The sequence below is a fragment of the Pempheris klunzingeri genome, chromosome 2 (genome assembly GCF_042242105.1).
Source record: "Pempheris klunzingeri isolate RE-2024b chromosome 2, fPemKlu1.hap1, whole genome shotgun sequence".
NCBI lineage: Eukaryota > Metazoa > Chordata > Actinopteri > Acropomatiformes > Pempheridae > Pempheris > Pempheris klunzingeri.
This window is the reverse complement of record NC_092013.1, coordinates 28,133,749-28,277,927: the sequence shown is the minus strand read 5'-3', so window position 1 is coordinate 28,277,927 and position 144,179 is coordinate 28,133,749. Positions and strand designations below refer to the sequence as shown.

Below are 144,179 nucleotides of genomic sequence, written 5' to 3'. Positions count from 1 at the left end.
TGTCTGCCCTCCTCCCTCTCATGTGTTATTGTGTCAGTATCGTAGCAATGAGGCTGTATTTGGCTTTGGGAGGTTCAGTTGTGGTGGCTGAGTGACGTGAACCCTCGATGGCCCCTCTTAAAGAGGACATGCTGATTAGGTAATCACCTGTGTACACAAAGCCTGCGCGCTCCTCTCTCTCCATATCCTCTTTGACAGACATGAGGGGACGACACAGTTCTCCTTTCACACCCCTTTTCATCACAGTGTGGATAACAGCTTTGCTGCAGCCTGCGAGATGGTAAAACATATTTACTGTTTCAACAGAGAGCCACCAGGTGAGGTCTGGCCTGGTCTGTTGTAAAATCAGGTAGAAAAAGGAAATGATGAAAACTTAATCTTTTAATGCAAGCCTGGTAGAGTCTTATTACCGGCTCAGCTCTGGGTTGTGAACCTGAGGAGCTTTGACTCTGTCATTACAAGACAGGATTATGAAAATATGTCATTATAGTTTAGAAAACATTACATATTGGTCTTTTCTTTTTCTTCAACCATAGAAGTTCATGTTCATTATCTGTACACCAGAAGGTCATTATTCACTTGGTTTGGTTACTAATGACATAAATGAAAATCAACAGCGTATTTATCACCGTTGCAACAAACTGCATACGCAAATGTTATCTCAGGGCACTCGCTGCCTGCGTTGCCATTCATGAAACCTAATTAGCTTAGCACCGCTAACAGATGAGCTGGCCCAGTAAGAACAGAAAGGCCCTGGTGGACCGGCTGGCCTCATAGGCCTGATGTGGCTCAGACCTGTCACTGCTCAGCAAATTGATTCAGTGGCACGCTCCGCTCTGAATAAAAAGAGCAGTGGGTGGGGGTAGTGAGAGACTAGCAGTCCATTCATTAATCACTGAGGTAAACAGGCCATCCAGTGACACCTGGTCGGGTTAATGCCCGGGACCCCAGAGTAATTACCACTCCCCTCCCCAGCCAGTCCCGGCCAGCCACTCACATGAAAGCTTGTGATTATAAAGGAAATGGGAATTAGCAGAAACATTTCAGAAAGGCGGTCTTCAGTTCACTGGTAGCGGAGAGGGCTTGCAACAGAAGAAGGAGGAGAAAAAAAAAAGTTGCTGGAGATGTGGGGCTGATTGGAGTTTTCCCCACGGGGCAAGAGGGGGAGGGCAGGGGTCAGGCCCACACCAAATTAGTAGTGTCTGTTATTTGAAACCAAAATAAAGCAGGAGCAGCAGTAAATGATTTCCCCAATGCTGGAGTGCCTTTCTGGGCCCTCTGTTGAAATTACCGAGAGGCCACGGCGCAATTAGTGGTTTGTTTCTTTTAGACTGAAATATGGCCATAATTCATAGCTTTCAACCCATTTCATTGGGAAGATGTATTGGCTGGCCAAAATGGGGAGGTAATTGTAACACATGATATGGCAATTTGTTACCCAAGCAGCAAGTACACAAGGTATTTGCATGAACATGTACAATACTGAGTTGGTATTCCAAGGAATAAAAGCCATTTGTTTCCAATAGGATGTAATGAAAACTGCCCGTTGGAGTTATTACACATCTATTCATTAGAGAGGTTTGAGGTGTAACACTGCAGTGTGTTGCTCAGCTCGTAATGGTTCCAGTTAGTGTCTTTAATGTCAAAATGAGCTAGGACGGAACATAGCTTACATTTGCTCTTAAGTGAATGTTCTCCAGAGCTTTGGCGCAGTCAAAGCGAAGTCCTTCGCCTCATCAGCGCTTTGTTTTCTATAAAAAACAGGTATCGGTTACTCTGTGTTTACAATAGCAAGCATGCAAGCATTATTTGATAATTCTGGATGTTTTTCTGCACGCTTGGCCTCCTCCAGGGCCCTTGTTTCCTGGAGATTAACAAGCTAATCTTCTTGCAATGACTCATTACACTCTGTATGTAATAATTACTGTGTGAAGTAATGATCTAAATACAAGTGTTTCCACTCATAATGACTCTTTCATTTTCCAGAATGTTGACCTTGCTTGGCAGCGCTCAAGTCTTTTGCCAAAGTGGATGCAGAACATTAAACCCTTTTTTTCCTCTTTTTTTCCCCCCGCCGTCACAACATTTACAGTAAAAATTCATACTTCCCCAGTGATTGAACATTGAGTTCAGATTTTCACTCAGTTTTGGGCAAAGACCACAATGGGAGTGAGTGTGTGGCTTTAATGCAGCTTCATACAGAGATATTATGTTGTAATAACCTGCAGATTAACAAGTAAAGTATAGTATAGTTTAATATTTCCAGTCCAGTGCAGACGGCAGCAGGCGCTGAGCTGGATTTCTCTCCAGCCCTCCATCAGCACCAGAGGGGCTATTACACAAGTCCCTTAATGACACTTAATGATTTAATTGTGTAGAAATCATGGAAACAAAGTGATACATGACTTACTCATGTTGACATTTAGCAGACCCAAATCCATGTGTTCTCTCACTGAAGGGAGGCACTACATGCTGCCCCCCCCCCTCCCCTGCTCTGTCTGGCCCTTCACCTGTCTTCTACCATTTCATACCACAGGCATTTCAATCAAATTTAACCCAGAACATTTATTTCTTAGGTAGTAAGTCCTACCTAGCACGCAAAATAAGTGTCACAGGCTTCGCCACACTGGAAACCTTTGGTAAAATCCCCTCAGAGTGAGAGCCAAAGCTGCCTAATTAGAAGATTTTATTCATGATATGATATTTAGAACATTTTTATGGGCATTTATGTTGTTCCAGAGTTTATCCTCCGGCTGCATGCTCCACTTGCTTCCGGTGGTCTACGTAAGATGCTCAAGAACTCCGGTTTTGTCAGTCGAACCATCCCAAAGCAGAACTGGTTAAAATGGTAAGCAGATTAGCAATTAATCGCATCACTGGGATTCTTAGGGATGAGAGTGCTCTCTCACTGTGGCATGCTAATGTCTTCGGAGAAAGTCTGGTCTGGCAGGGCTCGATCCTGCGCACATCTGCCTGGCTGCTCCCCAGCCATTGATAAATGGAAAACTACACTTAACATCCTCAATAGACACACACTTTTTTTCTTCTTCTTCTTTTTGGAAATGGGAAAGTTTACAAGTGCTCCACAATAAATGAGGCCTCAAGTGCACTTAAAGTGACAGCAAGTGTGGATTTAAATGTCTGTGCTGCTTTGAGCCCGGGTAGCTGCTGCAGAACTACACCCCGCAACTGTAGCTGGTGCTCAGACTGAGTTAATGGTGGAGCTAAATCCTCGATCTGGACTGGTATCAACAGCCCAGTATCAACAAACGACTTCTTAATTCAAACGTTGCTGAAAAGTTGGTATGGTAAATAAGTTGTCAGGGTGAAGCTGAAAAGAGACAGGAGATGGAGGGTCAGAGTGAACACGAATGTTAGATGGAGCGCTATTACATGTTACAATCAGTTTTTTTTTCAGGAAGGACAGAAGATGATGCACGTCCAAACATCTGTACCCATTGTTTTCTATGTAAGCCCACACATTGGGGCGATCCTCTCCGGCTGACAGGTGTCTCATTCTCATCTGACATCATTCCCCCAGAAAAATTGTATTTTTCTTTTGCAACCAATCCAGAAACAAATTTTCAAACCCAGACACACACATACAAGCTCATTTTGAGAAAATGTTCAAAAATGCTCCACATTTAATAAAAAACCCAACTGTATTAAGTCTTTAAGGGTTTGAATTGAATTACAGTTAGTGATACAGATGAATGAATGAATGAGTGAATGAGTGAATTAATGAATAAATAAATAAATAGCATTGTTCCATGATCCTACATGAGATGATGATAATGTTCATGCTCAGTACCAACAGGAACTAAGGCCACAAGGATGCCCCAGATCAAATAAAATACAAGAATTTAGTATTTCCTCATACGGTTAGGGTTAGGAGATAATATATTCTCAAAATTTAGCATCACAGTTGAATGGATAAATAAGAGTTTTGCACATGGTGTGTTTGCGCTGGGGGAATTTTGACTCTTGACCTCAGTATTTCTAAAGCCCTGGCTACAGCCCTGCTACGCATGAATGGCTGTTTTGAACAAAATTAATGAGAGATGTACAAAAGCCTTTTCAAACTGTGCTTATTTTTGTTTTTGTAGACAACCCACATAATCAGCATATAAACCCCTGAAAGCTGTGAGAGAAAAATGGCAACGTTTATTTTCACCATAGTCCTTGCGACACTTTTGCTCCGTGTGCTCCCAGGGTTTCTTTAGCAGCAGAGTTGCTTTTGGCTAACTCAGCCAGCAAAATAAACTTGGAATTCCCCCTGGTAAACTGAACCGCTATGCGTTGAGACATGAAGGTAGGAGGGCAAAGGCCTCTGGTTGGTACACATGGTCAGTGTGAAAGCATGCAGTGGTCACAGAGCTGCTTATAGACACACTAATGATGCACAAAGTCTTCAGCGGAGTTTTGTCATTTTATTTCTTTTTAATATTTAGAGAGCTGAAGCGCAGTCTGCGTTTACTGGTTGTACTTTCGGAGGCTAGTTATGTTCACATGATTTAGAAGAGCCGATGACTCTTCTATGTTTAAGCGTTTTAACATACAAAGAAACTTTGGCATCGGGAAGAAGTTTTTGTCAGACTTCCATGACTACACAGCAAAAACAGGTAACTTTACTCCTGTGTCCCGCGGCCTTCGTGCTCCTCGGTGCCTCATCTTAGATGAAGTTTGACTACAGTCGTTCATAGTTTAATTGAAGGCATTTCAACGTGTCTGTGAGATTTCCTGCACAGCATGACAGTTCTCCATTAAGACGAAAATTAGATTTAAGGGCAACAAATTTTCACTCAAGTAAAGTTAAGCACAAAAGCGCAGTGTCCTTGCAGTTAAAATGTTTTGAAATCATCACACTTGGCTCTTCCAGCTCTATTTGAAGATGGATGAAATGGCTTTTAAAGAGTCGGAGTGAAGAAGTGCAGATACCTTGATGAAATATGTCTTGTATACAAAAGAGATTTTATTACACCATCGTTCAGACAAAGCCATCAGCACAGTGCACTTTTCCACTGGGTGCCTAATGTAAATTCCTGGTCAGTGTTTATAATTTCCACAGCAGGTGATTCACTCAATCAAAGAGGGAGCTCCAGTTTCCACAGACCCTGGACTAAATCTGGAATTAAAACAGCATCAGAAAACACTGGGATTCTGGAGCATAAAAAAATCATACCTCACAATAAGGATCATTATTTATTTTCATCCTTAAAAAAACTTGATTTCATCAGATTGAGCTCATAGATGAGGTTAAAATAATTATCCAGCTGCACAGAGCGCACAACCTTGCTGAATTAACAAAGGTTTCTGCATCGATAATCGTCAATCTTCCATGTCAGGAGAGGGTCTTCGGTGCAGGTCAGAGGCTGCCACATGTAATCAGGGAAGATCAGAAAGTCTCCAGGGGAACCCGGAGAGATTTACCAATCCCAGATGGGATCATACTGGCCCTCGCTGTGGCACGTGGACATCAGGCATTACCTCAGCCGCTCACAGCAACATGCTGAAGACAGCAGAGTTACCAAACATACTGCGGCGCTGCGTGGCCCTCAGCGGCAAACTGGACGCTGTAACGGTCCAGATTAGATGGTTATGATGCACAAAACATTCAGGCATTTCCTGCCTGATCTCAGAGATCTGACGGCAAAACAGTTTGTAGAAGGTTCTGAATACAGGCATTATACTCTGTGATGAATACATCTGAATGTAATGGTAAGGTGAGTATTTTGTATTTTATGTATAGTTTTATGGTGTTCTTTAACATGTCTTTATATCTACACACACATATGATTTATATCTACAAAATTGAATACATGTTGTAGATATAAATTAAATGTAGATATGAAGATTTAAATCTACAAAATATACTTGCCATAAATGAACAGTTGTTTTCTTACTTTTATAATATCCATTTCATGTATCGTTAAACATTAGATTTTTATATTTCCCTTGTGTATTTTTGTCTTTTGTATAGTGTGTCCTGCTGTTCTTACTTTCTCGTTCTTTAATTTCCAAATGTTTCTATTACCCCCATTTAAAACATGAATGTCCACTAAATAGACTCACATATTCACAGGACTGTTCCTGGTCCCGCTGCAGCAATCGCTTTTAGTCATGGGAGTTATTAAAAAATGAATCTATATGCGGCCTTAATTTTTTTTTCTTCCCTTTTTAACAGCAGTGATATCACAGATGGAAGTTATCATCATCATTTTTGTTGATTTTATGGATTATGTTACATACATGAGCAGGTAACAACAAAATACTATTTCAAAATAGCCTAAAAAAAAGAAGAATGACAAAGACAAGAAGTGTGCATGGAAACATTAAAGACTTGATACAGTGAGTGACCACTGATACTATGCTTGTCTTTAAGTAAAGGCACCGCTGTAAACATAATATGTACATTACAAGTCTTACATTTAAAGTAGTGATTAAGTAAAGGGATTAAACAAAATGCAGTATTATAGGTATCAGAAGTGCTCAGATGGATAAATATTCAGTACAAAATGATTGTATACATGATTACTTATTACTGAATTATTACTGAGGCCTACCACATTTCAATGTAGCTGAGCAAAATTAAACTACTTTAAACAATCAGTGGATTCGTTGATTGACAACAATTTTGATAATTGCTTAATTCCTTAATTTGTCAAAAATGCCAAACATTCCTATTATTTATATCACTGTAAATAAACCTCTTTGAGCTTTACACAGTGGGTCTGACAATAAAATTACCTTGTGATGGACAGTTTCCCTTTTTAAAAAAATACAGACTAAGTATTAATCAATTATTCAGAAATATAACAGATTACATGATATAAAAAAGTTGTCTTCAGTCACCCCCCCCAAAAGTAACTAAAGATGCAGCTGTCAAATAAATGAAATGAAAGTTACAGGCTTCTATAACTGTAAATCTGCAAATTGGAAATATTGAAGAAAAAAAAAATAGTACAAAAAAAAGAACAGTGAACCAACTTAGTTACGTTCAACCACTGCTGTCTATAAGAATATACTGATTTTGTTCACAGTTTCCACAGGGCCTAACAACAAGTGTTAGTTTAAGGGCTGAACCCTATAAATCATTTTTACAAAGCATAGAAAAGCTCCTGTGAGCAGTAAATTCAACTGTACCATATTAATAAACACACACATAAACACATACATATTAATCACACCTCTCTGACAGGCAGACATCCCAGCAGGGTTGGCTATATTTGCAGTGAAGACTGGACCTACGTGTAACTGCATCCTTAGATTTATTGAGGGACACTTGAATTGTGTCATTTGTGTACATTTCACATCATATCATCTATCATGTTTTTAATTTGACCAGTATTTTGTAATACTACATGAAAAAGTATGGTTTATGATTTATGGTATTTAAGTATTTTCTAGGCAAATCATTATACTTCAGCCTTTGGCTGTTATGTAGAAATACATTTGATCAAAATCAATACACACGTGTTCCAGTCTGCAAACAAATTTATGACATGTTTTGTAATACTGCGTCTCAAATGGTTTCAGTGTGTGTGAAATACTGAGCATATACTTACATTTATCACTGTGCAGCCATTAATTCCTCTGCACTTGCCCCCAAAAATGAAAACATATGTCCTCGTGCCAGCTACACTCTGAAATAGGAGGGTTCCACACAGGGTCCTTGTGATGTGGATGTAAACTCACAAACCACGTCCACACTGTGTTAAAACATGAGCTGACATTAAAGGAGTCAGTGTCAGGACACAGACACAGCTCTCACTAAAAGTCCACGAACATACACTGACAGACATGGACGTTTTTATGAGGATTCGTTACCATAATGTGGCAGTGCTGCGTGATTTGTGGTCTAATTTATGTTTTACAATAGGATAAGAACAAATTCTCACCAGCTAAAACAGCCAATAAGTCATTTGTGCAATAAAAATCCAAAATGTTCATCGTCCTTTGGATTTTGTATTTTTTGAGAAATGTACTGGGAAGCAGTTCATCAGATATTACGTTTTTCTCCCTCAACTCATTTTGTTTCTTGTGTTGTTAACACAACAAAAGCAAATGAGACTCTTGTAAATCTTGAGAGTCATAGTTTTTCAGAAAACTCTCCCAAACAGAAGAAAGTAATGGAGCTTTTCAGCATCAAAAATGCTTTAAGGTTTTAAAAAGACTCTGCGAGCTTTGAAATGAGCCCATAACATTGATCAGGTATCAAGTGAAAATTGAATTAAATCATAAAAGAAAAGTAATTGTATAAAAATTGAACTTTCAACTTGAAAAATGGATCTGAATCAAATTGCATTTCCTCCACTCCTGCCAACTGCATTTGGAGATCAGCGTGGAAACCAGTCATGTTTAGTTTAACACATTTTTCAAGCTGCACAACAAAATATGTTGTGTGTCATTGCTTTTCAAAACCATTAGGCAATCATGAGCCATTGGGTCATGGTTAGTATCAGTGAAACTTATGAATGAATCGTTCCTGATGAACTATGAATCGTTCACTGAGCTGCACAAAGTCATAATGACTCATTTTAGACAAATTACCAGTCGGTAACACTGAGAAGAGAGTGGACTTAGCCTTCAACTTCACATCCCTCCCCCTCCCTTTCCAGCGGATCTTCCTCCATAGCCTCCCCCAGCAGAGGTGAGGCATCTGAAGAGGCCTGGCGTATAATGGTGTACACAACGGTACCTGCATTTCCTCATAAGCCGACCGGCCTGTGATCTCCCTGCTGTTCTTCTTGAGTTTCAATTTCCACCATATGATGAAGTCCATTCTCTACATTTATTACAAATAGGGTTGTGTTACTGCTCTATGTTATTGTATTTCTTTAAATTACAACCGTATTCCACATAATAGTCAGTTGTGCCTAAACAGAGAGCAAGAGAGAAACAGAGAAAGGTGAGGGTGGTGTTTCATCTTATAATTAATGAGGTTATTGGTAACAATAACTGTTAGATGCTTCTCCTGGTCTGATTGGCTGTTTCCATTCAGACAGGGTGGATTCTTGGAAATGACATTAGGAGCATTAGGAGGAGCCATATAGACATTTACAGTAAATATGACAAAAAGCACTTTTTCTAAAGGTTACCTACTGACTCAGTGTAGTTCCTCTTTTTGTTCCCCCCTTAGTAAAGTGGTACATCATACTGAGTAGTTACTAAGTAGATCTTCAGTACTTATCTTGACTGGTGACAACACTGACACACTGTAGTGGTGGAAAGTACCACTTTACTTGAGAGGGCACAATAAGGGTATAATGGTCAGATAATTATGAAGCAGTAAAGGACTACTTAGTAACTGCTCAGTACGAGGTATCACAGATCGAACCAGGCGGTAGACGCGACCAATCAGCTTTCATGATGCATTAAAGCAAAAAAAAAAAACGTGTGTACACCCACTTTAAATGAATTTCCAAGACTGTCATAACAGTGCTCCTTTCACCTTTGTCCCTGACAGGTTACACTTACAAACATAAGTCATTTTAGGCATTTCAACAGTAGACAAGTAGCGTGCTTGTTCTTGTGAGGACAGTCTTGTGCAGTCGCAGACAACATGGATGAGACATTGTCTGGAAAGAAGCCAGATGGAGCGCAGGGAACATGGAGTCCATGCTTCACAGGAAGGTTCACCTTCTCAGTGAAGGTTGGAAATCAGGTTGTGGCTACACATGAGAGGTGAGAAGTAAAGCTACGCACACTGCACTCACAGCTATAACAACATTTCAATTTCACAAAGATCTTCAATGTCTGATGAATGATCTGCTGATGATTGAAACATTGCTAAATTCAAATTGCTGGGAGCTATTAGTGCAGCCCGCACATCTTTAGTTGCCTTTAGGTTGCTCTTTGATCCAGCACCTGTAAAAGTTTTATTGGATGTGTGTGTTCTCCAACCTGTTTGTCTTTCACATGACAACAAACTAGTTTTACACATCAATGAACTTTACAAATACTTCGGTCCATCTTCCACCTTAACCGAGCAAATCGAGGACACATCAATGTCTTCGTTTTGTCCATAGTGATCATTATTTAATTCCATGAGTTCAATTTGATTTTGCAACATTTAAACCAAAAAATCTCCTCTCAGCTTTCTGTCTGTCTGTTTTCAAGTTTGAGAAGATCAGCGAGTTGGTAAAAAAGTCGCAGTTTGAGTGCCAACCAAAATTAGGGAATGCACCTTTATGACTAAGCTGGCGTACATGAAAAGCACACTGGCAGTGAGAAGAAGAAAGGTTCACTTTCAGTTGGCAAATGTTGCTGGCATGACTTTTCTTGCTGTCATCTCAATCACAAATTAATTATCTTGTTATCTTGAGATGAAAATGTAATGTATTTTCCAAGACTTCAAGGCTTTAATCCCAGTGCTGCTGCCTTTTTGAAGGACAGGTGTAACAAGCCTGATAATGAAGCTGAAGGCTAAACTGACTCAAGTGCAAGTGACAGTCAGAAATTAGTGATCATCATCTGCAGACACGGTCCGCCGAGGGCAAACGGTGCGCTTACAAAGAGGTACCTAATCATGTTTTGATGTTGTGAAACAGACAGCAGTAATGAAATCAGATGAAGCAGCATTTGGGTGCTTCACTTTAGTTGCCAAAGTGAATCAGTCTAAACACTAGACTGAATCTTTTTCACCTAATCTGAATCCAAACTGCACCTCTTGAATCACAGTGTGAAGAGCAAACATTGCAATGGCAACAGAAACTGCAGTCACGCTAAATTACCCGGCCTGATAATCACTCATCTTCACGTCCACGTGATTCTTTAGTTGACTTTCGGTCATACGTTTAAAAAGGCAGAAAGATTGATACTGATAACACTGCACACGTCAGATGGGCAGCAGCTTGTCTGAAATCGTCCGTCCAAGAGCTGAAATCATTGTATCTGAGGGTTTGTTGAGTGGGGCTGGGTGGGGTTTGAACTGGAGCATTCCACGTTGCCAAAGGCCTGATGAGACATTTGTTAGACTCAACATATTTTCAAAGTGATCTCATTCTTTCAGTTTTGTATTGATCCTCGGTGTTTTAAAATGTACCCCATCAGCCCAGGTTAAATGATGACGTCAGGCTGTGGACGCTCTTGAAATGTAAACATTAAATTCATTTACTGTAAACATTAAAGCAATTCGAAATGCCAAAGCGCAGGGATACTTTATTTATGTCACTGACGGCTCACATCCTCTATTTCGATTCTATGTACTCTACTATTCTTCTTTTTTAATGCAAAACTCTGTGACCGTTGCTGCCACCGTGGCCACAAAGAGCAACTGCAGACGCTGAACAGATGTTTTTACGTGGAAGATATTTCGACATGTCACAGTTGCACGGAAGTAAATAATAAAATGAATGATGGTTAAATATCTAGTTTGTGTACATTATACACTACTCACAAAAAGTTAGGGATATTCAGCTTTCAGGTGAAATTTCAGGATGAACCTAAAATGCATTCTAACCTTTCCAGGTGAACTTAATGTGACCTTCTCTAAACCTTTGAATGCACATGTCCAACTGTTCAGTGTCTCAGTACTTTCTGCACCAGCTGCTGTTCTCTAACAAGAAGCTTAACAGCAACATTCACAACAGGTTTGATCCATGAATCCACCAATACATTTCCTGCTTCAGTTAGAATTGGTATTTAAACAGTCCTCCTCATCCTGCTGTTCACATTCTGACATCATGAGACCAAGACGACACCTAACAGTTGATCAGCAGCACCTCAACACTGGAGGCTTCAAACAGGAAGTCCTCAGACGGAGGTGTTCACTGAGCTTAGAGGGTCACAGAGTGTCATCAGGAGGTTGGAACAGTGATACAGAGACTGGAAGAGTCACAGAAAGGAGAGGAGTGGACGTCCTTTGGCCACATCCCAATTTATTGAGACACTGAAAATGTTTTGTTGTGGTATACCCACCACTGTTGGTAGATTTTCTTCAAATACATTGTTTAAAATGAAGAAATGACCAGTGCATGCTTCTACTTAAATGCCCTACTTTCATGATATAATATCACTGTAGCATTCACTTTTTACATTTTCCATATATTTCACCTGAAAGTCGAATATCCCTAACTTTTTGTGAGTAGTGTATCTGTTTGATGACATTCAGTTATAAAAACTAAAAGAATAAAAGGGAAAAGATTAAAAGGATAAAAAAGTTAATTAAAACTCCCACAATGCATTTCTGTAAGAAATGTAAAATACATGTTCACGTAAAATGTCACATCACCTCTCCTTTTGTAACACGACGGCACCGACACACTTACTGTCCACTGCTCTCTGAGGGGAAACACAAAAAGAAGTCCCAACACGACCCTATGGGGGCTCCATACATCTGGCAGAATATTCCCCAGTGAAGTGGAATATGTGGGTGGGCTATTATTTCAAGAGGGAATATACAAAAAAAAAGTGTGTGAGCCGTAGAGGACGGCTCAGTAAATTAGATCCCAAACATGCTCTTTTCAAAATCTAAACTTGTTGCTAACCTTTGCTCCCCAGTTGCAGGGTGAGTCATCAAAAATATCTTAATGCTTCATTTACAGTAAATACTGTTTTTTTTTTCTTAACAGTTGATAGCGACACAGCTATCGCAAGGACACCAGCTAACGTGATTCTTTTTTTTTTTTCACTGGATCTTTAACACTGTGTATCAAGAAAACAAAGTCAACACTCTCTTACCCCTCTGGAGCCTTAATAGGAAAATATTAGATGCTGTTCCCTGCATGTTGTATTACCTGACGTGATCACTGGCAGTTCAATGAAAATTTTTACCCTCTGACCTCAATGACAAAGACAATAAAGCATTTCAGTGACAGTAACTGTGATTGAAATGTGATTATATCCCCATTCATCACCGATGTGAAAGGTTTATCCAAGGAGAGGACACGTCTTTTGAACACGTCCCATTCCCTGGACATGATTCATAAAGACAGACAATACGCAGTCAGCTCAAGAATGATGGTGCTTGTGTGAAGCAAATGGCCCGTGGTGAAGTTCAAACACTGACGCTGGAATTAAACTAGTTTTGTAAATGTGTCATAAATCTCAGAGACACTGAATGTGGTGACAGTGTATCCACATTTCACACTTAAGAGTTCACCGCTGCTAAATAGCTGGTTATCATTCACCCTGCAAAGCAATTAACTCGTTATTGGCTGTGTTTACAGAAGCTCTGGTGTGAAGGAATTCCCCTGGAAATGGTGATTACTGCCTGATCTGGAAATCATTTGAAGAGGAACCAACACTTCACCAGGGTTAAGTTGTCTTGTGTGATTTTTCTTGCCCAAAGTTGCCTAATGTGATTTTAGCAGTCCTACAGATATGCAAAACATTTCATATGTGGTTTCAGCCTGCAGAGCATCCCACAGGGAGAGCAGTACAAACACAGCAATTAGAACTGTTCTGGAGAATCAACATTACAAAAAAGCGCAGACTGCAGTCCCCACCATATGAGCAGTGCCAGAGGTTATTGTGTTCCCAGGCTTAATTATCCAAAAACCGCTACTCAACTAAGCTGTAAAACATTTTGTCGCTAAGATTTCTACTAAAAAAGAAGCTACAATGTCCTGGTGAAATATAAATTTGATGGCTCTGGTGTACGCTTTAGTCTTATTAAAATAGCAAAGCTGAGTGGTGTAATGTGAAAACAATGTAGTCCTGGCCTTTCTCTGAAGGCGCTCTATGGTTGCAAACAGGCCCTCCTTTGTAATTTCCTTAAATCATCAAAATCATATGACCACAGCTGGAAACTCAAGCTTTGCACTGAGGCTTTTTAAAAGCAGCTAATCGTGCGTAGCTGTGAATAACTGCATAAAAATATAACCTGCAATGTTTTTTTTTTTAAAAAGAATAATCCAGGGAGTTCTCCTCTAAAGAAAGATCCAAGAACTTTAGTGTGTGGGAGAACAGCATTTCTCAGGAGGACCCGACAGGGTTACAGTCAAGTTTATGAATCAAGTCGGTCAAACATAAAGCTGAGTGAAGCTGTCATTGCAGGCCAATTATTAGCATACAGCGAGCATCTTGCTGCATGTTATTTTCCTGGTGGGTGGCCCCCGTCTGCTAGATGTGGAAACTGAATTAGCGGCCGGCCAATTTCGCTTGCGATCTGGAAACATTCTTTACCTTCCAGAAATGAGCCTAATATAGAGCTGTAATAAAACACCTCCAGCCCCTGGCGTGTTGTTTTACTAAATAACATCTAACTGGCCATTACTCCCCATTAAGGCTAATGGTCACACTAATTAGGATAATTCCATAAAAGTCTCTGTGTTTAGACCAAACTGCGGACGAGCATTTACTTAATGACGAGACTGACCACTCTCAGACGCTGCCAGTGTGCACTTTTTCAAGCGGGCTATTAGTCTGCAGCCTTTTGGATATGCAGCGTTGAGAAGTGTTCCCTCAGCGGCGTTGCCTGCAGTTTAGCAGGTTGTGAGGTCATGTTACGCTTCATTTCTCTTCATAATGTAACAGTCTATTAAATTCAAACAGTAATGATGTTTGGGTAAACAGGGGGAATATTTAATGTCAGATCCCTCTGAAGCGACAGACATGTGAGAACTGTTCCTTCACCTAGTCCGACCTCTTTAGCGCCGCATCAATCAATTTTTGCTGTGTTTAACAGTGGGTCTAATATATACACTACTCACAAAAAGTTAGGGATATTCGACTTTCAGGTGAAATATATGGAAAATGTTAAAAGTGAATGCTACAGTGATATTATATCATGAAAGTAGGGCATTTAAGTAGAAGCATGCACTGGTAATTTTATTCATCTTAAACAATTTATTTGAAGAAAATCTACCAACAGTGGTAGGTATACCACAACAAAACATTTTCAGTGTCTCAATAAATTGGGATGTGGCCAAAGGACGTCCACTCCTCTCCTTTCTGTGACTCTTCCAGTCTCTGTATCACTGTTCCAACCTCCTGATGACACTCTGTGACCCTCTAAGCTCAGTGAACACCTCCGTCTGAGGACTTCCTGTTTGAAGCCTCCAGTGTTGAGGTGCTGCTGATCAACTGTTAGGTGTCGTCTTGGTCTCATGATGTCAGAATGTGAACAGCAGGATGAGGAGGACTGTTTAAATACCAATTCTAACTGAAGCAGGAAATGTATTGGTGGATTCATGGATCAAACCTGTTGTGAATGTTGCTGTTAAGCTTCTTGTTAGAGAACAGCAGCTGGTGCAGAAAGTACTGAGACACTGAACAGTTGGACATGTGCATTCAAAGGTTTAGAGAAGGTCACATTAAGTTCACCTGGAAAGGTTAGAATGCATTTTAGGTTCATCCTGAAATTTCACCTGAAAGCTGAATATCCCTAACTTTTAGTGAGGAGTGTGTGTGTTATCTACGTGTCTGCATAGCACTGATAAACCATACAATACGTGTGCAGCACGCAGGCATATTATGGGATAGTTGGTAAACGTAGTGGAGCATTTAGCTGCTAAAAAGTTCCTCTGGGATGAGTGGAGACAAACACAGAAATAAAAGGAGAACGGATATTGGACAAACTCCAAAATGAACGCTAATGTTGCTACGTGTCTGCTGGGTGTGTCAGTAGGTAACTGCTTGCTAGCCTGTTATCCGTGACAACTTAACGTGTCATGATATATCATAAAACTTTTTTTCGTTTGTAGTTTGTAGTCCATTGTCAGACAACTTTCAAATAAATGAACATAACCCAAAGTTGCACATTTGCCTCAAAGCACTCATTGTAGCAATACCCCTGTTTTCCCAGATTTCAGCAATTAGTTTGGTGGTTATGTTATCATGATTAATAGTAAGTAAGCTGTGAATGAACAATCCAGAATTATCCCATAACTTAGCTCCTAACATCTCATGTGGCAGCTCACATTTATCTCCCACTCTAGTTGTTCTGGGAAAGAGAGAAGCTGTCATCTGTCTCATTACTGATGGTCAGGATCAGTCAGGGATACCTCTGCCTCAAATCCTCTCCAGCAATGTCGAGTGACACTGAGCAAATTCCAGAGGACATATTTTGTCTGACTGAAACAGAAGAAAATAATTGACTGCAGTGGAGCAAAGAATGCTTTTAAAGCTGCTTGTTTTTTTCCCTCTTTCATCTAGTTTCCATGCAAAGTCTTTGAAATCCTTTTAGCAATCAGGATGATTTTCTCTGGATGTGCCACACAGCTTCTCCCAAATGTTTAGAGCAGTTTAACGCTGTAATTTTTTGTTTTCATAAGTGAAGCGGCATGGCCGTACAGAGAGCCAGCATACTGTATTAATTGTATTCTTGTGGGTACTGCTGATTGCCAGTCTGCATTGCCGCTGATTAACACCGGCTCTGGAACGGCCGCTGTTGTCCCAGGTGCTCTGTGTTTGGAGAGAGAAAGCTTCCAACATTAAATACTTCACAGAGGAAGTCTCTCCCAGGGCCAAGGCTACGCAGCCAGACCACATTGAAACACTTTCTGTATGCTTTTACTTCCTCCGCTTTGTGTTGTTAAATGTTAGGATTTATGTAACGGTGATCACAGTGAGCGGGGCTGAAGTCACAAAATGAATTTGCAGGCTTACTCAGAGCTGAAATCACCAGGCAAGTCAGAACAATTAGCATTGTTTTCTTTATCAGAGCATCCAAGGGTAGGCAAGGCGAAGTCTGCTCCAGACGTTTGTTTGGATCACTGCTGCGTAGCTTTCAACATACAAGATTAACCTGAATTGTTGTCATCTGAGTGAATGGAAATTGGCGGATTAGTGCCATGTTGTTTAGACTGGAATTGTCATATACAATAGACACAACAGCTGCTGCAGAGTAACAGATCCAGGAGAATAATGTGGCATTTCCCTCTCGTATCTCGCTCTGTTTCACCGTTCCTCTTTTGCTCCACTCTGAGCCAGAAACGAGTGGATGATGTGTGTATGAATCTTTAACAGTCCGTCAGCTCACCGTTTCCACGCCCGCATTCATTTCAACATGTGTAAGATTGTTAAATGGTGCTGGCCCGGCTCCAGCGGGCCTAATAAAATAAGTGTTATTATTTCTGACTGCACTTTTGAATGGTGGCCTGAGCCCACAGCAGCCAGCCTGTGCGAGTGTGTGTGTTCAGTAGTGTGGCAGTGTGGGGCAGGAGCTGCTAAACGGACTTGATTAGCGCAATTGGAGTATTCAGGAACAGAGCAGCTGCTTTGATTCGGCCTGATTGCTGTTTGAAGGAAATGGCCGAGAGAGGCACTGTTCTGTCAGGAACTGTTTGGCAGAGTCCAGACGCCCCTCCCCTGCTCTCCCTCACTTTCTCACACACACACACACACACACACACACACACACACAGACCTCCCACTCGCATATTCTGACTCCATATTCCTCGGCCTGCTTATCTCAACTCTGGCCATCTGAATATTAGCCGTGTGTCAAACTAACCATGAAATAATGAGAGTAATGCCGCTGACATTAGCGCTGTGACTCATGCTGGCTGCGAGCACTCACAAACCAAAATGGCACCCAGAAGCACAAACGAGGCTTTTGGAGCCGAGATGTACTGTACTGTTAGGACGAAACCAAATTGTTTCCGTTTCTGATGGGAAAGGGGATACAAACATTTGGACGCTTGGCTCGCGAGCCTGGCAGTGACCGCTCGGTTCTCAGCGTGTTAATGACAGGCTTTGTGTTCTCTCCCTGAGAGCGATGAGCCGTCCATGCCGAGCTGCAGCACAAGCAGCTGCCTGCGGCCAGAGCAGCTGGAACAGATACAGCGGTGGCCCTCTCAGGGCTGCATTCTCCACCCCGAGCAGATCTGTGTGCCAGCAAGGTTTAGTCATATCAGTCAGGGACTCTGGATACTGATAATGATCACCTTCCAGGTCTGCAGGGTCTCTGCTCACTGGAAAGCTTGTTTTTCAGCAATCGCACTGGCGCTAATTCTTAGGTGATGAATGCTATATCCCCGATAAGCCTTTTCAAAAGAAATGGTCCGTGGAGAAAATGAACGGAGGGTGAAATGAATCAGATTTTGCTGAATTCAGGTGTGGCTGCTTCAACTTCCCACAAACTGTTTTCGTAATCTTTTAAAAACAAGCCATCAAAGAGACATGAATTCATATCCTGTGATGATTTTGTCACACAAAACTCCTGCTCGGATGTTTCAGCAAATAGCCACAGCCCTCCAGGACCAGCGGTGTGGCTGTGGGGCTCCAGTACTGTATGTACTTTGTTCTGGCAGTCACTCACTGAGCTGAAACACATTATTTCTCCTCCCATGCCAAGTCCGCAGTAATGAATGTACATACATGCTGCTGTTTCCTCTGCCTCCCCCCGCTGCTGTTGAAACATGAATGACTCAAAAGCAGTTCAGGGCATTTTTCACAAAACTGTCTTCTCCCCTCAGAACCACTCAATCAAATGCCATTTACGTAGAAGGGTAACATGTGGTAAGGTGAATGCAGTGTTATTGTGTAATTCTGCTCACTTTTATTTGGAAATTACCTTCCCGCCCTTCAGTGAGGAAAATGTCAGGGGAGGAAACAGATTTTATACTGCAGAACTGACACTAATTTGCACTTAATAACAAAATATCCATTATTTCTTTTTCTGTTTTTTAGAAGGTCAAGTAAGAAAAGCCTTCTTGTTCATATAAATTCTCTGTGAAAGGAAAAATACACAAGGAGAAGTTTAAAGGGAGATGAATTCTTGGACTCCTACCATTAATAGGTCTTTCTACTTATTCACTCCTGCCACGACTTCTGTAAATACAAGGCCATTTCCAGCCCATTGCCAACGACAGGCGGTATTGTTGGGTTAAATATGTCTTCCTCTGCACTCATTACATACATGTCAGGCACACAGGACCTGCCTCCAATTTACATCATTAGGCTGAAATTATTGCTTCCTTCAGTCATGGCGGGAACATGATCTAGCAGCAAAAATGCAATTATCGTGCCCAGAATGATAGCTAGTGGAGAGGACAACAGGCGCGCTGATGTCTTCTCACTGGTTGTTGACAGGATTTTTAACTTAAAATGGACTTTGTGAAGTATGAATTCTGACTGGAAAAGGTTTACTTAAAGAAGGATCTGTAAGTGCGTCAACAGGGGTGCAAAGAGGACCAGACCACTGGGGGCGCGCCGGAGGTAAATGGGGGAAGGACGTAAAAAAAGGGTGGGGTAGCTGGGGTAGGTTGTGGGTGGGTGGTTGGTCTTGGAGGGGACGGAGGGGGGGCCCACATCTGAGAGCAATCGCACCGTGTGACAAAATGCAGACATAACAGTCTGCTCCGACACTTGTTACCAGCACATAAACACTTGCCTCAGTTGAGATAGCGAGGGAGGACTGCGGCGGTGGAGGGCTTGTGTCGATCTGTCATTTATCAACAGCTAATTAACTGTTAATTTGCCAACCTTTGGGTTCAAGCATGCAGTCAATTCATCACGGCTAACAAACAGCGTGTCCTGCCGCTCCAAGAGGGGTGGTCCCGCTTGCCTGCTCACACCATCCATCTGACGCCCCCGCCGAGCGCATGAATCATCCGCTCCCTTTGTTGGGCTGCAGCGTGATCTTTTCCAAAGATGGAGGTGACCCTTGTAACAGGAAGTTGTACAGACTGATATTCTTGTGTTTGTTGATTGCTGCTACTCAACACATTTAGAGTGCTGGCGTTTTTTTTTTCTTCACAGCACGTCGCCTCCTATTCTGAAACATTCAGAGTTTATACGTGAAGGTAGACTGATGTATCACTTTGCTGATATGTAGTGTTATAAGCTTATACAGCTTATACTGAACGGATTGTTCACGGTTTCTATGGCTGCACCATTAAGGGGTGACTGTTATCCCATGAAGAGTGTGCATTTTTAGACACTTAAAGAAAAATATGTCAGCGTCACAAGTATTAATACTTTCATGCAGAATGATTTACTCTGTATGTCATTGATTTGAACAGACTTCTACATTTGGTCAGGTTTACACTCTGATCCTGAAGAGACGTTTCATTTTAACTGGTTTTTTTTTGTCTATTTATGAAATGACAGACAAATAATAAACCCAAAATGTGCTATATTTGACCATGTTAGCATGGTTATCTTAGTATTAATGTCAAATCTGAAGCTGATTTGAATTCAGTCATATTTGTCCTGCTGAATGGGTGGTGCCAAAAGTCATTATAGAGGGACCACACATTTTTGTACAAAGTTCCATAACAATTCACTCAATTGAGATTTATTTTCAAAGTGGTCAGACAGATCCCAGACTAACCTCAAGCCATGCTGCAAACATGGCTAGAACTAGTCATTAAACAGTGGAGATTATTGTATCCCACAGTGTCTGGTCTGTCTTTCACACCTGGTTAATAACAGCATTTTAAGGAAATCCCAGATTGCCTGGTTTTTAACACGTAAATGTTCACATATAAAGACATCAGCAAAAGCCTGGCAACTTCAGTCTAATAGCATCCGCGTTGGCCCTCAAATACTCATATCAGTGAAAGCCAAACATAGTGTGCAAGGCAGCAGAGACAACACACTTACCACTTCAAAGTGCTACGTGATGAAAAGTGTCTCTGACTTCAGAGCCAAGTCGTTAAGTTATTCCGGTGAAAAGCTGTCAGCGACTGAAATATTTCTAATCCGGTCCATCCTGATCGTTTTCTTGGCAGTGAGACAACAGGGGTGTGTGTTGGGGATACCTGATAGTGGGTGTTCTCAGTGTGCGTGTGTGTGTGCATTCCCCTGCAAGAGTGTAAAACAAACGTGTGTTTCTGTGTGTGTGTGTGTGTGTGTGTGTGTGTGAGTGTGTGTGTGTGTGTGTGTGTGGCTGTTAGCAGGCAGATGGAAGCATCTACCACACTGAGGTGACAGCATATGTCAAAGCGGCGGAGGAAATGCCCCCATAAAGCATCGCTGTTGACAGCCACGACTCGGTCTGTCTGACACCCAACATGAAGCTGAGCGCCTGGCCTGGTCATGTCTGCTAACACACACACACACACACACACACACACACACACACACACACGGATACTAGCCGGGGACGACTCAACAGGTCGCCTCTTCACAAGCTCTTCACAAAGGCTCAGCCACTAGTCTGTGTGGTGTGGTTGGTATTAGCTGCTGCACATACATCATACTTGACAGCGGGCCAGTGGTAACATCCTCATTTTCTCCACTGACAACAAGAAGAGGGAGATTACACTCTTGCTTGTTGTGCAAATGGCAAATAATTCCAATAATGAAACCAATTTTCCAAACCAATCTGTTGCTGTGCATGCTCCACTTATGCACAATTACTCTGAAACAGAATGCGTGGGGCTAATCCATTTAAAATGAATCACAAATTCAATGATAAATCTCAAGCTAACGTAAATAGAGCAGCTCAATTAGGGCTATTTGAAATCCTAACTTCTCTGGCTAATCACCTCTCGGAGCAAACACAGAGCGGGTTTGATTTCAGTCGCAGTTGTTATTAGGGGAAGGTATGCCCAGAGATAGCAAACCCAAAGCTGGGCCCCCCTAACCCCCACCCCCCCCCCCTCCCACACCAGCAATTACGCTCACTCAAGCATACAAGCTGAAGCCTGGTGCCAAATGAGGTCGGTTTGCAGCAATTTCACTTCCTTGAGCAAATCTCTGAGGCACTTTTGAGAAAGGACAGACTGTTTACAAACAGTCTCTGATTGCATGTGTTAGTCTGTGAGGGAGAGGAGCAGCACACCTGTCCACACACACACACACACACACACACACACACACACACACACACATTTAACCTGACCTGAAGTGATGCAGACTTTAATAAATTGTTTTCATCATCTGAACGACAGGAGATCTGGCTGTGTGACACTGAATCCGAAAGAGCTCCTAAAAAAGGCAGCTTTATCCTCTCTGTCAGCTCCTGGATGAAGGCGGTGGGTCTTTTCCACACCTTATTTGCTTCTGCCTCACATTGCGATTTGATGATTAACGTCTGCATAAGTAATTAATCCTCGTTACATAGAATATTTGTGAAATAGGTAAATGAGGCCTCTTTTTCCAATTTGGCTAACATATTTATATTAGGATTAAAGCGGCAGCGTTTAGCGGCTGCTGAAATACTGCCTCAGTGTGCTCTGCTTGCAGCTGCGTGTTCCAGAGCCGGGGCCTGCTCAGTCTAATGTGCTCTGATAGTCCCACCAGAGGATTTCCTTACACCAACTCCCGGCCGCCGCTCGCTTGATCAGGCCCAGGCCTCAGTGCGCTCATTCATCCCGCGGCCCCCTGAGCATGTGTGTGTGTCAGTGTGTGTGTGGGTCGGCGTGTGAGAGCTCACCTCGGCGGTAATGACAGCCCACTGAAAGGGGACCTGTGGTGAGCCCTAGCCAGCCAGATCTTTTCAAGATGCCTGCAATCAGGCGCTCAGGACCGTGTCATTGCTCTGCCCTTCGCGCTCGCACACACGCCGTTTCGGGCCCGCTGATGAGACTCCGACTGTGCCACAGTGAAAATATATGAGTGTGTGGCCTCGCTGATGGGGATTCAAAGTGAACATGTCCTAATTCTACTCCCGGATGCTTTTTGGCCTCTTTGCAGAACTCCCACATACTGTTCACATTCAGCTTAATCATAATTGAGAGCTGCTGGATATTGCTTTTGTGAGCATTCAGAGCTTCAAATACTAACTGTGGTAAACATCAAACCCATTAAATCTGCTTTACATAATCTGACTGAGGGCAACGGTGAGGCGTATCTCTCTGAAGTTTATTTCCTGTAACACATCATTTAGGGCAAAGTGTTCCCAACAGGTCATTAAAATCCATATAAAAGGACAAAACTGCAAATGTTTGTGCCACAGGCTGGAAAAACAGTGTTCAATCAAAGCACTTTAATTTTAATCATTCATGTTTCCTTTGCAGTTTGGTGCCCACGCTTTGAAACCGAAGACACAAAAAATAAACAGGCCGCTCCTGGTAAAGAAAACACGGACGAATTTGCTCCGCTTTGTCTTTCTGTCTGGGTTTGTCCCACGTTTCCCCCCCTCAGAAACACACCACTCACTCCCACTGATCAGGCATGGGGAGAAAATCGTTTTTTTTTTTTGTTCGAGCATGTTTTACAAGATTCCCACGTGTTGCGTGAAATTAAAAAACATATAGAAAATATTTCAAAAAAACATTTCTATTTGTAAATGTTGTAAAATACATGTTATTTTCTGTCTGTGGTCGGTTCTGCCATGTGAGGTGTTGCTGCGAGTCTCTGGCCATGTGTGGACACTGTGCAGGCCGGTCTGCAGCCCTCTCTTATTATTACAGCTGTAAGTGTGCCAGTGGGGGGAAATTTGTCTGCAATTCACCTGAATTAGAAGCGCTAACCCAGCTCTCCTGCGGCACGGCATAATGGTTTGTTTATTTTTGAGGTTTTGCTTTTAGCAAATCATTCCTTATCTGTCATTTGCTTATTGTCCCACTGAGTAGCTCCGCCACACGGCCCTGGAGGGTCCCACCTTTACGCTCGCAGCTAAACAGTCCAACTTTGTGCAGGTGACACATCCATCCAAGCGCCTGCATGATGTGTTCTCTGCCTCACTCGCTCTGGCCTTTTGTTTATGTGTCCTGTTTAAGATTTCCAACAGAGAGACTTTGAACAAATACCACAGTTATTCTAAATGAAAGATTGAAAATGCCTAAAAATAGCCTTTGATTATAAAGAGTTTTTTTTCCTGCTCACGCTGACTGCAGCACACATTGTTTTAGCAGCACAAGCGGCTCTGTAATCAGTGAGGCGGGTTCTGCAAATTCTCCTCAGTAAGCCACATGAATGAGGCCATCAAGATGTAAATTATCACATGATTGTCTATAAATCATGTCATGTGGTGCACAAATACGGTAATGTGGTAAAGATCTCGAGTCACCCAAATGCTCCATTTTCTTCAGGCATGGGATAATGTTATGCTTATCAATTTTCCATTACGCATTTTATTTTGTTGTGTCAGTCAGAATTTCCCTTGTTTCCGTAAACAACTCTAAAGCATCAAGAGGGTCAGGGGAGACAAGGGCGAGGAAAAAAACAAGTCCAACATGTCTAAAATCACCCAAAGGGGAATAGATAATTAACAGACAAACAAATAGCCATTTGGAGGGAAGTTTCTCAGAGTGGCACGGCGGCCAAAGTGTTCCTTGATGTGCGGCTAAGTGTGTGTAATGGCTCTGCAGATGTCTTTAGCGTTCCTCCCCATTGAGATGTGGTCGGTGTGGGATGTGGAGTGGAGTTTTTTGTTGCTGGGGTTGAGGGTTTACAGAGAGCTGGGCAGCCTTACCATTCTAAATCAGCCCGTCACACACCACTGCCTCCCTGTCAGAGGCCTATCTGCTACCACTTACTCAGAAATGCAACAAATTTACTTATAATTACTTAAAATTTTGTCGTGCTTGTAAACACTTGTGCTCTGACAGTTCATTTATTTTGTTTGATTGCTCCTGACTATTTATAGTGGAGGGCCGCCTGCATGCAGATTCCGTGTGTCATCTAGATTCTGCAATAAGACAAAAGTGGCTGTGATGATTATCCACTAGTTTCAGGGTGTTTATTTACTCACTGAGGTCACAGAGAATGTGGCTGTAATTGACGTGCATTCAAGCTTAGGATGGCAATCCTCAGGCTCTGTGTGGGAGTGTCTGACAGCTGCAAAGAAGGCTCATTATCTTAGAATCCTCTGTTCTCTGCAGAATGATTGCTTCCCATCATTTTCTGCTGGCGTTTTACGTCTTAATGTGAACAGGTTTCTGGGAGCTGGTGTTTGAACCCAAACCACTGGAACATTTCGGACCCAGAGTAGGTGTTAACTGCTCAGCAGTGACCAACACCATCAAGATTCAACTTCATGGAAAGAGTCGAAGAACACTTTTGGAACCTCACAGCAATGCCACACTATATTCCATCCATTTGTTTCCATCAGTTTTCTTGTAGAGAGCCTTTACTATGAAGTTTGTCAGGTTGCATGTCTATGAGTTGTGGACAGTTTGATTAAAGCTGCACTGACCAATACTTCATGTATCCAATGTTGAGGGGTCATTCATAGTGATGAACCAAATGCACACTCAGCTCTCCTCCCCTTTATGCAGCATTTTTCCATCTTTCAGCTCATTGCTGTGGTTTTAAGGCCGCAACTTTTGGTTTCGTCTCACAATCCTAAACAACGACCGCAGCTAGCAGTTACTTTTTTAGATAAACTCACTGTACACTACTTGCCCTGAACTAATTTGCATACGATAGCCAGCTAAAAAGCAAAATACTTTCGTCCAGAGTTGGTGGAGACCAAAACAGAGCTAAAAGAAGAGCAATTGAATCTACAGTGGTCGACTTCAAGTGAATGTTAATGTTGCTGTGTGTGTGTTGAACATGTAAACAGGCAATTGGTTATATGTTAGTCTTATGTTATAGCTTCCCAACATTTAATGCAGCTTTAACCCTTTAACCTCCTCACCAAGAAAAAAGCAATGAAAAAATGTATTCTTTATATATTTTATTTCCTTGGGGCACTAATTACAAAAATCTATGTTTTTTTATGAACAGACCTCACATTTTTTGAAATATTGGCCTCTACCAACCGGTTGAGATGTCGTAAGTAAAACATGTTTTCAATAAGATATAGTGAGTCAAAGTGTGCTCTACCATATGGTTGAGCAGAAGGTTAAAGGGTTAATGAATTACTTTTTGACATGTTTACACAATTTTGATGATACAAATAAGATTTACAAGATGTTTCTGAGGCGAACTGACTCGTCAAAGTAATTCTGCAGCACATAAACAACAATCACAGCTTATTTTCTCTTTGACTGCTCTGACACTTCGCCCACCAGTGATGATACCCGCAGCCTCATCCCTCACGTCTGCGCTCCTCCAGCACATGGACAATTAAGCACAAAGGGGTGACAATGTGGCTGCTGCCTGTCTCCTGAGAGCCTCGAGCGGCTGCCACGCTCCATTTCAGTTCCACAAACACACAGCGATGTTTTACTGATTAAAGGCCTGATACGGTGGCTGTGGATGAACAGCGGCTGCTCGGCAGTCAGACAGGGTCACTGATACTGCAGGAGTCACGAAGGCAAGATGAGGCCACGATCGCTTCAACTGGATAAAGTCTCATTTAATTGTCACAATCGGAAATATTAAAAGACACTTCACTGATTGCGCTGTATTTCAAAGTCACAATTTTCTCTTAAAAGACGTGAATAAAATACGGAAATGTGTCACAGAGATTCAATACCGGCTAGTTGTAATTTGTCATGAGTACTCCAGTTAGGATCACTGGCTCATATGAGACTGATGATCAGCTGCTAAAAAGTGGCTGATGAGGGACACAAACTCCAAAAAAAAAAAAAGCCTTGCACCGCAATCTAATGATTTCCAGTAAGAATTATCTGAATATTTTATCACTGATGATTTGGATTACCATGGTGCGCAGAGGCTACATGGTAAATGCCTCCCTCACCACGGTGGCCTTTAATCTCCACTCTGTCGTGTATTAAAGCCCAATGTCTGCAAGATAACTGCACAACATTTGTCTTCATGATAGAGCCTGGCTGGATTTGTCCCCCATAAGGAGCCAAAGTTAGCTGCTTTAAATGAAAGCATTACAGCCAGCAGGCATGTGACCGCATAATTTCAGCCAGAGAGGCCTATGCTTCCTCTGTTTGCTGTCATTATGCCCTCAGTAAGCCACATAAAGGCCCAGCCATCCTGTGGAGATCACTGCACTCCTCGCCGCTTCGCCTGATTGGCTATTATCTAAATGAACCAATGTTCTATATCAGGGCTTTTGACTACATAACTACCCTGTTAATATTCAGAGGAAGTGCTGGAGGTCAGGGAGCTCTCTGCCGCTTGACCTCGGGGTCATAGGAACCTGAGCCGCAGAGTGGCACATGGCAATGAATGAGCTCTAATGATTTAGATGGTATCTGTTACACAGCCCGGAGAAAGCCAATCTCTCCGGGCAATCTGGCCGTGGAGAAAAAGCAGAGGTTCAAAAATAAACCCCACTTGTTTCAGAGAGGGGTAATGCTGCCTCACCAGCGCAGCACGTCATCGGAATTCCCATGTAGAATGATGAATAATTACACACAGATGACCGCACGGCAGCTCTGGATGCACCGCCAGTAGATGCATTGTGCGTGCAGTTGTTTAGGGAACTGAGTCCAGGAAATGCAGCGAATGATTTGGATTGTTTGTTTGTTTACTCAGTGCTTAAGTGACTTCAGCACCTTGTTATAAAGAGGCCTTTGACGGCGGGGCCCGTCACAGGAGCCTCTCCAGAGGATTAGGTGAACATTTGCTTCAGCTGGCCTGAAAACGGGCCCTTTGTGCAGCCGTTTAAGACACTTGTTGATGCGTGGTGCGGCTTTGAGTTTCCTTAAAATACTCCGGTAAACATTGGGCTTATGCACAGCAACAACACCATGACCTTAAAGAGCGCTTTCAAAAGTAATTTCCCTCCCCTACTACTGCATGTAAACAGAGTAATTGTACTTGGGAGACTCCCAGTGCCAGCTGAGTGTAATTTATTTCCACGTCATCCACAATGAAATCAGAGCCGCTATGACAACTGTTATGACAGCAAGGCAAGCAACATTTCCCCATAATAATCTGCATTAGTTCTAATGATACCGCTGATAATGCTAGTATTTTAAAGTCAGACTGATGCTGGGTTTTTTAGGGCGCACAACACTGACTGATTTGAAAGTTAACAGAAATAATATAACGATATATTGGTCCACATTTTTCTTTTTTCCTTTTTGGAACTTATAAATAATTTTCATAAGTATCCCTACTGAAGTTGGTTAGTAGAGTTCTGATCCATGTTGCATCTTGCAGGACATTTTACAATTGACAAGAAATAACACTAACAGCAAATATAGCAGTACATTTTAACCAATTAACTAAACTGGAAATCTAATTTACAAACTAACAACTATAAATAATGAAACAAATACAGCAAAATACAGACATTTTAATTGTTTTTCTTTAATGTAAAATATCATTAAAGAAAAACAATTACAATTTCTAAAAATTCAACCCATAACATATTTTGTAATCACAGCTAAACATTACTAAAAAGTAGCATCATTTTTGACAATTAAAACAGCCTGCTAGTAACAATGAGTTCATCTATTACAGACACTCTGCTTTTGTTTATGTGATGCAAACTGCAGGGAATCTTTTTCCAACAACAGCTTGAACTCCAGTCAAAAGATATACCTTTTAAACATACATTAGTTGTTGGCTGACATGTAGCAGATCAGATCTGTGAATGTAACTTATGTATTGATTAGGCTGTAATGACCATCAGTACCCTCTACTCACACTGCAGTAACTACCACCAGGGATGATAACATCAGTACTAACAGACTTACTGTTACCAATCTACCATAATTAGGCTTGAGCTGGTTCTTATAAACCAAAATCCTCTAAAAATAACTGCTCAGCTATGCGAACAGATGTTTGCATTCGTGTGCTGTAGAGTTAAATATGTACATCTGTTGTTTGGCTTCTCTGTTTACAGAGCTCTATCACAAAGTGCAGATCATAGATGTTTATGTGAGGAGGCCTTGGTGCAATGACAGTGTAAAACACTTTACTCACTCATTTTCTCTATCCCCTGTGTAACACACACTCTCTCCAGAACTGTGTTCACCTCTGAAATGATCACATTTATTTACCGTGTGCAGCTACATGTGTCCTGAAGTTGAGCCAGCGGTCGGAGTTGGATACGAAAATACAAATAATGTGAAATGAAAAAGATGCAGGAGGTCTGTTAATTAGTAAAGGAGAGGAAGTGAAAGAGTAATTTACTTTCAAGGTTCTGTGGAAAGATGTTAATGTGCTGCAGCTATAAAAATATGTATTACAGAACACATGCTGAAAACAAGAAAAAAAAAGCTAATGTTCTTTCTGCTTTCTTGTCCTTTTGAGCTGCTTTCTTTTAGAAAGTTCACACTGATTAAATGTCCTCTGCATCTGTCTGTCCACCTTCCATTTATAACACTGATAATTACTCTAAAATAAATAAAATAAATCTTTCAAACATGCATTTTGAATTTGACAGGAGACAAAGGATAGGACTGCACTTACTTGCTGCTATTTCTTTTTTTCCTCCATCATGGTTGGAATTCGCTACTGCCTGAATTATCAGTATACGTTCATAAAAATGAGCATTGTCAGATAAAGGAACTTGGTACAAACCTAGACGAAATGTTACGAGTGGATGTAGCAAATGTGATGCCACCCATTGGTTTGTGGACTGCTGTTTTGAAGCCTTGGGTTTGGCATTTTGGCGCCATCTTGGTTTTGAAACAAGAAACGATGTTCATGTCACAACGACCCTGCCGCTGTTTGGTTAGGTTACGGCAGGACCCAGCTCTGATTGGTTAGTCTGCTAGACCTGAAACTAGCCATAAACTTATTAGGGATAATCGGGGTAATGATGGAAGTGACAAGTCGGCTCATTTTCTTATAGACTTCCAAACAATCTGACCTCTTGTCGCAACCAGTGGAGTCATTCCCTGCTGGCCATCAGTAATAATGCAGGTTTAAGGTAAATAGAGAGAGGGTACATCACTTCTTTTATACAGTCTATGGCTATGAAATGAACACGAAGTGACTAATTATCTCACAAGCTAACGTTAGCTACCTTGCCAAGTAGATCGCTGTCACTTATGTGTTATGTTTATGGCACATTGTGTAGAGAAGCCCACTGGGAAAAATATGTTAATGTGAGTCAAAGATATCAGAAATTTGACAGCCACTAAACCAGTCCTTCAGATTGTGTCATCAAAGCCAGTGTGGCAGTTATTACATACAGTCTGTATGTGGTGTAACATGTTAACAATGTCGTTCAAATATGTAACACAATAAAGTAGCTCATTTAGGCAATTAAAACACTGTGAGGTTATTAATGATAACAGTGGGTGTAACTAAGTGCTTCTAACATTGCATCAATGCAGCATCACAAAGCCATAACACAGGACATGAGGTTAGACTATATTTTTAGCTTTGGAGTAACAATTCTATTTTCATAACAAATGAAAAGGTTATGCTCAGGTTCACTTTGAACATGTGTTTGAATGTGAGTATGTTGGTAACGTGTTTTAGCAGCGTGAGGCTGAACAGTCTTCTTTACCACGGTGAACATTTAACATTTTACATTTAAACTGTAAATAAATACATAACAAAGCTGTGGCGTGCCTTTGATAAATGAATGAACCTAAAATCATGTCCTCTCTACTGTGATTGCAGTTGCTACTGCAGCTGTCGCTGCGAGCAGTCAGTGAAGAAAACAACCTTTCCAGCGAGGCCTTGATCACGCTCACATTAATAATACTCTCATTCGGGTGGGCTCTTGCTTCACTCGTGACAGTCGCTTCCTTGATGGGTGTCAAAAATTAACGATGAAGTGTTGTTTTCCAGTTCCAAAATTTCAGGCCTGCCAAAGGTTAAGGAAACATGCCACCATAAAACAGAGCCTCTGTGTTTGTCTTGAAACCGGGCAGCGTTTACTTGCTCTCCTCAAGCTGTCGGACGTTCATTTTCATGCTGAGGCAACACTGTGTTTTATTTGACAACGGTTTTTAAGTTTTAGTTTCCCCTCATTCCATTACGGAGGGATCTCAAAGCCCTGACACAGAAGACTTTCAAAAAATTAACCCTTTATCTAGACAGCACGTCTTGGATGCAAAAACACAGGCCAACCCACGGCCAAAGTCTGATCCCAGTGCAAGTCACCAATTCAGGCAAAAGTGACTTTGAAATCCAGCCTGCTGAGTCAAACGCAAATACGCACCATGATAAAAACCTGTCAAAAATATTAGTTGTAGTAATTTCATTGATACTTTTTGGGAAGGAAACCAAAACACACTGGAAAAACTGTGTCTGAGTGTGCTGTGTGTCGGCAGAAGCCAAACATCTCTCTGCACTTCTGAGTTCTCTCGGTGAAACACCAGCAGAGGAGTTCCTGTTGGCTGACAGAGCAGCTAATCCACGCGGAGGGGAGCAGCTCCAAACAACTGCAGGGAAACACAAGCTTCGAGTCTGCCACTTTTCATCACCGCCACAAAAACAGGCAACCTTAGACTCTTTGTGAGGAGATCGCTCCGGGGGCCCGTACACAGTTGCAGGTTTCTGTAGCTTTACCAATCTGTTGGCGGAGGAATCACCACGCATTATTACTAATGACAGCCCTGAACTCAAAAGAATGAGATAAATAAAAGGCAGAGCAACGGGAGGGAGGAAAAAAAAAAAAAAGTTATTTTAGCAGCTTGCATCATTGCACGGCCACACAAAGGCAGAGCTTAACCTGACATTCCTGCGTAATTAAGACATCTCTCACATGGCACGTTTCTCTTGACCACTTGGGACTCTCGTACAGGACCGGAGGGTTTTCAAAGCAGCCGAGGGCAGCTCACTCACATCTGCGATCACTAAGCCAGCGCAGCGTGGCCATGAATGCAGTTAGACTGTAACACTCTGCAGGCATTGTTTTTAATACACTGACATTTAAATTGTGATCCCACTTGCCCTTTCCAGGGGACCAACTGCGCCGGGGGAACTGACGAAAAAACAAGAAAGGGGGGAGGAAGTGTTGAGGGACCAGAACTTTGATACGTATATGTCGATTATATACGTTCTCTATTTTGAGGCAGCCGCTCTGGAAAAAAAATCTCTTTTTTCTTTGTTATAACTGAAAAAATCTGCCAGTGCATTAAGAACTAAAGTCATGAAACACAATCAACTTGTTGCAGGTATTTTCTAAAAAAAAATCGATGTAACTTTTCTAAACTCTGGTGCAACGTGCCTCATTTCTAGAAAATGTTTGGGACTAATTAATTTGTATTTTGAAGTACTGGCAAATTTTGTTCACTTTAGTTTTTTTAGGCCTCAGATGTAGTTTTTTTTTACTTTACTTTTATATGTTACACTTTGACCAAATGATTTTATATTGCTGCTTTTATATTAGGAAATAAAATATACAAAAACCAGTGGCGGTTAATTATAATGTTGAAAAAACAACACCTCTGAATCCAGCATGCACAGAGACTTAATAGCAGCAGTGTTTTTACACACTGTCACCATTTAACTGAGCCTGCACTGGTTGTGGCCTTCTTTCATCCCGCTGTGAGTTTGCTTTCATGTCAGTGTGTGAAAATGATCCTGAGAGGACAAATTATGTGATTGTTTCATTTGCTGATGTCGGGCCACTTCACGCTCTTGTGTTAACAATTAGCCAACAATAACAACTCACTTTGATGCTAAGCAGGGTGGAAACAGGGTCACAACCTTTAACAGCCGAGCGGCTTCGCTGCGGCCCCGGATCTCATTCACACACACAGATTTGATTGAGAAAAATTAAATAAATTATCAACGTGGGGGAAACACAGATTCACATGGAGATCGCAGCATGACTTTTATTTCGGTAAAATCAATTGTGTCCAGATGTGTTATTAGGCCAGGATTAAAACAATGGGAAACAAGATGCGTAACGTGCGAAGTCTTCACGAAAACCTATGTAATCAGTCTTTAATTACACAATGTGAGAGTTAATTGGCTTATTTTTCTTGGAGACACTAATTTTAAATGTGCTGCAATAATGTTCTCATTGATGTTCGAGTTTCTCTTTCACAATTAGTTTTCCTTTCTTTTCTGTAATTATGCTGATAAAATCTGGATGTAATTGAGATTAAAGAGAAAAAAAAACTCTGGACAGGATCAAAATGTGTATAAAAGCTTATTGAATGGTCAAACCTCGGAGGAAAACAGTCTAAATATGTCGATCAGACTAAAACACGACCGCTCTACAATAGCTGAATGCTACATTAGTGATAGTTTTGCATTAAACTGATTTGACAACATGCATCAGTTGTTATATTCATACATTTTTTGACTCCATCTAGTGGCACAGACTCGGCGTTGCTTAAGAGTTTGGTGCTAAAGCTGCCGTCTGACCACAGAGTTAAGAACAAAGTCAAATCTTGCGAGGCAGTAAAAGTAAACAGGAGAGCATATTTTTCTTGACTTAGCAGATCCTGTATGAATTTCTGTGTACATTAAACAGCGCGACACCTGCTCTGGATGGTGAAAAGGCATCTTAGAGCAAAAAGAGTCTGACTACTTGAGAGCGCTTTTACGTTAATACATTTTTAATGGTGTTGACTTTGGCTTGGTTTTAATTAATGACTGGGCTAAAGCAGCTGCTAAAGCTCCAGGAGGCAAGATCCTAAACTGAGTCCAGAAGCTGAAAGCTCTGGCAGATTTTTTTTGTAAAAAAAAAAAAAAAAAACCAGAGCCAGATTAGTTTGTGATCAGTGTGATGCTGGATCTGATGCAACTACAAAGCATGACAATGTGAAGCAGGAAAAACATGTTTAGTCGTCACCACAGAAGCCGTCACATTGCAAGTGGGAGAGGAACACATTACAAAGTAGGTTTTCCACAGTAACTGTATTGCAAAAGTAAACAAGGCTGACAATCATATCATTCAACAACAATATGTTTGTTCCTCAGGATTTGCCATTTCTCGATGTCTTAAAAAAGTGAGCCGTGATCTCAAACAGAATCGTCTAAATACAGAAAAATATAGATTCAGGTCAAAAAGGATTGTAAATACTTACTAGTACTGTAAATAACAGTAAGGGAAGACAGCTACAACAGGTATCATTCACTGTCCTGGCACAGTGGATGCATTTAATAGGTCGGACATACAAAAATAAACCACAACAAAGCAACACACATATTTTACAAATAAAAACCTGAAAATATGTCCCACTGACAGAGTTTGATCGGAGCGCATCTCGTACTGGATCTGAGAAGTGGACGCATGGTTTACATCTGTGACTAAAACACTGCTGCTGCATTCTGAACTGTGTTCAAAATGCCCTGACCAAAAGAAAATGGTGTGATGGAGGCGCGGACGCAGTTGCTTATCATTTTAATATTAACAGTAATAATAATAATAATAACATGTCACATTGGAAATGTTGACCGTGATAATATTGACATTGAATGAAGACAGGATGGAGATAAAAAAAAAAAAAAAAGTTTGCTAACGAAGATTCTAGTGTGTTAAATGTTTGCGATGCCCCCCAAACACACACACACACACCCCCCGAAAAAAAAAAACAAAAGAAAAGAAAACAAAAAAAGCATAAATGTTCTGCTAAGGGTAATTTCACAAGTTGATGAAATATTCAAAAACAAAAACTCTTAAGAATTGTACAAGTATAAAAAAGCTACAAACATTAATAAATTACATCACTGACACATAAACACTTCACAAGGTGCTAGTAAAATAATTCCGAAACCCTTCAGGATACTAGAACTCGAACAAGAGGCTGGTCATAGAAACTTTAAGTGTTTTTTTTTTTTTTCTTTTATATAATTTTTCCTCAAAGCTTCGTCTCTTGTTCAAACAGAATCACAATACAATTAGCTTTGTGTATGTAAGGCCATATGACAATAAAATGCATTATTTCTTCAGTTGTTTTCCAGGCAACACCTTTAAATCTAATGGGGGAAAAAAAAAAAAGTTCAAAATGAATCTCTGCTATAAAAAAAAAACAAACAAACAAAACAACAAAATGAAAGTTAAAAAAATGAGGACTATACTTGTATATCCATATATATATTTTTTTATTCATTTATTCATAATTAGCAAAACCGGTAAAAATGTAGAATTAAGCCTTAAGGGGAAAGGATAAAAAAGTAGTAATTTAAAAGGCTATGTACAAGCTACATTCTATATACTGTACTGTGTGAAGCCATAAAAATGCAGAGATGAGTCTAGGTTGTCGGTGCTGCCTGTGAAAGCAAGAGAAGAGAGAAAGTATCCCCATGTAACTGCAGACCTGACATGGATGAGGCTTATCATTAGCTACGGGTCCCACGTAGTGTCACAAATCCTATGCTTTTCATGTCCGCACACACCGAACCCTGTTCAGCGGGCCCACATTAACATTTAGTCCTATGTTAGCCTGTGTTTAACTACGAGAAACATCCCGACACTGCCGCTGTTCCCCTCGCTTTGTGCTTTACAGTTGTTCCGTGAAGTCCCACTTCCTATCTACTAATCGACACCAATAAATAAATATCACCGCTGATAGTGCTTTGCAAACCTAAGTGATAACATAAGAGACAAATGCTCGAGTTGACTCCAATGAAATTCCGATTCCGAGACTCTCCGATTACACGGAGAGTCTTGGCTGGAAGGGAAGAACGTAGAAGACTTTTCCATTTCGACCCGTCGATTATCAGTGTGGCAATGATAAGCTGCATCCATATAGTAGGAATTAAAGTGTAAAATCCCCAAACCCTGACCCAAGCGCACATGCAACTGAATACATGCAAGGGATACTTTCAAAAATCTTGGAATGACTGCAATGTACTTCTACTTCATGTTTTAGCAACCCCTGATAAACTGACAGCTGTAGTAAAATGAGACATGTTCTCTTAAAAAATATTTATAGTAGGTTCTGTACATTTTAATATCTGAAAGTTATAAAGTATAAGTAGAGGCAAAAACCTATTTGAGTGATGTTCTTCTTAGAAATTGAAAAATGCATGATTTTCTTTTTCTCCATTGTTGGCTTTAATCAGTGAACGGGAGGGGGGGGTGAGGTTGGGATGGGACCCAGCTCATGAATTCCCAGTCCTACAGCAGTCTGCTGCATGCTACAGGAGGAGCTTTCCATTTCGATGGATCTTTAAAATCTTTCCAAGTCTCTGTTTGGCTGTCGCCATGCCTTTCTTTAGCCGCTTTGCTGCGAAGAAGAACATGAAAAAGACAGGAAATGAGACGGGACGTCCAGCTAGAGTGTTACTGCTGCAGTAAGAACGTTTTACTCCCTTCTGAAACTAAAACACATACAGTTGAACCACGTTAGCTCGCTAGGAGTCTTCTTCCCTGCTTTCATGCCGGAACCTTTTTTGGTTCATTACTGCCACCAACTGTCCATCAGCGGAATAACGGGACACTATTGGCGCGAATGTGTTGCACAGAAACACCTCAGAGCCACTAGTGGTCCAACACTACACATGGTGCCTTTAAACTAAAACAGAGTGATGCTGTAATTCCTCTCTTTTAGCAGCAGAGGGCCGTCATAAGTTCCTTTGAACAGAGTTGTTTCTATTAGATTGTATTTATTAGATCGATGTAAGGTGGATGTACACGGCTGTGCTTTAACAAGTCAGCCCAGCCTGCTCAGTCATTTAGTTCAGGTTCAAAATCCTCATCAGAGGCTTCCCCAGAGTACCTTGAAAACCTTAAACACAAGGTTAGGGGTAACATGGCATTTATATGTTCGAGGTTACTTCCTGTTAAAGGGGAGTTTTTCCTGCCTAATCTAATATCTGATGCTGCTCATGTGGGGATTCTTGAATCCTTAAATTTGAATTCCTGACTCGTTGGGTCTCTCTCTAATTTAAGAGTTTGGTCTGAGCTGCTCTTTATGGAAAGAGTCTTGAGATAACGCTGTTATGAACTGGCGCTCTATAAATAAAGATTGACTGATTGATTGACTGGTCTACAGTAGCCTACAGCACCAGTCAGGACACATACTGACACAAGTCTTCATATTACTGTCTGACAAGATGAATATACTTTAAATGTTTATTGCTAATAATTAATTAATCAGTCCTTCCCACGAGCACATCATTTTACTGACTGGTGTTTTTTAGAGGTTTGAAAGAACTGCTCTATTTAAACCCAAGACAATATTCATTTGTCAGTGGAAACTCCATCTATATTCAGTTGTATGCTTGCCTTTAACAGCAGTGCACGTTCCAGTCACCTGCTCTGCACTGATTTAAATAAACTGTCTGTTTTATTACTTTACAGCATCAATTTATTGGAAGTTTGTCAACTGAGCACAAATCTTTCCAAGGAAAGAAATATTGGGCCAATTTTCTACGTGTTGAACATTTCTATCACAATTGAGAGATGCAGCATCCCGACTCACCTTTGGCGTCTGCTGCCCCCACACGATCCCCCTTCGCCATGTTGCTGCTGTTGGTGCTCGTGGAGTTGGTGCTGTTGTTGGGAGAAGACATGGACGGTCGCCTCTGGCTGAGAAAAACCCCCGGCGCCATGGGCTGTGGCCCTCCCAGCGACTTCACTGTCCCAGTGTTGAACTCGTGATCTGTCAGGCTGCCATCTTGAGAGTCCAGATTGTGCTCCGGCGAGCTACTGTCCTGAGAGATTTTCGGGGGCTCTTCGATTACCAGTGGCTTCTTTTTGGTGCTTTTCTTCTTCTTCTTGGTTTTCTGCTGCTCCTCCTGCTGACACATATTCTTTGTTGAGCCATACTGACAGGACTAGTTACTGTTATGAAGTAGAAATAGCGTTGTGGCGTACCTGGTGAGAAAGCTTTGCTGCAGCTGCGGCCAGTCCCGTTTCTATGGAGGCCACTCTGGCTCCGTCTCTCGCCGGCCGCTCCTGTCGAGGAACTGAAGGTCCTACGCGGGCTGTGGTGACGTCGATGTGAGAGTTTACAACGCAATCACTTCATAAAACTGTAAAGTGTACAACTCTCCTTAGTAATGTAGGTATTTACCTGTCGGGCTGTATGGAGTATCGTCACTGCTTTTCCGTTTTTTCGACCTGGATTTGAAAACAGGATTATCCTCTTCGGACTCCAACGAGGGGTAAACTAAAATCGAAAGATGTAACAGATTACTAACATGTCAAGCGTGGAGGGTTTTCAATGAGAGGATGTAGAAAATTAAACATTACTAGCCAATTATTGCCCCATATGTAAAGCATAGAATGCGACTTAAGTGCACTTATTTCTGCTTTCCGTGCAGAATAAAACGGTGGAAGTTTCCAGTGACAGCATGCAGGACAGCTGCGAGACAGCTGTGTACTGCCTCCATCTCTCTCTGCCTGCTCACAGCACGACCGCTCCGATCTAGATGCTTTAATATCTGATAATTGGATGATCAGGATAAAAAATGGCCTGTTTACAAAAGCGGAAAAGAGCCAGTGTGTGAGAAAAGCCTCGTGCAGGCCTGAAGATTTCAGAGCGAGAATGTTCGTGCTACAAACAACTAATTAGACACTAATTAGAAGTTCAAACAGCATGTAAAATAACAATTCGGAACTTGTGTTAATGGCTTATTAACAAGCTGGGAGGGTCCAAACAGCTGTGCTTGGATGGGGTTCACAAGGAAAACGATTCAGAGGAAAAAAAAAAAAATCCTAAATTGGAGCAACACGAAAGGGCGGATTTGGAAAGGACGCACGAAAAATAAACACAAACCCTATCATCTACTCCTAATGAAAAGTTCCAGACCAAATTTAGAATTAAAAGGCCCACATGTTGATCCATCGGGGGGTCAATCTGTTTTTAACAGCACCTGTTAGCAGCACTGAGAATCAGGCATGGCAGATAATTATTTTCTCATTGGTTTGTTCAAAAAATAACCCAGTGACACCGGCCTGACCTCGGGGAGCCCCACTCATCTGGCCTGTTTTTAAAAGTCAAATAAAACAGGAACAAGAGGAGCGTGTCTGCTTTTGGCGCTCACCATAATCTGAGTCCTTGAAACATGCATCCATGTGATCCTGTTCGTCATCATAGTCCAGACTCTCGATGCTGCTGCTTTTCCTGGGTTTCTTCGGGAGCCGTTTGGTGGGCCGCTTGCCGTTGCTGCCGCCGCCGCCGCCGCCCGCCTTCTTGCCGGCCTGCGTGCTGTGCGAGTTGCTCTTGGACTGGCTATTGTTCTTGGACTGGCTGTTGCTCCACGGCTGCTGCAAGCTGTCTGAAGACGACAGGTTGGCCATGGACAGCATGCCCTGAATGGCCTCCTGTGTGCTGGGAGATGCAGGTGGCTGACTGTAAGTACGTCAATAAGAAATACACAACAACACAGCCATTACACAGCAGTCAACACGCTGGCAGAGGTGAAGAGTGACTGATAGAAAAACTGGAAAATCTCAAAATGGAACAGAATCTCTAAGAGCAGAGAAAAACTGTCAAACCTAAATGATTCCTTTAAGAAACAGCTCTGGAAGTGTAGTCACACTCTTATTTAACTATTAGCCACTAACAGTGAGCAAAGTGACTATCAGGCACCGCTATAATGAACCGTGGTCACTTCATTCCTCACACTCACTGAGTTTCCTCTTCAAAGCGCCCAAACAATTTGAGAAATTAACATATTTCACCCGATGTTTTCATTCTTTCTTTCAATGCTCATTTGTAGCTTTCAATGTGGTGGAAATAGACCATCAAGAGCCGAACACAACAGCAAACAGCAGAAGGCAAAGGGGAGAGCCTGGAGCCAGGCGGCGTTTGATAGATTAAAGTGGGCCGAAACAAACATTGACTTAACACAAACTGCCGACAGAATCTGCGTAAACTGTTGCTTCAGTCGTTAGTTGATTTTTCAGCTCTAAGCAAAGTTATAAAATTCAGCTTTTTCATGCGATTATATCGTCACTGAGCAGGTCATTTGTTTGTCAGTGGGTTGCCCCATTAAGGAGCGTAAGTCCTAAAATTCATTTACTGAAAGGAAAAAAAGGTCCAGTGGGAGCCATTTAGAGAGTAATGTGCTGCAACCCCAGGGTGTGTTTGGATGTAGAAGTTCCACTGGTGTTGAAGGAAATGGAGTGAAGACGCAGAACTTAATGACTTCGGGGGGGGGGGGTCAGTGTACCTGTTGGCGCTGTAGTCAATCCCACCCACTTGCTTGCTCGCCTGCAGCAGGTCAAGAATCCCTGCAGCGCTGCCGCCCTTCTTCTTGACCTTGGAGTTGCGACCTTTGACCTCAGGCTTGGCCTCTGTGTCTATTTGTAGAGTCTCTTCATCTGAGGAGTCGACACTCTGATTTTGGAGAGTGGACAGTGAGAGCACAAAGACGTCAGGTTGGGACATTTGGGACATGGCAGAGACGTGTGCAATCAATTTTCTTGTTTTGAATCTCTGGATTTGAGCTTTATATTTCTTTTCCTGCTGTGACCAGGACAAGAATAGCCCACTAGGGTTCTACTGATCCCCTTGAGGAAAATGATCTGTGGACCTCAACTGAGCTCCTCTTTGTGGTTATTTAGTTTTACACAAATGCATTGAGATACATGACTTGTGTCAAACTACACACATGTAGACAAAATAGGTAACACAGATGAGCAGTATGGCCTCATTTCATTTGACGTTCCCAATCTAATGTGCATTTAATAAAATGACAAAAGACACATAATAAATCGGGGGCTTGTGTGACCCCAGATGATCTAGATCCCAGGACAACTTTCCCCATTTGGAAATCCAGTCTCGGCTCTGAGGGAAGTTAACTTAAGACTTAAAAAAAGGAGAAGAAAATATATATTATGCTATGGTTTCCAGCGACCTCTCATTTGTAAGCACAATAGCTTTTGGTCTGTTTCTTCTTCTTCTTCCGTTCATGCCACAGCTATTTCCCTCATCACTGTGTGGTGGTCCACAGCTTAGGGAGCCTCTACTGCTGATTTACCCACAATGCATTCTTTTACAATCTTTAAAGAATCGTCTGAGCTTTAAAGGAGCGTCGCAGCACGTTCTTGTGCATGAAATCCCCTTGAACACGGTTGGCTTTTAAATATATTCAGATGAAAAGTATTAGAGGGATGTAGCCTTCGTGTCCACAATCAGATACTGCTGATAACGGATTAGAACTGAACGTTTACAACATCTGACGTTAGCCAAAGGTCACGGGATACATACCTTGGTCATCATGGGCTGGAACTTTGGTTTCTTGGCTGACTGAATGGGTTCTCTGATGTCTGACAAAACTGGAGGAAGAAATGAATTCATCACTGAGCAACAGCGAAAACTCAAATGGTTAATCTGGATATTCGTCACTGCTGATAGTAGGGCTGGGTGTCCATGTGCAGTAGCACCAATACAGCACGACCAAAACAAAACAATTCATTTTAAAAAGGAAAAAACAATTCCTTAGTTAGGTTTAAACATGTTTCGACCCAGTCTGACAATCACACTGAACTGTCATGTTTATCTCCAAAGAATAAGTAAACATGATAAAGACCCTTTTCAACACTTTACGGACACATTTCTGTCAGTACTGAAAATGTGCTGAGGTTTGATACCCAGCCCTTGTTGATAGTTTAAATAAACTGAAACGCTACACGAAATGAGTCCCAAATACTCACAGGACTGATCTCTCTTAACGGTGTTCTTTTTCCGCCTGATGGGGAATTCGTCAATCTTCAGCTCCCCCTCATCTGAGACATACTCATACTCGTCTCTCACTGGCTTGGTTTTGTCCTCTTTTAGGTTTTGTAATGATCCAAAAACACTCGAGTTGGTCTGAGGTTTCAGCGTCTTGGAGCTGGAAAGGAAACCGCAGGACAATAAGGGAGTGATGCTCAGGCTCAGCCAGGCACTCACAGTGAGAAGTCCTTGAATTAGCTCTAATGGATATGGTGCTGATAGCCGCATAGCTCTATAATCGTCATAATGCACCACATGAGAAGGTTAACATGCTCTCCTCTCCAAAGACCTTTCATGAGGCGTTTATATGGCAATCCCAGCCATTCCATACATACCCGAGCATTTTCTTGTGAGACATAGTAAAGCTGAATTTGTCTTTATTGCCCGACAGCGGCGTTCTGTCGAATTTGCACTCTTCCTCCATTTTCAGCAGGGAATCCGGTTTACTGTTCTGTAAAGTTAAAGAAGAAATGACGTCAAATGAAGCAAATGAGTTCACCGTGATGTTAAGTGACGCGTCGACCTGGTCATATTGACTGGTGTTCGTTTAAAGCGGCACTAAACATAACGTAAACCACAGAGAATTCTCATCCGACTCAGGTTGTACTTTAAAGAAACTCAAAAAAAAATCACCTCTTCAACACGAAGAGTCCCTTCCACTTACTCTATTTAATGTTATATTCTATAGTATAGCCCTAATTAAACAATACAAAGAATAATGAGAATGATGGCAGCTGTCATCAACTGGCTGCAGCACGTTACTGACATCCAAGCGTGTTAACACACTGAGGTAATTCTGTTTGGATATTCATGCCTATTATTATCAGTACTTGTCTAATCAACTCTTTTTAGGCCACAATAAAATCAGTATTCGGTAAAATAAGAGAAGGGTGTAATTTGATTGAAATAAAAACATTAGTGTTAAAAGATGATGTTAATCTTCACAGATCTTGTTCTCCTGCGACAGTTTCTGACCCAATTTAAACTAAACCAAATCTACTAAGAGGAATGCCAAGCGGCTGCCATGAGAAATCACCACTGAGCAGACTGTGTAATTAACTGAAATCCAAGAATATACATTTTCAAATATTCGCTCCTCAACAATTTTGTCTCCCGAATCAAAGGCATGTGACGACGCTGGGGAAACCTGACACTGACGTTTCACATCGTCCCATGTGTTCTTTTAATTGACACTAACATACAGTAAAGGCCTAATTGCCCCGCACACTACATAAAAGAGCTGTGAACTTCCACAGAAATCGGCGGTGATCCCGAGTGACGATGTGGTCTCCAGTGACCTTGGTAAACATCTAAGAGGGTCTCTGCTCCATCTGCAAGTGTTTGGCCTGATGCGAAGGAGCACTTGGACGGGGATCCTTGGAGGGACTGCAAACATTCCACAGCAGTTTGGCATTGAATTTTCCATGAAACTAAAGCTCAGATGTCTTCCGTTCGACAAAATTACACTTTTGCTCCGAAAAAAGCCTCCCTCTGTTGTTCAGCAATAATGATACAACAAACTTTTTTTGTAAAAGATGAGGGCATATGTAAATACTTAGAACGCAGTGGATATGGACGTGGCGTAATTCCATTAGGTAAACTCTGGGAGGGTGGATGTTTCTGGAGCAGCTCTGATGAGCTGCAGGCCTCAAATGTGCGACTTAGGCCACATCATTATTTTTGCTGATTGCTTTGAAGTGAAGTGTGCAAATCACTTTTGGATGATCCCACATTTTTTTTTCTGTTCAGCTTGTAACCTTCACAACTGCTGGACACCAAGCCCTCAGTTTATTTAAGCTTTTACAGCTTTGGCATATTATTTACTTTTAAAAACAGCCATAGGTTTAACTCATGACGAACCCGTCAGCTGAAATGATCTTACCTTATACTTCCATTTCGCTTCAGTCTTGTTTTTATTCTGCTCTCTGATTTCAAACTTCTCCACGTTGTTCTGCTTCGACATTTCTTTCTCTGACATGCTCAGGACGTTCTTCACAGCCTAACAGATGAACACATGTGACCAAAGACACGATCATTTACAGAAGAAGAGATTCCAACTAGATGGATGGGATGCAAAATGCCTCACATTGAGGGAATACTAAGGATTTAAAAATGATAAAAATCTTACTCTACACTAACATTGTGCTCACCTTTGTCTTTTTTGGCTGGTCCATTTTACTCAGGATATCTTTTGCATGTGACTCAAGCGCTGCGAAGCTGGAGGGTTTCGGAGGCGGCGACGACTCTTTCACTTTCTTTGCTTTCTTCTTTCCTCCTTCCTTGACCTTCGGCACCTTCGGAGGTTTGGGGGCCTTGGGCATCTTTGGGGGTTTGGGGGGCTTGGGAGGTTTGGGGGGTTTGGAAGCTTTCTTTCTGGTTTTCTCTGTGCTGGGCGATGGGACGTGGGCCGGGGAAACGGGCTCCTCAGGCTCAGAGTGGGTGGATGGGGGCTCCTCCACTGGTACCTTGATGCTGGGCTCACTCTTGATGGCTTTCGTTGCATTCTAGAAATAAGAGCATGGATTTGTGAAGTGAGCAGCAATTAAACTCCGCCAAGACTTTTAAAGCCCTGCTGAACTGAAACTATTAGTTAAGTTGATCACTTAGTGGATTAGCAGAAATAAAAGAATCTGACAATTTGACATTAAAGAACACCAAACATCTGCTGATGTGGGGACTGTTTGAAAGCATCACTCACATCACTCTGGTTCCTTGTGATTGCCATTTGTCATAATTGACATTTTGTAAGTTTAGTGCATGGCCAAAAAGAATTTTCCCAGTTTAAGTTCTGGTGTCCAACTACAGACCCCATCTCCCGACCTTGCCATTTCAAAAGCTACAAGTAGAATAAAGAAAACTCTAAAGTTTGTCCTGTGAGTGACGGCAGAGAAAAGCTCATGTGTCCTGTGGAGAGCACGAATGCTCTCACATATTTTTTTGGTATTCTTCCATTAAATCATGTGATATTTTGCGTGCTAAGTTGACATTTCTACTTGAGGTTGGCAAGAAAGTTCAAGACCATAAAAGAAACATGCATTCATACTCCGAAAACTATGAACATCCACAACCATTCGCTTTTTTTTAAAGGTAACTCGATATGAAGCAGAATCAAGAACGCCGGTTGACTTCATTACAGACAATCATCTGGGGATCATGAATATCCAATGTATATTTTATGCCGAACCAAAAATACCTCTGACAGTCTGATCTCTTTGGCAAGATCCTTAATGAGCTGTGATGGTTTCATGTTCTCTGGAAGCTCATCTTCATGTTCCAAGAGGGCCTGGTACAAGCAAAACCAAAAAAAAACCCACCATGACTTCTCATAACATCTTCCTAACATCAAAAGCAACAACTTACACACTCATCCTAATGCGTCCATACCTGTTTTTTAGTCCAAGCTCTAAAGGCTCCATTGATGATTTTGGCACCATGTATCAGGTACGGGGCTGGCTGCTTATTTGCTTTATGTAAACCTGCAGAGAAAGAAATGAAAATGTTAACAGGAATGAATCATGACTTTTAAACTTTGAGAAGTCGAGTGCTCTCGTTCAGCGCAGCAGAGATGTCCAGGGTGTAACTGAATAAGCCTCTCAGAAGCACAACAGATGAGCTGACGCTTGAGTCTGTGTTGTTCTGAAGAGACACCATGAGAAGCTATCACACTCCTCAGTGGGAGACTGTGTGTTTAGACAAACTGGTCTGTTCCCAAAATTAACCAGAGCTGAATCCCGAGATTGGCCGAGTGATGTGTTAAAGCTCTTGAGGTGCATTATCAGCATCTCCCCGCTCACTCACTCTGGATCAGAGTGCATCAGCTAAATCACTGAAACGTCAAATATAACTACTGTGTGTACAGTCCAAGGTGATTCCTCACCAAAGCTCCATTTACTGTGTCGCAGTACAATGGAATAAAGCATATGAACAAAGATCATCCAATGTACACTAGATACAACTACATCAGACATCTCAGATCAATCTGCTCTTACAGCACAGTGATGACGTCACTTTGTTCATGTCCAGTGTGATATATTTGAGCCACTTTCAAGGGTCTGTTGTTTCCAGTGCACTCTATTTGATTTCACTGTAACATTTTCCCTGAATATTTATTTGAAAAGTCGTCAAAGATGTAAAAAAAAAAGTAATTTAAAAGTTAAAACTTGTAAACTGTAACATGACTGATAGTGGAGTTTTAAATATCAGTGTTTGAGGGTTTCAACAGAAACAGAAAATAACACACTTTAAAAAATATATATAAGATCTTTTTTTTTTTTATTGTGATTAAAATATGCACTAATGTGCAGAACATTTTACAAATGGAAAATAACCTGTCAGTGGTCTCTGTTGGATAAAGTATGTAATGACTCTAAACTGCCTTAAACAGATATACGGATATATCTGAAATAAGCCAACATCGGCCAGGCTCTCTTGCACACACACTTATTTGGTCTTTTAATAAACCAAAAACCAAGTCAAGTATTCAGCGTCAGTGACAGCGTGCAGACTGTGCCTCTTGACGACTCGCTTAAGTTGACGATTTAAGTTCTATTTTTTGGCAAAGACTCTCCAGTTTAGATTAAACAGCGGCAACTTCAGCCCTGATTTATGTGAAATTATGTAAATGCTTTTAATGTGGATTTCCTCTTGAATTTCAGTTCAATGTCAGAAGAGCACCGTCTGAATATCAAAGTAGCTCTATCAGCTCAAGTGGATTTACAACCAAAACAGGAAATTATTAATAACATCAAGGCAAAACATCGGCAGCAGTGAAGTGAGTCCTCTTCCTGCTCTAAAAGAGCTGACCTTGAAGTTAAAAAGAATAATGGTATATTAATGGCAAGGCCTCGTGGGTTAGAAGTAGTGTGCGCCACACACAATACACACATACACAGAAAATGGTGGAAACATAAACAGTTGGCCCAAGCCAGCTGAGGGGAGTTTAAACACAGGCTTGTAATGGAGCAAGTGATTCTAGCTGGGCCAAACCTTTTGAAGCTAATCATCTGTGAACTCGGCGATTCACCGATTTAATGACTGAAATAATATTAGAGCATCCAGCTCCTCATCTGTGCAGCAGACCCGCAGCCATACGCTGAGTGTGCGGCTCGGAAAAAGGCATTTCTGACTGTGTTTGTGTTTTCTCTGCTTTCATGCATTCTTCTGGGGAAATGGTGGGTTAAATGAGGACGTAGGTTTACATTCAAATACCACATATTGGAGCAAAAATTAAATCTAAAAATACACGGAGTTTACCTTTGAATCGCTCGAGGAGATGTCGTCCCACATACCAGCACGCCGTCTCAAAGTTGGGGAAGGGGGTGAGAGATCTGACCTTTAGCCGCTTCTCGATTTCATACGCTCTGAGGAGAATAAACCGAAATGCTCCAACTAAACATCGACATGCATTACAAGTTTATTGTAACAAACTATGCAGTTCACAAGGTATTTCCAGATTAGGAGGATTCATAAACAGAAAGGCTGAATTTGGAGCTAAAAGCAAGTCCTACAGTGGAAACTACTAAACAAGATCAGCCCAGGCCCAGTATGCAATGTCAAGTCACACCAAAGCCCTCCAAATTAGGACCTGAGTGTGCGCAGGAGGCAGATCACAGCCGTCAGAACAAAGAAAAAAGGCCGAACGCAGGGGGAATGAAGTGAAGGGATGAATTGTGTGTAATAAGAAAGGTGTCCGAACCTCATCTGCATCTCCACACTCAGGTTGTGGACAAAGTGTCCAGAGAACGCCAGGCAGTCGACCGGAGTCAGTATTGCATTGATCCAACCTGAGGAAATAAAAAGTGATTGTAAATATGAATAAAAATATTCATTCATTCAATATTCTTTCTAATGAAAGATTCAAGAAAAATGATCTTTCACAGTCGATCATCGTTATTTAAGATTTCTGAAAAGATCTAATCAAATGTTTTCTTTTGATTTGACTTTTTGATTGATTGATTGGTTGGTTGGTTGATTAATTGATTGACAACAAGCACCCATGCAATCATCAAAAAATCCAAAACAGATTTTCCAGTCTTATTTCATCCCTAAACAATTTATCCATTCATTTCTTAGGGGCACCTTTTTACCCATAATGCACAGGTAATTAGGAGGTCACAATGCTGGGAAAAAATACCCCTCACAAGTTCCCTAAGGGGCATCACTCTGTCATTTTAACATAGAAAATGTTTAAATTCATTGTAATGTCCAACCAACAGTCTGAAACCCACAGATAGTTGACAGAAATATAACAATCCAAAAATTATTTATTATTTTAATGATCAATTAATGATCTGCTAATTCTTTTCACTACTGAACATTATATAAGACACTGTGGAAATATTCTAGATGTTCTACACAACAAGTGTTGTACAGCTGTAGGTTCAGCAGAGGTTTTCAGCCATTTTTCAAAAGCATGACTTGTGTATTAGAAAGTGTTCCCGTTAAATCCTGTTCAGCTTTATCCATGACCCGAGAGCAGCTCTCACCTGATGGGATGAATAGAGTCTGCCCCTGCTTCAGAGTACATTTGTAACACTTGTCCACCTGGTCGGCAAAGAACATTTCGCAGTGACTGGACGATGATCTCCAGCGCTCGTACAGAGACAGGTTGGCAGAGGTGGGCTTGATTAGGAAGAAGATCTTTTCTCCCTGCAAACACAAACACAATCAGATTTTCTGGCATCATCATCATATGAGAGATGAGTTTAATGCATTCCACATTTCCTTTGAAGGCTTCTTAAAGAATCAGCTCAGAATAAAAGAGAACGAGTGCTGCAGAGACCGACTTCTCATCACATCACAGGCAAATGACACTGACCGTAACCTATTTTTTGTTACAAGGCCAACTGTGACTCAGCATGCTGGTCCAGCCGTGAATGTGACAGACCTTTAGGACGTGGTACCAGACGGATGCGCCGCCACACTCAATGTGGAAGTCTGTGTAGCTGTCTTTGACACAGATGAGACAGTATTTGGTGACTTTTGGCTTCCCGAGCAGAGCGTCGTCAGGCCAGTAGTTTTCTACCCAAGACAACTGCCGCACAATCTGTGGACTCTCCACTATACTGTTCATCCTGTCCCAGAAAAACAGACACAGAAATGAGGACCAGGAGTTTTCCAGACTGGCATCTTTATAAGCCAAATCTCACTTTTGAGACTTCATTTCAGACCTCACCATCAGATATAGAGCGTGTACCTCGTGTCAGAGAACTCCAGGTTGATGACATTTAACACCTTCTTTCTGTTTGTGCTGTAGTAATAATCGACAAACTCCTTCAGCTTCATCTTGCTGTCCGTCTGTTTGGTGACGTCAACGACGTCCACGCCGACATCGGGACCTGAGACAATAACGGAGGACACAGAAGACGCAATAAAACAAGCTGAAGAAAAACTAACCGCCTACACGCTAAACATTTCCTCTAAACAGGAAACTGGTTTACAAAATGTGTCTGCAGCAGTAGGCTGTGTGTGTAACTAATGATCTCATCACTGAGCTCCGGAGCACAGGGGACATAGAGCAGATGCGCCCCCTATTGAAAAGATGACAGTACATACAATTACCTCGTGATTCTTTGTAAGGGGGGGGGGGGTTAAATTGCAGGTCACCAACTAAATACTAAATATTAGTTACAGTATTAATTCATTAAATAGTCATGACTGCTAATAAAGATATTCCAGATGTGAATACACATTGAATACAAAGCATATCTCTGTATGTGTGTATTTCTATCAGGACTGACGAAGTGATATTAGAATTAGTGGCTGTGTATTTATAGCAGTAATAGTCGCACTGAAGACATTTCAAGACATTTATATCCGATTGACAAGAGCTGTGACACTGTTTACAGAAAAAAAAGTTCATAAACTTTTCGGGTAAAGACGCGGACTGGCCGTCCACCTCGAGGTGTATTTGTCAGTCTTTACAGCTGGAGCACTTGGTGTGGAAGTTAGTATGCACACCGGCTGTTCTCAGTGGACTTAACTCTTTTCAGTGCAGTACAGTGCATGCGTCAACCTGTCCCTTTTCTTAATGACAAAGTATACCAAAAAAAATACAAGGAAAAGGAAGGAATGACGTCAGTACACAAATACTTTGAATAAAAAGGAGAAGCTGATGGAGCTTTCAGGCTTCGTCACCCACGATGCAGTAGTATTGTTAGTAGTGGCATAAGTAGTATTCATAGTACTTTTAGTTATGCCACTAATTCCACTAACATTGATAGTAAGTGGTAAGTTATAGAGGTAATAGTGGCACTAGCAGTGGTACTATTAACTAAAGCAGGACTACAGTAGGTTACCACTGATACTAGTATAGGCAGTAGCTGCAGTGGTAGTAATAACTGTCGTAACAGTAGTCGCAGTGATGGGTGACTGTAGTAGTAGTAGTATTAGAAACACTAGCACTACACCAGCAATAGTGTCAGCAGCAGTCGTAACATTAACCTTACAGCAATAATGCCTCTATAGCGTGAGGAGCAGCAGCAGTGCAGTAGTGCAGTAGTGCAGTAGCAGCAGTGGTAGCTACAGTAGAGCAGCAGAAAGACTTCTGAGTAGTTGCAGTAACAGTGGCAGTGGTGACAGGGTTCCTTACCAACGTAGTTCTCCACATCACTGATGTAGAAGGTGGGGGCGGGCATGGACAGGCCCAGGCCGTCTTTCTTCTGAGCCAGGATGGGCTCGTTGAAGCCGTTCTCCTCCAGGTAGTCCATGGTCAGCTGACCGCCGCTCAGCTTCACCACTACATCGTCGGCACTGCAGCCCACACACACACACACACACACACACACAGCCACAGTGAGTCAGGCGCCGGTGTCTTACAGGTGTGTTGGAGCATTTCAAAAGCTTTTTTTCGCAAACGCCATGTGATTACACTGCCAGCAACACATAGAACTGACTAATGGCAGATCTTGAAACTTTATTAGACAGTGCCCCCTAGTGGGATGATCAATATGGTGAGGAATAACATTGACATTAAAGAGTCCCTAAAGAAGGCCTAATCAATGTGAGGAATGATTTAACTGCATTGTGAGTGTATTCATTAAATATGATCTCAGTTAAAGAGCATCAGTATTAAGAATGTAATTATATAGACGGTTTAACTGGCACCACTTTATCTCACACTATTACCTCATTTGTGGAGTTGACATTTGTTCAACGATGAGTTGCACATAAATGTGAAATGTGTACAAAATGTTGTTACCTTGGAAACGTCCGGCTGCGAAGCTCCTTTATGAAAACCTGACTGCCGTTCTGAACAGCTTTGATATCTGTGCTTTGTCCCGTGTCGTGTTTGCTCCAGTTCTTTTTCTTTTTCACTGAACAACAAAAAAACAAACAACAAAAACACTTCTTACCAGCATTTGGGACGCAGTTAACAAACTACAAGAAATAACTGGTGTGGCAAAAAGTGAGAACAAGTGAAAGTGGAGAAGATGTGAAATCGCCATGGCTGTTGTTTAGCTTTTCCTTTCTTCTAACATTTCGGTGAGCAAAAGTCCACACAACCCCCAGTGAGGAGCGCTACTTACATGTGGATTTGCCGTGGGTCTTCTCGCAGTTTGGACAGTGATATATGTCGATATCTGGAGCATCATCTTCATCCACCCCAACACAGCTGAAACAACACAACAAACACTTTTTACTGTTTAGGAATGTGACCTTAAACGACCTCATTTCCAAAAAATATAGACGACTGTTTCTTTTCTTTGGTGTCAACAGTCAACTTGCCTTAAATGAAACTTCAGACTGGGCTGAGTTTCACAATTAGCAACAGTGATATTGTGTCTGCTTCTATTTTTCATTACAAAGGTATCCCTGCAGTGACAGCAGGGCAGCAAATAACTAACTCTGAATGATTTTCATGATCAATTAATCCAACAACTCTTTTCTGGAGTAAATCAAATGGCAGAAAAAAGTGAAAACTTTCCAAAATCCCTGACGTGACGTTGCTAGTTTTAATCTGATCAGCAGTCCAGAACCCAAAGATGTTAACCACATCACAACTAGTCTTCACATTTCTGAAGCTGGAGCTCGACAATGTTTAGAGCCGTCGTCTGAAAAATAACTTACTTGTCGATTGACAGATTGGTTAATCTACTAAATGAAAGCTGAAGAATACTTTACATATGTAAAGTAGAAATGTATCTACAAAGGTTGGACATGACATTACCAAAAAAAAAAAAAAAATATATATATATATATATATATATATATATATATATTCTTTCTAAAAACATAAACAGTGACATGAACAGGAATCAGTGCCAGGCAGAAAAAACACATTCATGAAAAACACTGAGGACTTGAGCAACTTTAGGTGTTTGTAATTTGTAGTAAAATGGAACCTGAACATGAAAAAACACCGGAAGAGTCCTTTAAGATGATTCATGGTCGACAGCAGAGGAGCATCGGGCCCTCAAACATGGTACAGTGCAGGACAAAGGGACAGGACAGTACAATATGTGCATGAGACAGTAGGCTATAAATATCCTACACACTGTGTATGCATAAGTGTGTGTATCCTCTCACTGTGGTTTACAGCGTGGCTGCTGTCAAAGGACGTGTTGGTTGAATTAACACAAGGCAGTTTGCCTCCAATTGTGCCTTTCATCTAATAATCCTTTCTACGTTGGACAGCTTAACCTTTAGTAGTGGCATCAGGAACATTTCAAAAAGTTTTACCACCATTCCTTTCTCATAAAGCATTTTGTGACTCAAAGGTTTTCCTCAATGCAAAAGTCTTCAACATAGAAACCAATGAGAGACATAAACTGAGGCTACAGGCTCCAGGGTGAAAAGGACGTATTCATTCAGGACCACAATTCAGCATGAGCGCAGTGCTTCAGGTGGTTAAGTTGTAATAACACACAAAAGCTCCAGCGGAGACGCCAACAATGACAGCAGCACAGGAGATAAGCGGCAACAACACAAGCAGTGAATGCCGACTCTCCCACTGTTTCAAAGAGCAGCTGTCACCGCCTTTTGCACAAGCAAATTCCTCCCATTTGGAGCCGCTGCTCCCAAACTTAACTGAACTGGGAGTTTCCCAGAATGCTTCCTTTTTTTCCCCCTGTGAACTCCTCAGCTCAGAGCTTAACTACACCGCCCACTCGCTTTCACTGAACTCAAACACAAGGGTGGGTGGGTGGACATAGTGGAAATGCCTCTTTGACTTGACGGCTTGGAGGAAAACTCCTAAAATGTGTGCTAAACGTGAAACGTGCAGACAAACAGATGTTTTGACACTTTCACTGACAAATGTTTGTGGTATCGAAGAATTCATTCTGAAGTCAGTGAGTGTGACAGTGTGGCCATGTCCGCTGTTTTCCTAAGAGCAGCAGAACTTTTCAGATCAGAAGTGTTGGAGAAATGGAGAAGACCTGAAATCTATTGGTTTCAACCACTAAATACTTACTTAAATACAGACATGCTTGTACCAACATTCAGCTTTGTCTCTCAGTAGCTCTGAGAACAATATAATGATCTCACCTTGACTACAGTAATGCCGTGGAACAGCTCCAGACCAGTTCTGCTGACCAGTTTGTCTGTGACTAAATGCACATCATAGGATCAGGTTACCTCCACTTTTACTTCACCACATTGTTGCCATGTAGGATTCAGACTTGATTTAATGAGTAGAGGATTATGGGATTTATTTTTAAACGTGGACAAGGTTTGAACCGCGTCGGAGTTTCTTTCATCACTTCGTGAGATGCAGTGCATCGCTGTCCCTGAACACAACCTTTAACCTTCCTCTGTGGGGGGCGAGAGAAGTGTCTACTTGCAGCGACTGTACATATCATGTGATCCAATTCTGCACCTCCACATTTAATGTGATAATACTACATGTATATCACTGTTATGTCATTATCTTATACCAGCATCATGGGGGGTTAAGGAGCCAGCAGGTTTGGTGTGTGATGAAAAGTCAGGACATCTCTGCCCCAGCTGCTTTGACTTTGATCAAACTTTAACAAAGTGCAACACTAAACAACTTAAGCAGATGTGTCTGCTGTCCAGTAATCACAAAAGGTCAGGCTGCATCACATTCAGCAGCTCTGATCATAACACACTAGGTGAGGAAAGAGCCACATTAACACTACTGTTTTACCTCATAACACCAGCATGCTGACATAACTGTGAGTACATACGTGTATATTTCATGTACAGGTGACTCTTTACTTTAGTTTTGGTTACTGATATTATTTGAGGTTTTTATTAAAACTAGTAAAGTAGCATATTAGTAAACTAAGTGATGCTCCAGCACTGTCTTTTTTGCCTCATTAGATAAAACCTGCAGCTCCTCACCATTGGTGGGTGGCAACATGGCGCACATGGTGATTCCTTTTCCTGGAGCCAGTCTTACTTTGAAGAATACACTCATAAACTGGAGATCATAAACAAAGTTTAAGGTTTCTGGACCGATGAAAGAGTTCCTCCCTGTTTTATGTCCTGATCCATTTGCCGATGAAGACAGCGAGGATGCGGCTGAATGTTCGGTAACAGCTAGTACGTGAAATCGTTTTGTCACACGTAATGTTCACTGCGCCGCCCTCATTTATTTACTAGTGTCAGCATTTAGATTAGAAAACAGTACAGTGTGACATTGTTGCCAGGGTCGGTACCACTTCTACTACCACCGTTACTACAGCAGCTGCACTATACATCACACTACATTACCAGTTATTCTTCTTTCTCTGTCTACCATTGCTGCTTTCTAGCATCAACTATACAAGGAGTCACAGACAGAAAATCAAATAAAAATAAGGATAATGTTACACACATGAACATCTCAGTTTATTCTTGCTTAGCTCAGATTAAAACATTTAGGAAAATAATGCTAAAATTGATTCAGACCCAGGTTTTTGTCTTGTGGTCCTACTACACACCAAGTTAAGAATGAACAATAATAAATAATAAATGCAGTAACATATAGCTGAAGACAAACATCATGAAACGTAAAGTTCACGTGATATCAACTACAAACAGAGAGGCCATGTCTGCCATCAATTAACAAGAGATGTAAAAGGAGGTTTGGATTAGCGAGGGCTCGCATCACTCACAAGTTACAACTACACATCTGTGGTCACTATAATAACACTGACACACACACGCAAACAATGACATGCACACTGCATACGAGATGTGTGTGTGTAAATGTGTGTGCAGCGTGTTTATGTATAAATACACCAGCATGTGCTTTCTGTCTGATTAACGTACGTCAGAACACGACTGAACACCACACAGATGAATAGTGTGGAGTGTTGGTGCACGACAGCGAGCTGGGCCACCGCCACATGCACGGTAAGAAGCCAAAGGCATTGCTTGGCCAGTTTTGGTAGCCTTGCTAGTTTGGCTACTTGCACTGCAAAAGCATAATAAGCATAATCATTACAGAAGCAGGGACACAAGTGTCTTTGAAACACATAACTTGGTAAAACAATGGCTACTTTGTCTATTGAAGTTTTACATAATGAACAGACACTATTTCAAATGTAATCATCATTACAAAATCAATCATGTTCAAATATACAAATGACTGTGAGAAAAAAACACACTGGAGCTCAGAAAAGACCAGAAGTTAGCCCTGGTGATAATATAATCATCCCTGCAGCACAGTTTCTAATTTCAATATTAGAATACAGCCTCACAAGATTCTCTTTTGTTCCTGAAGGTGATCTATAAGGTAACTGTGATGCCAGCTCGCTGACAGCTTGTCAGTCACACACTGTAACCCTCCAGTTGTCTTCACAGATATGTTTCATGGGTCTGAACAATCTCAGCTGGTAGCCCTTCTAGTAACTAGCTAGTTAAGTCAAGCAGAGGTCCATCATTTGACTGTAATTTCAGACATTTCAGGTAATGTCAGCTATCATGCAGGCTATGCACGCCAGTTTAAACAGTCTCTTAAGTGTTCACAATCAAATGTCAAGTTACGCATCTTGAAATTTGGCTCTAATTTGCAACTTGTACATCATTTGTACGTCAACTTAGAATTTTTAAATGGTGATGTCACATGACTCATAACTGGCTAAACGCGATGCATAATTAAACGCAGAGTGATTTGAATCGGTCAGTCAGTATCTGTGCCTCTAATTTGCAACTCATGTGTCATCATTTGTACGTCAACTTAAGATTTTTCAAATGGAAATAGATTTGCGAAACTCAACAGATCCTTGTGGATCCCTTTCACTCCGTAATATTGTTTGGCCATAAAATCAATCAGGCATGTCAGGGTAATGATTTGTCACTAATCAAAACAACACAAACGCTAGACAGGTCTGTAGTCAACACGAGGTTAGGATCAATACTGCTGAGACAGCCGATATGTACAATACTCAGCTGTTCTCAGTCGCCGCTGCCAGGACCTGTGACATAATACAGCTAAGAGAGCGACTGCAAGTACATGGTTGAATAGAAGTACTCTGCTACCATTAAGGCTCTATTAATACAGTAGCTGAAAACCAGCTAGGCCAAAAACACTGTGACGTTGGTGTGGTTAAAGCCTTGAGCTAATCCACTCAGGCTTTAGGGACGTCAAGTCAAGTCAAGACAGATTCACAGGTGTTTTGGACCAACAGGAAAAAGACACAGGAAAAGTGCAGAGAGTAGCTGATTTATTTTGCCAGCCTGTTATTTCATGTATTAGACGTGAATCAGTGCTGTGACGTGCATGCTGCATGTCGTTGTGCAAACAATTCATATATTTCACGGCCCAGCGTCCATGCCAACCGTCCCCTTATACGTACTGTGTGTAAATATGTATCTGTGTATCTCCAGCATCTAAACTATGAGACACCAGGGTCGTCCACATGGCTGAGTCACAGACTGCAGTGAAGTAGGAAAATGAAGAGGAACGGCTTGTATAATGGGACAAAAAGGTAGGTCTTAGGCTGCACTGAATACCTGTGTATTACATCTGGAATGAGATACTGCACAACAATATGAGGTTTTTGGCAGAAGGAAGGAATCCTGTGGCCCAAAGGAAAAGGCCCTGACGTGATTAACCAAATCTTAACTGAGTTTTTTAACACCTGTCTCCATTTATGGTGCTTTTCATACTTTTAGAGATTGATGCCCTGTGACCATTAATAATTCAAAGTTAATAAAAGGTGTTACATCACTGACAGAATTGCAAAGATCCCATTTTGTCTCAGATCTGATATGAACCTGCATCTAAAGGGAGCCATGTTTACATCAGCAGGTTCCATATCAACTGATGCGTAGTATCACAAAACTGAGAACAGTGTAATTCGGGTGAATTACTTCATTTTCATTTGGTATTTTTCTTAATAATAGGTAAAGATTGTTTGGTTTTATTTTTTGAAAAAAAAAATCTTCTTACAGTAGGAAACTTTTGGATGCATTTGGACAAATGATTTAAATCTGCTTCTCTTAAAAACTGTGGATATTTTCCAGTGATACTCTGCAAAGACGGTGATGACAATGAGCCTTTACTTTAATGCTACGTAATGTGTCTTTCACTGAGGTTGACTGTAACCTTGCGAGAAAGCTGATTTTGCAAAATCACCATCAAGCGAGCATCCATAACACCAGGCTCCAAGTTACGTGCTTGTGACAGCACCACAGTGGTTCAGGGCAGGTTTACAGGGGGGGGGGGGTTAGGTATGACAACGGCCCCTAAAGAGGTTAGTGCAGATGCTGCTAAAGCATCAGTTATATCTGAGTTGGAGGGTATTTCTTCATTGAAAGAAGAGTAAAGCACAGCACATGGACAAGAGTTTTAACTGCATGATACAGTTTATTGATCTGATTTGTTAAAGCTAATCCGTGCTGGGCAGTGATGGTTCATCCAATCACCTGCCAGGTATTTCTAAATGTGTATGCCTCTTTATTTTGGCCGGTCGCTGGCACAAACAGTTTCCTTGAATGGAGGAAAGATAAAAGTATACCTACAAAGTACAAGTATATTTTCAGACACTTGAGTACGGGACATTACCTAATGGGCAGAACAAGCGACAGCAGATTACTGCAGAGCGGCTAATATGTGAGTACGTAAAACAAAGCTGAGCGTCAGAGGTAAGATCTGCCTCTCTCTCTCTCGGACAAAACCTGCAGCCATGCAAAGACAGACGGATCTGAGGGGGATTGGTGGTCTGTGAAAAGTCTGGTGTGTGACAGTGGTGGTGAAATGATCAAATATAAACCAGTAAGTATTTGTTACATAGTGGACTATCATGTTGAGTAACATCAGCTACCAGATAATTGGCATCAGTGAATGTGCACTGTAATAAACACTGTAGTAGGGTTCATTGTTCTTCAGGCCAAAATAAAGATAGATTTTGACATTCACAAACGGATGGTGCAGTAACTAACCCAGCTGCAGCCGCCGACTAACTTTGTGGTACAACAGTTTCTTACTTTGAGAGCGGACACAGCGTGAGCTTCAACGCAACTCAAACTTAAAACGTGTTCCACTTAACCACTTAAACAAATCCTGAATTTCAAATGGCATAAATATATAATGATGTCATCGGGAAGGAGGACTGCGTCATCACTGTTTCACAGCACACGATGGGATGAGATCTTTATCGGTGTGTTTGGTACAGAGTTATGTTTGGGGTTCCTCCACTTCCCACCACTGTAAAAGATAAAGTAAAAATAATAGTAGTGTTGCCATATTGCATCATTTGGAGTCAGAGTCTGCGTAGTGGTGATCTGGACTGGACGCGGGGCATCGAGGTCCTGAATAAATCGTGGGTCAGAGTTAGCCGTCAATCATGATGCCACTGCACTTCACTGTACTTGGCACTTCTTAACATTTCCTCTGCTACTGGAGCTGTCTGTCTGAGTGATTTGTCTGCTGGAAACAGCTTACTGCTGTTGTTGGTAAAAGGGTTGAGAAGACCTGGCGAGACCGAACAGAACGTAAGGGTGTGCAGGGTGTGCAGGGTGTGCAGGGTGTGCAGGGTGTCCGGGGGCTGGATCAAAAACAAACTGAAGGCAAAAATCAAAAGAGGATCTTCTCCAGGCATCCTCCATGAGGAAGACCTTTGTTAGATCTAAATATTGCATTCAATGAAAGTGCTGGGAGCCTTTCACTACAGCGTCTTGTTTTTGCCACCAGTAAGTCTGACCCTCGCAGTAAACTGGGGGACCACTCAATCAAAACGTGTGAGCTAAAAGAGGCTAAAAGCTCAGTTGATCTACAGAGCTGAGTGATCACCCTCTGTGGGTTTGTCCCCTTTCCCATTACACGCAAAAAAAAATCCTCCAAATTTTGATTTGAAATTCGATTTGAATATTGACTATTAAGAAGCTGCACGCTAGACTGTTCCTTCAACACGACACACAGGAGAAGAGCACAATAAAAATAAGACATTGTGGTTTTAGGAGCGCTTCACGTTTGAATGATTTCCTGATCAACAACAGCTGTGCGTAGTAACTGCAAGCAGCCTCTCATAAGCCTTCTTCTGAACACTGTTTGTGACGCCAAGACGACCATTGGATGCAACTAAGACAGCTTAGAAGGTTTATAGGAAAGCGTCGTCGTTCAGTTTTGACAGAGCCGGGCTCAAACTTTCCTCCTAAACCTGAGCTAAACACACCTCAGACCAGAGCTGGACACAGAGTCAAACTGAGAGCGGCCTTCTTATCTGACTTTTGACCTAATCCTGGGATTGAATCAAAATAACCACTACATGCATAGAGCATTCCTGCGCTGTCACTCGTGTTATTACATCTTTTACACGTGTCCACACCACACACACTGTCCACTTGATAGCACCTCGTCCTGCCACGTAAATGTGTACTACATGTTGGATAGTGACGCACATTAAAGAGCCACCTCCAGGGTAAATACAGTGTCACATTCTCATGTCTCCAGCTCATCACCGCAGGATATTTAGATAGCTGAGGGGAGGCCGGGCCGGGCCGGGCCGAGCCGAGCCGAGCCGCATCGTGCTGTATTCGTGCACTGGTTCACTGCTTTTCAGTTTGTTTGTTAGTACAGTGACGCTGTGTGTCATAACGATGCTGCTGACACACAGGTACAAATAATACAACAACAAATAAAAATAACAGCACAGATCCAGTTCCTCTATAATGTAGGTGCATAAAATATGACTGCATTTTCACCCTGGACATCCACAGCTATTACAGTTATGATTTGTTTCATGCATTGACTCTCTAGACATCTTATTTTGATATCACATTTCACACAATGTCACGGTTTTACACCCTGATTTGATTGAAATAACGGCATCTATCCGGTAACAGAGGTCTAGTCCAAGATCCTGGATGACGGGATGTTATTACGGGCAGGGGTGAATGGGAAATCCACTGTAGCACTTTTTTGTTGAAGAAAATACTCCCTAATGGTCCCATTTAACATAAGGACACAACCCCTGGAAGCCTGAACTCATAGAAGCCCCCCCTGCTGTGAGTGTTTGTACATATATGACACAGTGATGAGCATCAGGCTGGTAACAGGAGAACAGACAGTCCACTGCTTTGCCCCACTCTGCTCATCACACCCGGCTGTCTGGCTTGTGCCGAGGCGTTAGTGGAGGTCAGGTCTCATCCTCAGCGTTTAATTCACCCCCCCACATAATGTGATAACGCCACCCAGAGCCGAGGAGAGGGGGGGGGGGGGGAGCATTAAAGGGTTAACGTTCAGGCGCGTAAATGCTGTCCGCCGCTGTGTGAACGGCTTGTTCGCCCAAAACGAAACACGACGAACAAATGGTGTGTTCTTCTTCAGAAAGACACCCAGAGCGGCGTGAAACGTGCCAAAACAAAAGGCGAGCGCAGGGGCACACTTGTGTGGCGACAACTCCGACAACAGGAGGGAAATATAACACGGTGGTAACAGGGATTTGGCCGAGGGATCATTTCAGCTTATGTGCGGCGGGGAAAGTGATGAGTGGCGGCGGACCGTCGACGGGTCCCCGTGTAATCACTGTGGGACCGAGTAGCAGCTAGCCGTAGCTCCGCGCAGTGACAAGGCAGCTCGGCGAAATGTTCAAAATGTTATTCTTCCCCCGCCGAAGCTTTGGGGCATCCGGCCCGGGCTATTGTCAGCCATAGCTGCCGCCCGGCAGGAAGGCTGGACGCGGGGCTGAGCTCGACTCTGACTCGGGTCGTGATTTTCAGCCGCGGTCTGTCAGCACAGACGGTGAAAGCTGCGGAGAGCGGCTAGCGTGTGGCCACATTAGCGCACAATATGGGCGAAATATCGGCCTGAAAGCGGCCGAGAAGAGGGGAAACGGGAGGGAAACGAGCAGCGAGTGTGCCGAGGCTTCCCCCGCTGCCTCCGCCGCCCGCTCACTACAGCGGGGCCGGTCTAGTTCGCGGCTATGCGGGGACGTTAAATAGCCATTAAGTGCATTTAATAGACGACGCCCGCACCGAAATCCCTCCATAAACCACGACAACTTTTAAAATTGGGAATCTGTTTAGTGTTATTCACGAAAAAATGTCACAACCCCGCTCGGCTATATTTAACTCCGCCTTCTTCTTCTTCTCCGAGCGGCCTCTCTTTAGATGTAGACGGGCGACGGAGAGCCACAAAGCTGTCAAACGCACCGAGACCTCGCCATTTTTGTTTGTTTTCCACAAATGCAAACCGCCACAAAAACACACACACACACCACGGCGAGCAATCTGGCCTTACCTGCCGTGGAACCAGTCCTTGCAAGCATCGCACTCGATCATAAACTGGGTCACGTCGTAAGGTAATCTGCAGATGCAATATACTGGTACAGTCGCCATGTTCAATTCACAACTACGTCGGGATAGACTGGGGGGGCTGCAGGAGGAACAACGTCCTGCAAACAATATGATCCAATATGATCTTCCCCAGAAAAAAAGCCAGGGGCAGACCCGCCGGACACATGAACCTAAACGCACATCTCCATCGCTCCACGGCCGTGTGGTGGAAACGACGGAGGCTCGTCGTGGCAGGCTTTCCTCAAATGCATTATTATTATTATTACTATGTGCATGCCCCCTGGTGACTGTACGACACCGAGGCGGTCATATTAGGAGCCAGGAGAAAATGTAGCCCCGCTGTCGTTGCGACATAAATAAATAAATAAATGTGAAAGTTACGTCAGGGAGCTGGTTTAAATCAGATGAATGAGTGTCCGGATCAATCAACGGTGCAGCCATCCGGATTTTTTTTATTTTTTTTCTTCTTCTCACAGCTCACCGAGGATTGTTAGTTAATATGGAGCATTAAGAAAAAAGAAAAAAAGAAAAAAAAAAAAATCAGCACCATCAGCTGAGATGTTTTCTTTATTACATAATTACTTAATAGACGTGATAACAACATTTAATAGTTAAATTAAAAAAAAAAGTGCAAACTGATAAATAGAAAGGATTGATGGTGTGTATTTATATTATAAATGATCAAATAAGATAGATTGTGTAATTACACCATAATCATTGTATGGTCAGATTTGCCAAATATCCTGACGTAGTAAGTGATAGGATTTTATAATTGTGATGACCTTTTTATGGAGGGGGGGCGTGTTAAGGCTAATTCTGAGGCTGACTGATTTTTTTTTTTTTTTAATTGTGATTGTAAGCAAAAACCTAAATTAAATTTGAATAGCAGGAACTTAATATTGTCCATTTGAATGACACACTCAGCTCAAAGGAGGCAAAGGCTGCAAAGAATATTACTTTTATTGAGTTAACTTCATAAATAAAATGGGGTTCAGTCGGGGCGGGGTATGTGTTAGTATGTGGATGGATTGTCTTCAGAGAAGCAGCATTTCCATGAAACTGTGAGACTCTCTGTGTGCTTGTATTGATGATATGCTGCAGGCCAAATGCTGCACACCCGTCAGTTCAGTATCTTATCCATCCACGGTAATGAAGGTAAACCATGACAAGAATCACCCGTCCTCTGATGTGGTTGAGCGCTCAGAAAAAGGTTAGTTTGATGCTGCTGCATGCAGTGCAGCATCCTTACCAATGTGAGCAGTCATCTCATGTGACAAACATGACAATTACCTAAAAGAGGCATTCGCTTTCCCAAGACGTTTTTTCCCTTCATGAAATGTCATGCAATTCATATTAGTTTTAGCCAGACTGCCATTTGAACTGTGTCACACAGTCCTCATCAGCAGTTTGTCCAGTTGTCATGGCGATGGTTATTAACATGTGATTTTAGTGGCAGGTATTTCATCTATAGCACTTTTTCGCAGCACTTTGTTGAATTGTAGGTTTAACAAGGCGATGACGTTGTCTATTTTATTATATCTCTTTTGTCTTCGCTGGCCTTTATGAGCAGCTCAGTATTCATTCATCTATATTTTCCATTTCCAGAAGGCAAAACTCTTACAAGAAAAAAATGGTAATCCGCCTGTTTATATTTAGAAAGTCTGTCAGAGTGGAGGAAAAAGGTGATTCTTTTTTTGGCCTTTCAAGGCTTTATTGGAGAGTGATAGTGAGGAAACAGGTGAGAAAGAGGGGAAGGAATCGAGCCCAGGGCACTGCGGTGAGGCCTAAGCCTTAGTGGTACACACTGTACCAAGTTAGCCAGCAAAGGTGAAATATTAATGCCTACACCCTGGTACAGCACGGCGAGGGATCAATAAATAAACAACCACTTGTACTAAAAGAATATAGTTTTATTAAGCATTGTAGCTAAGTTGCCTTCAAATACACCACGCCACAATCCATCAACATTCAATCAAACCCAACAGCAGTTCATTCTTTTACAATCCATGTGTTAGGAAGAAACTCTGATCAACTTACATTGAAGGTAACCTATTTAGCTTTTGCAGGGGGCAGGGGGGGGGTACACCATTTCTCTGATCACTAATGAAAGATGAGAAGGAGAATTCAGGAGAATTAAGTCGAAATGTTAAATGATGACAACCGTAAAAACAACACTAACGTAAATCTCAAAATCGATTACTGGCTGACGTCTAAAGTCTTAATTGGAAGGTCGAGCACGTTGCTTTCAGCGACAAAAAGGGGTGTTTTTTTGATCAAAGCTTTTTATGGGATTTTTTTCAGGTATTTGACTTATGCAGAAAACAGCAACAGAGAACAACGTAGTGTGAAAACACTATTTCAAAGTGGCTAGATAAGAGGTCAATATCACAAACAAATCAAAGTCAGAACAAATCTGGTACTAACAGTTAACACCTTTTATGGGATATCACTGATATTAGCCATTTCTTTAATTTGCAAATGGGCACAGTACTTGTAAAGATGGAGGAAAAAGGACAACATGCATAATAACTACACACCTCTTAAAACTGCGAACCATGCAGGTTTTTGTGCGGTAATACTACAGCTCTACGTTTGATTCAAGAAACCAAGAGGATAATCAGAGTTTGACGAGATCTTTTGCGTCTGATTCTTAGAGCCGTTTCTTGAAAAATTACTTACAGCTAAATGACTGAAATTATTATGGAGCTCATCTGAACTAATGGAGACAGCTGCTTAAATATGAACCAAACCCAAAGTGGTGACCGAGGCGGATGTGCTGCAGTTTGCCTTTTTCATTATACGTTTGGTTTTTCATTAAGCAGTTACCGTTGACAACACAAAATTGATAACTGTACTGTGGCGAATACATGGCGCCAAGTACTGCAAGAGCATCAACCTATAAGAACTAAAATATTTCAGAATTAAAGCTTGTTGAAGCTTTAATATTCTAATGAAAAGGAAAAGTATCACTGTCATAAACATGTAGAAATCTTGGTGAGGAGGGAGTGAACGACTCCTTAAACTAGCAGTGTGTCATATATCTTGTGGTTACTGAGAGGGATCCGAATTTCGTCTCTTTTCTTTGTCTGACAGGAAAAGTGTACATTGACTGTAGGCTTTCCAGATTTCCAGATATCCTAACCCTGCTCCATCTTTCATCCTTCACCCTCTCTAGAAAAATAGGCTTACTCTTCTTTTTTTAAGACGGCGGCCTCCAGACCTTCATCTCTATGGCAGCCGCTGTCTACATTTAGTGCATTTAAGTGAGGATTAGCATTGCACGTCTTGGAGTCACTGCTAAAGGCACTTTCAGGTTGGATGACAGCCCTGCGTTCCTCTTTATCGCCATTCAGCTGATCTGGCTCTTTGTCCCCCACGCCGTTCTCCGTGGCAGAGCCGTCGCATGATGCAGGGGAGGATTTCCTCTCCTCCAGATTGGGTTTCTTTCTCTCCTTCACTGCATCATGTCCAGATATATGAGCAGGCTTATGAGCTGGCTTACTCTGGTACAAAGGACAGACAAAACGGATTTTAAACTGCTGCCAAAGACAGTTGTGCTGCAACAGTGACGGTGAGGGTTCTTCTTTAACTCGTGTGCGACACGGACAGCATACAGATGTGGGCTGAAAGTCCTTGTAACAAACAAAAAGACCGGAGAGCAATTTAGAAGCTAATTAGCAGTAAAATAAAAGGGCTTTAAACAGCAGAAAGACATGTCGATGGGCTGTTTAGTTCCCACTTATCCCATGCTGAAAGCTCAAACAATTGTGTATTCTGTTGTTGCGCTGTAATTAAACAGTGAAAAGAGCATCAGCTGTATCTTGATCTTTGTGTAGTGCAGACAGTCTACGCTGTGAAGCATAACAACCAATATGATGAGCCCACAGTTATTCAAAAAAAGGGATACTAGGTTGTTTTTCCAGTTATTGAAGAATTTATATTTCACCTATCTTACACCCATACGTTTCTCATGTCCTCTGACTAGATCCACTCAATGTAGAATTAAAATTTAAAAAGCGTTTCAACATTGTGAGCTTCACATTATTTGTTGTTGGTATCATCAACACAGCCAGCATCCCTCCGAGGTCAGGGTTAGGCAGCAGGGCCTAAACACGTCTGCCCTTCAAACCAACTTGGTCCAGAGCAACAACTGCTGGTGAGAAAGCTGTGAAATTTGAAATGGGGATGACTTCCTGACATTTCCTCTACAAATCCAATACCCAGATCCCCTGGTCCGTATTGCACATATCTTTTGTTTTTGGTGACCCCCCCCCCTCTGGCACCACCATCGGGACACACTTCAATATCTAATGGGCAGACTGCCGTTAGAGCTGCAGAGTGACGTGATAAGTGAAGGACCTGAGATGTGTTAAACGGTTCGGCCCTGTTCAGACATGGAATCTGTGTTGTTAGCATCTGTTCATGGCTTCATGTTATTCAGACACACGTGTGGCTTTATTCAGACATGACAACGCGGTTATAGAAAATGCAATAACGCTTACGTAATGTTTGGCACCTGGTGCACAAGAGGGAGCGGCGCTGCTGCTGAACACTGCCAAGTTCAAAAGTAGTGAGATCGAGGAACAAGGGTGGAGAGTGTATCAGTGATGGATTCTAAAGCGTATTTTGCTATTGAATCCTTAATTTAGGACCGGTGTGACCTTGTTCTACAGTAAATCCCTTCCTCCTTTACTCCTGCCTATTTTACAATATCCCACAATCTACAAGCACTGAACGACAACACGTGAAGCTGGGGCTGCCGTGCTGGGGGTACAGGACTCAGCTGGATATTCATGTTTCTTGATGTGTGTTGGAGGCACTGTAACAAGGTGCTGGATAAAAAGGTTATGACTTTTATGTATAAGTGACCTTTGCACTTACTCAGACGTGAGATCATCATGTTAAATTGTCGTTACATTTATGCAATGACGTGCATGTCTGAAAGGGGCCTAATTTAGGGTCTCTGGGAAAACCTGCAACAAATGCTGCTGGTATGCTGGCACGAGGCCGGATCTGCCTGACTAAGGGCTCTTTGTAAAGATGGCATGCCAACAAAGACAGGGACAACATTTTTAACTGTGGACCCATTCTTCTGCTTGGTGAAAAAATGAAAACAAATGCATGCTGTGACGAGCTTCTACTGAAAACAGGATTTTTAATAGTGACTTGGAAACTAAGGTCAACAAACCTTGATATCACACGGTGAAAGTGATATTTTTAGTCCTGTGCTCTGACTTTGACATTTGCATTCGCAGACTGAATGGTATGATCATGACATTTACTCACGTATCGATATAGAAGAGGAGGGATGCAGAAATAGCTTGTTAAATTAGTGTTTAATATGCACAGTTTCAGCTACGCTGAGATCAACACATGTGCCTCTGTAGCCTGTGAATGTGGAACTGACACATGGCTGAGTGGCCTCCACTTACCAGGTACGCTCCCTGACTCTTGAAGGCTCGAGCGTGGTACCTTCCTCCTTGACCAAACGTCCTAATGACAGGTGTGGAAATCACACCTCTGGGACGACTACAGAGGACAGAAACAAGTCCACTGATAAATATTAACAGAAAAAATAGAGAAGCATGCAAGACATGTCGTCTTCTTTCTGTGCTTACCCTCTGTTTGGTCCACCAACGGATACAACCTGCACAGGGAAGCCTCCTCTTCCACGGTTGCGTCGAGTCCCAGCCCACTGACCCACCACAGTGCCTGCTATCTCCAACTTCCCACCCTGCGACGACATTCCTTGAAGCCCTTGCAGGGGGAGGAAAAAGGAATGGTGATTATCTGTGTTTTTGTTCACTCTCTTGTGAACAAAAACAAGTTTTTCACAATGATTTGGGTAGGTTTGGTTTAAAGAGGGATGACAAAAGCTTTTAAAATCAAAGAAAACGACTTAAAGAAAAACAACTTCAGGCAAACAGAAAACTAAACGGCCTGTCAGCATTAGTGGATGAACTCACCCGGCATCCCTCTGCCTCTCCCCTGAGGAGGCATCATGGAGGGTGGTGGGTAGAAGGGGCCAGCGGGGGGGTAGAAAGGCATCCCGTGAGGAGGTGGAAGTGGCGGCGGGGGGAATGGAGGCGGATGAGGTGGCCGAGTTAAGTTGAGGCCTTCCAGGATGCTCTGGCGCATCTTCTCCACCTTGGCAACCAGCTCAGCCTGATGATAGAGAGACTCATCAAAACAGCTGCAAACAAACAGGCATTCTGTCAATCAACAGATGGGAATTTCTCTTGTTTCATGGAGCAGGTTGTGCCCAGCTTTCTTGTTGGCAAAAAAAAAGTAGCGCACCAAGTTTTATTTCTTTGTAAAAAAACAAAAAAAAAAAAAATAGGGTCAACGTGAGAACTTTTTTCACTTGTTCTACAAAGAATAGTAGCACGATTGAAATGAATATTTAATTCCTGGCTGTCATTCATACTTTCTTTCATTGTGAGTGGAAAAATGAATCAGTCAATTGTCACTGCTGCTACATTAGTATTAGTATCAGTATTACTGTTTCAAGTGTCTCAACTGCTTCTGTGCAGTGGGCAGGACGGTGGTGTGGTAGTTAGCACTGCAGCCTCACGGAAGGTTCCAGAAGAAGGTGTGGTTTGAACCGTGAACCTTTTCTGTGTGGAGCTTGCATGTTCTCTTCAGGGAACTCCGCCTTCCTCCCACAGTCCAAACACATGCAGGTTAACTGGTGACTCTAAATTGTCCGTAGGTGTGAGTGTGAGTGTGAATAGTTGTCTGTGTCTGTGTGTCGGCCCTGTGATTGACTGGCGACCCCCCCCCTCGCCCCAAAATCAGCTGGGATTTGCTCCAGCCCCCCCATGACCCTTGAGGATAAGCAGTACAGACAATGGATGGGTGGGTGCTTCTGTGTCTCTGCATCCAAATGTTCTTCTCTTTATTTTCTGGTGCAGCCGCTGCTTTGTGTTGGGTCTACTTGCTCACAGGGAAGAACAGGTCCAGACTGGGACCACTGTCTCCTGTGATGTGTGATTGACAGTTCTTAGTCTAAGTTGACAGTTGACAGTGAGTGACTTCTCGGACTCTTTGAAGTGTCACACGGCGCAGGGCGACTACAGCTGAAACACGTGCGTTTGGAGGATTTCTCACAGCCAAACTTCCACAGAGCTCATTCCAAGTGAAAAAAGTCTGTGTGCAGACTATTAAGTTCACGAGGCAGCATGGCTCTAGTTGGATTTCTGTGCAATGAGCAACAGATGAGTTTTCTATCTTATCACTAGTGAAACGGCAGTGATACGTGTATTTGCAACCTTACAGTTGCAGCTGCTGTAGCAGACATGTAATGTTTAACAGCTTGTTGTATCCATAACTCGTCCCACTGCCTCTCTGTCTGCTGCTCCAGTGCACAGTGAGTGCACTGCAGAGCTTTTTCTTGTTGAGTGGATACTGTGTAGGACACAAACATTATCCTGGTCTACTATACAACCTCTGCTACCTTTACATTGTGTGCTACACTTGTGTGTGTTACTAAAACTGCTCATATATTCTGTAATCTGGGCAGTAATCAAGCAATTATTAGTCATTATTTGCTGTTTTCTGAAAATGTAAATGTTTTGCACAGTTCATCACATGTATTCCTACGTAGAAATATGGAAGAAACTATTCTAAAGTTTGCTGTAACTTTAACAGCCTGTTACGGTAACTCAGCTGCTGTGTTTATTCTGTGGGAGAGGCCCGGATGGACAAGGAACTGTTCCAGCACAATAGCAGTTGTGTTGATCAACTACGATAGCATCAAACAATAGTAGTTGTTTAGTCAAGACGTTATGGAATGTAACCACAATTAACCTTGTGATGCTTCTACTTGTTGCCATTTGAAAGCTTAGTATACAAAATGATTCATGAGCAGGTTAACTATGTTAACATGCAATGTTTTTCACCAAAATAAAGCGTCACTGACGCCTACCAAACGTGTTAAGTTTTTTGTTTACATACGCATGATTATCCTCATTTGCATCTGCATAATTAATGCAGTTCTGCCACCAACTAATGATCAGACTCAATGAATTAAACAACTTCCAGGAATGTGTTTTACGTTATCTGTAGCACTGCGATTATTAGGCAAACATTCTCCACTTTGAAATCTATCTGAATGAAATAGGGGTTGTGGGAATCCTGCTGCCCTGGTGGTTAACATGCACGCCGGGCGGCTAAATCATCTGGTTTTTGAGTGTTTAAGTCTGACCGTGTTCTGCTGACATGTGGGTGTTGTGGATGAAGCTACCTGACCATCACAGAGGTCAATGAGCTGGGCCTTCTCCCTGTTGGCCCTGATGAGTTTACTCTGAAGCAGTTTGCCGTCAAAGTACATCCAGGGACAGCAGTGCTCCCAGGGAATAGGCTGTCCACACGCGTCGTTGGCAAACAGAGCCATGTCCACGCCGCTCATGAACAGAGCGGCCAGCTGCACTCCTCGAGGGTCCAGGTTGTCGATCTGGAGAGGAGAAACATCCAGACTTAGAGTACGCCCACATGAAAAGAAAAACAGTATGTGAGTATATTCCTCTAACAGTTTCACTGAGCATTCAGAAGTGCTAAGCAAAGCACAGAGCAAGCATAAGCAGCCCATTCCCTCCCAGCTGCCAGAATAGAGCGGTACACAACCTAATCCAGCCAACACAAAAAGCCAGCAGACACAACCTAGATGTTCTGGCGCGGCGGAGAGCAGACAGAGCTACACACAGACAGACCACAAGGACCGAAGCACAGAGCTTGTGTGGATGGTTTACGTGAACAAAAGGCCAAATGAGAAGAGAGCTCCGGTCTGAGACGTGGAGTTGATAAACCATCCACACGTGACATGAGAACCCCTCAGAGCACTACAAAAATACATCTTTATGTGCAAAGCTACGGCTTCACAAACAACATGCTCGTACTAAACAGCATTTAGTCAAGCAGGTTGCTTTGTCTGCAGAATATGAGGAGTGTCCGGAGAAACAGAGCAACACAAAGTCTTTACAGGAGTCAGCCTATTCTCTCATCAGTCGTGAGTCATCACTCATTCAGAGCAGTTGAACACATACAGACCAAGGAAGCGATTGACAGGATGGCAGATTGTGGTTGAGACATTAATGACTTGTGTGAGTTTCCGCCGACACTCCTCATATAATAAACACTACAAAATCACCTTCAGTTCCTGCAGCTGGTCAGGCTCATAAAGTTTAGGAGAAAGTGCTTGGGCTAGGAAAGCGTCAAGTTCGTTACGACGCAAAATTCTTACTCCTGGCCAATGTAACATAAACCTGAAGCAAAACACAGAAGGTTAACAGTGTTACAAATACCAGGAACTGATCAACTCTTCACAAATCCTCCCTCTCTCTCAGCTTACTTCACACCTACACAGTGACATCTACATACTTTATCTGTCTGTCAGGGAGCGGCGTGTCCTGGTTTCACCTCGGTCTACTCACCTCAACACACAACAGAGCACCAAGAGGGGCGTTGGGACGTTGGCAGGGTTCAACATAGCCGGAGTGTCGGAGCGCATGCAGGCCAGGAACGCTCTCATCCTGCGGTTCTTGTCCTCCACGGCCTTCCCCAACCACAGCTTCTTCAGGTTGGGACAGGTCCACTCCCTGAAAGGCAGAGCCTCCACCAGCTCTGGAGTGTGGGGCGACTTGCCCTTGTAGGCGGCCCACTCTTTGACCATGACATGTGTGTCTGGGGAGCAACATGTGAAAGAGGTCAGGGCTTGTATTTATCATCCAACAAAATGTGCTGCGGTGAACCAAAAGCACCTCTACCTGGGAGTGGGAGAGGTGCTTTTTAAAGTTCATACATTTACTCACAGCAAGGAGAACGATAACTCAACGCTGCTGGTTTTAAACAAACTCCTAAACTGCCAAATTATAATGGACATCTGTCACTATTATGTGACATTTTGTAGTCAAAGAGATTTATCAGTTAATTAAGAAAAATAATCAGCAGATTCATCTGGAAATGCTCCTCAGTTTGAGCCCAACAGAAAATGTGTTTCATGTGTAGGCTTTGTGTGCGTACCGGAGGTGAATAATCTAGGTCAGGCAGCCTTGGTTATAAACGACAGAAATTATGATATTTACCATTTGACTAAGCAGCATGACATATCCTTGTCGGCCCTCTCCAGTCACATGGTTTCACACTGTAATGTATATTCATGCTGCATCTGACATGAAATGTGCAGCATTTCTCCTTTTATCTCACTTCACCTTGGAAAAAGTATTTCCACAATGGCCCAGCGTTGTAAAACTCTAGGTGACGACTTGAACATATCTCTTCCACTGATAATGTTACTGGATGAATGAATGAACAGACAACCACATGATTTGTAGAAACGCAGCTTGTTTTTCTATGACGGGAAAAACCTGAATCAGTGTTGGAAAGCTGCATCTTCCTTCCTGATGTGCATTTCTACAGATTTTGAGAAGAGATTATGTGCTTTGTTTTGCATCCTGCACAAGGCATGTTTATGTACACTGTAGTAATCTGATTACTGTAAATCAGTGTATACCTGCAGTAGGTCAGTAATCTGAGTACGTCATAAAAAACAGGATTTTCCAGAAGAAATCTACAGTAAATCAGGTTTCCCTGATTAAGAATGTCTTTTTTTTTTTTTTTTTTTAAATCAGCTTACTAGAGAAAGTTGACTGTACCCATAAACTTAAGTGCATGTAAACACATCGACATTTCTCTCCTCCCACAAAATGTTTCTCTCTGAACGCCACCTCCTGGATGTTTTCCCACCAGAGGACTCACATTCAGGTAGGCAGTTCCTCCTCATGGCGAGTCTCTCAGCCTTCTTCCTAGCCCCGGCCAGGCTGAAGAGCACTCCGTAAACATATTGACGGATGGGCCGAAACAGCTGCACTGCTGAAGGCAGGTCTTTGTTTGCTTCATCTTCAATGGTGACAGATAGCTTAATCTCTCCCTGCAAAGACACACTATTACCCAAATACTGTGCAATCCCACAAGCAGCTAACTGTAGATACTTCAGATTACACAAGCAAATATGGTGTCTGTGTGGCATGCATTACTGTTGACTAGACAAGTGAATGTGTGTGCTTTCATGGGATGTATTATTTCTTACGTTTTACATGAGCATGATTAAAATAAAAGACAGTCATTACAATAAAAAAAAGCTACGGGCAGCTTCAACCCAAACATAATCACAATCAGCCTACACTAGTCCGACCCCCTGACCTTGGTGAGAGTATGGTAGATGTAGGGGTACATAAGGCCCTGTCTATGCCTGAATTCAGCCACTCGAAGGACCTCGGGGGCCACATCAGGGAGAGGTGGGATGGTGATGTCCATGTGGTTCCTGGTGGGCATGGAGAGCAGGGAGGGAATCTGGGCATTCAGGCTGTGGAGACCTCCGACCTGTGACCCCGGGCTTGCAGAGGAGGTCACACAGAGGTCAGCCTGAGGACAGAGGCGCCACAGCGGTCACACGTCAGTTATCTGTTGAGATGTCTGATGTGGTCTAATATGGTTTTCATATTTCACTCACTTTCATTTGGTCACCCAGATCTCCCTCCGGTGTGTTTTCAGAATGTAGGCTGTGTCCATTTTTCTCCCATCCTCCCTTATGGTCACTAACATGACTAAAAAACAAACAGCATACATATGGATCAGTGTTAGCAGAGTCAAGATAAACCACTAGCTCATGTTTGTACAGGAAACTTAAAGTGATCACAAAGAGTGCAGTGTCACTTGTACCAACCAAGACCACGTAGAAGAATGCATGAAATAACAAATAATGGCTGCGTTCGGACAGGTATACTAACGTACTATTCATACTAAGCATGATGCCAAATTGAGTATAGAGTGCATTTCAACTGCATTGTATGTAGACTTTGTGTAGGCGAGATATATACTTATATATACACTATATTTATGCGCAGTGAGCTCATTCGTCATACTCAGCTGCCCCAAAATGCATTGCATCTCTTCAGACTATCCAATGGCAGACCGTGAGGCAGACAGAGGCACGGCTGGATAAGATAATTAAGAATGATGGCCAGTCGTGATGCGTGGATTACATACGCACAAATCAACCACTGCCACCCACCGGAATGAATTATTTCCTATAATTTAGTGAGCCACACATGGAGTGTTCCACCTCCTCCTCCTGATTGATGTATTTCCTTTTAAAACACGTTGGGCCGCAGGAGCTTTCCAGGTAATGTCTTTATTCCCTCTTTTATGTATGTGTTCCATCTTTTGAGTGTTTTCTATAATGATTTACTTAAAACTTAGAGATTAGAGAGGCTGCTTTCAGCCTAGGACTACTTTTTAACGTAATGTATTTTATGGTCTAACTGGCTGGTAATGACTCAAAAGAGGATCTCTCCTAAGCTTGAACCTGACCGTGAACACATCAGTACTTCAGCAGCCCAATGCTGATGGCTCTGTGATCCTTTCTACATTCATCTCAAAGGTGTTTAGTGGGCCTGATTTTGCAGACAAGCTTGTTAGGACCATTCAACTTGATTCATGCACCTTGACATCATGTTGTTGATAAGGGTGCACGAATCACTGCTGTCTGAATGATCACCTTCAACACTGGGATGTTACAGCTCACAGCAGATCACGTCTGGATCAAGGTTTCCATTTTTCTGGTTACTAAAATGTTCATGTTTCTGCCAAGACAAATCTTCATTTACAAGTGTCTGCAGGTGTGGCGTGTTTAATTCAACCAAAAGACAGGTGAACTCTTCATGACTTCAGTGCAGGTTGCCTGGACTGGATGTACGGTTAAAGACTGGTCTGCACTGTTGCTTAAATTTCCCCTGTACTTCATCTTAAGTTTTTGATGTAAATATGACAGCCTTCCTGGAAAACAAGGTGTGACTACATGACAGAAACAGAAAAGGCTGGCTGTGGGACAAGGCCGTGACAGTCTGATGACCTTGAGCGGCTACAGAGTCTCTCCATGAATGGAGACAGTCACAAGGAGAAAGTGTTGCGCTGAACTTACTTGGCAGTTGTGCCTGTGCTCTCTTCATTCTCCGAGGAGGAGGACGTGGAGGAGGTGTTGAAGAAAGCAGCCTCTGTGTGGTTGGGGCTGCCAGCCTGGCCCGGGTTGATGGGAGAGGACCTCTCATACAGTGGTGTGTGCTTCCCTTCATGAGGAATGTTGCTGAAGCTGTTCTGCTCTGGGAGGCCTTTCTCCACAGAGTCCGGAGCCAGGCTGCGCTCCACCAGAGGCTCTGGGTACGAGTGGTGGACCTGAAGACAGCGGGCAGAAAACATAAACACGTCATTCTCATGGAGCTGAAGCACCTGCAGTGTGCCACTGTGGAGTACACAGCATTTCCCAGCCTTACCTCAAGTTTTACAGGCAGCGGCACCTGTGGAATGTTGAGCATTTTTGGAGATGGCACTGCAGCAGGCACTCCCATGTGTTTTGGTCTGACTGTGAAACAGATGCACAAAACATTTCAGCATATAGACTCAGCTGAGGCTGGAGCTGCTGTACAGAGCTGTAGTTACCAACAAAGAGAACATGATCATGTTAACATTTCTTTTTATATCAGCACCAGTACATCTGCAATAAGAGGATACGTCCTCATGTACTGGCCCGGCCAGTTTCTCCACATACAGCTACTACATCACTAAACACATTAAAACTGATAGAACAACCGTGCTTGTTGTTTGTTATGTTACAGGTAATTTATTTGTGTTATTTAAATGTTCTGAAAACAGCTTTCAGACTGAGAAATTCTGAAAACAGTTTCATTAATGAATTGATCTCCTATGATCTGCCCATACCCTGTAGTAAGGGAGGGGAGGAGGATGAGGGGCTGATGGGTAACCAGGGTCTCTTGCCTGGATTCAAACTGAGAACTTTTCATTTACATAGCCCTGCAGGTCCTGTAACATCATTGTTTATTCCAATTCAATTTCCCTCAGCCTTTATTACATCGTCTCTTTATGGGTTTGCAAACTGTGCCTACCTCAGAAAACCATTTTTGAAATGTTATGGTTTTATGGTTTATAGTTATTTCTACTCCTTTTTAATGGTAAAAGCACAAATTTGTACCTGATACTAAAGCCAACATATCACACACCCATGGGAAATACAGAAAATCTCTTTTCCGAAAGGTTATAGTCCAAGAAAAAAATCAACAAACATGGAACCAAATCATCCATAACCTGGTATCATACTGTATTTCATACTGAAGACACATTATAAGACCAGTCTTAGTCTTACAATGTCCGTTCTGATCTTTAAAGGAACATTGCCTGTTGGTGATTCTCTTTGCTTACCAAAAGCTACAATCTCAAACTTTGTGACTCTAAACATCTATAGGACTGCAGACATTACTCTCACATTCACACATTTGGACTTTTCAGCACAGGCAGTATCGTTAACAAGGTGCTTGTGCGCCAGAATGCAGCGATACTCGAATTAATTACAAGTCAAAATGTCTGTTGTAAGAAAGCTATTTGCTGTGGCCTTTAGTATGGGCACGGACAGCAGTGTGAAGGCAATCCGGCAGAAACACTGTGCATTTTCTGAGCAAAGTGGAGCATCTAATGCCAACTTACAATAAGAAGGGATCTCAGATTTCTCAGTCTGTTTCTTATCTCTGACATCCATGTAACCAGTGAAGGCCATATCGGAGACCCTCCAGCTCACTCTACATACAAACCAGCACTGCTGATACACCACCAATAGTAATCAACTCCAGACAGAAACCCACCTAACTGTGGAGGGAAGTGGGGGGGTTTGCTGGCTGCTGAGTAGAACTCCACTGCCTTCTTGAAGCGGATGAATTTATCATCAGTGCACGACTAAAAGAAGAAGAACATTAAAATGGATTAATACACTTTGGACAATCAGAGGATTTATTGTGGAATTATTTGTCCACTGAAGAAGAAAAGCATGTCAGTTAATTATGATGGACTTGCTGTTTTCATAGTGAACCGCAGGTTTCTCTGCTTAAAATGCAGCCTCTTGGTGCTCTGCAAAGCATGCAGCCATTTATTTTACATTGGAGTTAGATGGTGTGTAGACAACCATTCTTCCTAAATCCCAAAGTTAAAATTACCTAGAACATGCTGATATATAACAGTTCCCCGTTCAGTTAATGTCTGATGGTAATTCATTATTTTTCCATTCCAGTGCACAGTAATTGTGTTGTTGAAGCTATTTTGAGAAAGCTAAATGCTATGAGAGAGGAAAGAAAATCTGTTGATACTTTAGGTGGTACAGGAGATGGTAGACCTGGTATAATATAATATGATTCTACCCTGAACAGTGTGATCAAGACAAGTTAGCAGTTTTTCCTCCTCAGAGCAGCACATTCATGGCTCATTATCTTCTGCCGAGTTTTTAGAAATGCATTTTCACTCCTTCCACAACTCACCAAAATGACTGAGGCAGCATAACATAAAACTTTCTTTTTTTTTATATATCAGGTGGTGTGATTGTTGAATGTATCTCTTATACCAAACTGTATACATTATGAACTATTGCCTCCTACTAAAGTGTGACTCATGGCTCACACATAACAAAATCATCTCATGTGATCAGTGGCTTTAAAAAGTGTTTCCTAGCACTGTGAGGGGAAAAAGGTTTTTAGAAGCAGAAGGTTTGGCGCCTTCAATAATCACCAAACAAGCGACACTGAATATCATTTCAGAAGAACAGCTTCTCTACAGACCCTCCTGGGGATACAAATATAATAGAAAAGACCACAGTGGAGTCTGTTGTTTTACTGCTGCACCACAACAAATACAATATAATCATTACATCATTGTCATTTATGGAGATGATTTGCAACTGGACTGAAAAAACTGTATCTATATTATGTTCTTTTCGAAGGAGTGGCTCACAGCTACCCACTTCCTCCAGTACCATACCACAAGACATAGTGTGATCCAAAGAATCTGTGTTAAGTCCATGGGTGAATGTTTGATGAGAGCAAATGCCACTGTGACACATCAGTGCAGCTCTCGTTTTCTTACCTGTGAATGCTTGAAAATATCCTTAGCAATGGCCTCCAGGTCGGTGATGTCTGGGATGCTGCGGACGTAGTCGGCCACAGCCTTGATGACAACATCACAGGGAGGGAGCACAAGTTGGTGGGCACGCACCTGAGGAGGAAAAACACTCGGGGTCAACCACTCAGGTCTGAGAGGAATATTCTAAATAAACCTGTGTATGTCAGTAAATACACACGTCACACACACACACACACACACACACACACACACACACACACACACACACACACACACACACACACACACACACACACACACACACACACACACACACACACACAATAATTCACCTCTACCCACACCCCCCTCACTTGCATAGTGAGAGCAGGAGGAATAAGATATTATTAGAATGACATTTTAATGATTTGCAGGAAGAAGAAAGGCTTTAGAATATAGAATAGAATTCTCTAAATGATAGTTTTGATGTATGTTTGGCACACAACAAGTAATAACTAAACAATTAACGCAGGGAGACGGGGTATCTTTTTCCCTCGGTTGCCCTCTGGTTACTTCCCAGGCATTACTGAGTTTCCTTATCAGTGTGTACCCATAGCTGCACTTGGCTTGGCAGGTGTGCTTGGCTTAATGACAGCAATAATAAACTGCAATTACTTCATTACCTCAGGCCTCAAGCACTGAGATTGATTAATAAGTAAACAACTGTATGAGTTCACAGTTGAAATATAAGCTTTAGTATCAACATTAGTTTGAACAACTTTATGGTTTAACCATGTATGAATATAAAGTATAATGCCGTTTGGGTTAACAATATTTTCAGTGTCCATGTGATGAAAATATTCTTTTAAGATGAGATCTTTATGTCCCAGGTTGGAACTGACTACAGCAGCCAAAAAAGTGGCGGGCATATCAACCGCCATCTAGTACCTCATACATGAGAGCACAGAGCGATAACTTGGTTTCATTTCCTTGATGAAAGGGGCTGTCTGAAGGCGACGTGAAGCTGTGAAAATATTCTAAATATAACATACACGTAAACAGATTTTTTTTTAGGTGGTTAAGCTACGTTTTACTGCTGTCCATGCTGGTACTCCTGTTTGCTTCCCTAAACTGGGAACGTGCCAAGTGCAATCTCCTGTAAGTAATACACTAACTATGGATAAGCACCTCATACAAGCCCACTTCACAAATCCAAACCATCCCTTTAAAGGGCAGCAGCAGGAACTAGTTCAGACATATGAGAGGTCAGTGTGTGCGCTATGAAGTCCTGTTGAGCGTCACTGAGCGGTGGAATGTAATGCACCAGTGTGGTGGGTAGTTGGTTCAGCCTCAGTCGAGCTGCACATGTGAACCAGATGGCTTTCTGTTTAATCACAGCTAGTCATTTAAAAACTAACAGCTGAACCATTTACACACGGTGCCCTGAAACTATCTGGCACTGCTGCCAAGCAACTGTTTGACTCAATCCATGAATATCCTGTTTCTGCAAGCATTACATTGGCCATGCATGAAAATGTACCCAGATCACTTCATGCAGCTTTGGTGGGACGGCTGCTGGTTAAGCTCACAGCGTTCTCCTTACTTACATTGATACGTGAACAGTTTAGATTTAACTAGAAGGTTTGTCAAAGAATTTTAAGCCATCAGTGCTCAACAAACAAGCAGCGATGTTCACAATCCTGCTTTATACTGTGTCAAAGCTCTCGATATGTGCATCACTCAGGACTCTCCTTTCACCGCAATGGGCACGTACGAGCATGTTGACCTTCGGCGGGGTGATGGGGACATCTGTGGGGTTTTAATGTCTGCATTTGTTGGCTACTGTCAATCACATGATACAGAATCTCAAAGACTCCTCATGGAAGTAATTAGCTGAACTTTTAAGACTGAAGTAATTTGATTAGGAATAATGGTAAGAAGAAGAAGAAGACGAAGAGGTTTGGTTTCCCCAGACTTCAGCTTTGATTGATCCATCCATCCATCCATCCATTTTCAACCGCTTATCCGGGGTCGGGTCGCGGGGGCAGCAGTTTTAGCAGAGATGCCCAAACTTCCCGAGCCCACAGACACCTCCTCCAGCTCATCCGGTGGGACCCCGAGGCGTTCCCAAGCCAGCCGAGAGACGTAGTCCCTCCAGCGTGTCCTGGGTCTTCCCCGGGGCCTCCTTCCGGTGGGACATGCCCGGAAAACCTCCCCAGGGAGGCGTCCAGGAGGCATCCGAAACAGATGCCCGAGCCACCTCAGCTGGCTCCTCTCGATGTGGAGGAGCAGCGGCTCTACTCCGAGCCCCTCCCGGATGGTCGAACTCCTCACCCCATCTCTAAGGGTGAGTCCGGCCACCCTGCGGAGGAAACTCATTTCGGCCGCTTGTATCCAAGATCTCGTTCTTTCGCTCATGACCCAAAGTTCATGACCATAGGTGAGGGTAGGAACGTAGATCGACCTGTAAATCGAGAGCTTTGCCTTTTGGCTCAGCTCCCTCTTCACCACGACGGACCGATACAGCGACCGCATTACTGCAGACACTGCCCCGATCCGCCTGTCGATCTCACGCTCCATCCTTCCCCCACTCGTGAACAAGACCCCGAGATACTTGAACTCCTCCACTTGAGGCAAGGACTCTCCACCGACCCGGAGATGGCAAACCACCTTTTTCCAGTCGAGAACCATGGCCTCGGACTTGGAGGTGCTTTGACTGATCATATATTCATATATACAGTATATATATGTGTGTGTATATATATATATATATACACACACACACACACACATATATATATATCATACCACTGTTGTCATGGGATAAATTAGCTTTCCAGAGTAATCAGAGTGTTGCGTTTTTCTAAGTTTCCCTTTAAAGACACTGAAGTACTTGATGATGGTGTTTTTCTGAAAAGATGTACTCATTCAGGAAGCTGCAGGAGCTGTGACGGTACCTTTGTTCCTCTCAGTCATTCACTAAAAATATTTACCGCTTCTATCACCCTGGATTACCAGTCATGTAACTATTATGAAAACATCATTACAATCTTTACCTTCAAAGATGCTAATGGGTGCTCTGGACCGAGTAGGCTCCAGTGAAAGGCAGCCAAGTCTTCATCAGGCAGTATGTGATTTCCTATAAAACACACACCGGCACAGCAGCGTTAGTCAGCCTCAACTCAACCGCCACTTCCATTTAGATTCAGTCCGGTACTATCACACCAACCTAAAAGTGATGCAAAAATGACAAAACGATTTGGGTTGAGATCAAGCTGCCGCGCCACTTCGTGCATCAGGTACTGGCTGGTGGTGAGGCTTTTGCCGTTGCGGCTCAGTTTGAGGGCGTGGGCGCTGAAGTAGTATGGGATGTTGCACAGAGCGTAGTCCGAGTCGTAGGCCACCAGGCCGTGGAAGCCGTTCTCCCTGCATAAGGCTATCACTTCCAGGTGGTGGTCCTCGATGCTCTGGACAACCTGAGGAGTGGCCAAGACAAGAATTAGGCTTTAGATGCTAAGGCCTGAAAATAAACCTCTTACACAGAGATGGTGTATTAGGCACTCGAGGAAAAGCTGCAGAAGCAGGATTACAAACCTTGTGCAGTTTTGTTTGAGCTGCTCTTAGTGAATAAACCCTTCACAGCTGATTGGATACTCAGAGGAGGAGAGACATATAATAGGCTAAATATCTGAAATTGAACCCAGAGTACATTTCAAAGGAACCTGATCTAAAAACTGCATTATTATATGAAAACTGACACCATACACACAATTTACCACATGACATATTGTAACTGCTGAGTTAAATTATCTTTGTTCACATTTTCACTTGGTCTGACTGATCCAGCTCGGGGCATCCAATCCTGACTGAGATTCAAAGTTTGTATACCACACAGCATGGACCTCATTACTTTTATGTGAGGTAACATGACAAGTCACCAGATATCCTTAAAGGTCCCATATTGTACAAAATGCAAATGTTCTACATCAATATGTGTGCCCCCCCCCCCGGTGTGCTTACAGACCACCAGACCCAGAAGAGGCCGTCCTCTCTCTGTGTCTCCTGGACCATCTTTCAGTAAATGTGTGCGAAAACGTTCCGTTTTGATTTGGCTCCTTTTTTGATGTCATGAGGAGATCTGTTGATCATGTGACTTCCTCCAGCTCTTTATCAGGCCGACTGTCCCCACCCAACAAAAACCTCCTGAATCCGCCATTGTTTTTTCCTCGCCAGCACCAGCTTCCACTAACACGTAGCCGTCGAAGGCAGATTGTTCTGCTCTTCTAAAGCGGAGCGTTCAGAGTCATGTCTGCTGTGTGTTTAACTGAACATTAAACCATGTAAACCCGTTCTAGTAGGACCTCTAAATACAAATACAAAAAACTAAAAGTTTAAATGATACTAAGTATTTGATGTGATCGGGCATCTCCCAAAACACTTAATAAGGTCAGTATCCACCCCAGTACCAACTCCTCACATCAGAGCATGCCTAGATTTTATAACAAATCATTGCCCTGTGAACTGTTAAAGTGCTCTACAGTGCTGCATGTCAGAGACAAACCTCCTTATTGTTTTTGCATACTTAAGATGTTCAACCAGGTTGCATATGAATGAACGTCTGCACTTTGTAGTGTCCCTGCATACGTAGTATTTATTAAATACTTGTAGAATAATTATTTGCGGTCTTTGCAGTCTCGATGGATCATTTTGGTCCATAAAATGTCAGAAAACGGTGACAGATTCAGCCATTGCAAGTTATTTTAGTGCCATAGGAGGCTATTATTCATATTCACAGTTGACTGGCAGCAGAGAGTTTGGGGCAAATAAATACACGAATATCAAGTGACTGATCGTTTCAGTGGCAGTAACACTGCTGGTGAGAGACTGCTTTCTACCTCCAGCTTCTCCCCCGGCTCTCTGGAGCTGGGACACCTCAGTGAGTCAGTTGTTTTAGCTGTGCCAGGACTGAGCAAACACCTTTTCTTAATCACAGTGGTGATCGCATGTAGTCACACTACAAGAGGTCATGTCACTAAATCAGGAGTTAAGTATGAGGAGTTGGGTAGCAGCAGGCCACTGGCTCCGCTGCTAACACTCATTGACTTGGAGTGGGAAAAGCTTTTATTGTGTTGGCAGTGTTGACATGGAGGGCAGCTAGCAGGCTAACCAGAGAGCCTGCTAATGTCTGCCGGTCGGCGGTACACCACAGGGGCTCTGCTCAACAGGCGCTGCCAGGCCGAGTTCTCACTCACCCCGACGCGGAACCTGAGGAGCGCCAGTCGGATGCAGTGGGCCATGCACACGGGCGGAAGGAACCAGACTTTGGGCGGCGGGGTGCCCTTGTTCTGGACGTGGCTGATGATCTGCTGGGCGGTCTGCCTCTCGTTCACCTGTCGCTTGACCCACTCGTGAAGACGGCCTTTCTCCAGGGCGCCATTGAAGCACACCAGGAGCTCAATGTTGCCGTTGAAGCAGGCCTTAGACAGGGCGGCCAGGTAGCCCAGCATGTGGTTCCACTGGCCTCCGCTGACCCAGTCGGTGTAGAAGCCTCCGTAGAGCCTGTGGAGGCAGTTCTCCGCGTCGACCAGCAGTCTCAGCGGACTCTGGGGGGGTCTCTGCCGGCCACCTCCAACCATACTCCCCCGGGCCAGCTTCTGGAGCTCCACCGGCACCACGGCGCTGGGGCAGTGTTTTTCAATGTACTCTTGGAAACCTTGGACACCCATGGTGAGCGTCTGTCGGGAGAGACGGAAACTTAAAAGTGACAGTAAAAAGGAGAAAAATCGGAGGAAATTAAACCGAAGGGGGGGTTGCAGTGCGCCTGTCCGCCCGACAGTGACTGACAACCGGTTGGTAGCTGTGGATACTGCAGGAGTTGGAATAATTTCGAAAGAAACGAAATGAGGGTGCTATTTAGGCATCGTTAGGTTTTGGTGAGTTGTTTTTTGGTTCATGGCTGCTAGCTGCCATGTGTCGGTTCACGGAGCCATGTCTGAGGTTGTGAGTCTGTCCGGAGTGAGAGGGAGACCGAGGGGGAAGCGTGACGGCATGACGCACAGGCTCATACAAAGATACGCGAGGGAAACAAGCGCGTTCGTGGCCATTCACTTCCGCATTTGCTTAATTTCACACAGTTGAAGCTTAAACCTTCGCCAAAAACACTGCTCTTTGTAATAAGAGACGACAAAAAGAAATAATTCCATTAAAGTCGGTGGATATGAAAGTAAATTTATGATGTTTTTCTGGGATCGTTACAAGCACATTCATTCATTCATTCATTTCATTTTTCATCTTTAGAACAAACGATTACACTGTTTTTAAACTGCTATGTTGACCTTATGAAGCTGTAGCGTTTTATTAATTTATTTAGAGAAAATGATCATTATTAAATATTATAAGTAACTTTTGTAATATTGTAAGTAATTTTACTTACGAGAAAGAGCAACATCCAAAGTCAAAACAGGTGTTTTGCCCTTTAAACATGATGTTATGGCATCACTGACACTGACTGTGTACGTCTGATAAACCGGACGAGTTGGCAGAGTTTCTAAATGTTGGATGTGAAACATCTTGACAAGTTTGAGTCTTTGGTTTTGACGGTTTTCTTTCCCGGTTTGTGGTTGGGTCACAGTTTTATCTTCAGACCTTTAGTGCCAACCAGCCAATCAGAAAGTCGGTAGTTTTCCCATCTGTTGTAGCGAAAGAGTTTAAGGAGAGTTCAATATAATCTAACGGCAGACCCTAAAATGACATCTGCATTTACAATAATTCACCATAAGAAGAAGAACAAGTGCTACCCAACCATTGCAACTAATACCACTGCAATGTGGCTGCTGTGATTACCAAGTTATGCAACAAAAGACACCTAAATTGCTTCTATCTATCTATCTATCTATCTATCTGTCTATGTATCTCTGTCTGTCTGTCTGTCTGTCTGTCTGTCTGGTAATCAGCCTGAATAAACAGCTAAAAACCTGAATGAACTCACATCCCAACACTACTGCTAGAGGGCAGTATACAATCAGGAATAGCTTGTGCGTGTGCAGCAGGAATCCAGTAGTAGACTTCTCCTTTACTTTTTGCAAAATATTCCTCCTTCTCTAAACATTTTAGCTGGTAAGGTGTTCTACTAGTGACAAAGAGCAGCCCGACCCAATTTTCTAAAGTGTGAATACTGCATAGAATTAAATTTTCTAACTCTCAGACTCATAACATATTTTTTTCAGGCGCTGCTCCACAAATTGCACAACCACGTCTGTGACTTTTAAAATGAGGTACTGAAAAAGCGGGCCGGGCATCCACACATGAAGTAGAGCTGTGTGAGTTCATTCATATAATTGATATTCACCTCGTAGGCTTAATATCAGCTAAAATAATGACGGTATTAAAACTAGATTTTTAAAGAGGGCCCTCTTGAAGACATCAAGGTCTGCCCTTTAAAGCAGGACCCACCTGGAGGCGTTTATTATGTCAGTCTCAGGGTTGACTGGTCCATTCCCTGATCCTTCTGTCCTCATGTCCAAATACAAAAGTTTAACGACATAAACATTTGTAGGCTGATTTTGAAAATATCTTTTCAATTCTTAAACACACATCACCTTTTGGTGATGGTCTGCCTAAATTACAAAAAAAGCATATAAAGCTTTAAAGTGTTGTGCCATATGTTGAAGACCTTCGCTGGGTTCCCTGCTGTCATTGTCCCTGGATTATGTGAATGACATGATGTAATCTTTGGATACATACCTGACATGTTCCTATTCATGCAACTTTTCATAGTACTGGCAGTCTGAAGTTGAAAGGTTCACATGGTGCTGGCATCCTGTAGGCGGAAGTGGGCGATGGATTACAGTGTTGAACAAGACACTGAACCTCAACAAACCCCAGGGTTCCTGTTTTGTTATGACACCGACCTCTGAGCTCCTTCTGAAGGCGGTACAGTGGAATAGATCATTTCCACTGCAGTGAGCAGTGGCAGATCACACTTTTAAACTCCGGCTATTATTATTGAAGTTTCACAAAGTTCGGGAACTTAAAAGAGACAGATTTAAAAGTCAATAGTCAAAATTGAAGCTGCAGAGGCCATGATATCCTGACCTTAAGTTTTGCTGAACCTTCCTGCCGAATAAACACCCACATCTTTCCAACTCCCCAGCCACAGTTTGTAATGCACACTTTTTATTATAGATTCGTAGACTCCAAACTCAATCTGAGACAACTGTGACGGCATAATCAGAATAACTGTTTGACAGGCGGAGCAAAGTGACATAAAGAGTTTTCAGTTTTTAATTTGTATATCAATAAAAATCCAACATCTGTTGCACTCATTCTTTTGACAAGAAAACATTGGGAATGCATTACACATTTTTTAGAATATTTACATAGATATTCACAAAAAGTAGACTGTCTCAAACTGCTACCCTGGAGAGCATTCATCTTACACATTATAGTAATGAAATACATAAAACATCCACATAACAAATAATATTCAGAGAATATAAACTTGCTGTAAATTATATGAAATTATATTTTATACTTTATATTTAAAGTTGCATTTTAATATTGACTTGAGCTCAGTATCCTAAATGTGCAATATATTCCGAACTGTGTTCAAGTTTTTTTGTACAAATAGATCTCCATGTATGAATGTTTCTGCTAATCTAAGCAACTTTTTCTAACACCATTAACTTTTTAACTAGTACCTGCATTCATTATGTTACATTATGATTAAGCAAAAAAGCATGATGTTTTTGGAAAATGAAGCTTGAAATTAGTTGAATAGAAAACGAATGAAAAAGGAAGCCAAAATGCTTGACGAATTTCTTTTGCTGTTCAAAGAAACTGATGTGCTTGATATGTGAGCTCTCAGAGGTCAAGCGATATACGAAAGTGCTGTGCTCTTTGGGCCAGTTCCTTTGCAAACTCTTGAGCCTCGTGCAGAGCTTGCCTATCCGGGAAGTGCAGCGCCGCCTTCTTGGTAGCCACAGCCAGCTGCTTCAGGAGAGCACACAGATGGTTGCTCTTACACAGAAGGCTCTGGCTGGACGCTCCACGCTGGGCCTCCCTCCACAGGGTGTCTACCAGTCTCTGGCCCACCATGATCACCAGCTTACTTTGTGAGATGAATTTCTCTGGTGGCTGGCCATCCTGAAGGCTGCCCACAAATCCCCCGATGGCTTTCTGGAGGGCGCCAAAGTAAAGCCGGCAGTGCTCTGACAGCGAGGATGGTCGATGTTCCTCTGTGCCACTGCCAGACTCAGAGGAGTGACGCTTGTTATCAGCCTGTGGAAACATGGAACAAAGAAGATGAAGACGGACGTCAGTGTTTCTGGTCTTTTTGTGACGACAAGGAGAACCTTAAATCATGGATAAAATACATTGGTCCGAGCAAATCTCTTGTGTTTATAGGAGATACTCACCTGTGCCTTGTTAGAGACTGGTGGGACGTTTTCTTTTGGTTCCTTCTGCACCTCCTTCTGCTGCTTTTCAAAGTCATTCTTAGTCTGAGGAAAAGTCAATACCAAAAATATTATTTTAGTAAGTATGATTGGGGTTTCTCTTGGCTGATAGCTCATCATTCAGTTACCGTAGTAACCTATGATATTCATTATGACTTAGGTAATTAGAAGCATTCACCTGTAACTCTACATAGTCATTGTCATCCTCCACTAAGTCCCCTCCTTGCTCACTTCCATCAGGACTTTTCTTTGTCTCTGGCTGACCGACACTGTTGAGAGGCTCTGGATCTTTCGGAGGGGCTCTGAACAGAAGCTTTCCATTTGCATTGATGATGGACACCAGGCGCTTGACATCCTCTGGAACAGTACGCGCAACCATAACGAAGCGCTCCAGTTGGTCAGGTGTCTGGACCTGCCCCGGGTCCTGGCAGAGCGTGTTGAGGGGCCAGCCAGCCATGTTCAGAGCACTTACTGTTTGTTGTAAGATCACACCTGAGTCTTCTACAATGGACAGCTGCTTATAGAGCCTCGTCTGAAGGTTAGAATCTGTCAAACGGCGGGCATTGCCCTTAATGTCCAGGGCAAAGTTTAGGAAACATGTCAGAGAACATGCAATCCCTTCTGCTGCTTTTTTAATCTCCTTCAGATGTTTCTCCAGATGTTCTTTGCTCCTCCAGTGACTGCTGACAAACTCCATGAGACAGGGCACGGCCCTGCAAACGGACTCCTGCAGGCCTAGGAGTCTGCGACAGGCCTCGTCCTGACTGAGCGTCACCTCACGCAGAGGCTCGGGAGAGGAGGAGCTCAGAGCCAGCGAGTCACAGGAGCTAGTGGAGGAGCTGGAGGCCGTGCTGATTCTTTGACTGTCTGTTGCAGAGAGACGTAAGGTTCTACCTTGCTCGTTGTCCTCCTGCACCAGTGAATCCCCATTTGCCGGAAGGTCATGGAAAGATGTACAGGCCAAGAAGTTCCTCATTCGCTGCAGACGCACCCTTTTGAGTTCATGAGCATTGCTTGAGTCGCCCCTGTACTCTAGGGGTATATGATCACTGGGGGGATCACTGAGGACTCGTGTCGTGCGAGGTTCCTCCTGAGGTGGTACCGCGTATACTAACTCCTCCGTGAGCCTCTGAGTTGGAGGCATGTCATAAATTGGGACCCTTGGCAGCACCTTGGGTGGACTGGGCTTTGGTATATCATAAAGCGAGGGTGTTGGATTGTCTCTTTGAATGGGCCAAGCATGTGCAGGAAGAGTGTCGTAAAACTGCCTGCAAACGTCTTTGGAGGGCATGGTGTCATAGGAGCCTTGGGGTGGACTTTGTTTCTCAGGACCCACTGGCACATCATAAATCCACTCAGGCTTGCGGGGGTTGGGAAGAGTTCTGTATCCACCAGTCATTTTCTGTTGAGCTTCTGTGGCTGAGGGAACAGGTATGTCATAGTTTGGGTCCTGAGGCAAAGGTGGTGGAACTGCATACACCTGTGCACAAGAACAAAGCTGTCAATATCACAGTTGTGCAGACAATGTTCAGTCCAATGTTCATGTCTACTAAGTGCCTCAATATGCTTCAAATTAAATGCTTGTCGGATAGTCTAAGAACATCTGAAACCCCTGGACCACACCTTTCCTGATGTCAGAATTGGTGGGTCTGTCTTGTTTTGAACCTCTCTCTCTCTTTTCTCTAACTCTCATCCCCCCTTTTTATGTTCCTCTCTCCACACAACTACTTTTGTCCGTCTACAACTGAGCACACCATGAATGCCTTCAGGAACAGACTGTCTGAAAGTGTGTGCACCATTTTCTCAGTTGAGAGAGATCAGGGAGGCAGTGTGATGAAGCCTGGAGGAGGCTATGACAGCAGGCCTTTTGGATAGGTGTAAATGCATTTGTCTTTAAACACAGTTTACATGTCACGCCACGAACTAGTTCAGTTCAAGCACAGTGAATATTTAGCAAAAGTGAAGAATATATAAAAAATGTTGAAAGAAAGACTACATTTCAAAGTGAGCACATCATAGGTTCTTTGCTTCATTAATCCCTCCAAATGTCTGAAACTTACATAAGTGTCTCCTGGACTGCTACACCTTAAACTCTCGGGAGAGTCAAATCTTTTCTCCAGCTCTGAAATTTGAATCAGTGAGTGTTTTCGTGGCACATTTCTTCGAGTTGTTGATGTTGCCTGCAAATAGAACATCACAATAACAGTAAGGAAATCAGACCTATATCCACTGTGGTAGAATGTCTACAAAAAGACAATACTTTGGATGTATTTTGTTGTGTATATTTCAGGAGCTTACAGTGAAAAGAGAAGCTCGTCTTGCTTGGCTCGGGACATCATAAACCTCCCCTTTTGGACTGGACGCCACGCTGAAGAATGAAGGCTGCAGACAAGAAAGACAGGCTATAATATTGAGCTTGACTGGTAACACTTGCACTGCTTTGATCTAAGCTGCATTTACCTCGTTGACCTCTACATCAATGCATTTATGGGGACAGTGTTTGCTCTGAAGCCTGTTGAGAGTAACGGAGAACCCCATTATGCATGCACTGTGCCAATTAACACAGCTCTATAATAGAAACCATGCCGCTCATTGAATATTAGGTGGCTACTGCAGAAGGGAACAGGACTCCCCTGGAGCAGGAGAGGAAATGGTGAACATGTGGGTATATTTCTCCCCAAGTTCTGCTGCAAAGGCCCCCGTACAGACCATTTCTGTCTTTCTGGGGTCCCTGCCGGCATGGGCTGCTGTTTGCAGTTAAAAGTGTCTGAAGGCTGTGTCTGTTTGTCTTTTACAGGCCCATAAAGACCCCGGTGCTGCATGCCTGTCCCCATGGAGAGGCCCCTGGTCCCCATCTGTAAGCTCTTTTGCCAGCAGGGGTTTCACAGCGCTGCATTTCTGTAACAGTCAACCCCTCTAATCATGAGAGTGAACACTTCCCAAGGAAAAGGACCAACTTTGACCTCAAAGCAAAAGACAAACTAACATCTACATTTAGGTTTTTGCTCTTTTCAACACAAATGCAATCATTCTGGTAGAACACTATTTGTACCTTGATTAGCTCAGGTCCTTCTATGCTGTACTTAAATGCTGATTGGACTGGACTTTTTGAAGCTGACAAAGGAGTAGACGGGACCTTGTAGATCATGTCCATGCGTTCATAAGCAGGGCTGCTGGATGGTCTGGGTACACTCGGGATCTGGTATATATTTTGTGCACTCTCATCAGTTTTAGCATCAATTAATTTGGGTGTTTCTGTGACATGGTTTAAGGAGCCTGCAGAGGTCCCAGTCTGTGGTAAAATCTGCAGTCTATTTGCAGGGGCCAGGCCATGCCGTCCATAGAGAGAACACATCCACCATCCGCTGGTGCCAGCCACGTTTTGGTCCATCACCGTGACGATGTCCCCTTTTCTGAAGGCCAGCTCATCTGCACACTCTGCAGTGTTGTCATACAGAGCCTTTGCAAGTTTGTTCTAAAATAAGGAACAGAAAAAATGGAATTTAGAATGAGGAGGTAAAATTTCAAATTCAAATGGCAAAAGAAAGATATTTGACACGTAGACAACCTCTGAGAATTTTCATATGCAATAGCCATTTTGCAGAGTACAGATCCACATTCAGATGGAGGCAGTTGCTGCTGTGGAACTATGACAACATTTCCTCTTGCAAAATGCTTCAAGTTGCACATCTGAGTTGTCATCAGACTCATGAGGAAGAAAACACACAAAATCATTTTACTCCTTCCCCTATTGTTGTGAAACAACAAAATACTAAGAGTGCTTTTGTTTTGAATGACATCTTTCTTTGCTCTGTATTTTCACTTCCTATTTGTGCTTCCTACTGAGAGGTAAATGGAAAACCTCTTGCAGGCTTGCATGGATCCTACCTCATCACTCCAAAAATACACTGAATTGTGCAAAAGAAACCTCATTTCACTCTATGTATCTTGAATCTGATTTGTGCTCTGTAGCTGAAGAGTGATCACTTTATTATACATGGATGCCCTGTGCATGTTTCACTGTGAAGTCACTGCCGTGTGCTGAATTAGAGTGGATGACATGAACGACCGCAGGTACTGATGTGTGAACGCTTCAGTGCCCACCTCTTTGCTGTGATGGCTCTTGTCGTGTAGGCTGTTGTCACAACAGATAAGCTGTGAATAATGAGACAGGCTACTAAACCAAAACCACTACGAAGGAGTTCACAGCTTGTGGTTTGACTGACTGTGTGCCTTCACATATCTCAAAAGCATTATCTCATCAATCTAACTCTAATTCTCATGAGAAACGTGTATGTTGGTGGCTGACAGAGATGCAACATTAGAGTCAGTCGGCAGAAGTAAAACTGGTATGCAAACAAACTGGAGAACTTTCTTTATGCATTCTTCCTGCAATTATGAGTGTATAAAACATTTAGAAATGGAAGATCTTATAGCTCACTGACTTGCCAATTTTGTGCCAGTGGATTGGCAAAAAATTCTGTACATTCGATTTTCCTTGATGGTAAATCTTAACAACTTAGTAACTGTAGAAACATCAATTCATTCCACAGGATAAATTGTAATAATAATTTCCAATACTTTGGTTAATGAGCAAATACCTGCAAAGCTAATGCCATTCCCTTCAGCCTCAATTGTGCTGTGTGTTTACTGATAAATAGCACATACTAGCACAGTGACAAAATAAAATCTTTTACTTTATTTTACTTGTCAGTACCAACCGACAGTCCTGCAATCGAGACGAATTCATTTGCTCAATATTATTATTATTGTTATATTTTTTCATTATGCATCAACATACAAATAGAATTTTAATATTGGGGATGTATTTCAGCTAGGTTTGATGGCTCTGCCCTCTCTCTGAGGCTGAATCCTCTGCAACAAAGAGCCCATTCACCATCAGAGCCCGACACACTCAGCACCTGTTAGGATGCAGGCCTGTGAAGCACACTGACTGCAGCAGACTATGCCCCCCCCCTTCGCACACACACACACACACACACACACACACACACACACGCACAGCCTCAGCAAGCTCCCTGCCTAATCCTCTGGGTCATGCTACAGACGTGCAAGTGAAATACATAGGGTCAGATGACAGTCAGCGGCCGTACCATCAAGATTCACATTGTCGTACTATCCCCTCTAAACCATCAGTGAGACGGAAAGCTGTAGAAACTGCTTCTGTTACTCTCAAACTGTTTTATCTATCCAGGTCACAATGACATGTGTGTCAGAGTTTCCTGAGCCACAAATGCCATTTAAACCACAATATTATGTTTTTGTGACCTGATTATTGCTGAGTTTTTGTTTCACCACTATTTATATACATGAATATGTTAAACCACAACTCGTGTAAAATTAGCAGGATTCAGGTGACCAAACCTTACTCGTGTCCCTGCTTCTGTGTCTGCATGTTGATCACAAAGTACAGTAACAAAGTCAGATTCAGCTGTGACTCTTTTGGATTCCTGCACACGCCTGCTTGTGCAGATCAGCCCCTCGGACAGCTGGCCTTCAGCACTTTAACTGCACAGCTGTCTCTGCCTCTCCCTCGCCTCTCCCGTCCCTCTGCTCCATCCTGTTCACAAATTAACATTGGACTGGCAGACGCAATGCAAGAAATGCTTTTAAAAGTCCCAGATAGGAGCTTCTGTTCAGGCAATAAGCCACCTCAATCCAAATTAAGCTGCTTCAGCCCATCTCAGATCAATACAAGGATGGTCAGAGACCAGATTATTGTTTTCAGGACACACTATTTGCTTTAAAGAAGATGTTTCTATTTTAACTCGCAGTAATGTGATGTCAAACTGTTGCCATTACACCAAATACTGAAGTTGTACAGCAACTGCTGATTATTTCTATTCTTGATCAATCTGTTGATCATTATTTCAACTAATTAAGTGCATACCTTAAAAAAAAAAAAAGTTATAAGATGTCTTTAAATTATTATTGTCCAACCAACACTGTGAAACCCAAAGATGTTCAGCTTACACTGACTCAAACCAGAGGAAAAAGCAGGAAAGGTGCACTAGAAAGAAAGAAGAACTAGACGATGTTTGTTGGCATTTTTTCTTCATAACTGAAGATTAAAGATAGTAAACATTAGCTAACATGAGCTACTGGTCATACCAGACCATGTAGGCTGTAGAATGAGCAAGGAGGTGTTTTATTGCTTATGAATTCAAATTTTCATTTGTAAAAGAAAGGATGTGTAATTTTTACATAGTCGAACTTTAAACAATTAATCGATTATCAAAATTGTTTTTTTAAGTGATTCACTGAAAGGCTACAGGAGAGGTCATCGATCCGTAGTGATTTATATTCAAACAAAATGACACACTTTATAATACATCGAATTAGGTTACTAATCGGCAGACATTAACGTGGATTAATTGGGTATTTCTTAACTGCGCTAAAGAATGGAAACCTCCATTTGATGCTGTTAGGTAAGCATTTCCCCATATAATCCGACAGTACCTGCTAAGATCCACTATTGACTCCAGAGCATCCAGTCACAGAGAGACACTGGAACAAGAGCCAGTCCAGGAAGTGGTTCCCAGTGTGGGAACGACACCCTCCTGGCTCACTCTGACCTTCTGCCCCTTGACAGCCTGGGCATGACTCCGAGGTCAGGTCAGCACCTCATCCATTATACATTCAGACACATGCCAGGCCCAGCACAACACCCACGGCGGCAGTGAACAAATATGTCCCACACGACTAAAACTTCACTAAAATTTAGAAAAAGGTTCATTTTCCCAGGCGGAGCGGCGGGAGCAGGGTGTTCGAGATGATACAGAGAACATAGTTAAGATAATCTCTCTCCCTGAGTATGGACAGGAAGTCATCGCATAAATATGACATATCAGACTTTCCCACGTATCTTGGATACAAAGACGGGGGCAGGGGGAGAGACGAGGAGGAGAGACAGGGACAGACAGACAGACAGAGGAAAAACACGTTTGGTATCCTCGTAAATTACTTTGTGATATGTTGGGAATTTGTTCCTGGTCGATCAATTTTATCATCTTTAATGATCCTCAGATGTGCTCCTTGGAAAAGCACCTTTGTCAAGCCTCTCTCCAACCCAAAAAAATCAAAGAGGACGCCGCAGAGACTAATTCAGGCTCTGTGGCAGTGACATGGGCTCACTCACAGCTGCCCTGGTATTTCCTGTATGGTAACTGCTGAGAACTGTGTCAAAACCTCATACACAAGTGCACTCGACTGACGAAAACTTCTTAGGAACTCTCAGTGGACTGAAGTCTTTTTTTCAGATGCAGATCTGGAGATTTCCTTTACTCTGAACAGTTTACTGTCAGTTGAATTGGCGGTTTGACTTGAGAGGACATTAATACGTGGGTCAAAGTACAGAGTGAATTTTGCAAATGTAAAGTTGAATTCACAGGCAACAAAACACATCATTTGTAAATTCACTACACTCAGTGGTTACTCTGCTACAGCCGCGTGTAGTGACCAGTAACTTATAGTGGCTGATGTTAGCTAACATTAACAGTGTTGAGCATTGAAATTTGCTGAATTTCACTGCTCAACAAAAGTTAGTCTCATTGGTTTGCTTTAGCATATGAACAGAAGAAGACTCTGAGGTCGGCTGAAAACACTAACAGACAGTAGTGGACCTTTAAGCTTAGATTATTTCGTTACAACTTAAATACTCTGGATGTACAGGTAGAAAGTCATTTATTGAGTTAAATTTCGTCTTGCAAGCAGACGGAAGTAAAAAGTGGGTTTTCATTCCTGCTTTAGAGTAAATGTATTACACTTTTAAATCACAATTCAGTGGGTTCACTAACAGTGATTTGGATATTTATGAGACAATTTAGAACAAAAAATATCCACTTTCCAGCCGACTTTCACCAAACGGCGGGGGAGATTAGAGTTCTGGTGCAGATTTTTAGAGAAGTACGAAAGACGGCCGAGAAATAGCTGATTCAGCTTTATTTCCGTTTCAGGTTATGGACTCAATGGACTGCAGGTTTGTATTAAAAGAAGAGTTCTGACTTGCTTAACTGTGCCTAAGAATAAATGGAACGAGAGGAAGTACTGTAGGATGCACTATAGTGAATAGTTTCAATCAGCAGCAGCAGTCTGTTGACACACTGGACAATGTGAGGAGCAGCAGATAACAGGCGAGCTGCTCTGTGGCAGGAACTTATCTCGACGCTCACACGCTGGTTTTATTTATACTCACACTTCCTCAGTCTCATCTTCTGCCTTTTATCACAGCGAATGTATTAATTATTAATTATACGGTGTTGAGTTACTCGTCACTGTAACAGTTCCAATGTTAAGGAGCACGCTGGAGATTTTGACTCGTGGTCAGAATAAACAGTGGAAGAATAAACAGCATATCAGTGCAGATGGTTGTTTGCGTGTCTTTCTCCCTGCACAGACACACAGGGTACATTTACCTATTGTAAATCTAAAGCTGAAAGTGATGACAAGGCGTAAAACCCAATATGCATTAGTTTGGCCACTAGAGGAAGCAAAAGAAGCTGTAAACACAGCACTGACATGCAAACATGTTTGCAAAGAGCTGCTTATTTCCATACCTAGCTGACAAGGAGCAACATAAGCATTCATCTGGAGCCGTGTTTGTGGCCACCTGTTGAATGTCAGTGTAATGTTCACTGATCGTTGAGCTCTGGTTTGACCTCCTCCTATAGGAGTCACGGTCCTGCTTTTCAGCTAAACCGCCAACTGAAACCAAACCTCAAACACTCATCTTCTTCACAGACACTCAGTGAAATGGTTGTGGAGAGCCTCCGTGCTCTATTTATTCATCCATTTATCATTACCTCGCACATTTCCTCATCCACGTCTCAGCTCTGTTGACCATTGACTCAGTTCATTTTGTTTTCACGAGTTTTCCTCTGGAGCCTGGAGCCCAGTCGGCTGACAGGAGATTTATAAGCCTGAGCAGTTAAACGCAGTGGTTGGATAACAAAGAGGACAGATGGTGAATAAGACCCAAAAGGACTGAGTGTGATGAGAAGAGGATGCTGCCACTTCTCCCTGCCAGCCTCCTGCTGTGTAAGCCCTCATGACTGTCTACTGACTCCTGCTCTCAGATGATAAAAACAGACAACACAGCACACAAGGCATCCCGAAATAGCTCTCTGCGAACTAAAAAGGAAATAAAGTCCAATACAAAATAACCGTATAGAACGGAAATGAGATTGCTTAAACTGATGGTTAGTCATCAGCCACACCAGTTGTTTAAAGAAGTGATGAATAAGATCGGTTGCATCTCTGCTTTGCATGGGAAAATGTCAGGATGATGCATATCCTTTCCCTCCACTGCGAACCACAGATAGGACCTGGGAAGATTATGCTTTGCTATTACATTAATCATGTTAAGGATTTTTAAATATTTTCCATCCAAAGACCCCTAAAACAAACAATGACTGGGGCGGTAGGCCCCCACTCTGAGAGGAACATTCACACAAGCGCAACTTCTGTTGCTCTATTGTGTGCTTTAAATCATCAAATATGTTCAGTCAGTCAGTCAATCAATCAATCAATCAATCAATCAGTCCAAACTACACTTAACAATAGTGTGGAAAAACTGAAGAAGAGTTAGATATTCTCTAATACTAAGTCTAAGCCAGTCAGTCAGTTCCATGTAGTTACTTTAGGGGTCTTTTAACAAACTGAGACTTGTGGAGACAAAATAGTGCAAAAGCATCCACTGATTCTTGGTCAAGCTGCAAACACATTCAGAAAATAAGTTTGCTTACAATCAAGCAATCAAACTTAAAATTCAACACCGATTTTTGCAACATCTGGGCCAGGCAGAGAGGTTTAAGAGACATCAAGCTGGAAAGAGAATGTGAGGTTTCAACCGGCGAGAACGGGACCCACTCCAGACGATCCCTTACACTAAATGTACACATGGAGATCAGTCATAAATGTGCACAAGATGCAGGCGGTTTGATCACCTGCTCTACTGCTGAGAGCTTGTTAAGATGCACAGTGACACAATTGTTTTTTGGTTCATAAGTCAGTGTAAAATAAGCATATTGAGGATGCACAGATGTGCAAAGTGCAACATTTAAGAAATGAAATTTCTGCCTAACATCCAAATGATCTGTTTCTGGGCAGCCAGAATCTTTCTTCTAAAGGCTTGTGTGTTAATGAGGCTCATAAAGTTTTACTCTCAGCTCTGTCAGGATCGGCCCTCTCGGGTTACAGCCTACAGCAGAGCAGGTCAGAGGGGCTGTGAGTAGAAATAGGTGGTAGCTGACACCGCAAGTTAAAGTGAAATCCAAGCAGGTGGTCTACAGGGACATTCCTCCGGACGAGCAACAGTACATTACGGAGTAGATACTGAAGACATCACAGCATACATTCAAAACTGAGATTATGAATCAGCGTAAACAACAGCTGAATGAGGTATAACAAGAGCTATTTAAATTGAATTTTCATTTGAAAATCAAAGGTTGTGGAGCAGCTGCGGTACTCACCATGTTTGTTAAGGAGTTGTGTTCAGTGTCCACACAGAGCGATAAGTCCGTTCACACAGGGCCACTTTTCAGTGAACCATCTCAGCTAAGTGTGTGTGAAAACTTTGGGGGATTTTCTCCTCCTGTGTCTCACAAGCATATTGTCTGAGCTGTCACTGGGAGCAAGACTGTTTTACACCCTGGGCGGGGAAACTGAGTTCATGTCACTGACAGAGCTGCTTTCCTGCAGCCCCATTGGCCAGAGAGACACCCCCCCTTCTCTGCAGCTGCCCGCCCCACCGCTATTTTTTTTTTTTTTAAACTGAGCTTCATGCAACTCTACGGTCATTTTCTAGTAAAGCAGAAGTACACTGTTTGTCACTAGTTTACTCCTCCAACTAACTGGGGAGTTTTTGTCAGGTTTTATTTTGCTTCCTCTTGTATAAAAAAATTCCATCTTTGACAGATTTATGAGGCAGGTTTGGTTGGGGGCGCGGGGGGGGCAGATTGTTTGGAGCAGAAATTCTTGTGTCTTTACTCGTTGTTGTCTGGACAACGCAGACAGCAGCGTCTGGGAGAGTTGGGTTGGGGGTGTTGGGGAATGCAGAGGAGCGATGGGGCAGGGTGACCTCCCACTCTGAGGGGCCAGGCTGGAGTCGAGACAGACATCAGGAGCTTTGATGACTTTTTCTGTTCCCCCTTTTCTTTCATCTTTTGGATTCTTTGAGGATGTCACAAAACACAAGCATGTCAAGGCCCAAATGTGATTTGTTAATGGAAAGCAAATCCAACATTTCAAATTCAAGACTTCTATCTGGTTTCTAAATTAGCAGAAACAAATACCACAACCAGGAAATGCATACCCACAATGTGCGTGTGTGTGTGTGTGTTGTGGCATATCATTGCCTGTTCGTGCTCACTTAAAATATCTACAGGGTATTACCAAAGCTGTGGTCACTGTGAGTTGTTTTACCATCAAATTCATAGAAGAGCCTTGTTCCTGTTAAATGTTTAATAAAAATTTGAATTACACAAAGACACTGACCAAATATAAAAGTGGAAAAGACAACAAACCTACTCTGTTGTCATGTACGATATACAGTTGAGAAATGTGAGGAGAGTTACAACTGAAGTTTTTTCCAAAACAGAAGCAGTTTTAGAATCTCACACTTTCAATTGAAGACGAAAATTCAGTGTATCATTCACAAAGTGTTGTTATCAAAAAGAAAAGACATCTATAGAAATAGTGGCATCTCTTCCTTTTCTGAAGTACTATCCCACAAATCCCCCAGCACAGTTTCAAATAAAAGAACAATGACAGACAGATCAGAGGAAAGGGGTGAGTTCTCTGAGGTCCTGGAGAAAACAGACTTCCTGTTTGGTTCTCACTGAGAGGAGAAGAGGCTGGATGTGTCTCAGTCCGTGGTGGTGCGGCGGTACCAGAATCGGGCTCTGAAGTCGTCGCTGCAGGTCATGAAGCCGGGGTTGGTGGGCGAGTGGACGATGCAGCGGACGATGTTGTTGTGTCCAAGGGACAACAAGTTTTTCCTCTCGGCCGTGCGCGAGTCCCAGCAGCACAGGCTGATGGTACGCTCGTCCGGCAGCAGCACGTAATCCTCCGTGTGGTTGAACACGCCCTGTGTACGATGCATCTGTCGGCCGCTCAGCCCCGCACCTGTAACACACAGCAGAAACGTGTCACCAGGAGGGATCACTGCACCACGAAGACCAACTTTGAAATTAAATCAAAGCTGAATGCCAACATTTTCATTGATGACTGACTGGCTGTTGGCTAACCCTTTTAGTTAGTGCTGATAAGGCTGTCAGGCTTCTAAGATCTAAGATGGAAATGTTTTCTAGTTTATCAAACAATGGGACCTTCATAGAGTTAGAAGTCTAACTTCTTGTGAGTGACTGTCAATTTAGAAGTTATAGTTAGCAAAATGTAGCTAGCTGTAGCTAGCTAGCTAATTAAGCAAACGTTAGCTCCATGGCTTGGTTTAAAATGAAATCTGCAGCCGACAATAAATAAACAAACAAACAAATATGTGCCCCCGGCAAAAAAACCATCCTAAACCAGTTAATGATCCATGTTGAAGATGTAAATTTACAGTGAGCACTTTTGAGTATAATAAGGGAAAACTGACAGTCAGACTGTGTATTCCAACATAACCCTGTCCGGCTGCTTGTCTTCCACGTTTGGAAGAGCAACACAGATACTACATTATTGTTTTATAGTTCACATATTCAAACAGTTTTCATTTTCAGTTTTGATGTTGCCGGACAAAATCCTTTAGGATAAGAACTGCAATCGGCTTGTTGAATGTAACAGCGTCTCGGGTACCTAGCTCGCCATGGGTTGTGTCAACCTTCCTCAATCTAATAAAAAGCTGGACAGAGCTGTGAATGTTAGCCTACACGTCACGCAGCATCCAGGACCATTCCTTCTACTTTTACACTTGTATTTTCTTTTCTGGAGAGGGTGAAAACTCCACCACCAAATAATCCATCATCCAAGGTACCAACCAGTCAGCATATGCAGCGTGGGCAAGCTTGTACCAATTTGTACCAATATCAAGTGTTTGAGTGATAATTAGCAATGGTGATTAACTATGACTGTCTGGTCGAACTCAGATAGAGAAAATTACTCAGCGGGGGGGAGTACAGATGAGGAAGTGCTGGCAGAGAAACAAGATGCCATGTCTGGGCTCACCTTGGGTTCAGTAAACAGAGTACAGAAGAGAATGAAATTAAATGTGAATCATCAGAAAATAGTAATAACAGCACTCTTTGCATTTGTGCAGGAGGAAATAATTGTGAATCTCCCAGAAGCACAGTATAATAATCACACTGTTTATCTATTAAAAGCAGAAGTAAAAGAATATGTATAGCATACACCTAAGCATAGTTGCTGACTGCAGTGAAACCCAGAGAGACTGGAAGTGTGTGTACAACATCTGTGTGAGGGTTAGGAATCAGCACATAGAAACCCCGCAGTGCAGTCATTACATATTTACACAGTGATATCTCTAGCATTGTTTCCTTCCTCTTTACTGCAGCACACTGAATTGAATGAAACGGTGCTTACTTTCCTCTTAAAATGGTTTTTGTTCACACCCACATTGGATGAGCAGAACGTAAATCAAAATGTGTGTGTGATGCAGCAAGACAACAGTCCTAAATATGCTTCAGGAGTACCAAGTGCTGAAGTGTTTTCATGGTCAAAATATTCCAGGCTGTCAGAGCAGCACCAGGGGCAGTGTCAGCAATTGCGGACATCTAAATATTTGCAGCCAAATACAAATTAAACTTTAAGATTAGGCTTTCAGGTCCAGTTATTTCCTGTTCGGGTGTATTAAAGGGGCTCCTACACTTGTTGTACTGCCCATCTGATGTGGATGTAAACACCCTCAAATCACCCCAGACTCACTGATTACAACCCCAACATGCTGCTGTACAGAGCCAACACAACAAAATGCATCACTAACCTAATACAACGCTAGCTATTATCAACTATTACTGTGCATGATGAATAGTTTATGTAGTGCAACCAATGAAATCCATCACTCTGACCTCATCGCCATTATGCAACAACATCATCGCTGTCTTCTTATCGAAATTTACAAAGAAAAATCCACACCGTGTTGATTCACACAAAACAGGAAATAAATGTCTCAGCAAGAAATAAAAGCAGAACTCTTGTAGCAACAATCATAAGAATACCAGCGGAAGCACGGACACTCTGCACATTCCTGATAATGTGAGGACACAGTTACTCTGTAAGATGTTATGAGGTTTGGGGAATTTTTCAAATGGGTAAAACATTACTTCCCTTCATTCACTTTACATCAGTACTGGTAATGTTATATTTCTGAAAAGATGTGACGAGACAATACATCGAATAATGTTTACCTTGAATATTTACACAGTAAATGAAGCATTATTCTATTTTAGTCCCTTTCTTACGGTACTGCTGTCCAAGATGGGATTCACAAAGCAAAGAACACCACAGACGTCAAGCTTCAAATGCCTCCAAACAATGTCAGTTTGGTGAGGAGGATGAGATCAGTGCAACAGAAAAAATATTAGGTTGAGCATGAAGGTTTGAGGCCAAAAGGTTAACTTGTGCTTAGGTTCTTGATGAATGAATTCCTGACTGACATGTCATAAACAGGCTTTTTATTTTGAAACTTTCAAACACTTTGTTTTTAATGCTGCAGTCTTATGACTGTATTTCACACTGCAAATGCAGCTATCTGCAGGCACAAGACTCTTCATACACTTATTCCATTCCCTCAAGTGCATTTTTTTGTTCTATTTGCATCTATTTCAACTTCCTCATCTATTCATCGAATCAGTGATTCTTCTTGTCTCAACACACTTTGTATTTATGTAGTTATACTTGGTGTATGTAGTACTTTTTGGTTTGTCGTGGAGCATACCGTCTCCAGCTTTGTATATAATAGATGCTCATAATGTGTATAGCTTTTAAGACTATTTATCTTTGCTATGTATCTGTTTTCATACTTCTTTTCGCTGCTGTGACATTTTCCCTGCATGGCTTTCTTATCTTATCCTAAATTCTTTTTTTAAAACAACAAGAAGTATGTTTTACTTGCACTGGACAACAAACCAGACACCAAAATACTTAGTGAATCTGTTGAAAGGGACAGTGAGTAAAGTCGGCCACATTGATCATTGTGACTTGAAGCATGTTAAATATAAAGCATAATCTCTTCAAGTCAATTCAAACAAATGACATACTCACACCCCACTGTGTGGACCTGCACTGTGGTCCTAGCTAAACACACATCCTCCTTACCTGTGTACTTGACCAGTGTCCGGCCTGTAGAGATCTCCCACAGCTTGACCACAGAGTCTTTGCCACTGGACAGGATGTACTTGGAGTTCTTAGAGAAGATGGCAGAGCAGACCTCAGCTCCGTCGTGGGCCTTCTCAAAGGTGGTCACGCAGCGGTTGGAGACGCCATCCCACAGCTTGATGCTGCCGTCCTTGCTGCAGGTGACGTAGCTGTTGGCGGTGGGGTTGTAGCTGACGCCGCTGATGGTATCTGTGTGCTGGTCCAGTGGGTTGCAAGACACAAAGCACTGGAAGGTGTTGACGTCGTACAGACGGAGGGTGGGGTGCTGCGTTCCCACCAGCAAGAAGTCACCTGATGGGTGAAAGGAGATTGACCGCAGCATTTCTGCTTCCTGCATGAAAAAAGACAGTAAAGAAAAGACAGAGATGGTGGTTATCATAGCTGTACAAATTTAAATGTTGCAATTTCAAGGCCTTACGTACAGTTGGGTGGTAAAACAAAGAATGTGTGTATAAATCTGACCTGTATATATTTAAATGCTCTTTTTGCTGAGGGCTTTGAATAGTCAAACAGTTTGAGGGTGTAATCTCTTGAGCCAGAAGCTAGAATCTGTTCAGTCGGATGGAAGGCGAGGCAGGTGACTTCGTCTACGTGGTCATACAGTGTTCGAATCACAGGATGATTCTCCATGTTTTGCTGCGCTGTCTCATTCATCATCACCTGGCACATAAAGAAACACAAAAAAAAACAACGGAAAACATAAGCTTGGTAAAGTAAAAACTTGTATGATACTCTGGTCTCAAATCTGCCTCACCTCAATAGGCATGGCACTCTTGGCCAGCATGCGTTCAGTATCCAGGATCTTGATGGAAGCGTCAGCAGAGCCAGTGGCGATCAGCTGGCCATCACGACTGTATGAAGCGACGCGACATGGACCCTTATGAGATGTTACGTAGCAGGTCTCGTACTCTGATGCCTCTGGGGACATGGTCTGGACATCGGCATCAAATTCTAGATCAATACCCACACCAGGTGCCACTGTATCTGAGCGCCCGATGGCATATTGAACTGCACTGTCATCATTCTCCATCCCTGAAAAAGGTTGGAGATTGCTCAGTTAGGACCTCTTGAACATTCACACGTAGCTCCAACACACACACAGAGAGAGAAAAGCCCTCTTACCTATCTTTGCCAGCTGCATCAGCTGCTCTGAAGGAGACACTACATTCTGTGGTTTGACCTCATTGATGAGACTGTTGGCGATGTTGGTGTATCCATCATAGAGCAGCTGGCTTATGATGAGCTTGTACAGGTGCTGTCGGTCCTTCAGAGTCGGTTTAGGACGATACATGATGGGTCAGTGGGACCAGGAGTAGGTCGTCAGAACTGGCAAATTCTGGCCGGAACAAAAGACACAGTGTCAACAGTAAGTTTGGTTCCCGTAAGCTACAGAGAATGAATGGAACTTGAGCTTAGCAACACTGCTAACACCGTTAGCTTTGTTGCTACAGTTAAGACAGGGCAAAAACAACAGTATGTTAAGCGCGGATAAACGTCCGAATTGGCCAGACGTCGATACTTTGAAACAAATTGCATTAACTTCAGTGTCGTTCAAGGACTTGAGCAGAACATCATTGTTCACTATTAATTGTAAAGCATAAAAATATCTAGCTTACCCTCGCCAAACTTCCAATGGCGCTCTCAGACCCAAACGTGCATTACGCTGTACGTTTTTGCGTCCTACGTCACAAGACCGACCGGTGTTGTGCTCCGGCTGTTCCACCGCGCGCCGCAGGAGGAGGATCAGGTCATAGTAAGAATAATAATGATCATTTAGAGGGAATGATCACGCTTTGGTGCCATACTGCCACAGAGACAGTGCTATCTGGAGTGGCAACATAAGCTGTAAAATGCGACGTTTAGGTGGAGAAAATGCTCGCAGCACAATCAGAATCAGAATCAGAATCAGAATTCCTTTAATAATCCTCAGGGGGAAAATTGCTTTTTGGTACACACAGCTCCAAAAGAATAAGAATAAACTTCAAACACAAAAGTAAAAAATATAAATATATAAAAAGCATGTATTAAAAATTATTATTACTAATTATTACACAGAGGTAAATTATTGCACCAGGTGAGTCCAGAGTCTTATAATAATAATAATAATACCACTACTAATAATAACATAACAACATGTACATTCAGAGTAAGGCGCTGTATGTGCATGTTGTTATGTTATTACAGTGACTAAATAAAAAGCCCAGTTGTAACCCCGTAAACACAAACAGGACCACTGCATCTCACTTCTTACAGGAACTCCCTCCCTCTCTGCTATGAGAATGAGCAAACATGAAACACTGCATTATTCCTTTTAGTCATAAACCAATTGAAATCTTTCTTTGTTGTGACAATTAGTTGATTGACATAAAATGTATGATTAAGAACAATTGAGACGTTTTCAAACAAAAATGCCAAATATTTGTTTTTTTTAATAGTTTTCAGCGTATAAATTGAAAGTATTGTTCAGGCAGTGAAATGAGGGTATTAGTCTGCCCAGCTTCAAATGCTACGTGTTTAACTGTATTTCATTAACCCAAATTCTACCACCAACTAAGTTCTATGTATATGTGCGTAAGCCTTATTTTACCTTGGATATGTAGGACTACAGTCACGACCCAGCAGAGGGTGCACAAGCACAGCCTGTCAAAGGCACAAAGAAAGGAAAGCTGTAAGCTTCTGCCCAGGTTTTGATCTCGGCTTTGTTGCTGTAATAGCAGTCTTGGCTCTGCAGCCAAACGTTCAAAAATGCTTTTTGTTGAATTACACACTGAACACAGCGGCTCAGACTATGTCATCATCAGAGACGATAGTTTTGGCTTACAGTTTAACACTGACTCGTATATGTACCGTGTTCATCAGCTGGTAGTAGTGGTGTCATTGGTAGTGGTGCTGAAGTCAAAAGCAGGGCATGGGACTGCTATTGTTTCGCTACTGAAAAAGGCACAAGTGATAACGTAAGCAGATATAGGCCTCCAGCAATTCAGCATCCACCCACACACAGTCTCTCAGTTGCCACCTCCTGCAATGTGGCTCATCAGTTCAAATGCTGGCCAAAAAAACAGAAATATAGTGTAATACATGCAGATGGATGATGGGTGCTTCGCCTGTTAGAGAGATGGGCCTATTCAAATGATATGTCTGTCATTTGTCATCTCATGTGTAAAAATGCAGCAAGAGACCCACTCAAACACTAATGAAGTCAGACGGATTCCCTTGGGTACCTTAACTCTAGGCCCAAAACTTGAAATAGTTTGTCTGTTGCAATGTGTGGAGGCAGGGAACTCAACAGTCTTCATAAAATTAGGTAAAATTTTAGAGTTAAGGGCGAGGAACTATTTGTCTGTTGATCTTACAGTTCTGGCATCATGACAATGACTTCCTGAGCATTGTATTAAGACATATTTATAACTACTGGGATCATGCCGATATCAGTGGTATAACTCTACATTTGTGTGACTATTCCACCTCTAGAAATACATGAACAGCTGTATCCACATGGATGAATGTCTAAACAACTGCAACAAAACAACTGTTCTTTTAACAAAGCAGAGGCTCCACAACTAGGAGAGCCAAGGGAATAACACAACACATTTACTCCCATCACTGCGGACCATCAGCTGTAAAAGTTGACTCAACCTTGTATCCTAGTAACATGAGTAACACGGCCAAAATATCATCTATCAGCAACATTAGGCGTCTGCTGACTGTTGTGGAGAAGACAGCTGTCCAGATCCACATGGACCATACACATTCAGTGGTTTAAAAACATAGGAGGATGCCTGAAACTATGCCTCCACCATGCAGGAGCCGTGTACAGAAGGTAAAGATGGCAAAAACATGTGTAGTAGGAGGTGTCTTGTTACCATGTCAACACAAAGCATGCTCTCAGTGGACCAGCCTGCAGTTGCCTTGGAGACCGGCTAGAGTTTGAAGCAGGGAAATTATATGAAAAGTATTTGTTTTCTTTCAGCAGATGACATCTGATAATTGTACGGTCGATCCCACACAATGACATACTGTTCTAGAAAATCACTTAGAGAGTGGAAATACTTTACTCACAATTTAAATAGAATAAACTTAAAGCGATTGTAGCCAATAATTTTGTATTGACAATGGATCTGAGGACAAAGTGAAATATGAAAGTGGTTATTTGCATCGATAAGAGAATCATCACCTCTCCTAAAATCGCCTCAGCTGTATGGAGCATTTTAGCTTCATTTCAGCTGTTGGGGTTTTATAGCCTGCAACTTTACTGTTTTGGTTCAGTCTCGCCGCTCTCTTTTTTTTTTGCTCAGGGGTGGTGCACTGCCCCCAACTGGCTAAAATGTTAATCAGTTCAGGTTATAATAAAAAATATAAATAAATAAATACATTTAGGTACAGACATAGAACAGTTTTGCGCACAACATAATTTTAAGAATTGTCTTATTATAGGCCATATGAGGCCGCCTGCAATGTGTAAGGCCCCATGAACTGTAAAGCTAAAATAAATAAATATCAATGATGCCCACTGACAATTGGGTCAAATAAATGAGCTGTAAAACCCTGAGGCCAGTTTTCATCTGCAGGTATTACTTTGTGGACACAGTACTGAAAATCTGATTTGGTCTTACTTTTTCGATACTTGTTTGCACTTTTTGAGAGAAATCATGTTTTGTTATTCTTTGGCAAGTTCAGGAAAGCTGCTGCCAAGAATAACACATTTTTAAGATTCCTGAGTTAGGAATGGAGCAATATAATGTGTGTGCTGTTTCTTAAATCCATAATTTTGCAGCAAAGCAGAAAGCAGCAACAGTAAATGCTGCAGAGAGGTGCGAGTCCAGATGAGACACTGTGATTTCAAAAAAGGGCTACTGTACCACTGTAAAAGCATGTGCAGTGCGAACTGGTGCACCCCTACAAAATGATACATACTGTAATGGGGGCTGTTTGGAGGTGGGATATTCACTCCAGCCACTCATCCATTTGTTCTCTGCCTGAGAGAGTGAGAGGAGTGCACGTGCACCAAGCGGCCACATCAACATTAGCTTTGCTGCACCCTTGTCTATGTGGGTGTATAGAATACAGCGTGTGGGAGGAAGTAGGTAGGTGGGGGAGCGAGTATATAAGCCACAAGTCAGGTACTGCATTGAACTGTTGATGGTAAAGTCAGTCAGCCATCCAACGTGACTGTTGAAGGTAAGCTTGCCTCTGTCACTGCACTTCCTCTGCCCAGCAGTTGCTTTCACTCGCAACTGCAACACTTTGTATTAGCCTTATATCCTTCCATGTGTGCTCAGGGCCTCTCTGCTCGCTCACTCTGGCCAATCACTCTGTGTAATCTATGTTTTCAACTTGTCCTCCGGAAGTCTTTGTTTGACAGCCACACACCCACCCAACCACCCAGCCAGCCCTTCTCCTTCTCTCACTCTCCTCCTCTCTGCCTCACCAGTTTCATAGTGCATCTTCTCTCTCATTTGCATTTGTTCCGCTTCCTCGTGACAAGAAACAGTTCATGTCAAAGAGCTGTGAGAGAAAACCAGATTGGAGAGGAGCACACGGCCTGGTTGACAGAACAGACTGGAGTGAACAGGAACACTGGAGATGGGGCTCTTCAGTCTAGACGACTTTGTAAGATGGATAATTGTGGCTGGTTGAAGTGCAAAGCTAGAAGGTAAGTGACTTCTATTTCTGCTATTTTTTCAACTGTTGCGCCTCAGTTTCAGCCCACTTACGGTATGTTCTAGTTTCTTGTAGAGTTATTCTTACCTACACTGTGTGACAGCAACAGCATTAGATATTTCCTTTTTTCAAACGTTGCCTTTATTAAGTCAGGACAACAGTTGCAATTGAGATAAATAGAGGAGATAAGATGAAACACGAAAGAGAAAATGACTTCCTACCCATTTTTTCTGATATCAGTAGAGTTTGTCCTCCGTTTGAACCCACTCCACACGGGACACATTTGTACATCATTTTAGAGACTACCAGTGCTTGTAGAAAACAACATCCCAACCCAATAGTCAACACTTAAGTCTTGCCGCATGTGTAGCTCTCTGACATACTTACATAGCTGTCAGGAAGTGAAAGTGCATTGCTGTAAGAGGGTAGATGTAAGTCCTAAAGAAAATAATGTTTGAAAATTAAGATACACATTCACATGCTGCTTCTTATTGTCATGGAGAACTCACTGAAATATGAACAGAAACAAACTTTCCTCAGTTCACAGCACCAAAGTATCTGACGTGGGCATGCACATGCTGTACAACTAACAAAGAGTGTGTTCCATGCCAACTGTATCTCTGTGGGTGAATTATGCAAAAATCACAATACACGTAGAAGCAGCATCACAGCAACAGGAAATAAAATTTGCCTGACCTAATATGAAGCTATTTATCTTTTTATGTAGGTGGCTTTACGCTTTGATTAGATTACTGCACAAATATCATGTCTGTCGGGAGACAAAACCGCCACACGCCACTGTGAACATCAAAGGTATGCCATTTAATTGGTACAGACTGGTGACAGAGGCAACAGCTAATGTCAGCAGACACGTTTCATTTGGGGAAATAAAAACCTCTGCTGTACTGTATCTGATCTCACTCCCTCATCCCTCTCCTGATGTGAGTCACTCTCCATCACCCTTGCTTCTCTCTACTGTATATATACATTTCTCTCTATGTTTTTTTTCCTCCACTGTCTGAATACAAAACACATCTTAAGAGTTGTATTCCTGCACCACCTGCTCTTTAAATGAAGCAGCAGAGATTCAGATGCCTTTACTCTTCTCTGTGCTCTGTAACCATGGCTATTATTACTCATCACTGATATATAGATGAGTGTTTTTATTTTGGCACTGTATCGTTGCAAAACACACCTCCCTGCATTTTATCACTATGCAAAAGCCAGACTGGATTAATTGCTTTATTAGCCATCTGTCCTGGAGGCTTCTGCATATCTGTCATCATTAACTGCTTTAGTACATTTCTTCATTGCTGTGCTTCGTTTCTCTGTTCCACTGGTGGAATAACAACATAATCTCCAGGAATGAACCCTATTTTCTGCTTTCAGAGTAAGACCTAGAAACATCCCTGCTAAAATAGATGGATCTGCCCCGTTTGATCTGAAGCAAAGCAGAGGTCTAATGCAAACTGTTCTTATCTTACAGGTAATTAGAGACCTGGCACTGGTACATCACGACAGCAGCAGTGTTACCATGGAGACTGGCAAGCCAGGGTTGGTGAGTGCTCCAGTGCACATCAGCTCCGTTGCAGCGCAGACAGAGAAAAGGATGGACACCCAGGCCCCGCTCACGGCTGTTTACATCCACACAGTGCCTGCTCTACCAGCACAGCCTTATCCCCCATCTCCTGCAGCTGCCCGGGAGCCAGCCACACTCCATCTGGCCATGCCACCGCTTTACTCCAAGGAGACGCTTCCTTTTCTGACACTCCATATTGCTGGTGGGCTGCAGTCTCAGCCAGGATTGAGTCTGGCAGCTGCTGCTCCTACAGCCAGACCCAAGTCGGCAGGAAAGCACGTGTGTCCTCACTGTGGACGGGACTGTATGAAGCCCAGTGTGCTGGAGAAGCATCTCCGCTGCCACACCGGGGAGCGGCCTTACCCCTGCACTACTTGTGGAGTTTCTTTCAAGACTCAGAGCAACCTCTACAAACATAAGCGTACTCAGGCTCATGCCCGCCTTTCATCTGAATCAGAGCAGAGCAGCCAGTGCAGCCTCGACAGCATGTCCACATCCAGAGAGACTTGTACCTCCAGTTTGTCTATGGATGAGCGCAGCGAGGGAGCGGGCAGCATGGAAAAGGATACCACACTACCTACTGCTGAGATCACCTGTCCAGCCAGTACTGCAAAGGTCTACTCTGTAAAGACGCAAGGTCCTGGCAGTGAGCGGACTGAGTTCACCTCTGCAGGTCATAAGACCAAAGAACTATTTGAAAGTGTAAAGGTAACAGTAGAGGAGGAAAAACAGAGGATGGAAAAGGAAAAGCGTCTGCTGACTGCTACCACTCGACATCTTCCTCTTCAGAGACAAGAAGCCACTCTGTTCTCCAAGCAGTGGGAGAGCTCTGTATCCAGGGGGAAATCTCAGAGCCATGAGAGCACAGACTCGGGCTTCAGTGAGAGCAGTGACCACTACCCAAGCCCTGGGAGCGTCTTACCTGACCACAGTATGGATTCCCTCACTGAATCCACCAAGGAGCATCTTGAAGAAACCACCAGCACGCAAACACTGTCAGAACCAGGTCAGAGTGGACAGCAACACAAAGACACTGCAAAGGAGCAGGAGGCTAAGACATTGGAGGAACGTATATCGAAGCTGATTTCAGAGAACACAGCTGTCGTGGAGGACAAACAGCTGGAGAATGTAAGGCCACGGAAGACAGTTCTGTCAAAGCAGGGCAGTATCGACCTCCCCATGCCGTACACGTACAAGGACTCCTTTCACTTTGACATGAGACTCAGCAAGACTCCGAATGTTGAGTTACAAAGAAACAGGAAGCCCGGCTTCTACAGTTCTGTGCCCACTCAGTGCTCCACCACCATGGAACATGCCCCCTTAACCCGCAGCAACTCCCTTCCTTTCAGCGTTACCCTGCTGCAGCCCGAGAGGAACAGCCCAACAACTTCCTATCAGAGTGATTATGTAACACTCGTCCGGAGGGGAAGCTCTGGCCAGATCAATCCAACAGGTTTTGCGATCAAACCTGTGAACCAGCAGTCATCCACCCACCGCCCACTGGTCCGGCAGACAGCCGTAGACTGCAACCACGCAACAGACGGTCTCTTCATGAATTCATCTGTGGAGGAGGCATGCGCCAGCAGTCTCAGCTGCGATGGGGATGGTGTTGACATTTGTGGAGAGCCAAGCAACAGAAAGTTCCGGAGGAAGAAGGCACAGAAGTTTGCCTACAACAAGTGGTACATGTACGGGGGAGGGACGTTTAAAAAGCTCTACAGTACAGAGAAAAGTGGTGATGAAAGTGTTATCAAAGGCAGGAAATCTTCGACAAACCCAGAGCATGAGGTTGTTCAAGGTTTACAAAAACGATTGTCAGCAGTTCATAATGAGACAGTGACAACAGCAGGCTCAACGGTAAACTTCACAAGCAGCAGTGCAGCAGCATGCCACCCAGGCTGCCCCCCTCCCAAACTGTCCCTCGTCTCTGCTGTGGATTTGAATCCAAAAACTAGCCAGCTTCATACATCATGCAGCTCTCTTAAGACTCCACTGCGGAGAAATCTGTCTTTGTCAATACTGCCATTACCTTCAGTTGGATCACTGGTTAGCCACAAAACAGACAGCATGAGCAGAACAGAGACTGGGGGGTTGATTAATGAAGGAAAACATACTGACTGTACCAGCTCGCAGCTCAGTGGAGCCCATATTCCCTCTGACAGGAAAAAGCAGAAAACTGATGACAAAATAATGTGCCCTCTGGAGATGGAGACCGACCCAAACACACTGACTCATCCCCCTCCTTCTGTCACTGGCAGTGCGCCTCAGCAGGATACAAATCTCAGTTATATCAACCTTCCAAAAAATCAAAAACATACTCAGTTCAAAGGAGCACTCTTCCCGCCATGCATAATCAATGCAAATACACCGTCCGTTAGCACCTCGCCAGCCACTTCCACCCCCTCTGCTGCCAAGTCCAGCTTCCTGCCCAAGTACCAGCTCAAGTTACCTAATGCTGCTGAATCTGTTTTAAATCCTTCACCGCATATTGTGGCTAAACCGACAGGAACTGATAGCCATAATTTCATCTCTGCCCTGTCATCGTCTCACCCTGCACAAACGTCGGTCACAACCTCTGACAATAAATGCAGTGATTCTGTCACCTCACCGTTGATGCAAAGCTCTGATATGAAAAAGACTGATGCTTTCAGCTCCACACAAAGCCAGCTCCCCTTGACTTGCACAGCCACAGTCCTTTGTCAGGCTGAAACATCAAGACTCTGTAAAAATGCAGCATCTACTTTAGCTGTAATGCACAGGCAATTTGCAACAACCACAATTACCACAACCTGCTTACAAGATTATCAGGCAGGAATATGCAGCACTTCAGTACAGCCTTCAAACTCTGCCGGGGGCTCAGCGCCCATGCAGTCACCCAGACCTGTTGCATCCATGGTTGCAAACGTCCCTGCTACACCTACCATAACCACAGCAAACACCCAGATGTCTGCTGCTGCCATTACAGCTTTCTCACGAGGTCAATCTATCTCTAACCCTCCTCCGTCACACACACAACTCTTGCCAGCATCAGACCAGTTGAGCCCTCTAAACAGAGCATATGCCAGCTCAAACATGCCAATCATACCCTGTCACATCGTACCGTTTGACCAGATGCAGCCAACTACTCAGAACGTGTTTCATGTTCACACAGCGGACCTCCAGATCTGCCTCCAGATCATATCTGACGAGCAGCTGGCTCTCATTGAACCCCAGATTGAGAGGCAAACTGGTAGCACCCTCTCACAGGCGCGTGAACTGGAAGCGGCGGCCCCGGAAGAGATCCAGAACAAAGATCAAACCTCCGTCACAATGCAAAGTAGCAGTGAGGGAAGGGACCGTCAACGGCCAGGATGCCAAAAGGAGTACGACCAAAGTGATTTTTCACCTGCACTTAACATGGATGGAGTAAAACCTCAACTGTGTGTACAGTTTGGGAAAGCAGAGCCAAATCTCCAACTGAATGAACACAGTAATTCAACTCAGGCTACAGTATCCGCTGAATCTAAGCCTCCTGAAGCACTTGGCTTGTCCCAGCGCCCACACAAATACGGTCACGTAAACAAGGTCACTGAGACTCAGAGCTCTTCAGGCGATGTTATGTCAACTGCAGCTCCACTTAAAGGTGTAATGTCAGTAAGGAGCCAAACTTCACAGGAGGAACATGCCCTTTTTCTGAACCGCTGTGCTGAGGAGGAACTTTTGCTGGACAGGGGGGTCAGCCAAGGTGGATCGGTGTCTCAAACAGTCTCTAGCCAACACAAGCTCAGCGTGACCTCACTTTCCCCCGGTGCAGTAAATCAGAATAGCACAAGAAGTGAAAGACTGGGCAAAGAAAGCCAACACAAACTTAAGAATCAAGGAGCCTTGTGTAATGTAGACACACCGAAAGCCAAGGGTGAAGCTTCTGCATACAAAAGCAACAGGTTAGAAAGTAAAGAAACCCACCCCCCTCCACAGGTTGAGCTCAGTCAAGCCCCTATTGCTGCATGCACTGATGAACTCTCTGACTCGGTTTCTACATTTTCCATCAATAAATGCAAAGCTCCAAGACAGCTGAACCCGCAATCATCCATCTACCGCAGTTGTCCAGAGGAATCTACATTATCAGAGTCCCTGGACTCATCTAAATATGCAAGCATGGGATGTGACAAGGTGGACCACATGGACAATTCTGCCCCTTTAGAGGAAATGACTCTGAGTGAGTCACAGGATGCAATCAGCTCAGCCCACTCAGAAAAACAGCTCGGTCAGTTTACTTCAGTGTCCTCTGACATCCAGGTGGAAAGATCCAAAGACATCCCAGCCATGCTTACCATCATCCAGAGCCCTACAGCAGGTACATTATGACTATTCTAATCATATTAACTATTCCTTTTATATAGGATCTGAACGATACGCAGTGCAGTGTGTGAATTTGTCATTGATTTGTCTCTGTACTCCGACACATTGGAATTACAACAGCAACTATGAGGACAAATAGCTGACTTTAAAGGTGTGAAATAGTGTTCACATCCATATTGGGTGTGCATTTCAGGTCTTGTTTATGTATTACCTACAATGAAGCAGTGACCCTCAACACACATGCACAATGTACAGTGTCAAAACTAGTGTTAATATCTTTATTCTTTTATATCAGAGTTTATATTGTGTTGGCACGGTGCACATTCCTATACCTGTTTTTGGTGGTGGTGTGGGTCTTGGGAGCATCAACAGAGGTCCACAGCTCAATTTTATCACATGGCCCCAAGTGTTTGTAAATCCTCCAAAGATTTGCTGAAGATAAATATTATTTGATAACATTTATTTAATGCTCAATAGATGTAAGTGTAAAAGGGGCTACAATTGCAGTTCATTTGTTTTGGATGAACAGCCTCAGATTAACCTCATGAGCTCTTTAACCTCTTAACCACAGCCAATGTGTTTAGGTTCCAGTCCTGGAGGACTGAGACAACACCATAAAAAATCTCATCCAATAGGTATGAGCACATTCACTGTATTTGCTTTTAACAAGCTTGAATCGGAGCCCATTTCAGGACAGTAACTGGTTTATACCACATGATGGCAGTATCTGGTCGGGGCTTTGCAGAATGGAGGCGTTGTCTGAACCAGCTGTTATGTGCCGCAGAACTACCGCAAACCCACAATTGATGTAGAGGTCTTTTTAGTATTTGTCAGAGAAATTAAATGCTCGATCAGGAATTTTAATAATAGACAAATTAATTAAATCAATCAGTTTGCATAAAAATGTCCCCATGTCAAAATTAAATCATGGTGAAAACCTGTTTCACAGTGCATGTGGCTTTCATTTTGACCATGATTGTGAGTATTACTGTGACATGTGGGCTGCCGCCCAGGCCTGTGTAACTAACTGTAGTGCACTGCATTGATTGAAAGTGTCATTCGATCCCCATCACAGCACACAGCTTACCCACTATGTAAGTTAAAGCAGCTGGGAGAATATACAAAAGGGCTGAACTCCACCACCACTGCCTCCTGCTAAGCTGAAACAAACTAAGTTTTCTTCTTGTCAGACGTGTCACTGACACTGACACTGTTCAGGCACATGGTGATGCTGAAAATTGAATTTTCCTGCAGAGTATTACTGTTATTATTCTGATTATCTATGGCAGGTTAAGTGTAAGGGCCACTCTCTTGCTACTAATTTGCAGTAGAATTATGGTGGTGATTGATGGAAAACTTTAAGGAGAGACATGGACATGGGGAGGGGGGGGGGTGCCAGCACTGGTCCATGTGAGATTTCTTTAAGCAAGTTCGCCAGGCCGAAGAAATTCTAGAGAGTCTATGAGCACATTTGTATTTCATTTACAGAATTGCTCCATCCACTGGATTTTATCTCTGAATACATTTGTCCATGTGTGTATCAGAAGAATATCTATCCCACCAGAAAAATTGCCATATTATTTCCTTACCTGGGTGTTCACCTTAATAATAAACTGGACTGGACAGACAACACTGACTCTCTCTACAAGAGGGGTCAGAGTCGACTATACCTGCTGAGGAGGCTAGGATCCTTTGGAGTGAGCAGACCACTCCTGAGGACCTTCTTCGAGACTGTGGTGGCATCTGTGGTCTCATATGCAGTGGTGTGTTGGGGAGGGGGGTGCTCTGAGCGGGACAAGAACAGGCTCAACAGACTAATTAAGAGAGCCGGCTCGGCCTGTGGCTGCCCCCTGCACCCCATAGAGGTGGTGGGAGAGAGGAGGACCTTGTCCAAACTGTCCTCCATCTTGGACAACACCTCCCACCCTCTGCATCAGACTGTGGGGGCCTTAAGCAGCTCCTTCAGTCACAGACTGATACACCCCAGGTGTAAGAAGGAGCGCTTCCGCAGGTCCTTCATCCCGACTGCAGACCACCACCACCACCTGTGCACTTTACTATAACATAAACTGTACAATAATTCTCACCCCACTTCACTTCACCCTGTTGTTGTTTGTCTCTGTAATTACATTTTTTTGTGTACATAGGTTTTTACCACTGTATATATTATATTATATTATATTCTGCTATTTAATTTTTCTAATTCTTAACTGTGTGCTTTTATTTTTTTTTTTGTCTGTCCCTTTGAGCTGCTGTAACAGCAAAGTTTCCCCACTGAGGGATCAATAAATAAATATCTTAAATTTGGTTGGTGGGTTGGAAGCATTCCATTAATATGACATGAATATTGTAGTTATTATTATAATATAATTCATCATATCATATTAAGATAATTTTGCTCTAATCCAAAAATAAATGTAACCAGGATTTTACATAAACTGTATAATCTCAGTTTAACGGATTAGTTCTCAGGGAAATACAAACTGACTGGTAAGGATTAACTTTGTCCTAAGGAAAACTTATTTCTTCCCTAGGGCTTATGGAGGGAGCCACCCTGGCGGGATGTGCAACCAAGAAGGAGCTTCAGACAGAGGGGACCCCTGAGCAGCCAGACAGCACAGGCTGGGGGCCAAATCAGAGCCAAGAGGCTGGAGAGGCAAACCACCAATGCATGGAGGGGCAGGCTGACGGAAGGGAGGAAACCAGTGGAGGAATCGAGACAGACGAGGGGCCAAGACAGTGGGGCAAGGACGAGTCTGACTGCAGATACACGTGCTTACAAGTTATGATAAAGCCAGAGGTGAGACTGAATGATTTTGTTCACTGCTCGTGGAATTTCTGTTTACTGCTCTTTAAATTCAATGAGTGAGTGTAGAGCACTGACACTTGCTTAACATACCCTCCCATTTTTCTGGCCAACCGCCTACCTGCATAACATAAATATATACATTCAGAACACGTAATACATAAACCCTCTCCAAACAGAGAAATCACACTGAAAAGTCACAAAACAGAACAGAAAAAGTACTCTCCAAATAAGCATTCTCTCTAAATCCTTTTTATTGTTTTAATTATTCTTAAACTCTAAATCTTCCCACAAATCCTTCACTGCCTGGTCTGGAGATCATGTGGAAGCAGGTTTCAGGCATAATTGAAACCTATTGAAAAAAATAGACATCCAAGCCTGAAGTGTGTTTTTCTTGTGAAATATTTGCAGTACTATCAACATATGATCTTCATTTGTTGAACAAAGAAAAATGTAATTTTCAAAAAAGAAAGATTTACACATTGTAACAGATATGCTAAATCAAAATTCATATCATAGAGCCACACACGGTGGCAAGTTTGACATGATTTACGAGGCTTTGTGAGCCTTTTGCCAAAGTTCAAATCATCAGCAACCCATTAAACAATACCAGAAGAAGGCAGCTGACAACAGTTACAATGGCAGACTTCTGTTTTATTGCAGAATTTCTTCCATATGATCTCACATTTTAAGGACTATAATGAATAGTCAAAGAGCAGTGCCTGGGACATCTGAATACACCGTTAATCTGATATGTTCCATTTGGTGATTTTGTTCACCTCTCTGGACACGTGAAGCTCTGTGGTATTTGTGCAATGCGGGAGCTAATGACATGGTTCAGTGGAGGAGGGACAATGACTGTATTATTGTGATGGTATGATGGTAACATTCCTCATTATATTCTTCTTTTATTAACAGGGAGAAGAGGACAAGGGCAAGGCGGATTCCTTCAAAAACTCTTTTGTATTTGAGCAGCATCTTCAGCATTGTTCCCAGACACACTCAGGAATGTCTGAAAACCCTTCACAGAGCCCTCAGCAAGCTCCAAGCACAACAAATAACCATAATTTACCTGCTAGCAGTCAGAGTAGCCTTTTCAGTTCTCCACAGCCCCCGTTGGAAATGAACAACTTCTCTTTCTCACAGCTACACTGGGAAAGCAGCGTCACCCATAATCAACAAACACAGATCTTGCGTCAATCAAAGTCAAGTCATATCATTTCAACAGCACAGTCTCATTTAACTGAAACGCAACATGCTTTTTCACGAATTGAGTCCAGCCATCAAGAAACTCAAACATGTTTATACCCGGACCAAAAGGTAACTGCAGGAAACAACATCACAGCAGCAAGCTTTTGTACGAAGTCAACCGTAGGAAGTCACAAAAGTCTCTCTGCTGATTTCAAAACATCATCCTCCACTAACTCCAACCCACCCCAAGTTTCTTATTCTGCTCAAGTGAGTAGAGCTACGGCTGGATTGACAGAAGACACCCAAGCATCAAACAACAATGTGCTGGGTAATAATACTGTGCTGCCATCGAAGCCTTTTACATACCCAGGACCTGATGATTTTCAAGATACCATGGATAAGACCACAAATGACTATACAAGTCAGAACAGTAACTCTGGGAGACCTGACATGACCAACAAATACCAGTCTTTTTTCTTGGCTGGCCAGCTTCATGGCTACCAGCCAGTTGACTGTCTGACCAGTGGGGTACGGCCAGTGCAAAGCTGCCAGGACTACACAGAAGACACCAGCAGTAGTGACGATGAAGGCAAACTCATCATTGAGCTTTAGGTGAACATATACATTTGCTGTTCGGAGTTTTCTCCACTGTATATATATACATTAGTCAGAGTCAAAATTGCTCTGAAGGCAGATATAATATCAATGGTTGAGTTAATTTAGTGGGCAGAGCCAAAGAACAACATAGGTAAACTCAAAATAAGCCAAAATATCAATAAGAAAATTAACTGTCAATGGCTTTTTATATTTGTCATTATGATACATTAAAAGATCAGTGGGAAACTTAGCAAAAAGGTGGTCAAGTCCGAGCTAATGTTCATGTCATACTGTAGTGCATTGGAGTGTCATTGTGACCAAGTAGTTAAAACTGCTCTCGTCAGCCTCCTAATTCCAGGTGTGACTGTCAGGATATTTAGCTAAAGTAGCTGCCACAAGTCCAAAAGTACCACAGCAATGAACAAACCAGCCACAAAACAACAGCAAGTAGTGATCAGGAGTGGAGCCGCAATCACTAGCCTCTGGCTCCAGATACTCCAATCATGGGTTAGAGTTGGGTGTCAATCATGACGTTACCATCCCATTTTATAGAGACCCGAAGTCCAGCCCCTTCCAGTGGGCCCACTGGACCTTGTTCTGGAAAAAATCTATACTGTAGCCAGTGGCAAGGGACAAATCATTTTTTAAATCTCGTTTGAATTGTGTCAGTTTAAAAGATAATTTTGCGAGTCAAGAAAGCTTTTAGTTAGAAAGTTTTAGTTCATTTTGTGTGAAAGCGCTCAGTGATGTAGAACCTCTTGTCTCGAATAATATGTCACCTGCTAGCTAGCTAGCTAACTTAGCACAGGTGTAACATTATCTTACCTGCCAGCGACTCTTGTGCTCCTTTTATCAGCTGGGAAGCTGCATCTCAAAACGAAACACTCAGACGTCAAAGCTTTAGCAGGCGCTGGGTAGCCACAACCGTTTTAGGACAAACTGAGACTTTCTGGACTTGTAAGAACAAATTTTAAATTGACAAACATATCTGTGATTCATGGCGCAATTAAAACAGGATAAAAGATTATTTGTCTTTCATCGTTGACTACTTTACACATTTTTTCTGAAATAAGGGCAGGACTTCGCCTCTCCACAGCATCAAAAACTTAATTGTAACCAAACAGATCAGAAAAAATAACATTTAAACATGCATCAGCGTGATAAGAACTACCTAAAACGATAGAAATCAACTTAAGGAAACAATTATTTGACGCGCGTATTTCGACTTTTTAGTTTGTCCCATATCTGCTAATATGGCTTTATGATCTATACAGCAGCCAGCCAGGGGGCAACCGAGCTGTTTTGGCTTCACTCATGGGGTGCTGCTGTGTTGTCCATCCTTATACATACAGTCAGTGGTGGGGAATTGCCCGCAAGCCTGCAGTGTGAAAAATAGCAATATAGGCATGTTTTCTTTGATTTATGACCATCACAGTTAACTTAAAGGGTCAGCAGGTTGCAGCTTTGTGGGAGCTATTGGCTAGTCAGATAGCTGTCTTGGTTAATAAACTAATAGAGATTACTTAGCTAAAGATTCAGTCATGCACACCTGTGTGATTTAACTGGATGAAGGCTCCAATTTCTCCAAGGTTTCTGTCCTGTAGACTCATTGCCCAGGAACTTATGATAATATAAATACTGACATGAACAGTCGTCATTTGTTTTTTATTTATTTATTTTTCCAAACACTAGAAAACCACATGGTTATTGTTCTCTGTTTGCAGCAAGTGTGTTTGCTTCACAGCACTAGCTCCCTCCTGCTTTACCACGTCTTTTTCACTTGTTTTAATGGGTGTTGTCGAAAAAAAGGTGGCTCCTGCTGCTATGTAACTCAACCACTGAGATTACCTCTGCTCCAAAGAAATGCTGCCTGACTTCCGTTCTGCTCACACATGCTTACACACACATAATTTGCTGTGATTTGTGTCTAGCTTCCCACAGTCGCTCTCTCTCATAAATTGCACTCTGTATCACTCTGTCACCTTCCCAGACAACACCTGTGTGTGTGAATCATGTACACATGTTGCCAAATACCTATTAAAATGATCTCTGCTGTCAAACAGATCTCCCAAGTGAAGCAGGCATTGGCTGGAGGGGCATGACCCTTTTCCAAGTCTGGGTTCTTCAGTGAGTCAGCAGCTACAATAACATTTCTGTACATAAATCCACAGCTATAGCTCACGCTAACTTGCTTGTCAATCCTCAGCCCATTAGTGGTGACAAAACTTTTTGGACATGACAGGTGGAAGTTAGTAAGAGTGCTGATTGAGCTTTGTCTCCAAAGGCACATGTGCAGGCCTGTTTGATTTGACATGTAGGATGAGTTTGTAGTGCAGTTTGACACAAAGGACACAAAAATGTGCAACAGTTTACTTATTGAGTGATTTATCATTGCATTGCAAATATTTATATTTGTTTTGTTTTCATTTTCTAATTTTATATTCTTGTTACAGATTGTGTAAAGCTCAGCTTAACTGACAGAACAAACAAATTCATCTCAAATTATCTGCACATCATTTTGTGTTTTCAACCATTTCAGCAAAAGAAGGTTTATTAAATCATACTCAAAACCATGTTTTCCTGGTCTGCTTGTGTGAGTCCATTCTTCAGTTAAAGCTCTAACTTGGTCAAAGGTAGCTTTTAGATGCTGCAGTAGGCCTGAAGTAGATCAGGATACAACATTTTATAACATGCCGTGGTGAGCTACTAGATGTCTGGCTTCACTTTCACGGTTAAGTTTTCAGTCGTACATGCTTTAAATCCACTTGGTGGCATAAACACACCAGATCACTAAGAGTCCCAGATGTTTTCATTTGCTCTGTTGTGGCTGCACTGCGCAAGCTGTAACCCTTGTTCTTCATCACAGATTAAGGTCCAGATTTCTTTGAACTGTGAAAAACAAAAAGGCATTAACTGAGGACACATGTCAATGAAAGTCAGCACAGCAGGCAGTTATTTCCACTCTTGTCACCATTTATAAAGCAAGACTACAATGAACACATCCCTATGTCACATAAATGTTATTTGAGCCTTTTACAATGTTCTCTAAGTAAAAGCTACTCATATTGTGTTAAAAAGCTGAGCCAAAATAGAACCATGCTTCTGTGTTAATGATTTGATTTCTTTTATTTTCACGATGTGCACACAAAAACTAGCCAACCATCACAGTGTTACAAGCACCAGATGTGCAGTTGCAGTGGTTAAGCATTATTACATTTAACTTCATTACAAAATTACAGGTTATTTAACAACTCCGTGTTAAACAGAACACTCAGCCCTCTCTCCTAAGCCTGGCAAATTAAATCTGATACAAAATCTCTGGAGTAGTATTAAACCCACTTGTTTTTAAGGCTAATGGTCGTGTTCCTGAACGTAACTGTGCACATGGGGATCTTTGTCTTTTGTTTAAATTACACTCTATGTAAAGTTCCACACTGTAACTGTTCTTTGTGAGACAATTTAAAACATTTTTTCCATTCCATTTTTCTCTATACAAATGGAACATTTTGCTCCTAAACTCTTGAATGAAAATAATCTGCTATGGGAAAATTATGACAAATTGTTAAAATAAAATACTGATTCAACTCATTAGGAGGGAAGAGAATTAAAGAATGTTTCCTTTGTGAATCAGGCATCTTCTCAAGCCTATACCAAAGCCAAAGCATTTGACAGTTTTGTCTGATGGACATTCCTATTGCATATCTCCACAAATGGTCACAAGTGAAGTAAACATATTGACTCCCAAAAGTGATGACACTATGATGCAGTGTTACAAATTGAGTGTTCACGAAAACCTCAAACACCAGAGGCAAAGTCAGGAACAGGACACACACATGAATTATAGAGTTGTGTACAAGTGTGGAATCCTGGGTTACCTCATTGTTTAACTATGCTCCGCACAGATCGGTCTAAAATGCACTATTTGCTTTTTGTTTTGATTCATCACTAGTCTCTATTCCCAACAGCGTTCTGTAGCAATGTTCAGCATAGTCTGCAGCGTTTCTTCATGTTCAGTAGGTAAAACTACAGAATTTGCACGTAATAATATGCCCAGACTCATCAACATTTACTCTCAAGCTGGAAGCTTTGATTTGAAGAGCTAAATTATTAACGTAAATAGGAAACATCTCCTTGCTTCACACAAGACTGTTGGGAAAACCATCCAGTTGTGTGTCATTAACGTGAACACAAGCAAAGGGTGCTTGCTGAACTTCCCATTAACACCACAACAACATATATCGGAGAGGATCCCCATAAATCCAGTGAAATGCTTTCTTGAAATCAACAAGCAAACAAATGTACGTATAATGGAAGTGACTAGACATATATACACTGTGTGATCCATACAGTACATGCTTTGGCTTTTCTAAATCCATTTTGCACATCGACAAGCAAAGCCGTCCTCTTAAGGTGATCTCCAAGTGTGCAATTTAAAAATGAGATACATTTTATACACACAGCTAATAAGACTTAAGTCCTGTAGCTGAGTGTTAGTTTGGGATCTTTTTTTAATTTTTTTATTTTCTTAATTTATGAATAAAGCCACACGGCTACTTCAAGCTTTTTCCAGGTTACATTTATCTATAACATTTTTTACCTGTTCTATAGAGAAGTTTGCATTTAAAAAGAATTGTTTTATTTACATTAGCTTTCATTTCAGAAACCAAAAAACAACTGTGCAAAGTCTTTTTTCCACTCTCCCCATTAACTTTCATGTTAAAACTGTTGGGGATTATGAGTTTGTAAGTAATCAATATGCAATTAAAGTTGTGTTTCAAAGTGCATACGCTCTTGCCAAATTTCATTTCTGTCAGTGGTTACACAACTTTTTGTACCTCTCAAAACCTCAGGCAGTATTTCCCCTCAAATTGAATTATTTCTGTACTTCACTTATACAATCCCCCTGACTACAAATCTGACTACTGAAATCCGCACACACATAAACAGCTTCCACATTAGACAGACTAAACATCTGAGTCATTAAACTCTCCAAAAAAGGAACAAGGGCCAGTTGATCTGGTGGATGCTTCAGGGGGTAAATAGCAAGCGAAGACAACAAAACAGTACCTAGAAAATCTGTTCTTAAATTGTAGTGCTAGTGCCCCTTTCACTGATTTGTCCTTAACTTTTAACTTTAACTCCACAAAACTCAAACCTTTATTTTCAGTAGTAAAACCACCTCCTTCAACCACCACAATGAAGGATAAAACTTAAACGATTTATGCTGACATACTCAATTTCACAGCAAAACCCACAAATCCAGAGTTATTATAGAGGATTTAGATTTATACTAGATTTTTACAAATACTCCAGACAGCAGAGCAACTCTGGCTAACCCTCAACTGGCTCATAAGTGAAATTGGGCTCTCAGCCTGTGAGAGCGAGCTTGTAGGATGGACATGTCAGAGTTCTCCCAGCTGATGTGACATGTCACATAGTTCTATGGTGAGAGATTTGTCTCATATCTATAGATACTAACTTGTGTCATGTAGACGTTAACTATTGTCTAAATTTACATTTGAATTAGTGTGCAATGATTTGTACAAATGCATACCATACCCATACACACAGTCTCAAATCTAAAGCTGGCTGACTGTTGGATCTGCATCTGTGGATCATGAGACAAGCGATCTGAATGTGTGCATTCAGTGACATAGTTTTGAGACAAATCACATATAACCACAATACAAAGTTGAGCTGACCTACTCCAAAAATGATGCGGTTCCAATCATGCGATTAATGCTGGCTAGCTTCTAAGTATTGCAGTGCACACAGAGACATGATGGGGCAGTGAATACGATGTTAAAATGGGGCTCAGACACTAATCAAAAGCAGAGGTATTTTTTCAACCAAATACAAACTTTAAATGACGTTCATTTGAGGTGCTTTATTGTAAGTAACCTATCTTTTATTAAAGGGCAAAAGAACAGCATAACTCTCCAAAAGCTGATGATGACATAACCTTGTCATCAAGCACTTCAGTGGTGACTCAGCATTAATAGCTGGCCGTCTTATAGCTTTGTTGCTTGTAGTATGAACACAGCGTTATTATGTATATGGTATAACGCATAATAACACTGGCTTGACCATTGAAATCAGCAGTAAAATGTAGGGGGTAAAATTTTGCTGTGGCTAATTAACATGAAAGCCAGTTTCTATAGTATATGGTTTCTAAGTTCTTAGGAATGATAAATGGACAGCACTGGTATGGTGCCTTTCTTATCTTTTTGATAAGAGCTCAAAGCATCTTAACACTATATTTACTAATTGATAGATCATTCTTGCACTGAACCTTAAAAAACCTAATTATTCACACATACACTTGCGCACCAAAGCCCAGTTTCAGAAGTATTTGGGGATCAGTGTCTTGTCCAAGGACACTTGGACACGACACAACTAGATGAGCCAGTCAGGGGTCACACCGGTGGTCAGTGCAACTTTATTAATTAATTCAAGAGCTAAATAATAAACTAATCAATAAACTAATACAATCCATCCTTTTTCTGACAATGGTAACTGTTACAGTCATGGGAGGTCTTTTAGCAACCAAGGCAACACGTGTGTATCAGCATGTGTTGGCATTAACCCCAATAAATGGTTAATTATGTTTGTTTGAGGGTGGGTAGCTCTGTTGCCTCACAGCAAGAAAGTTCTAGGTTTGAATCCGATGGCCGACTGGTTTGCTGGTTTGAATCTGGGGCCTTTCTGTGTGGAATTTGCACGTTTTCCCGAGTATTTGAATGGGTTTTCTGCGGGTACTCCGGCTTCCTCCCACATTCCAAAGACATGCAGGTTAGGTTAATTTGTGACTCTAAATTGAATGGTTGTCTGTCTCTATGTGTCAGCCCTGTGACTGAATGGCGACCAGTCCAGGGTGTACACCATCCAGGGTGTATCTCGTCCAATGTGGGCTCCAGCCCTACCTGCAACCCTTATCCATCGACAATGGACGGATGGGTGGATGTTTGTTTGTGTCATATTCCCTGTATTTTGGTATTTCATCTTAAAATAGTGCGTAAGACAGTAAAACTTACAAGTAAGTCACCTTCTTTCATTCTTGTTTACAGCTGTCAGTCATTATTTAAGAGTTCTAGTCTGGACTAAAATCGCTCATAATCCCTGATTGTTGATTGATGGGTGTTTGTTTCATGAGTGCTTTCTGACACCAAAGACAATAAATAAAACCAAATGGAGCAATGAAGTATAGCATGCATATAGCAATCAGATTATGTATCATGTAATATCCAATTGATGAGTTGGTGTTACTTCGTCACATTCCCACCTCATCGCTTGTTTTTAATGAAAATGTGAACATGAAACAAATAGTATTGAAGAGCAACTTGTAAATTGTAGAAAAATACAAGCTTGAGCGCAATGCAGTCTCCAGTGAGGCATTTGTATGTTTTAGTTTTTAGTACCAAATAATCAATCGCATTTCTTCTTCCATAGTATGTTTCTATGGCGTCTTCTGACAAGTTCTCTTTCTCCACATGCACATGTCTTTCACTGATTCCTGTGAGTGGGAAAACTTTCTATACAATTTGACATAAAGACAACAGAAAATTGTATCTCGTTTTCGGCCCTCCTAAGCTCTACATTTGAGCTTATTTCAGCATTCCTCATCAATCATAAAACATAAACATGGAGCACATGAACTGAATTATAAACCGCAGTTTGTGTAGATTATGTGAATTCCTATACTCCTGCAGTTTCAAAGTGGCACGACATTGCAACATTATCACACAAGGGGGTCCTAGGGGAAAAATAAGCTATGGGGTCCTATTGACCCCCCATTCATGCACTTTGAAGATGTTAGTGTATATTCCCAAAATAGATTTGCAAAAAAGATAGCATGTACTGTACAGTCACGTTCAATTCAGAGATGGATATTTCAAAATGACATAATAGCCCTTTAAAATTCTGTATGTGGATGTTTTTGAAAAGTCCATCAAATGTGCAGACTTTTTGTCTTAATTTAATTTAATTTCTCCTTATTTCATTTCTCTGTCTCACCAACGAGCATTAGGTGTATCTTATTAAATGTAGTTAATTTATTAGATTTTTTATTATCTATCTACCCCTACTTTTAGCTCACTAAACAACAGTCAGTCGTGGTGCACAAATCTGAGATATGTAGCGCTCTCTCGTTCTTTGACTTGTTCTTGGGTGTGTCATCATGCACTTCCATGGTTTTGCTTTTCCTGCTGTGACATGTCAAAACGTTGGCTGGGAAAAAGGCCAACACTAACAACAGAAAGATCTGATCTTATATGTATGTCTCAGATAACATATGTTAAAACCTTGCCCAAGCTAACAGTTTTTAGACATTAAAAACACAAAACCTTTTCATAACACTGACACTGTTTTTTTTGCTTGATGTGTCCTAACACTTTGTATCCATTGTACTTTATATTTCATTTTAATGCCTGAAAATGCCCCTAACCTGAATTGTAACCATCTTGCTAGTGTTATGACCAGCTCGAAAGCCACAGCATCATGTGTCATGGACACAGCTGGAGCTTCCTGCTCTTTAACCCCACCCTCCTGCACACTCCCCTCTGCTTATCTTCCAGTCAGCACCTGCTAGCTTTTTCCCTGCAGTTCACCATTCACACCCATTGCCATTCCCCCTGCATCATCTGTCTGCCAATCAGCCACCAGCGTGTTCAGTCTGACACTCACCTGTTTTTCATCAGCTCATTAGCCCTCTGCATTTTTAACAACCAGTTTGTCTAGTTCCTTGCCTGATTGTTGTAAGTGTTTAGCCTGCTTTGTATCCTGCCTGTCTGTTTGATCATCTAGGTTTCTGACCTGTTTCTCTGCCTGATGTTTTGTAACTCTGCCTGGTTTTATGGTTTTTGACTTCTTTACGCATCACTAAAGCCATAGTGTTGCCTTACTCCAGCCTCTGTCTGACTCTGCATTTGGGTCTTCTCAACTGTGACAGTGTGATCTGGCCAGGAATTGACCCACCTATTTTTTTTTGACAATTTTGACACCTATGCTCACTAGTGGACAAACAACGCCCTCAACACTCACTAGAACAAGATAACCACAGTAGTGCAGAACCTGCAAGTACTCAGTCGACCACCTGTCTAATTGGCTGCATCAGCTCTAGGCCGTGGCTCCGTCCAGTCAGGCAGCTTCTCCACCGTCACTGCCACCGGTCCCTCAGATCCCACAACCCAGTCAAAAACCTCATCTGCCTCCTTGCAGCCCCTGCAGCAGTGAGCCTGGCCTTTGCCGTTCCTTCTTATCATAACATTTGTTGGTCTTCGAGCTGCAACCGTCCACCTTTCCATCTGATCAATCCCAAATCTCTTATCACTCTCTTGGATGGTGGAGTGGGGAACTTTAGTGTGGGAAGCTAATTCGCCTGTGCTTCTCTGTTTCATGCAAGAAGTAAAGAAGGTGTTGAACAAGTCAGCCAGTGGCTGAGAGGCAGCACGAATCATGCAACAGACCCTATGCCAGTCTGGCATCAGTGGAGTGGCGTGGAGCACCTTCTGCTTGTTGCAGTGTCTTGTGTCAGCTTTGCCACCAGGTGATGTTGTGGAGCCTCGGGAGGAGTTTCCAGACCTGTCAGAAGTGCCGGCAAATATTTGAACCTAAAAGCAGTGTTCAGCAAGTCTTGTGCCACCAGACTTCCTCAACGCGACCATGCAACTATGCTGTTGATCTGCTACCTGGAACATTCCTACCTAAGGGTATACTATACTGTCACCCCCTGAAATGGAGGCCATGAACAAATACACTAGTGAGGCCTTGTCTGCCGGCATTATTTGGCTATCCTCTTCTCCAGCAAGAAGGAGCCGGTGCTGCTTTTAGTAAACTCAAGAAGGCCTTCACTTCTGCTCCCATCCCTCTGATCCTCAGCTTCAGTTATTGAGGTGGATGCCTCTGATTTGGGAGTTGGTGCCATTCTGTCCAACTGTCCTCCAGCTGGAGATCTACATGTGCTGCCCATCCCTCGTCAACTATGGTCACTCATTGCCCTGGACTTCATCACTGGCCAGATTCTGAATTGCCAAGTAAACTGCTCAACTGCTTGTACAACATGTGTTCAGACTACATGGCCTGTCTACCTCTGGTCTCTAGGGGGCTGCAGATGTCACCTGATCTGGAGACAACCCCGTGCTGAACTCCTGTGATCTTCAGCTCGTCATAAAAAACAGACTGCCACCGCTCTACCACCCTCTGTTACTGAGTAAGACAGTCTGGTTTTCATCCAGGGGCCTGCCCTTCCGGACTGTCTCCAGAAAATTGCCTCCCATGTTTGTTGGTGTAAAATCACTAATCCCTCTGTCTATCTACAGTTGCCCCAGACCTTTTGGAGAATCCATCCCACTTTTCACGTCTCAAGCCAGCTCACTTGCCCTACCCACCAACCCTCCTCATCCCTGACTCATTGACAGTGAAGTGTATACAGTCAATTCTCAAGTCATGGCACCAGGGACAGGGAATTCAGTATTTGGACTGGGAGGTCTATGGCCCTGAGGACAGGTCTTGGGTCTCTGCTAGGGACATCCTTGACCCCACCCTCATCGGGGATTTCCATTGTCTGCACCCAGACCAACAAAGAGACACCTGGAGGCATCTGTAGAGGAGGGGTACTGTCATGGACACTGCTTGAGCTTCCTGCTCCTTAACCCCACCCTCCTGCACACTCCCCTCTGTTATCTTCCAGTCAGCACCTGCCAGCTTTTTCCCTCCAGTTCACCATCCACACCCACTGTCATTCTCCCTGCATCATCTGTCTGCCAATCAGCTACCAGCCTGTTCAGTCTGCCACTCACCTGTTTTTCATCAGTTCATTCGTATCCCGTCCATCTGGATTTCAGACCTGTTTCTCTGCCAGATGACTTGTTCCTTTGCCTCGGTTTTTGACATCTGGAATGTACATTTCTCTACCATTAACCATCAGTAAATCCATTAGCTTGACTTATTCCAGTCTGATTCAGTGTTTGGGTCTTAACTGACATAAGGAGTGACATGACACCAGATTAGATGCAAAAGAATTAATGCTGTCAAAATAACACAGATTTTGTGATTTGAAATTATTAATGCATTAAAATTCAATGCAAATAATGTTTAGTATGCCGTGGGCAGTAATCGTCTCAGTGTGCAAACACCACCCTTCAATTTCTAAAGTCAGTATTATTCTGAGGTAATAAGTGTTTCAGCATCGATTTCTTACATCCACTGACGGCACCATTGTCAGGCCACCACACAATCCAAATGCAGCAGCTGTAGCTTATTCAAACTTGACTACATTTTTAATCTGTCATATTTTTTTCAGCTTTATTACTGACACACAAAACATGTGCCATGCCTCCAGTTTCTCCTTGTGTGCCTACACATGAAACCTGTATACTGAGAAGACTGTGAAACAAGAGCTAGTAAATAGAACTGCATACGATCTATGGTTGCCTTCTACACTGATATCAAATTTGAATGGCCTTGATGGTTTTGAAATTCAACTGACAGTCCATTTTGATGACCTTGTTGGTTTAACTGGACATCTGTAGATTACAGGAGAGATAATCTGTGTTCAAAGTAAAAGCTGCTATTGAACAACAGTATTTGAATTTAAATTTACTTTCTTCTCTATTCTCCATTATTTGACTGCCCTGAAAAAATGAATATTTATTTGCAAAGACCAAAAGGATCAAATAAGAAGGCCAATGAAAAACTGGGTCTTGTGTCAAGAAGTTGAGAGAGCATAGGCAGAGGAATGAACCACCTTTAAAGACCCAGCCCACCTTTACGTACAGGCGCCCTCGATCAGTCATCACTGAGCTGCACCGTGAACACACATACAAAAGACAAACAAACAAGCACAGCTATGACGATGACATGCAACACTAGCATGAAACTATTTGTTCCAACATGAAACTCTCTTCTCATTTTTCATCTAGGTCATGTATGCGCTTTCCCTCAATCATGAAGTAATACAATTACAAAGAGCAACAGTAAAACAATGACAAGTGTGTCCTAATAGTATTGGTTTGACCCATGAAGCTGTGTGTGTCAAAGGAACTGTTAATAATAATTTGCTGAGATTGGCATAAATAGTGAAAGAGGGAAACAACTAATTTAGTTCGGTCAAGGGGTCAAAGAAATCTTGCTTGCAATGCCTCTGAAGCTCAGTAATTAACACGTTTAATTTGTTTAATAGGTACGAAACCCCTAAATTAAATGGAATTACAGAATTAAAGGAGATTTAACATGTTTTCAGTTTTAGAGGTTCTTGTAGTCGGATTTTGTTACCTTCACACGTACCCAGGCTAGCTCTTCCCCCATTGCCAGCCAAGCTAACTGGTGGCTTGCTGCAGCATATGTATGAAAGTGGTATCAACAGCTCTCAGCAAGAAAACAAAAAGGTTTATTTCCCTGAAATTTAAATTACATGTACAGTACATGTTCATTTTGACCCAATAACAAAGTACTTATAGTTCAATTTTACCCAACGTTGTATTTGACAGAGGGCAAAAAGCACTGAGTCTGTTATCTGCTAAACAAGCAACTCTGACAATATTTGACTTAATTCTAATCTCAGCTGATCTGACTATAAAACTCGACAGAACGCCCACTCTGATTTACTCATTTATTGATTTGTTATTGATTGTGGCTTGAAGTCAGAGTGATTAATGCCTCTGCTGCAAGCACTTCATTCCTCACAGTGACTGAGCACTGGCTGCAGCTTGTGAGAGTTAAAAAAGAATAACTCAAATGTTCATCACATCCTGAGTTGACTATAGGCAGGATCTGACTCAGGAAGAATTACAAGAGTCTGGCTGAAATGCCAAAACCCTTTACTATATATGGTCCATGCTAAGATGAGGTCACTGACAGCACATATTTAATATCTTGTTACTTTATAGTAGCAAAGAAAGATGTTGCATTTATCAAAGACAACAATGGATATCTTGTTGTAATCATGAGATTAATCTCACATGGGTGAGATCAAATATTTTATTTCAGTTTAACCATCTTGAGATAGAAAAAATGCATAGATTTTGAGATGTAAAACTTGTTAAGTCATCAATTCTTAGTTTCCCAAAATCGTTACCTTTGAGAAATGATCACTATGATATAACTAAAATGTTACTGATTTAGTCCCTCAAGACAGCGGGAAAGACCCAGGCGAGAGTGTAATAACTACCATGATGACACATCTTCTCAGTGGCTGGTAGAAATGGAATGTGGTGGTATTGGGCTGGGTGTGTTGTCATGTGTGTGTGAATTCTCAGTGTAGTAATTCTATGGAAACACCGCATTAGAAAGAGCTGTAGTAAAATTGGTACTTCCAGGTTCTTTTTGGGTAGTAGAAAAAGCTCATTCAACGTGTGTGTGTGTGTGTGTGTGTGTGTGTGTGTGTGTGTGTGTGTGAAATTACTGGCCCTGTGGTAATCATCATCATATGTCTGGACTAACCAAACATGGCTATAATATCAGACAAACACAGACGACTGAACAGAGTTGAACTTTTACGCAGAAGATGTTACATTTGCATTGACAGGTAGCTGTGGTATTTAGCCATGCCGCTAGCGTTGCTCTTGGGATGGCAATGTCTGTCAGCCCACCACTCTGGTCCAGACTGAAATATTTCAACAGCTAGTGGATGGATTGCCATGACATTTTGTATTGAAATTCATCGTCCCTAGAGGATCCATTCCAACTTTGGAGATCCTCTTACTTTTGCTTTAGTGTCACCAGGAGGTCAGTGTGCATGTATGTCAACATCTAATTAATGTATTGCCCTAAAACTTGGTACAGATATCCATGGAGCCCAAAGTAAACGTTGATAACTCTCAGGCTTTTCCTCTTGCTCCATTAGGTTGACATTTTAGGTCCACCTCAAAGGTTTCCCACTTTGGACTTTACCACCAGTGCATTGTGTTCCTGTGCTAGTACACTGGGCCTAGAACACTGAGTAAGCACTCTTTCTATCAGCACAGATGAGTGTTTTTTGGTGTGTTTGCACATTGATCTTATTTTTTTGTGAATGTGTGAATGTGTGTAATTCCATCACCCTTTTTCCTGGCTTGGGAGATGGCCACCCTCCCCCCTGACAAGTGGTTCTTACTTAACACATTGTTTTGCATGCTTTTTATTGTCAACATAATTTTTCCCATACCTTGTTTCAGCAGTGTTTAGGTTAATGTTTTAGTTACACTTTTATAAATGTAATTGCTTTTAAGCTTGGAAGCCTTCTTTCTGTTAGCTCCATCATGTTATATGCGTTTAAATAACTGTCTGAGATGGTTATTCCCTTTTCACAGTACTATTTGGCAAATATTTGCATGCTAACAGACTAAACCAACACAGAGGACATTGTAAACATTATACCATTAACTATTATAATTACGGATACATCTTGATATAAATGATGATGAGTACAGTGAGGCTGACAGACAGAGGTGCAGTAAATGCTAACATCTATAGGCTAAAATGTTTATGGTGCTAAACTATCAAGCTGATATTTATGTGATGATTATTTTATTTTTTGCTCATGATAATTGACAATAAAATTACAACATATCATTTACTTTCTTTCTCTTTCCCATTGTCTCAGTATTGTAATTAATTAGACAAAAGCCAGGAATATCTGAATGAAGATCAAAGAGTGAAACACAAAGTTTTTGTGGATTGGAAAGGGAAAGATACATGAGGTGGGATCAGGTCTCAAACTTTCCGCAGCTTTGTAACTTATCAAGAGTTGTGTTTAGGAAATATATGCATCATGTACACTCTGAGACAACATTTTATGTTGCTCACTGCTGGAAGTACAGAACACAATTAAAAAAAAAAGTGTAACATAAACCGAGATTTATGGTTGGCAGCTTTATTGCAGGAAATGGCACTTTCAGGTGAAAAATTTCCTGCCATACCTCCCCTTGCCTGTCACTAATCTTGCACCCTCAATTTTACCTATAACTAGGCGCCCATATGTAGAATTCTTTCGTTGTACAGTGTTCATTCCCTGATGACTAATATGAGTCATTTTGCAAAGCTGGTGGATCTCAGCTTCAACCAGCCATCACATCAAAACATTACAGGTCATTCTCTTTGTATGTTTTTTATGCCTCAGCGAGGTCTTAGATATCTCAACACTGAGGAATCTCTTGCAATATCTGTTCAAGCCATAGTATGACTGCATATTATTCATATACTATATTCCCTTACTGTACATGTGATGCAACTGGTTTAATGTGACCCTACTATATGATCCAACCAGGGATATACTGATTTTACACAGTCAAACAATAGAGTGAGCTTGGGAGGTCTGGTGGACCTCATACCAAATGTTTTGGTAAGACTGTTTTCCCTAAGGATCAAGTGGAATGGGAGCTATAATTGCAGGTCATGCATTCCCATGCTTTTGAAGGTAACTTGTGAAAGACCTACCCAACCAGCGCTGCACTCCAGACATGTTTTCTGTCAAAATACCACCAAACCATATAAGTAAGACCCTGGCAGACAAAAAAAGGGATCTGAAGATAAGATCTACAATACATTATTGAAAGCTCTTAAATGACGACCAACTGTGGAAGTACACTTATAACTTGTCATATGCTTGTTGAACTGAACATCTCTGGAGCTGCTCTCATAAAGTGACAATTATGGAGGGCAAGCTGGAAACTTGCAGACAATGTTGATACTTATGTTAACATCAGGGCTCCAAGTCTGAAATTCAAATTGATGTCAACCACACAGAAGAGGTATAGTTGAGAGAGCCCCAGTAATCCCTATAGTTTTTTTTATTGTTATAAAACACCACAGGAATGCCATAAGAAGGAAATGTTTTTCCTGTTCCTTTAGAAAAAACAACAGATTCAGACAAATTACACTTCTGGTTCCCATTACTCACAGTTTCTTTGGGACATCATTGTCCACAACAGACAGTATTTCATTCCATGTTTGGAACATTAAGCAACAAAAGTTTTTTTTTTTTTTTTTTTGAGTGATTTCAGGCTAAAAACAAACACAAACAAAGTTCTGGGTTTATTTTACCATATTTGATGCTGACATTGCTCATTTGAAAAAGAAAAGCTGGTGATGTTAGAGGTTGGTTTTGTGTACCTCCTCAAAAACACATGAAGCAGAGTTCCTCTTTGAGGTGTGAAAGTGTGGAGAATTAATAATAAATGAAAACCAACCAAGCAGACTTGTTATTGGGATATTACAGTATTTGAATATGATGCAAGACAAAACTTAAATTCCTTTGAATATACCTTCACAGAAATAACTTGAATGTTAAACTTTTAAACTGTTAAACTAAAATTTTCTTCCATCAACATGTCCTGTGGTACGTCTGAAATTCTAGGCCTCATTAGACACATGGGGGAAATGAACCGCTGTGCAGGAGCCTGTTTCAGTGCTGCCTACATAAAATATATTGTCAGCTACGTTTTCCAAGACAAGCTTACGTGCATATCAGTGCTTTGTGAATTTTGTGAATTGTACAGTATGTGGGAGCATCCATCTGCCTGTCCTCGTGTGTTTGTATGTGTTTTCTTCGCACTGATTCAATTTCCCGTGTGTGTTTTTGACAGGTCAGCAGACAGATCCGTCTCTGATTTTAATCTCTCAGTTGTCATTCAAGTTAGCAAAGTAACTTTCTTGATGAAGTAACACAGGATTAGCTTGTTTCCTCAAGAACAGGAGATTCCAAATTATTACACATAAAATCCTGCATATGGGTTCGTTTTATACCACAGACACACATGGCTGGATTAACCCACATTGGCAGCCTGCGGCACAGATTAGTTGTGGAACCCTTATAATTCCCCATTCTCCCACTGTCTGCTATTTTGTATTGTATGGTACATGTCACCTTGAAGTACTCATTAACTACAGCAGACACACGAAAGCTTCATTAGAGTTTGCCCAGAGCCAGGAGCCAAGCAGTATTCCAGGGCTCGAAAACCACCTGGTATTATTTGTGTTACATGAAACATGTGAGTAAAAGACAAACTGAAATAACAAGCTTCTGTCATACACCTTATACCACCTCCTGATGAAGACCATAAAGCATGATTGACAGCTGTGGAAAAAGCTTCTAAGTGGAGATGAATTTGGATTATTTTGTCATAGAAAAGTTAAGATAATTTTGTTTTTTGTCTTTTCAAACTAGATTTGAGAAGGAGCACTTTTACAAAGAGGTCTACAAATGCATCCTCTTGTACCTGAAGCAGTGGCCATTGCTCTCTGATGCAGTAAATGGAGCTGTGGACATATCCTCAGTGAGCACATGGGGAGGGTGCTTTAGAAGGAGAAAGCAGGAAAACTAACATGTTGGTTCTTTTTTTCAATTCTTCTCGTCTATATAAACACATTGGTTTTCTGATTGCCAACGTGTTTTGGAAGGAGGTGGAAGAGGCTGCTCATAAGTAAGTTTGGGGTGCTACACACCAATGAGTCAATCATCAGCATGGAGCTTTGAGCTGCACAGAAGCAATGACGTGTGTACTTGTGGAGGATTGGTGGGTTTGTGTGTTCATGAAGCTTGCCGCAACAACCATGCAACCATACATGGCCCCAAGAATAGATATATGACCAGTTTAAACAGCCTATTATTTTAGGCACATTCACAAACAATGCAATTTCCTGTTAATTAAATCACTAAAAATGGTTCTTTCATGACAAAGTAACAGTAGACCTTACATATGGAAGGCCATGAGGTTCCAAACTTTTACATATGAAAATCTGCATATGGGTCAGTTTTAGACCACAGACACACGTGGCCGGATTAATTCACCTTGGGACCTCGAGGCAAAGATTAGTTGTGGGTCCCTAATAATGCCCCATTCTCCCACTGTCTGTTATTTGGTACATTATATTACATGTCACCTTGAAGTACTCATTAACTACACAGTCAACAGCAGACACACGAAAGCTTCATTAAAATTTGCCCAGAGCCAGGAACCAACCAGTATTCTAGGGCCAGAAAACCATCTAGTATCATTTGTTTTAAACTGATAAAATGTTCAGTTTCATTCAATATGAAACATGTAAGTAAAACATTAAGTAAAACAGTAAACTTCTTAAAAGTCTCATATATCTTATACCACCTCCCCATGAAGACCATAAGTGTGATCGAAACCTGTGGAAAATGCCAGCAGAGTGAGTTAAGGTGATTTTGTTTCAAACTAGATTTGACAAGAAACTCCTTTACAAAGAGAGCAAATGCATCCTCTTGTATTGAAGCAGCTCTTCGATGCAGTAAAGGGAGCTGTGGACGTCCACAGTGAGCACATGGGAAGGCCGTTTAAGAAGAAGAAAGCAGGAAAAGCTAAATGTGTTGGGTCTTTTTTAAAAATGACTGGATATCACCGTTATACAGCACGCGTGTTGTCTTCTACTTGCTTCCTTGTTCTTCTCATTTATATAAACCCTCTGGTTTTCTGATTGCCACTGTGTTTTAACAGGAGGTCGAAGAGGAAGTTCATAAGTCAGTTAGGGGTGCTACATGCCAATGAGTGTACATGGAGTTTTTCACAGTGAATACTATGATTTTAGCTGTGCAGACTCAGCTGAGTCAAACTATCTGAAAATAACCAGAGCAAAATAAGGAGTGGAGTGATTTTGCTTAAAAATAAAAGCATAAAAGAATTATGGAAAAGTAATAATCCTATAGTGCAAAGGTAATGCATTTCATATACATAACTTCAAAAACTCAAAATTAGAGTAGTCAACAACCTTTGTCACATAAATAACCAAATTATTAGATTTGTCTTTGCCTAGATTTACAACGGTATCCCTGGTATGATATCATTTAGATTGTAGTTTTGCTATTCTTTAATTAAGATAGGAAGATATTTGCAGTCAATTCTACAATTGACATAAAATTCACAGCTGATTCAAATTCACACAAAAAAAAATTTGTGGCACAAATCTTTCACCACAAATGAAAGCAGTCCAGCTCCTCCCAGGTGTGTCGAACCTCGCATTGGCTTTTGACCGGAGAGCTTTTATTTTGAAAAGTAAAAGAGGAAGTGTGCGTGGTAATGCTGCTGGCTTGTCTCTGGGCTGTCCGCTCAACTCAGTTTAAACCAGAGTCGGCTGACGGCAGCAGGAGCAGAGTGGCAGCAGTGCAGATGTGCAGGCAGTCAGCAGCTGTTGGTATAATAAGATATATGATGGTTTATTAGGGCTCCTGACTGCACTCAGACATACACAGAAGCAGCACAACGGACGCTTTGGACTTGGAGTTTTATTTTTTTATTTTTTCTACATTTTTAATTTTAATCTCTAATCTCACGTGTGATGGCTAATGTGTCATGGGTTGATGTTGGAGTTCTGTTTCTTGTCGTGGTGGCAGCGTCTCTGGCAAACGGTGAGTAGTAGGCTACTGTTAGACTGGTGGGTGGCCTTTTTTTTATTTTATTATCTTGGAGCTTTATTTCATAATCAGTCTCACATGGACATGGAGTGGCTGTGAACATGATGGCACAAGTATTCTTCAGATAATTCAAAACAAATAGAGGCATCAAAATTAGAGTAAACTATGCGCAATAATGAACTGTTGCTGCAATTCTGTCATAACAGAGAATACAGTGGAAATAATTAAGCTCTGAGCTGTGAGTTGAGATTATAAAGCACAAATATTTAAAAAATATAACATATTACTAACACATCATCACACCGACATAGCAGTAAAAAGAATAAATTAGGTGGTAGGATTAGTGCTGCAGCTGATTATCTTATAATTAGTGTTTTATGCATTTATTTTGCCATTTTCCGAAATAAAATAATAAAAAAATGATAAAATAATAATGATAAATGCCCATCTCAGGTCCAGAACCCACAGGCAACTCATTTACAAATCACACTGAAGTTGTGACCAGCAAATGTTTGATATCTTTACTGTTTAGATTATTTAAAACACAGAATCCGTAATTGAAACGGTCAGATCAGCACTTCAGTCAGTGTTGATATTGCTGTCACTGTAATGTTAATTAATACTAAGACAAATACGGCAAAACAAATATACAGCAGCACAGGTCCCATGGACCGCTTTAGATCTCCTGCATCACCTACACCTGCATGTGCATGTATCTTAGCACATGGTTGAATGAAGCTACTTCACAGACACAATATACGTCCCGCAGGGCTGCAGACCTGGCAACGTCACATTCAGTAAGTGCTATTTCCGATAAAAAGAAATGATGAGAAGCTCTCAAACGATCCTAAAATTGCTATGACCCTGCAGGTTCTTCATCTAACAAAGATGTGAGTCAGAGGAGGGAGCTGGAAGCGTCCAAGCTGAGCACGTTCCTGCCCAGCGGTTCAGACGACCACGCTGTTGGAGCGAAGCCCTCCTCCTCCAGTGATCTGCCAGGGGCCAGGAGGCGTGTGAAGAGATGCACGTGTTACACTTACAAAGACAAGGAGTGTGTGTATTACTGCCACCTGGACATCATCTGGATCAACACACCAGAGTAAGAGTCGTTGTGCTGCTCATGGGTTTATAGTGACGTCACAGGGCTTCATGGTATTACTACATTTTTATCATTTTAAAATGTGCTGCAGCTCATATAGTGTCATCTCATGATCTCTCAATCATTCACTGTAGTCAGGTCTCACACACATACGCATCACTTGCCAGTTGAGACTCCCAGCTTCAGTCTGGTGCTGGCAAGCTGCAAACACATTAGTGCAGGTGGTACAAAAATGTGGGTTATGGAGAGAAGAAAGCTCTACGCTTTGTGTTAAAGGAACACTCTTCATTTTTAAGCCATGGAAGGATTTGTGGGGAACTGAGCTGCAGAACAAACAGTTTTTTCTCATGAAATGTCAGTATTCCCTGTGACTTTGTGAACTGTAAAGATCTGATGTAATCCAAAGCGGTCCAGATCCTGAGCTCTCAGGTATTTTAATTCCACTGAGGATTACTGACAGTGGCCAGCAGGCAGCAGGGGAGTCCACCTCTTGGCAATCTGAGATGTTTTGATTGTTACTGAGTAGCCTTTGAAATTTAGATAGAAGGAACCTCTTGCAAATTTACATAATTCCCTTTTTCTGCTGCCAGTTTTAAATTTAAACAAGAAGACTGATAATAGCAACCGTTCTTCATTCTGTTATACCAAAACCAACACCCTCAGGTGGGTTTTACCAGCCAAGAGCACTATTTTCCCCTCATCTGTTATTCACTCATTCAGCATTCTTGTTCGTGTTCCTGTCTTTGTTTTAATTTCAAATCTGCTTCACAATTTGCAAACGTGAAACCTCAACATATTGCAGATGCCACCGGTTGGAAACTTTATCCCTTTACACTTCTTTTTGACATCAAAAAGACAACAACAACCAAAGCTATATTTTCACCTGTGTTGGAAGACGCCAGTTGATGTTTGTCTGCAGCATCACGCAGATTACTTCAATCTTTTGCTGACAGTGGACCTCAGGTGGCCAGTTAGTTAAATATGGTTCTCATAGACTGTGTAAACACAGTCGGTCTCTGTATTGGCATTTGTGAGAAAGTTGGAATAGGGAGTGACAGTGTGAGAGGGTGATTATCATGTCATCCATCCCTTGTCAGGTCTTTGATTGCAAAGTTTTTGATGAGGAATCAAGTGCAACAGAGTTCTAGTTTTCAGCCTGCAGAGAGCAGTGCAGCAGCTGTTTTTCTGCTCCTGCAGGCTCATGCAGAACCTCTTTGGAAAAAGTTGGAAATGAAGTGTGGTAATCCCACACTTCATTTCAAACTTCAAAATTCTACTCAGTATTTGATAATTCTCTTCTATTTAAACCAGTTTGAAGTACAGGGAGCATGCTGTAGTGCTCATTCAATTGTTACAAACCCTTTTTACCCCATATAGCGTCTGAGCAACAGCAGACCTCACATAGATGAAGCTGAAAATTTGGGTCGGCACAGTGAGAAGGTCTTTCTTCCGCTGTCACTTTGTGTCCAATAGTATTGCAGATATTGATTAATAATGGGGTGCAGAAGGTCGATAATTCCTGCTTAGACTCAGACCAAAGTATTACATTTTTTAAACTCACTTTTTTGAGAAGATGAAAATCTGCTTGTTAGCGTGGACAGAGCCTTAACGGCCTGAACGGTATATCACAGCAAATACCTGCTCTGTTTGAGTTCTGACCTGAGATTCCAGAAATTTCATATTTTACATATTAACTGGAGTTGAAAAGTAACCATATGGCCTCAGTAGTCATAATTTATCATTAGCATTTAGGTTCTGTTGTCACATCTATCATCGACAACCATCTGCAACAATAAATGTAAAGTTTATCGTAGATCTTTAGGAATGTCTTTGGCTAGTAATTGATGGTTCACATGGGAGCTTAAACAGCCTATGTGAAAAGGTCAAAATATTTGAGGTTAAATTAGGAGGGTTCTGCAGCAGGTGATCAGAACATTATTGGTACCTATCTACCAAGCATAAGTGATATCAATGAGGTGTCTGCTCACAGCCTAAAGGAAAACAAAAGACCATACCCACTGCAGCCATAGCCTGGTTACCCTGATGCTGAGGCTGTAAGACTCCTTAACTCATCCTCTGCACTCCACCATAAATAATAGTTTTTTGTGCACTGTGAAGGGACTACAACTTAATATTTCAGTGCGCAACCCTGTGTTGTAGAATTGCAAATAAATTAACCTTGAACCTTGAGTTTTTATGGTTCTCAGGGGACAGCTTCTAAAGCTCCTACAGCTGTTAGAGTGGATTGACCTTTTGACTCTACTCATTAGACTATTGGGGTTTTCATGGTTCTCCGGTGATTTCCCATGTTTGGTACAAGAGCAGCATGTTCTTTTCAGGTCATTGTGACAGATTCCTTTTGAAGCAGGTACACCATGCAGGCGGTGCCACAATAACTGATTTTGAATTTGTTACTAATGTCGCTTGCATCTATTTCCTTTACTGCACAATTGTGGAAACTATACAAACTCTCACCAGGAAGTTTCATAAACGTTGCATTCTTCTTAGGCCAAAGTCATGTCAGATACAGTGTTAACTCCCACCTCAAGTTAAATGGTGACGATTGAACATTGCTGCACATGTATCGCCCCGTTTCATCTCCTCATTTACAGTGATATATGGATTGAAACGACTTTGGCATAGATGTTTGTCTTTTGAAAACTGAATCTGAGGCCATTTACTGTTTAGTGGCGGTTGAAAAATGGCTTGATGTTGTGCGTTGGACTGTTTAAAGATATATGAATAGCCCCTGTGACAATTAAGGCTTTACTTGGCTTGTATTTTATAGGAAAATCCTAAGCAGTGCAGGGTTAAAGCTGCTCTTGGCAAGATTTAGATATATGAATTCCTATCTGGCACACCACATTACTTTGCGTACACCAAGGTTTACACGTTAGCACATGTTTCTCAGTGAGAAACACTTGATGCAAACATGATGGTTCATGTTGCACATTACAAAGAAAGTTACAGATTACATCTTTCCTTTAAAATCTACACTGGTTGCCATGTGTCCACCCTGTCTCATATGACTTTCATTGATAGGTACCTCATGCATACATGCAATTTATCTTCACTAGCAACATTTTCTGTCAATGTAGGAAGCAAGAGGCCATGCGTATATTTTTCTAATATTCACTTTTAGCTTTCTAGCTCATACAGACCTTGATACCACTCAAACATAATAGTGCCTGATTAATTTTGACTCTACCTCAAAATATTTTAACCTCCCCCAAGGAGATCACTTTCTTACCACGTGAGCTCAAAAGAGAGTAGCCTACACGCTGTAAGAAGAGCACATTGCATTCTTTCACTGAATTCACTTTGGTCCACAGGGACACATGGCAAATAATCTGATCCATTCATCCAATCTCTACATCTGCTTGTTCCTGTTCAGAGTTATAACTGAATGCATTCTCAGCAGCTGACGGTGGATTAGAGATGTTTATTAAATATCTGTTGCATTTCATCATGTTCCATTCCTTCCTTCTTTCATGACACGTAGTCATACTGCCATTGGTGTGGAGACCACCTGGTTTATCTTACTTGACCTTTCGAAGATTAATTCAGTACGGGTGTGGTGTGTCACAGTATTGGAAAGACACAGCACGACATCAAGGCCTGTGCCCACGTTGTTACACAGGACGAGTGGTGTAGTCCAAAGGAAACAGGTGGTGCGACATGGTTTTTGGTTCTCTGTTCTTCATAGCAATTTGCAGCCATGTGGAGGGAAGATGGGAGGACTGGAGGGAAGAATCACTGCGATGAACTCACCATGTGCATGCTGTGAAAACAGCAAAACACACAAGCGGCATATTTGAAATAAAACGAAAACTCTGGTCTATTATTGGGTCTTATTTTAGTGGTTTGGGCATCATTTCATTCAGTAATAATAGCATCATGCCCGCCAAGTTAACTGCTGAGATCTGGGAGCGTGGCAGTGTCTCTACAAAAAAGTCCAGTCAGACAAGAGACACGAGCAGCCTGCTGCTTCAAGTCAAACTTGATTGTAAGAGACTAAGAAAGTGATTGCTAACGCCATCAACCTAGCTGTCCATGGTAAACATCCAGCACAGACTGACTTACTGGTTCAGCTGTAACCTGCTGTACATGTACATGTTCATACATTGTACTGTGCATGGTTGCGTCTGCACACAGTTTTCCTGTGCAGTGACATGTTATTACTGTTGCAAGATTTGAGGGTTTTTTTTCATAGCCAAGTACAGGATGTGTATGTCAGAACAAAGAGATGGTGGGTAATGGATCTTTTATGCTATATTTAGTGTTGTTGTATTTGACTGTGGTCGTGAAGGTGGACATGGTTCATGTCTTAAGTATTTCCTGAATATTCACTATTTATTTACTATTCATTCATTCATTCACCAGAGTCTGTTCATTCAACATGTTGACACATAGAGACAGACAATCATTCATCTAATTAACCTAACCAATTATACCTTCTTCTGCCATCTGCCAAAGTAACCTTGTGGAAAGGGAGTGTTGATTTGATTACTTTAAGTCCACCACTGTGAAGAATTTAAAATACACCGACCTTCCAGTTTACATGTTTACAATCTATACGGTCTAATATACGCTGTTGCCCATAAAGGTGGAATAATTGTTCAATACCCCCAATTTTGTTAAAGCCTGAATACACAGTTTGCAAAGGTTAATTGTGGTTTAAGTTTCACTGTGATATGTTTGGAAGAGTTTGATCAATAAAGTTGAGAAGATATACATTTTATTTATCAAGAATAAATCACATTGTCACAATTATTTCATGAGAAGAGGTCAAAAAAACATTTTATTCCAACTTTATGGGCAACAGTGTAGTTCTGAGATAAATCATACCTGTGTGAAGCTTATGTTAGACACTATTTTTAGAGGAGTTAGATATGATCATATGGTAGGCTGCAGTCTGTGGTGGGCTGCATTTTTCTGAAATGTGTTTCCGATGATCTGCCCCCATCTTGTAACCACATGGTGGAGGGCAAAATAATGCAGTCCAGTATAACAGCAGCCCCTAAAACCACTAGAGTTGATTCACTTTATGCCTGATGCAGGATCAAAACTGAACAAGTCCAGTAAAGAAAGTAAACAAGTGCTGTGTCATGGCCATTCATATTGTATATGTCTTGCCACTTAGTGTACTCTATATGTATGTCTTTTTTAGGCACACAGTACCATATGGTATATCCAGTTACCAGGGTTCCCTGCGTATGAGACGCTCCGCTGGGACTGAGCAGGGGAGGAGCGGACCGGCGGCCCAGCGCTGTGTGTGTACCCTGCAGAATGACTCTGACTGCAGCAGCTTCTGCATACACAGGTATTTGTCATAAATAACACGAGAATGTTCTTATTAAGGAAATACCAATAGTGAACATGTCTGTGGCCTTAAAGTGACCCCTGACTCTAAGAGATGGGGGTCAGTTCTCAGCCAGTGACTCATGCAATAGACATGAGAGTATTGATTTAAGGAAGTCTTCTGCTACTATCCTTAAACTTTCATTACTTAAAATAATTATAAACACAAGCCTCTCCTCTCCCCTTTGATTAATGACTAACTGTAAATGATGAAATACACCAAGCCACTGGCTCATGGTGGTCTTTTCAGTTGCTCATGGTGGTTGTGTTGTAAATTGTTATGCATGATTAGATGTGGCTGTAAGTGTTTCTGTTTATTCTCTTTTTTCCAGCAGGCGAAGGAGGCCAGCCACAGCAGAGTCTGAAGCAGACAAGAGGACAGCATCTATGAACAGTGCGCCTGCAATGATATGAAAACATAAGACACATGCTCATAATCTGAAAGATGGACATGCTTCGTCTTTACATAAGGCATCCTTGTATTTGGAAAAGTGGCATATATATCTGCGTCTCTGTAGACGTGTTTGTAATGTGTTCAGTGCCTTAACCACGAAGCTGCTTGCA

General features: G+C 42.2%; 6 protein-coding genes across 7 annotated transcripts in view; 2 read left to right on the top strand and 4 right to left on the bottom strand.

Annotated features, from left to right (window-relative positions):
- Nucleotides 1-33,640: 33,640 nt before the first annotated feature.
- Nucleotides 33,641-61,110, bottom strand: phf2 (PHD finger protein 2). Of its 2 annotated transcripts, none has more exons than XM_070844021.1 (22): nt 60,820-61,110; nt 50,714-50,799; nt 50,386-50,500; nt 49,777-49,937; nt 48,382-48,523; nt 48,073-48,259; nt 47,672-47,834; nt 46,882-46,969; nt 46,440-46,546; nt 44,571-44,662; nt 44,380-44,469; nt 43,337-43,690; nt 43,069-43,185; nt 41,522-41,637; nt 41,126-41,304; nt 40,680-40,747; nt 39,640-39,806; nt 38,509-38,816; nt 37,536-37,631; nt 37,337-37,446; nt 36,942-37,257; nt 33,641-35,744 (listed from the first exon to the last, which is right to left on the bottom strand). In XM_070844021.1, exons 1-22 carry the CDS (start codon nt 60,915-60,917, stop codon nt 35,656-35,658), a joined length of 3,249 nt encoding a protein of 1,082 aa, XP_070700122.1. In that variant the 5' UTR covers nt 60,918-61,110; the 3' UTR covers nt 33,641-35,655. The 2 variants fall into 2 exon arrangements, with proteins under 2 accessions (XP_070700122.1, XP_070700129.1); XM_070844028.1 differs by having other exon boundaries at nt 38,509-38,795.
- Nucleotides 61,111-62,770: 1,660 nt separating this feature from the next.
- On the bottom strand, nt 62,771-82,832 carry LOC139214990 (constitutive coactivator of PPAR-gamma-like protein 1 homolog). Its single transcript, XM_070845849.1, has 17 exons — nt 82,079-82,832; nt 80,056-80,302; nt 79,883-79,965; nt 76,851-76,979; nt 75,584-75,674; nt 74,204-74,292; nt 73,855-74,105; nt 72,385-72,478; nt 72,075-72,296; nt 71,631-71,802; nt 70,307-70,556; nt 70,024-70,138; nt 69,121-69,330; nt 66,842-67,040; nt 66,494-66,632; nt 66,308-66,404; nt 62,771-64,378 (listed from the first exon to the last, which is right to left on the bottom strand). The coding sequence occupies exons 1-17, from the start codon at nt 82,550-82,552 to the stop codon at nt 64,061-64,063; spliced, it is 3,180 nt and encodes a 1,059-aa protein (XP_070701950.1). The 5' UTR covers nt 82,553-82,832; the 3' UTR covers nt 62,771-64,060.
- A 2,254-nt stretch (nt 82,833-85,086) lies between these two features.
- On the bottom strand, nt 85,087-96,888 carry cass4 (Cas scaffold protein family member 4). Its single transcript, XM_070847237.1, has 7 exons — nt 96,772-96,888; nt 89,334-89,756; nt 88,580-88,663; nt 88,342-88,461; nt 86,460-87,761; nt 86,243-86,326; nt 85,087-86,105 (listed from the first exon to the last, which is right to left on the bottom strand). The coding sequence occupies exons 1-7, from the start codon at nt 96,772-96,774 to the stop codon at nt 85,689-85,691; spliced, it is 2,433 nt and encodes an 810-aa protein (XP_070703338.1). The 5' UTR covers nt 96,775-96,888; the 3' UTR covers nt 85,087-85,688.
- Nucleotides 96,889-97,794: 906 nt separating this feature from the next.
- On the bottom strand, nt 97,795-103,331 carry cstf1 (cleavage stimulation factor, 3' pre-RNA, subunit 1). The gene is made up of 6 exons (XM_070846026.1): nt 103,249-103,331; nt 102,755-102,968; nt 102,387-102,664; nt 102,095-102,292; nt 101,573-101,963; nt 97,795-98,425 (listed from the first exon to the last, which is right to left on the bottom strand). Exons 2-6 carry the CDS (start codon nt 102,921-102,923, stop codon nt 98,166-98,168), a joined length of 1,296 nt encoding a protein of 431 aa, XP_070702127.1. The 5' UTR covers nt 102,924-102,968; nt 103,249-103,331; the 3' UTR covers nt 97,795-98,165.
- A 5,496-nt stretch (nt 103,332-108,827) lies between these two features.
- Nucleotides 108,828-113,441, top strand: znf831 (zinc finger protein 831). The gene is made up of 4 exons (XM_070839336.1): nt 108,828-110,729; nt 112,035-112,234; nt 112,955-113,208; nt 113,407-113,441. The coding sequence occupies exons 1-4, from the start codon at nt 108,828-108,830 to the stop codon at nt 113,439-113,441; spliced, it is 2,391 nt and encodes a 796-aa protein (XP_070695437.1).
- A 23,638-nt stretch (nt 113,442-137,079) lies between these two features.
- The window catches only part of LOC139218445 (endothelin-3), a 7,449-nt gene continuing 349 nt past the window's right edge, over nt 137,080-144,179 (top strand). Inside the window, exons 1-4 of the mRNA XM_070849997.1 lie at nt 137,080-137,149; nt 138,026-138,254; nt 143,425-143,577; nt 143,948-144,179. The exon at nt 143,948-144,179 is cut by the window's right edge and continues 349 nt beyond it. Of these exons, the coding sequence (XP_070706098.1) occupies nt 137,080-137,149; nt 138,026-138,254; nt 143,425-143,577; nt 143,948-144,029 (534 nt within the window). The 3' untranslated portion in view covers nt 144,030-144,179. The remainder of the gene's footprint in view (nt 137,150-138,025; nt 138,255-143,424; nt 143,578-143,947) is intronic.

Excerpts from the sequence above, each read along its gene's own strand:
- phf2 (XM_070844021.1), bottom strand. The coding sequence starts at position 60,917 with ATGGCGACTGTACCAGTATATTGCATCTGCAGATTACCTTACGACGTG. Across the intron at positions 44,663-46,439 it reads TCTCCTCGAGCGATTCAAAG|GTTTACATAAAGCAAATAAG; the intron begins GTAAACTCCGTG and ends CTTTCTCTGCAG. Across the intron at positions 43,186-43,336 it reads ACCAGCCAAAAAAGACAAAG|GCTGTGAAGAACGTCCTGAG; the intron begins GTGAGCACAATG and ends TTCATCTGTTAG.
- znf831 (XM_070839336.1), top strand. The coding sequence starts at position 108,828 with ATGGAGACTGGCAAGCCAGGGTTGGTGAGTGCTCCAGTGCACATCAGC. Across the intron at positions 112,235-112,954 it reads CGGCCAGGATGCCAAAAGGA|TTGTCCAGAGGAATCTACAT; the intron begins GTACGACCAAAG and ends CATCTACCGCAG. Across the intron at positions 113,209-113,406 it reads CATCCAGAGCCCTACAGCAG|GTCTTGTTTATGTATTACCT; the intron begins GTACATTATGAC and ends TGTGCATTTCAG.
- cass4 (XM_070847237.1), bottom strand. Across the intron at positions 86,327-86,459 it reads ATGACTATGTAGAGTTACAG|ACTAAGAATGACTTTGAAAA; the intron begins GTGAATGCTTCT and ends ACTTTTCCTCAG. Across the intron at positions 86,106-86,242 it reads CAGTCTCTAACAAGGCACAG|GCTGATAACAAGCGTCACTC; the intron begins GTGAGTATCTCC and ends ATGTTTCCACAG.
- cstf1 (XM_070846026.1), bottom strand. The coding sequence starts at position 102,923 with ATGTATCGTCCTAAACCGACTCTGAAGGACCGACAGCACCTGTACAAG. Across the intron at positions 102,293-102,386 it reads AGAGTGCCATGCCTATTGAG|GTGATGATGAATGAGACAGC; the intron begins GTGAGGCAGATT and ends TTTATGTGCCAG. Across the intron at positions 98,426-101,572 it reads GACACTGGTCAAGTACACAG|GTGCGGGGCTGAGCGGCCGA; the intron begins GTAAGGAGGATG and ends TGTGTGTTACAG.
- LOC139214990 (XM_070845849.1), bottom strand. The coding sequence starts at position 82,552 with ATGGGTGTCCAAGGTTTCCAAGAGTACATTGAAAAACACTGCCCCAGC. Across the intron at positions 72,479-73,854 it reads AGCACAGGCACAACTGCCAA|TCATGTTAGTGACCATAAGG; the intron begins GTAAGTTCAGCG and ends TTTGTTTTTTAG. Across the intron at positions 67,041-69,120 it reads TTGACCTCTGTGATGGTCAG|GCTGAGCTGGTTGCCAAGGT; the intron begins GTAGCTTCATCC and ends CTCTATCATCAG.